Genomic DNA, 144,179 nt, shown 5'->3' on the forward strand with positions numbered 1-144,179 from the left:
GCTTAAGATACTTTATCGGGTCAAGCACTTAAAGCTATCTTTAAGTTAAACAAATATTTATATAAGTTTACATATATATCACCATGTCATAAGCTAGAACTATTCGATAAACTTGTTTTCCCTATCTTAAACTATTGCTGTGAAGTATTGTGTTTTTCAAATAACTTGTCTGTAGAAAGGGTTCACATGCAATTCTGTAAAAAAAATATACTAGGAGTCAAGAAAACTACAAAAAATAATTTCATTTATGGCGAATTAGGTCGATATTCATTCAAAACCATGCATATGTTTCGTGTTATTAAATATTGGTTGAGAATTTTAAGATTAAGTGGAAATAAATACGTATATTTAGCATACAATATGTTAAAAATGATTTTGAACATAATCCAAATAACAGTAACTGGTGCAGTTATTTAAAAGATCTGCTATGTTCTCTTGGTTTTGCAGAGGCTTGGATTTATCAAGGTGTAGGAGATGACAAAGTATATCTTTTATTGGTAAACAACGATTAAATGATTTGTTCAAAAATGGCACGAAAGAATACAAAATTCTAGCTGGGCATTATTTTATAAGACTATTTCGAGTTTTCGTTTTCAACCATACTTAGATTGTTTTAATATTAATAAGTTTTGTCAATCTTTAACTCGTTTAAGAGTATCGTCCCATAGATTATCGTCCCATAGATTGCAAATCTAAGCTGGTAGATGGAATAGACCTCAACGTACACCAATATCTGACAGAAAATGCATACTCTGTGGCAACTTAGAAGATGAAATATTACTTTATTATTGAATGCACGTTATACCAAGAGATAAGACAGCGATATATACCTCGTAGATTTTGGATAAGACCGAACATGTTTACATTTACTGAACTTATGACGTCAGAAAACAAAGCTTTAATAAAAAAATATTGGTATATGTACACATACAGCCTTTAAGACAAGAAACACACTTTTGTATAGTTAATTCTTCAAGGACCCATCATAAATATGTATAACCTATATTTTCTATTGGCAAAGTAAAGTATCTTGATTGTTTTCTTTTAATTTTACGTTTACTGACCAATGATACGATACTATATTACAAAACTTGTACATTCTCTTTTAAAATTTTATTTAGGGTATAAATAATGTGACCTTATTTTCGTTGATTTCGTATAAGGTCTTCCAAAGCTAAATGTTGTTTAATGTAAATCATATGTCGGATAGCTAGTCTTGTATTTTTATTTTCGACAAGTCTTGGCATCCATATTGTAGTACATAATATTATGTACTATGTATTCTCTATGTATTATATGTACATTTGTATTTATATAGCTAATGTGGCATTGTGTTGTTGTTATATTTTTGTAGTTGTTTCTGTTCAAATAAATGGTTTCAAATGTGTTACAAAACAACGAGTTAAACTGAATGTGAAACTACTTTTTGTAATAGGCTTACCAGCCTCGTTGTTATCCTGCTTTCTGGTAAATATTAAACGAGAAGGTAAAATGTCGCTGTAATGTTAATATATTTGAATGTATTCTTCTAAGACATTATTTTGGTAACTTCTTTCTATTTTCTACCGGTCTTCTCCGGGTGAATATATGTACTTACCTCATCTAATAGGGTTTCATTTAAACGCAATGTCAGTGTTGCTAGTTGTGTATGTTATATGTGTCATTGTATATATATATTTTTTGTACACTGTCCGCTGTTGTATTTGTCACTATGTGTGTCATCATGGGCTTTTTAGCCTATTTGATTTGAAATAAAATGTCTGTCTGTCTGTCTGTCCGTATCAATTGTTCCAAGTATCATTATGTGAATGAAGAATGGTGTAAAAACACGAACAAATTAACAGTAGTTTTTCATTTACCATGATTCATTTCTTCAAAGTAGACAGTATAATAACGATTTAATTAAATATAAAAAATCATCTAAGTGTGAAAGATCATGAAACTAACATTATCGCATACCAGGGGTCTACCATGGTTCCTCGGGATTTTGACGAACCTCTGATGGATGGGAATGGAAAGTTAGGGGAAAAAAAGCGAGAATGACGCTTATTTTTATGTTTATTATGTTCCAGCTAATCCACACCCTTTATGAAATCATTTCCCAAACTAACAATATGAGACCGATGATGACCCTATCTGCAAAATCACCTCCCAACTTATCTGCTTCTTATCAGCGATTATGTAATTGTAATTAACGGAAGTGCAATAAGCACAGCATGGATTCCCGCTAGACTATGAAAAGTGTGTGCAATGGAATAGAAAGAAATTAGTTTTCCTTCAGTGAATGTAGAAGGAATAAATGTTGATAAATACATAATAATATAGAATAATGATTAATTAAAATAATACAATTAATACGAATAAACTGAAGGTAAGGTGAAAACTCGATAATTCGGTTTGATTGACATGCAATATCTGAAATTATCCTAATAATAAAAAACGGCATTACCAGTTAAAGTTATCATTTATATACATTTTCTTGCAAAAAAAATGGGTAAATGATAAATGTTCTAAACATGCAGTCTTTGTTACAATAATTTAACATAATGAGAAAGAATCAACAATTTCTATATATGGATTTTTTGTTTCATAAAGTAATGCTCCATTTTATAATACTAAAATGCACACGGCTTGTTCTGTCTAAAATGTAGATATTACAATATTCAGAAAGCAGAAACAAAACAATATGGTTTGTAAATGTCACGTTTCTTTTCAAAATTCAATTTCAGTTTTCGCACATCTCAAGCAAATGATCAACCATGAGATTATGATATCGATTCAATCCCAATAAAATTGACAAGACTGAATTGAATTTATTTTCAATAATTATAACACAGACACTAGAAAATTTTCGAGACATTCTAAACATGCTTTTCTTACTAAATGAATGGCAACATTTGTAATTATCTTTTAAAAAGTAAATTAAAAGGTCTGGTATCGAAACACAATTCATCCTTTTTACTTGATAATACCATGATATTCATGATTAAATCAATGAAATGAAATGTAATAAACGTTTGCAACAAATACAGCACATATTTTATATAATTTACAATACCGTACCTCCATATTTTATCGAGATCCGTCAAGAAATAATGACCAGTCGCCGAACGCCCGATCGCTCCGCCTCTTTGATCACGTGGTCTGGAAATGCGAAGTCAGACCCCTACCATGGTCATTGGACCAAAACTGCTGCAAACCTGTCATTGGACCAAAACTAAAAAGGCGGGTACTGTCTCCCATCATCTAATGATGGTCGTGAAATTTTCACAGTAGACGGAATTAACAGTAATTGCATTTTATTACTTTGCGCATGATTTATCAGATATGGCAGGTTTTGATATTCCTAGTTTTCAATAATTTTTATATATATTTATACAAGCCTCTCGCAAGTGACCTCGGGACGGATATTTCGACCCGAGTCTTAAACATATTATTATCATCATCATTAAAAAAAGTATTTGATGCTATTTCGTAAAGCGCTGAACATCATCATCATTATTATTATTATTATTATTATTATCATTATTTTTTTTTATTGTTGTTGTTGTTGACGTTTATGTTAACTTAACTTCCGTGATTCCGTTTCAGTATCACCAGTATATAAGATCATTTTTAGCCAAAATCTGGAAGTCAGTATCTTTAATATGACGTTGATTTTGTTCAAGTGGAATCGTTTTTTAAAATAATGTAAAATTAAACCTTTGTTTAGAGAGTTCGTTGTTGTTGTTTACATAAATATAACTCATGTGCAGCGCAACTTGTAAATAGTTGATTTATGTAACACTTATGACACTCTGTGACGCAGTCGGTACGCACAACGGTTCATGTTTTTTTTTTGCTTGGTGTCAGTGGTATGTGAGATCGACTTCCGACAAATCCCGTAAACCCTTGTTCTGTCAATAACGGCAGAACGTACTATTTTGATGATGAACATTTTAAATGGTTGATTTTCAAACCATATTTAGAATTTTTAGCCAGAGTTCAAATATTTTAAACCATTTGTCCGCGTTATTTCTATATTAAATTAGAATCTGGTCAATTTATACACTACTGTATGTCCGTGATAAGTTATAAACATGTGTTTTTGTACTTCTTTTATTTAACGTAGATGTTCACGTATGAAAATCGTAAGTCAACAATTCCGAACCCAAATACAGAGAATTTTTAAGAACTGTCAACTTCTGATCCAATTAATTACGTAATCATCCCTTCAACTGTCTAGCTGTGTGGCAGCAAATTGCCCCTGATGGAGATTTCGTGTAAGCACAAACATACTCGGTACTTAACGTAATTTTCGATAAGTGCTTATCTTTGAACATTTGAATCAATGTTATGTAATGTTTTATATCTTACTTGAACGTGTTACTGTTACATTGAAATGCTACAACATAAAATGAAACATACCTATCTATTCTGAAGGTAATATACAGTTTCTACATTGAATAAGACAACGAAATGTACGATGAATAGAACAAACATACATTGAAATATGCGTTTGGCTCAGAGATATTTTCACATCAGTTTTAAAATACTCCCTTTCAACCCTACGTATAAATAAACTCAACCCGTTTAGGGTTAAAGTAGCAATACTTTCATTCGCCATATCCATTTTCCATTGAAAAATTTGGTATCTACAATTATCTACATTGATTACTTGTATGCCAAAATGACGACTAGGTGACACGATCGAACCAAAATGTACTGAAGGAGGGCTTGTAATACACCCCACAAAACCAAAAAATATGTAATTTAACATTCTCAGTATGGTATTGGGTACCAACACACACAAACTACATACTGTTGTAATCTAAAACCCTAAAAAAAGTATACATGTGAATCATATATAGTATCTCGGCGCCTTTCCGGCATTGGCACTACACTTTACTTTAATTGTATAGAATCACGGAGGTGACGTCAACGTAAACAAAAGGCTTACAATGGACGTACACCCGCCAAAATTTGGGAATATACTTTCTACTTCAAAAGAATCGCGCTACTTATAGAAAGCTATAGGTTTCCACGAGAAAACTTATTTTGAGAAAATTCAAAAGTTAAATAAAGGGAGATAATAAATCAGTGATGTATATCAATTATTTATTTGATATAAATTAATTTATTTGGAAACATCTTGAACATTGTTAAATATAATAATTTTAATAGAAAAGCAAGAGTTACAGGAAAAAATAGGATAAAAGAAACTGTATGTTTGTATCGGTAAACCGGTATATAGAGAATAACAGGTTACAGTCTTTTGAGAAAGGGTTTCTCAGACGAGGCTAGAGATGGTCCTGGAAGGAGCGAGGCTTGCCGAGCTCCTTCCGGACATATTTAGCCGAGTCTGAGAAATCCCTTTCTCAAAAGACAGTAACCTGTTATTCTATTTATCATGCCATAATTTATTAACAACTTTTATCCTACAATTATGTGAATTAAAGTGCAAAAATAGGGGTGGACCAAATTTTGCTGTTTTGCCGGACTTCTGTTTTTTACTTTTTTTTTTCTTCAAAATGACGCCATCTTGTTTTTTAGAATAACTGCTAAAAGACATTTACGCAAATATTTTTATAAACGCGCTCTTAATAGGTATGTGAGACCATGTCAGTAATGTATAGCGTATGCCTACCATATTTGCAATTAGCACAAAAATGTTTTTATAACGGAAACGCTCGTAGAAACGGTAAATGAATCATGCAAAGAGTTTGTTCAGGATTTTAGCTCTCTGCACTTACATCATGGAATATTGCGTCTGGAATGGACTTTCATGGAAAAAAATCAACGGTAGATGAAACGGTACTGCCTATTTGTTCTGCCAAGCGGCGTTATGGCGTGTGTATTTAATTTACTTCAAACGTTTGCTTGGTGAGAATGGGTATCCGTCTAGCAACTGAATTTCGGATAAAATTTCACTTGGGAACAAATTGAAATTATTCTTTCGTGTTCAGCAAAACAGACATGTGGTTACAAAACACAAGGTTAGCATTTGTTTGTTTTTTTTTTTTCGCTTTTTTATATTTAGCGATTTTAAAGACCTACTTCAGTGTCGTATGAGGGCGTAATAATTTTTAAATGCATAATGGACACAATCTGATGTCCTTGGATTTAATCATAGGTTTAAACAGTGTAAAGTGTTCTCAAGGTCACTGACCTGAGAAAGCCTGCTTTTCTCAGACAGGCTTTATCAGGAAGTTGTTATAGTAATGTCATGATAAAAGTACTACTTGTAACATGTTTGATGGACCATTATTAAACTACTACTTGAAAAATAATACTAAAGCGGACAAGTCTTGCCATATTACGGAGTGGGTGGCAACTTTAATTCTTCTGCATGCGAGAGCTTAAAATTGTTCAACGCTTAACGAAATAACATCAAATACTTTTACGCAAATAAGGATTGCTTGTTGTAAAAAAGACATCGAAAAAATTCACCCTAAGAACGTGACACACGACATTCAACGAGATACACGGCAATGTACAACGACACTCGACTTCATATCGCACAAATATCGTTGAATTTTGACTGTCGACTTGAATTGCTTAACCACGACACACGACAACGAGAAAAGACTCACGACAGTCTATCGCGCAAATATCGTGGAATTGTCGCATGTCGAGGTAAATTTGGTCAAATGCTAGCGTTGTTAATATTTTTTTTTCAAAAATCAGTATCTTAAGATATCGTAATAAAAGCTACACCGTACGTCGCACGCTATTTTGCACAATTTGACGTCCATTTACTAATTGAGAAAATAAATGGTAAAAATGCGTTGAGATAACTCTGCATATTTTTTTAATGGTATTTTAATTTACAATTATTACTTTGAACACATTGTTATTGTTATTATCAATGTTGTTTTCATCATTAATTATTACCGCCCGTTTCTTCAAATTAGATATATACGCATTTTAAACTGCAATTATTATGTTGTACGCTGTTGATAGCAAACATTTATATCAACCTCCGGACGTTAACAAACCTAGCATCAACAGTGATCAGGATGATTATAACCTACAAAGAGGCAGGGCTGTTGCAAGAGAATATTTGAAAAAAAACATATTTTCATTAAACCGTAAAGCAGTTAATTTTAGAAAATTACATTATGCATTTAAGAATATAACAGGTCCTGTGGATTTAAAACTTTTTTCTGGGGTTTGTTTCTGTGTGTGTGTGTGTGTGTGTGTGTGTGTGTGTTTTTCTTTTTGCGGTGTGGTGCGGAGAGGGGGGGAGGTATCCGGTATCTGAAAGTCCAAAGAAGATTGTAATGTATTTTTTATGACAAACAATTACTTGTTAACAGAACTCTGGCGGAATCACACATGTTAAATACTAAGTATAATTATGTATTTGTTTGAGTACAGTGTCCCGTTCGCATTCTCTCTTACAAGATATTTTGCGATAGTGGCGATACGGGAAGTTACGATGGAGACGCGATGTTTTTCAATCGTAACTTCACATGTCATCGTTGTAGGTTTTGAATAAGACCGAACATGTTTACATTTACTGAACTTATGACGTCAGAAAACAAAGCTTTAATAAAAAATCTTGGTATTTATACACATACAGCCTTTAAGACAAGAAACACACTTTTGTACAGTTAATTCTTCAAGGACTCATCATAAATATGTATATTTGTAACTGCACATACCGCATCCATAAATCTGTGCATTGCCATATCGTCATACCGCCTTGATTAATTTGCTGACCGCCGTAGTAACTTTGCGATATCGCCTAATATCTTTTAGAGAGAATGTGATGGCTAAAACACCGTAGTCTTAGGCATGAATTCGAGTACGTGTTAATTATTTTTTCCCTATGCTTATCTTTATTTATTTTACTGCTGAAGTATAGTACGTCTGGCATTATTAAAATAATTAAGTTTGAAGCATTGTTTTTAATAAGATGGAGATAGAATGAAAGACTGAATGATTGAACTCGCACTTCGTTTGTGTAAATATCAATAAGATAGAGTAATCTTTGACAAAATTCATAACATTTGTATGACAAAATTCATAACATTTGTATATCAACTACGTATAGATACTGACCGACATAATCTCTAGTAAGACAGGCAGATAAACAGACATACTGAAGGAACAAATCTTTCAGGCTGACTAAATGAATAATCGAGTAAATAATTACCGACTGGTCATGAATTCTTGCATACTCATTGGCCATTCGACTGCACATAGACACGCGGATGAATTGAATGATCGATTGAATGTTGCTTTTCATTATTTGTTATGTATATTCATTTATACATGCACCTATTATTATTACCGCAGTAAATAATATACAATTTGCACATTTATTCGGGAAAAATAGAACGAAAATAAAAAGAAACACTAAAAATTGGACGGCTATAATAAGATTCGGACACTAATCTGTGTACGAATTTTTTCGAACTTTATATTAGCAAACGAAATATACTACAATGGAATGATATATAAAGATAAGTATGTCAAAACATACATTAATCTAGATTATATACCAATGAAAGAAATTTAATATACAATTCAGCTGCTTCAGGTCCTTTTTGATACAGTTTCTAGTTTTTCACTCCGCCATAGACCTATTTCCGACAAGACATTCATGCATTTGGTTTAAGAAAACGCAAAAGAAAAAAAGGTGCTGATAAGTATGCAGTGAATACAAGTCAACTGAAGATAAGTGCCCTCATATTGCCGCATTTCAGAAAACGATCAGCAGAATAAATACCGTACTTTCGTTTTGGGGTAATACAAAATCTAAAAAAAAAACATTAATGAAAGGTATCTAATTTTATGTAAAATACATTTCGTAAGTTAAAAATTGCCTTTTTGGGTTCCCAGGATTACGCACAAATGCGCTCCATTATTATGGATCTTTTCGACTACACTACACTGCGGAAGCACATTTTTGACCGAATTATTGCTATATAACATCAAAAACCAGCAAAAAGACCTACGTGAGGGAGCGAGGGAGTAGTTATTGTGTGACCACGTGAGCGAGGGACTGGGGACGAAGCAGACTTCTTTTCATTTGAAATTTATCAATTAAGACACCATGACTGCTCCAAATGATTTTTATTCTTTTTGTGTGCTCATAAGAACATAAAAATATATTTACCCCTCTTTGATTTATATATTAGAAAATTATACAAGAGTGACTGTTCTACTTTTAAAAACTGTATATGATACATAATATTATATGTATATGCGTGTATGGTATGATAAAATCATGTAAAATCAATTCCGAGCTAAAATGCAAAATGAAATTGTCCTAACTTAAGTGTGGATAAAAGTATTACTTTTATTTATTTATTTAAACTTCGTAGGCTGACTGATCGCCTTCATCTTATTACGGTGTTACATTGCCTCGAGTGTAATACATTCATATAGACCTGTAAATTACCACTTAAAACACTGGTTTCACGAAAAACTAAACGGAAAACAGAACATTTGATTAGTACATAGATGGTAGGTTTGTAGGAATATGTAATATAAATTCGTTGAGAAAGTAATTTAAAAATACTTCCATTTTCGTGGCACATCAAATAAAATGACGCTTGCCATGCAATTTTCTCTTTCTTTGTAGGTCCAGTACAACTTTAAATTTTCTTACAGAACATTATTTTTTGGACTGGACCTTAGATTTAAATGTAAAAGTGATATTCCATTTATTATAGATGAAATGTTCATACACTAAGTTTACTTCTAGGCACAATGTTCAGAATAAATTATTTCAAAGATACTGAAAATATAGAAGAAAGATAATAAAGATATATAATATGCGTCACAAATTTGTAAAATGAACCAAATACTTTAAAGCTATTTAATAGAAATCGAGCTAATAAAATCAACAAAAACGTTGCGTTTTTATGTACAGCAAAGTGATATTATACGACGTAACGTTATGCAATCTAATATTTGCAGCTTTACAGTAGACGATGTAATTTTTTTCACAGAATGATGGTTCATGAAAGTTTTATACTAACAAGATAAGTCAGATTTTGAAATGGACTTTTTGACGTAACATTTTCAGTATGTATTTTTTTTAAAATATACCGTAGTCATTTAATACTTGTTAATGATTATTGCTTTAAACATGTTCATATTTGTTAATGTATGCATTTTATGACAGTATAAGTTTTGGTATTTTTTTCTGATAAATTATTACAATATTATTGAATAAATACGTACCAGGATGACGAGCGTAACGCTTGTAGGAAAAGCCGTCAAGGTTTCGTTAAAGCGAGTAAATACGGAAATGACATAAAACAAACGCGGCAAAATTCAATGTCGTCTATTGGTTATTTTGTCCAGATGTCTTTAAAATTGACAGATTTATCGTCAAAACACCGACTGCCGTACTAACATCTTGTTACGCGTAACGTTACATTTTTTGTTATTTTTGTTGATGATAATTCGATTTATTATGTATTTTACGATTATGAATTCTCTAAAAATTAAACGGGGATAAATAATAAATGTAATTTAAATCTTTTAATCATTGTAGTAAAAACATACATGGACGTCAGTTACTCATAATTTAAATAGCTGCATACACATCAACATGTATCTCGAAATCGCCTCTGTGCAAAATAGCGTGCGACGTACGACATGCATTTGTTGAACTATTAAAGAAATATTTAAATTATATTTAATATTATTATAATTATATTATAATATTATAGTTATATTTTATATTTAATATTTATTCTTACACATTGTTTTTTTGAAATATTTCATAAAGGTATAGCTCAAGGCTCACATCCGACCCTTAGGGTCGCCCGGGCTTGAACATGGGTGCCTTGATGTCAAAAAGCAAAAAAAAAAAAAAAATGCACGAAAATACACCTTGTTTTTCAAAACATATTTTGCATCAACATAGGCTCTAAAGTAACACGCTTTGGTGAATACCAATTATTTGTATTGAAAAAAAGTTTTATGTACGCTTTGTCCGTCTGTACGATCTGTAGACTCGCTATAGGGACCGTATAACGCTAATCGTGGTCGCATTTTTTCGAAAAATTCATCAATTTTTATTTTACTATGAAAAGTTAAAGGTATCAAACTGAAATTAATTTCTTTTAATAAGTAGTTTGAAATATTGCCTAATCGAATATGAATTACAATTTTCTTCACCGACGCACACGCCGTCGGGAATATTTGCTGAACTTTGCCATTTTTGGCTTAAAATATTTTCTGTAAAATAAGGGAAAAGTGTTTGTAAAATATTTACTTTGGGTAAATAACTGCAAATAAAAGCTTGTTTTGATAGAAAACGACAAAATCTGAAAATTTGTGACAAAACGACACCATCTATTCGTCCGCCTGTATGTAATCTAGGATATTAACTGTATTTCCTTACTTTTCCGGACGGAAGAAGTCCGTGTTTTTTATTAACTTCAAATAATTGTAGAATGTTCAAAACACAAGATATGTTAATGAAATAAGTTTTATAAATTAAATCTAAACATTATCTAAACGGATATATAATTTGTGTATTTTTACCACCGACGGTTTCTTCGGAGGACCGTCTCAAAATAGGTCATTTTTCGTGAAAAAATGCGTACTTCATATATCAAATAGAGGAGGAGTCGGAGAAGTAATATTTTCATAACCTGATGTCCGATTTTAATAAATGATACCATGTTGTAAATGGCAAGCCAGTATCTAGAGAAAACAGGCCACGTCAGGTTCGAACCCGGTCGGCTAGGGGTCAAGATCATAGGTCAAAATCCGGTATTACTCTCAATATGTGAACTGTACATAGCAGTCAAGACAGTCCTGAAAACCTAAGCATCAACTTACTGAGTCCAATGATACCATTGGAGAAATTCTCACGGCTAACAGGGTCGGATCAGCTTATTCTTGGCCAGCACCCTACTGCATATAACAAGTTAGGCCATTTTCTGATGCCTCTGATGGCACTATATGGACTTGTAAGTAGCTTAAATGTAAAGCTAAGACATCTACAAACATATTCATATATGGTATAGGTAGGTACAGTCCCTGGCTCGCGGATTTTTCAAAGTCCGCGCTTCCCCGCGATTCGACCCGAGCGCGGATAATTTCCTGAGCCGCGGGGATGCGCGTTTTTTATGCATCTCCGCAATACATTTAACAGCGTCCGCCGCGACCAAATGCAATAAAATCAATTGCGGTGTCCCGCGATGATGGTCGCGGCGCATCGGGATGAAGTGCCGGTGGTTCGCGGTGAATTGCGATGAATCGCCGCGATTTACAGGTAAATGCAGTGCTTGTTGTTACATGTATGCATACAGTTAATTTAACATTTCAACACTATGATGGGATATGAAATGAAGAAATTAAACAATGTTTTATATTTTTGAATCATTTATTTCTTCTTACTTTTCTATTTCAGGTGTATTTCCATTAACTCATATAATTTAATAAATGCAAGGAGTATATTTTTAAAATATCAGGGTTATGAAGTTTAATATCATTATGTCTTTAAACTTGTATAATACATGTATATATACATATACTACTGTATACTTTGTTAATTCATTTAGACAAGATGAAAATAAATAGTATTTTGTATTTTGCAAGCATTTATATCTTCTCACTATTCTATTTCAAGTATATTTTCCATGAAATTCTATAATTTCATAAATGCACAAAAGACTGTAATTGCTTTTAAAATTCCGGCGTTATGTAATCCATTGAACTCGTATACTATAATTAGCTAATTCATTTTAACCAGATGATTTTGGTTTTGAAAAATATTGCAACAATATTTAATAAAACACTATTTATGTTGAAGTAATTGATGTTGATAGCTGAGTTGCGAAAATACATCACACATCGAAAATTCGATTTCATTCATCAACGTATTGTGGTCGATAATTGCCCCAAGTTCAATGATGCCCATTTGTTTTAATTCCGAGATATGAATTTAATTATAGTTGATTACTTCTTTGAGTGTTTCATGCCATGTTCTAAATTTTCCACTGAAAAGTTCGTTAACCAATACAAATGTTACTAGTCAAGCATTAAGTACACGTGAAAATTAAAGACTTGAAAATAGTCATTGTTCAACATAGTTGTGATATTGTGTTTAACTTAAAAGAATTACGCTGGAATTAAAAAGTAACCTAAAATGGCACTTCGTCAACGGACGAATTAAATTTCGCATTTTCTTGTAAAATACTTGTGTGACGACAAGAAACAGATCAGGAATTAAAGGACTTATTAGAACTAACGATGAGGTAATTGAAGATTTCACTTCGTTATCTTATATCTTATTATTTTCCGGGAGTTTTGCATAATATGAGCCGCGCCTTGAGAAAACCAACAAAGTAGCTTTGCGACCAGCGTGGATCCTGACCAGCTTGCGTATCCGCGCGGTACGATCAGGATCTGTGTTGGTCGCTAACTCTTTGTTTTACTGCAGTAGGTTATGAAAGCGAACAGCTTGGATCCTGTCTAGACTGCGCGGTCACAAAGCCACTATGTTGATTTTCTCATGGCGCGGCTCAATTATATAGTGATTTTTTTTTTCAGATATTATCAGATTACGGGTTTAAAAATCATATATTTACAGCTTTCTGTAATATTTTAGTGATCAAGTCTGCTACATGTAAATAAGGCGTTGAAGGTGTTACATGGTGAAATTAAAAAAAATGTCGAAAATGATTTTATAATGAATATAAAGGATCCGCATTTCCACCAGATAATGTTCATGAAACATCTGCAATAATAATGATTGATTTAATAAAAACTAGAAATATATATCATGATAACAGATAAATTTTCCATGGATGCAAAATGAATATCATAAATATATTTTTAAGTCAATGCTTTAAACTCCAACAGAAATACGTATGTTTTCATTATATAAACTAACTTTTATGAAATTAGAAAAAAAGATCCATCTATCCATTTTATTGGCCCCGAATTGCAACTAAATAAGGAGCGTTAAAACAACACAGAAATATACAACACTGATAAGCTATAGATGCGCTTTGAATATAATTATAATAATTTTACATTTTCGCATCATGGTTTCGTTTTATTTATTTTGGAATCAGTTTGGTGAAATTTGTTACGTTACGCAAGAAAAAGACTGCCACTGCTCATAAACTAACGTGTATGCACTACTACTTTATTTACTAACTTTAAAACATTTAAAATATATTAAAACTTTAAAAAACACATTTAAATAACAACAATGTATTTACGTCCGAAACCTTCCATTCAGAGGTTTATTTTTAGATTACAGGCCACGTCTATATGTCATATCGATAAATATGTTACTCCATGTACTTTATTTCATTCACGTTATGGTTAACAATTACGCTTTACAGTATGTTTTTAAATTGACGGCATTTTTTTATTATCAAAGATTTTTTAATTCTGTTTTTTGCCTTTTCTAGTCGAAAGTCCAAATTTATTATCCGCATTGATTTCAATTTATTTACTTTTCAGTCATAATAGCTATTTACGACCGCGCGGTATGAAGTTTTTCCGGTAATTTTACTGAAAATCGGCCGTTTTTATGTATTTTGTTTTGTTTAATGTTTATATCTTAATGAAAATGCCCTGACAATCTAGCTGTATCTATCTTTTAACGATGTAGCAAGTTTGAAGCAAATCAATTGGATAATAAAAGCTCTACACGCATTTCTTGTGTACGGGACACCTCAATTTCGCGGTATAATTCGTAGCTAAAATGTACCTGCGTACCTGTTGCCTGCTTTCGGTTGCCTGTCGTCGTCTGCTTGTTTACTGTACTTCCTCACTACTGGATTTTCCTATGGTGACTTCTATCTTACACCTATTACCCTGCTCTGTATGTTGTTTATGCCACCATAGGTCCCTAACATCTATCTACAAATGCTGGCCTAACTTTACTTTAAATAATATTTACTTCCTGTGATTCCTACTGAATTTATTAAAGTTATTTCTTATTATACAATTATTGACTTTTTCATAGGTTGATATCTGGATTTATCAATCCGAAAAGAGTTATATTCACCGAGCCGAAAGCGAGGTGAATATAACTTTTGAGGGTTGATAAATCTTGATATCAACCTATGAAAAAGTCAATAATTGTTTTATTACATGAATAAATATAAAGTCAGTCTTGTTATTACAATTGTAACTTTAATAAAGAAATAAGGAATAAATTTAGACCAAATCAGGTTGATATTGGTTTTCCAAGCACCTACTTCGACCTATTTTTATTTTCGTTATTTATATCCCAAGAGAAGTTGATATGATATGTACTCATTACTTTTCGAACCGTTTTCAATCAGAGAAACAATATAATACAGTCATGTAATAATAAAGTTTTATTACCTTTGTTTCTATTCTACGTAAACTATGTAAAAAATAATTGTGTAAAATTTAGTTAAAACTGTTAAAACTAGCTAAAATTGGATAAAAGAAGAGTCGACCTTTGCCGGAAAAGATAACACAAAGACTCTTATTTCTGATTTTAATTGTGCCTAAAGAATTAATAAAATGTTATTATAAAATTATATTTAAAACTAATTTGGTAAAAACAGGTGACCATCCTTGCCGAAATGTAAAGTGGTTTACTTAGAAAGTACTTAAACAACGATTTCTTTATATATTTTATATAATACTCTATAAAAAAATTGCCTGATATAAAGTCTGTTGATAATACATATCACATTGTGCAACTGCTTCTTTACAAAAATAGAAAAGTTTCAAGTGTCAATTACGTGTATCATACAGTATTTGACTATGCTTAAAATATTGATGACAATAAATAGTATGAAAAGTGACACTTCCTGCAAGTGTGAAGCGGGTCAATTTGTGTTTCTCGGTACTCCACAATGACATGAAACAGTTTTTGTAATATGCTATATATTACTTATATTTCTGTTTTATTTTGCGAATGAATATATACATTTATCATCTACAGGAAATCATTAAATTTCAACTTAAAACTACAAAATTGCGATGCCAAGCCTTACGTGTAAATTTTGAAACTTATCCAAAAGGTAAGATAGGAATTAATTTCAATTTGTTAAATACTATAGATGAATTATTAAACTAAAGGAATGATTACATATTAACATTAATTTTATTTATTTGTTTTTAAACCCTATTATTTGTCCATTTTAACAGAAAAAATACTAATGCAATTATTCATGTAACAACAGTAGATAGTTTATATGTGTTTAACCTACAACATTTACCTGGATTTCGCGGTGATTGCCGGTGGTTCACCGCGATCCATCGCAATTCACCGCGACCCGCTAAGATTATTCCTCGTGACTCGCCGCGGGCATTTAGTGATACTTTTATTGCGGTGTGTTATATAATCATCGCGATTTTTCGCCCTTGTCAACAGCCGTTCAATGTGAAAAAATCATCGCAATTTTCCACTCAAGGCAAATATTTATGCCTGTGGTAACGCGGAAAAAGCAAATTCCGCGAGTCAGGGACTGTACCTGGGGTGTAGAGACTCGAACAATGGTCAAAATCTTACATAGTGTCATTATCAGCTGAAATTTAGTAAAGTGTAACTTCCGAACACAAAACGACCCCGGACCAGCCTAAAAGTTCGATTTTTGGAAGTTTCCGGAATTCAAAGTTTGAAAGTTTGTAGGCAAAGTGGACGAGAGTTATGTTTTCTTACACGTAGGGTGAAGGAGATTTTTATCCTTTTTAATTTTACAATTTCATATTAATTAATTAGATAATTCATTAATTATTTACAAACATTAAGGATAATAAATACATAAATAACAAGTATAAAAAGAAACAACAGAACTTTAATAATAGCATTTACGCAAACATTTTCCACTTACATTTTACCATCTTTGGAGTCCCGAGTTCGTCAACATTAAATTTTAATTAATGTTGATAATGCATAGTTTAAGCGATGTAACTAATCATTTAAAACATCTATCTTTCTTTTGTTCAAACATTAAGAAAGTTTTTAACACATAAGATATTTAATTCATCACGTTTTCATAAATTGAATACAAATGAAAAAATCGCTAACTACTTCCTTACTTTTGCATCAAATCATCATTGTGATTATATAGCGTGTCAAAATAAACGTGCAACGGTAATAAATAAACAAAAGAACATGTTGACAGCGTTTCTGGATTATCAGATGTTCTTTTTAATCCAACAAATATTTTACTGTTAGGTTTTCAGAAGTCAATTTTAGTGTTAAAATATAAAGGGTGCTTCAAAGTGCTCAAGGTGAGCTATTGTGACCGGTCATTGTCCGGCGTCCGTCGGTGTGCGTCGTGCAGCGTCCGTCGTGCGTCGTCCGTCAACATTTGCATTGTAAACACTCTAGAGACCACAATATTTGACCCAATCGTTATGAGACCTGGTCAGAATGTTTGTCTTGATGATCTCTAGGTCAAGTTCGGAACTGGGTCATGTGGGATTAAAAACTAGGTCAGTCGGTCAAATAAAAGGAAAAGCTTGTGAACACTCTAGAGACCACATTTGTGATACAATCTTTATGAAACTTAGTCACAATGTTTGTCTTCATGATCTCTAGGTCAAGTTCGAAACTGTATCATGTGGGGTCTAAAACTAGGTCAGCAGGTCAAATCAATGGAAAAGCTTGTGAACACATTTTTGACCCAGTCTTTATGAAACATGGTCAGAACATTAGTCTTGATGATCTCTAGGTCATGTTTGAAATTGGGTTATGTGGGGTCAAAAACTAAGTCATTAGGTCAGATCGAAGGAAAAGCTTGTGAACACTCTAGAGACCACATTTGTGACCTTATCTTTATCAGACTTGGTCAGAATATTTCTCTTGATGATTTTTAGGTCAATTTTGAAACTGGGTCATGTGGGGTCAAAAACTAGGTCAGTACATCAGATCAAATAAATAGCTTGTGAACACTCTAGAGACCATATTTGTGATCCAATCTTTATGAGACTTGATCAGTTTGTTAATATTGATAATCTCTAAGTCAAATTCGAATCTGGGTCATGTTGGGTCAAAACCTAGGTCAGTAGGTCAGATTAGTGGAAAAGCTTGTGAACACTCTGGAGGCCACTGCTGTGACCCAATATCTATGAAACTTAGTCAGAAAGTTTGGCTTGATGATTTCTAGGTGAATTTTTAAACTGGGTCATGTGGGTTTAAAAACTAGGTCACCTGGTCAAATCAAATTAAAAGCTTTTGAACACTTTAGAGGCCCCATTTGTGACTCAATCTTTATGAAACTAAGACAGAATGTTTGTCTTAATCATTTCTAGGTCAAGTTTGAATCTGGGTCATGTAGGGTCAAAAACTGGGTCAGTAGGCCAGATCAAAAGAAAATCTTTTCAACACTCTAGAGACCACAATTTAAGTTTGAAACTCATGGGAATTAGTCAGAATGTTTGTTTTGATAATCTATAGGTCAAGTTCGAATCTAGGTCATGTAGGGTCAAAAACTAGGTCACCGGTCAAATCAAAGGAAAAACTTGTGAACACTCTAGAGGCCACAGTTGTAACCAAATCTTTATGAAATTTTGTTAGAATCTTTGTATTGGTGATTTTTAGGTCAAGTTCATTTCTTGGTCATGTGGGGTCAAAAACTAGGTCAGTAGGCCAGATCAACTCTGGTGAGTGATGTATAGGGCCATTATGGCCCTCTTGTTTCATTTTGCAGGGTGAGCATACCATAAAAAGGAAATAAAACGTCAGGGTACAAACATGCTTGAATGCTAGAACAAAATTTAAATTTATATTATATGTATATAAGCGCCTCGTCATAATTGATCGTTGCAATCTTTTATCAATGCGAACGTATCTAATCACCCAGTAAGTATCACATGCGCAGATATCTAAAATAACACTGTTGTGCATGTGATACGAAATTATAGATCATAAGCCTATCACATGCGTTATATTCTGTTCTGCGCATGCGATTTGATCCTTAATTTTATAGCACATAAGCAATAGCGCTTTTTTAATTGTCTGCGCACGTGATATTTTTTTTCATATCTGCTATTAAAAGACTGATACTTTCGCATCCGATTCGAATAAAATACTGAAACTATCAATTTTGACGTGGTGCTTACTTACATTGTATATTAAAGTGTAAAATTACTTTTTCTTGTGTTCATGCATGTGTGAACCCTGTAAATATTTCTTCTTTTAAAATAATAATTTGCCGTTCGTGCCAAACTTTAGAAAACAACTACCAATTATTGAATCGAAACTTTAATCATCGAATAAAAAATGATCTAACTAAGAAAAAAAATGCTCAAACATATATGATTCGTTTAGAAATAAGGAATTTCAAATGTTACTGCTGTTGGATTTGGCGTTTAGCATACACAACGTTGCATTACGCGTATAAATACAGGGGTCAATGGTATGTAAAAGGTCTTGGCTAAACCTGTCATATTGCTTTAAAAAACGTCTCTGTCGATATTCATATATCGCGCGGTAAACACTTTCCATATCACCCTCTCATGAATGCAGTACAAATAAAATATAACTGTGATATGTGGTTATCATGTTAAATACACGGAGCATTTTGAACGACAAAATAGTGATGATACCTTTCGAAAGCATTCCCTTTCCGACTGAATGCATTTTATATTCATGGTCGAGATACACAAACACCTTGTTCAGACATGGTTGCGCGCTGATCAGCGCAGACAAAAGGCTTGTACTATGCATTGTGGATAATTATTTAAACGCGCGTTCTATAAAAAAATATGTTCCATCAATATGTCCCCGTTTTGATGCTTTTGGTGGAAATTAAAGATATGTACGCGTGTCTGTCCGTGTCATTCCTATTTAAGTACAAAACCTAAAGACAGCACGTTGCTAAGTGCATTTTGACGTCAGCTTGTTTTGAATATGGTATTGTTTTCATCTCATTACCTTTTTCCCATTTCATGACGTCATACTTCCGGTGAATTTAACTTAGACAGAAGTTAATGAACCAGGTCATACCAAATAAAGAAGGTAACCAATACTATCTCATAATACTTCGTGAGCCGCGGTAATCTTATGTATCTTGTCTAGTATGTACCTTCAAGTAAAAATTACATAATTGGATCTAAAGGTATTTCGTTCTGTATAATTATCGTAGTTTTAGTCTCATCCGTTCGGTAGCAGTTTGCGTTGCTGAGTATCTAATTATTTAGTATTTAAATTAGCTTTCTAATATGAATGCAGCTACACATAGACCACTTCATTTCACTTCGCTTGCAACCGGCTATGTGTTAGTCTGATTTACCGGCACTGTCCCGGTCTGTCCGGCGTACAGTGATTTTCACAGGACAAAGCTGCAAATAACATACTAGTATTTTCGCGATATAAATTCGGATAAACATTTGAAAATTTGTGTTTATTAACAATGAAGGAAGGAATATAATTCAAGAAATATTTGCTTTCTTATTTAAACAGGACACAATATGATTCAATAAAGGTTAGAAGTTTTGTTTCCTTAGCTCAAGGAGCATTCGTTGTTTTAAAGACCGGCGAGATTTTTTTCTTGTCGTTCACGCGACCAGCGAAACCCATATTGAGGGAAACAAATTGAACCAAGGAGAATTGGTGTATTCGCCGGCTATAGCTCCAGAGCTTATTTTTCATTTGTCTTTTAAATCAACAGATATCGGAGCTGAAAAACAGCAGTCATCCTCGTCTGACTTTTTATCGAAATATCATGTACTGTATGCATGCAATGATAATCAACACACGTACCGCTGTGAAATACAGTTAAAAAGATGAAAATGTGTTCCGTTCCTTAAATAGACCAGTAGATGAGAGATTAGTTCAAGATGGCGGCATTTGGTACTGAAATAAGAAAAAAAATTGTATATTCAACAGTAATAACATATAACTATACCCAATGCCTGGAAAAGTATGTCTTACTTAATGTGCTACTCCGTTTCTACTTGAAAAAAAAAACCGTGATAATTAACTTAGTATCCCCATATTTTATATTCCGCATGCCATTGTATTACAAATGCATAATAGCCACAATTTCCAGAGTTTAATCACAACTAATGAAAAATAAGACGGCAAATAGTGACTGTTTGAAGTCGTTTACATAAAATTATTTCTTGCTTCTTTGAAGTTTTCTTTTTCTTCGATATTTCGTTCTCTAACTATCATATCATTTTCATTTTAACTGACGCTTTCAAATATAATAGTTTGAGAACAATCAGGTCTTATATTCTTTTGCGGGTTGTTATATAACTGAGTAGGATAATAACTGAACACCCTATTTGTGGGCCTCCAATGAAGTACTTGATAATATTGTTTTGATTGGCTCCACAGACATAATCCCCAATAAATCCCACGTTTTGATTATAATCCTTTTTGATACCATTCAGGTCAAAACTGTTTAAACATTTGAATTTTCAAATAAATCTACAATTGGTGTCTTACTATTTTTTCAAGACAAACATCTTGGTATATATCTTGCCCTTTAGTTTAAATATGAATATAAATAATAAATTAGAAGTTTCATAAGCATGTGTACAAATACATTTGTTTTACCTGACCACTGTTTCCACATATAAGCGTTTGGCAACATAAATCTGGCATAAAATGTTATAATTGTTTAAATTGTCAGATTTATCAATTTTACGTTGTTATAATAGGAAATGTCAATACTGTTGAACACATGGCGTTAAACCCAAAACAAACAAATATAAATACAAGAGTTGTCACTACTGGTGAAAATGCCCCCCTCCCCACCACCACCCCCACCGAAGTGTGCTCAAGAATGCTACAGTTGTCTGCACAAAATATGCAAGAATAGTTTAGGTATGAATTATTTTGTGACATTGAACTTGATCCGAGAGAGCCGGGTCATAAGCGTGACACACCTCAATATGGATAACATTTGTGTCAAATTATTTTCAAATCCCTTGATTTTTGGACCAGATAAGAAAAAATAAGTTCACATTTGACTTCTAAGTGTGACATTGACCTTGGAGCAAGGGGCCTGGGTCTTGCGCATGACACATCATCTCATTATAGTGAACATTTTTGCCAAGTAATTTTAAAATCCTTTCGTCGATGGCAGAGTTATGGACCGGACAAGAAACAAACGATGTTAACTTTCAACCTCTTAGTGTGACCTTGACCTTAGAGCAAAGGATATGGGTCTTGCGCATGACATGTTGTCTCATGATGGGAAACATTTATGCCAAATAATTGCAAAATTCCATGCTGAGTTATGAACCGGAAACATGTTAACCTTTGACTTCTAAGTTTGGCCTTGACATTTAAGCTTGGTTTATGGGTCTTGCGCAGGACACGTTGCCTTATTATGGGAAACACTAATGCCAAGTAATTTCAAAATCCCTTCTTGGATGGCAGAGTTATGGTCCGGACACGAAACACACATTGTAAACCTTTGACCTCTAAGGATGACCTTGCCTTTGGAGCTAGGGGATTGGATCTTGCGCATTACACGTTGTCTCATTATGGTGAGCATTTTGCCAAGTTATTTCAAAATCCCCTTGTGGATTGCAGAGTTACAGCCCTACAAAAACGGACGAACAGTATGATTTTAATATGCCCACCTTCGGGGGCAAAAAATTAAGATTAATAAAAAAATCCTTTGGAATCATTGAACACAGACAAGTGACATACAGTGGAGCTCGCGATAAATTCCCGCGATTTCGGGAAACGAGACGGTATTTGTCCGGTAAACGTTCATTAAACGATAATCGTGTAAAAAAACGAGAAACGTGTAAATGGAAATTCGTATCAACCTATGCATGCGCACCGTTAATCGAGAACCGTGAAACGAGAGTTCATTCCGCTTGCGCAGCGAGGAATTAACGTAAAGCTAGAAAACTCGTTTCATTTAATAACGAAATAACTATAAACCGTATAATTTCACACATTTATTGATTAGCGCATAAACATTAAAGTTTCAAGTTTAATTCGCAATTTACTTTGGAGTTCCTGCTTATTTTGCTAACAATCAAGAGCAAGTAGATTTTATTTAAATGATCTGTTTTACACATACTTTAAATATATTTATTTTTTTTTTCCATTTAGCGTAAAATGTCCTATCATAAATAATCATTGGCATGTGATTCGATTTTACATTGTTTAACGGAATCAACAATAAATACTAGTATAACGTTTTTCCAGTCATACTTTCACAAACTAGTCAATAACTCTGCATCGGAAGAACCTGTAGCTCTCGTGTTTATTCATACAGTAGTTTGCTATCTGCGGGGGGCGGGGGGGTGGAATGGGGGGGAGGTGCGGCGGAAAAAGGTTTATATTCATAAAATTGTTTCAAAAAGCTTCCCATCGTGAGATTGAATATAATTTTGAATTAAGTCAGATCTGGTTGTATAATGTATGTATTATTATGTAACTATGATAATAAGATATTTTTGGTAATCTCTTCACATGATTAAAAAAACATTTCCATAGAATTTGTGTCACCGTGCTTTGAATTACACATAATATTTTCCTGAACTGCAAAAACGTATTTTGCTACAGAAAAAAACAACAAACTTTTCATGCTATATGAAGTCGTAAAACAATTTAACGACAAAAGCCGTCCCTGTCGCACACACCTCTCCTACCCCGTTACCCCCGATAAATACACCCTCACCTATCCGCAAGCCATTTATTTTCTAATAATTTTACGTTCATTTTGCTTAAAATTGCCCACCACCTCTCCATTAATCTTATTATTTTACAACTTTTTCTATATTTTCTGAATATATAATTTTTATAACTAAATGCGGGTTGTAGCAGCATGATTTTGTCTACCTTGGTGAAATAATATGTTAAAGTTTTAACTACCGCCTTTGTCCGAAGAGTTTCGAAATTCAAAACAATTGTATTGCATTCCATTGCAAATAAAGGGAACAGACATGCACGAAAAAAAAGGAACAAATTGAAAGAAATGACGAACGAAAAGATACATGTAGTACACTAAAAAATTCAAAAGGAAAGGTGTGTAAAACCGCAAAAAGTAATTATCCAATTAAAAGAACATTTTCTCTGGCATTTGGCAAAATTGTTAAATTTCGAATAGGCAATATATTACATTGGTTGACACGTGATCAATGTCCGACCCAAAGGAAGTTCAAATAGCAATACCGCATTTGCGGTGCTTGTGATCTACGTATAATCAGATTTGAGGGTCCTCTGTTCAGCACAGGCATGCTCTTATCTTCTATACCGGTATCGGTGTTGTTACGAAATACATGCTATATGACTTTTATATATCTAAATGCGATACCAGTTGATATCTGAAATTTTTAAATAATAAGAAATGTTGTATTTTGCCAGTGTTCGAGTTTGAAACTTGAAATATAACCGAAGTTCATTTTTTGCAAACAACTTCGATAAACATTTTACTTAAAATAAGGATTTTTGCGGGGGTGGGGGTTGGGAGAGGGTAAGTCTCAATGCTAGTTCTATTCATCTATGATGATACCCTTTCATTTTATCAATGACTAACCCCGATTAATTATCGTAAATGATGACAGGGATTAATAAATACCTTTTACATTATTTTATTAAAACATATACGAACCCCAGTTAATTACAGAAATAAATATGTACAGTAACATCTACAATTTCATCTATTTTTGGGATTGTGTCATTAAAAAGCAATTACAACATCTTATATATATAAAACGAAGTAAAAGCGCAAACGTATCTTCTCCCCATAAGGGCTTATATTTCACTAGAAATAGAACATTAATAATTATGCAAATAATCTATTAGATCTCATTTTTCCCTATCAGTATTTAAAAGCAGTTGTTTTTATGAAAGGCGCGTCACCCTCCCATATTTTATATATATTTGTATATTCTCGAAGTTTGTAGTAGTGAGTAGAGCTTTTTTATTTATGACAACATAAAGTTAGCAACATGGTTTAGGATAAAGTGGGAAAAGTTTGTCGGGATAAACAGAAGAGAACAGAACAGACATTTTATTATATCTAGCTTGAACATTTACAGTTCATCGTTACATACAAAAAAATCACGCATGCAGGCAGTAATGTAATAAACAATGACAAATAATAACAATAAATTAATGCACGTAATAAACGTTCAAGTCATACGTCACATGATTAGCATGATTAGGTATGTCAAGTAATCACCACTGGAATGCAGATGCGGACAGAAGCATGCCACATGGGTCGCTACACCTTGCGGTCGAAGTAATAGCTTTAAAACTTTTTCACTTTATTGACGATCAACAATCTTGGCATCTTGATATCGCCTTAATAATGCGTAAATCGGCAATCAATCTAATCTCTTAAACTTTTGGATCACTTATCTATATATATGGTAATAACTTGCTATATTTAAAAATATTAATTTACTAAAAACAGAATTTCACAGAAATACTCTGCATAAAAAGACTATACACAGCCTTTATTTCATCGGTAATGGTCAGGGTCGGACCCAGTTTCCACGGACATGACCCAATGGATGCGGTATATAGATAGGATGCGGTTTTGTTATCCTCTAAAAAGTACCTGTCAAGTAATAGTATTAAGTGTTACGCATCGTGTTGCTCAATATGAAGTTTCGTTAAGCAGCCGAAGTAAACAGATACTAGGATTGGGATGTTCCGACATTTTCCATCTACATCATAATAACTGAAACACGGCACACATTTTGCCGTCGTTATTTTTAAATCATGAAATACGCACATTTTACCTGCGGTCACCCTAACGGAGTATAACGAATCTACATGGAAACTGTTCATCTTGAAAGTACTTTCTAAAAATCGTTACTTACGGCGAATGAAAATAACAAAAAATGTAGATTTCGAAGCGAATTTCTGTTCTTTTTCAATGAATTAATTTAAGAAATAAAGATGTGGGTTATTTGGAAAATGACGGGTCTTATTTTGCCGACATAAACGGCTGAGAGATAAAAAAAAGAGGAATGAAATAAAACCTTGCATTGGTATCAATGGAATACAGTTGAATCTTCATTTTCAACTGTTTGTGTGAAAAAAAAAACTTTATCAAATTTAACTCTTGTTCATCACTTTTAAATAATATGGATAAATATGTTAGAAAATGCAAGTCATATATATTTATTGCACAATGATATCTAAATGCGCTTACCTTATAGAAAAATTATGTAGTTCGTGTCACACAGTGCAAACGGAACATACAGAATCCTTCGTGTTTCTTTATTGAAAAACATGTATGGTCTAAAACACTTTACACCTATAGTATCAAACAAACTTTCTGGAGAAAGCAACTAAAGTAAATACAGGTGGTCAGCTATTTACAAGTAATAGAATTGTGCGGGGAAATTTGTCGCGTTCCAATTTCGTGTACTTGCAAATATCCAAAGGACATCGGACATTATGCTATGGATTTTGCCTAAATTTCAATGCCATTTCATGACTTCAGTAGCTGATAATTTTATATAATGGCTTCAATTATGCATAAAATAGTTATATACCTATCAAACTGTTTGTGACTGAGGGTCATATTTTTTTAAAAATGTAAAATGTGGATCTGTAGTGAAATAAGCATATGCATTTAAGGTATGTCTATTATAAAGTGTTTTAAAACAAAAAATAAATTGTTACTATGCAAATTATAAGTTTAACATTTTTTAAAATAACTGAAAAGCAAAAAATAAAAGTGTAACAAAACTTTTGGCAACACAACTGTACATCAGTTCTTTACACCCGAATGATCATGATAACTGATACATTGATCATAGCCTATTGTTTGTTTTCTATACATCTATTGCTATACTGTATATTGACACATGCAGTACACATGTACAATACTGACCGGGCATTACAGGCAGGGATATATATTGCATACATGAAGTGTTTTACATACATTGGCGTAGCTGGCCTTTTTTAGTTATAGCGGAGGGGTGTATGAGACTGCCTAGGCCACTGTGGGTTCAGGTGTGCCTGGGGTTTAGTTTTATGACACATTTGGACATATTTTAGATGGTCATTTAGTATTGCATTTTTAGTGTGTTTGGTTTTTCAGTTTCCGAAATCATCTGCAGGCACAGTCCTGTTGTGCTTAAATAATGGCAGTTATACCACAGTCATGCACATTAATTTTTAGCCTATATTTTTAACGCCTAGCAAACATTTAAATGTACTTTCTCTTACTCTAATGCAAAAAAATATAAAACAACATAATAATAAAATTTAGTAATAAAATACCGCCTGATCCAATATATCAATTTAACAGAACTTCACTAGCTAGTATCAACATTAATGTCGATATTCCTTTGGGGTCTTTACTAATATTTCTGTCGGCTTCGGAATAATTTTCAGTTCAGACGTGTGGGTGAATTGATGTTGATTCTAGGAGCGTCAGTGTTAGTTCTGGAGGCGTCAGTGTTAGTTCTTGGGGCGTCAGTGTTAGTTCTGAAGGCGTCAGTGTTAGTTCTGGGTTGTCAGTGTTAGTTCTGAAGGCGTCAGTGTTAGTTCTGGGGGCGTCAGTATTAGTACTGAGGGCACCCGGGTCAGTTCTAGAGTCGGTGTCTAGTTTAGTTCTGTTAGAGTTTAGGATGCTGGATCCAGTGGTTCTTTGGTTCGAATTAAAGCAAAAGTTGTTCTTAAAATGCATTTTAGTTGTTCTAGCTGTGCCATAATTGTATCCTACAAAGGGTAAACAGGCATTTGCACCACAGTGGCACTGTTTCCATAGAAGTTCGTCTATATGTCTTTGTCATGTTTAGGTTGTAGGCACATACATCTATTTATATATGTCTGAGAAACTTGCTTGTTATATATGTCTAAGAAACTTGCTTGGCTCATGACTTGCGACAGACGCAGTTGCCTCAATGCTCATGACACTCAATCGACGGACTTCGACTGTCAAGAGGCAGCAGACCCGATTCAAGAATTCATAAGATGTTCATACCAGGATCAGTCTGCTCTCAAGCTTGACGTTCTATGTCCCCTTTTTATTTTTATTGTGTTTTTTATGCTTGAAATATTTACAAAAACGAATAGGGCTGATGATATGTAAGATTTAGGAAACACATGCAATAAGTGTCAAAATAATTTATGTAAAATTCATTTGCTGATGACACCCTGTATGTATTTTTTTCAATTTTTAACATTTTCCCCCCATGTGACCAAGTACCATTTTCGCAACATACGTACATGATAATCGTTTACAAAGGCATGTGAAATATTTTGTTGCGTCACTAGGGGGGAAAGATGTTTAAAATATAAAAATGATTAATGTTCATATTTCAATAGAAATGAAAATGAGAAATATCTAAAAAGTCATCTTTATTGTTAACAAACTTGTAAAATTCATTCGAATATATCAAGAAATGGTCTTTAAATATCTTTATTATTCTGTATCAGAAGTCTAGCCCTAGGTCAGTTTTCACTTAATTTGATAGGCAATCTGAATAGGAAAATGTCCGAGGTCCTTAATGCCTATAATCGATAGGTGTGGTAATCCAATCAAACTCAATCACGACTAATCGGAAGCTAGTGTTTCTTACGATGCATAGGTTAGACGGTTGTGTGATTTAGCTAAAATTGCATTTGTTTTCTTTATGTGTTTTATCTGACTCATATAAGAATAATGAAATAATGCGCAATAATAAATATACATCAGGTCATTTTAATTATGTTCAGCCCTTTATGCACTGACTAATACTGCCTTTTGTCTTTCTTTCATTTCCTATGAATGAAATGTGAAGAAATTTTTAAATAATGCCCAATAATATATATATATTACAGGTCCTTTCCGATGTTCCACCCTTTTTGATGAGTGCGTTTTATACGTTGATTTATATATTGTACGTATTTCATTTTAAAACGAAAACAGAAACTTCGTTCATCATTTATTTTCTGTTTTAATAATGTAAAATATGCGGTAATAATAAAATAAATCACAAAGCACAGCATATGGCAGACCTTTTTAGACGGACTCATGTATTGTCTTTTATGCTTAAAAACTCTAAGATCGATTATTCTTTTTATATTTTTTAATTAGTTAAATGAAATATTAAGAAATATTTCAATAATATCGAATAATAAAGATGTGGCTTACCTTTCCTGATATGCAAAATTCTTTACAGTATCTCATCATACCGGATGTTAAAGGTGAATTACATTTTCATCATTTCAAAGTAGAATGAATTGCAAATTTAAGATATAGACGGCGGCACGAGTGTTTTATGTTTCTGATAATCGATCCACTTATTGGGAACACCCGCCAAGCTTTTGATTGGCTGAACGATTCTCGTTTTAACTCTTCCCGTTCGGATATCATTTGACTTATTTGGAACTCCAACATAGGTTTTGATTGGCTGAACGATTCTCGATTATCGCTTACCGTTTGGATATCATTTGATTGGACGATCAGTAAGATAACCGTTAGCTAATGGGAAACGGGAAACGTTTTAGAACCGTTTCAAACCGTTAACAAACGAGATTAAACGGAAATTCACCGCGAGCTCCACTGTAATAGAAGACTCGGTTTGATTGAGTGAAGGACAAGGAAATATATCAAAACTAAACAAAAACCATCATCTTACTTTATCTTACATTATATTGCATTATTATTTGTAGGTTTATATAATGACTTAAAGAAATGAGCGAAAAAAGAGTAAAAGCTGAAAAAACACTGTGCTTTCGCCGTATTGACATAATGGAAGATGATATAAGAAAAGGCGATAGCCGATAACATGCTAAGTGAAATTATTAAACGAAAACTGAAGTTATAGAAAGTCAAAAATAAGTTGTGACAATTAAATTAAATCCTTACCTGAAATCAAAGAACAAATATCACTTCTTCGAAAACTGTTTGTTGATAAGATGAAAGAAAAAGAAAATCAACAAAGATAGGCAAAGCTTTATAAAAAATCACTAGCAGCCTTGCTATATTAACCGACAGTAATATTGCCCTAAACCAAACCATTAAAAGAAATACCACCCGAAAGTAAAATTTAAAATCATTAATGGAATATGAACAAGAAACAAATACAGACGAAGAATCAGAATTTTCAGTTTTCAGAGGATAAATATCAGATGAAGGACTAGGTGCAAAGCTAAAACAATTTAAAGTAAATTTAAATAAAAATATTGACTTAGATGCTTTGGGCGAAAATTACAACTCATCTGGCGAAATTTACAACTCACCACGCGAGAAGTGCTTGACTTTTTTCACAGAAGATAACAAAAAAAAAATCAGACAAAAAAAAAATGACTAAAAAAGAGGTGGAAAATATCATAGAAAATGTAACAAAGATGAAATGTAAGGGTACATTTCCCGGAAGCACAGAGCACCCCAAACACAGCCGTAGAGCCATGCATCGCAAAGTAGCCCAACAACAAAAGGATGCTGCAATGGAAAAATATTGTAGACGAGTTGCTTGGGGGGAGCCTGAATGGGTAAGGGGTAGGTAAAAGGGATGGGTGTAGGGGGAAAGTGGAACAAGGATGAATATTCAAAAGGAAAAAGCCACAGTCTTTAATCGCAGTAACCCTACAACGTAAACCACAGCAACGCAGACATGCACGTACAATAGGCAAACACACACAGACACACACACACAACTACCATACATACAAGTAAGAAAAAAAAAACAACACTGTGGGACAACACCGAAGACAAACACGGGCCTTGGAACGGTCAGTAACCTATATAAATGAAACTTGGTTTAAACGAGTTCAGGGCATGCCAACCTCGTACTTACCCTATTTTCAATAAGATAGACAAGACAATTAAAATAAAATCACTTCCCGCTGAGAAAGGCTGTAACATTAGTGACAAAATGCCAGATCATATCAAGTAAAACATAAAATTAGGGTCAATATAAGGTATAATTACACCAATGTACTCAACAACTTGTCTGAAGCCAGAGCACCAAGAGCCTAACTTTATAGGACACTACTAAGCAAGCTGCAAGACAAAAATCCACTCCCTCCGTCCGTTTTTGATCAAGGAGTCTTACACTTTATTAGTCATCGCACCATCAAATAGGAAAGCTTAGCGATTTACTGTAAAGTGATCAACCACCAAACATACACTGTGCATAACGATTTCTACATCGTATCCTCTTTTGATAATGTTTTTAACACATTTTACAAATATTTGATTAAAACAAGCATTATGTTTAATTTTCCGAATTTTATAAACTACACCTCGATGTTATACTGGGTGTGTAAGACGAACTTTTAAAAGTGTTTAAAGGTTAGTATTATATTTCTTTAAAAGTCCAAACGATCTGTATTAAAATTTAGTGAAAGCCTTCAATAGTTTATGATATCTATAACACTGCTGTCATAATTATTTGGTGTTATGAAAATTTCTAGCATTAAAATCCCCAACCTTTGAGCAAGATCTTGCAAAACGAATAAGTTGCGAAATATAGACACCGTATGATGTCACTCGAAGGACATCTCCATCAAGGTGGGGAAGTGGACAATTTTAAGGTAAAAATCATCTTATTTATCATATCTTTTCGTTTCTAAATTACTGTTCACAACTGGTAAATTTATGTCCAAACAAAAAAAAAAAAAAAAAAACGCTTCTAAATCTGAGGTAAAGGCCTTGTTAAGCTATAATTGTTTTGGATACATTTGTTTCACCATTTCTGAAAGATAGAGGTTGTCCATATCTAAAATATCATAAAGGTACCTCGAGGTTCCATTAAAAGCTTCAATAATTTCAAATTGTGTCTCAGCGGATGAACTGAGCATGAAATCTCGTTCATTACAATATAAGAATAAATCAGCAATGAGTGGGCACAGTTAGTCCCCATCTGAATACCAAGTACTTGTCTATTTGTCTATAAGTCTTATTGCCAAATTTGATAAATATGTTATGTAATAGAACTTCAGAGCTTTACTAACTTGATCACAACACCACAGGATGTATATAAATATATACAGTTCCTAAATGCAAAAGCAGTTGCTAATAGAAAAGTTAAAATATCCTACAAAGTCTGCAATAAAAGAAGCAGCAGATTTAAGGTATAAAGTATATAATTTGAAAAATATAGGGACGTTATCAAAGTTATTTATAAATAAGGGAAATTTGTGGGAAAAGTAATTAGAACTTCAGGTTCTTTGAGGGAAAAAAATGAAATTTCCTAATCGATACACATTTTCTACGGTCTATATGGTAATTTATTGATTGTCTATATGGTAATTTATTGATTGATCTTTATAAACATTATTGGAAAACTAAACTAATCGCTTAGAATGAAATCATTAGAGAAGAAGTAATAAATGAAAAGGTAGATCATAACTTGATTGGTGCAACAAGAATGAAAAACATTCAATACTTTCTAGACACATAACAGAAATGTCAGGCTTACATATTTATGAAAGATCTATGAAATTTAAATTAAAATGATCTTGAAAAAAATAGGTATAAACTACAAAAATTACTTAAGAAATATTAAGTTCCCAAGTGTGGTTTATCGTAGAATAACCCGTGTTTTGAGTTCTTATGCGTAAGAATATATCATGAAGACCGTAGGCCTGAGTGATATATTGTTTCGCATAAGAACGAAAAACTACGGTTATTCTACGATAAATCACACTTGGGAACGTGTAATTTCGATTCTAACACGACATACTAGTATCAACAGTGTTAGAAAAAAAAAGGTAACTATTTTTACGACCGTGCTACGCACCTGTATCGGATGACGTCATTGCACGCGGGTGGTTTATTGCAGAATAGTCCGAGATAGATTTTTGTCTTCCTTTGGTTTTAGAGAGAAAATAAAGATCCAAATTTTTTTTTCTTTCTTTTCTTTTTCTTTTTCACATGGTTCTTACAGCTTTACATATGTCAATGATTATATCAGGGAAACATTAATAACATATGGTTATTTTGATTGTGATTCGCTATTCTGGTTATAAGTTTTGAATTCGATATAAGTAGTTATATAATGTCTGTTCCTGATGGTATTTTGTTGGGCTTAAGAATGTCAAATATTCATACAATTACTGGCTTCTAGAAAGCAAATTTACTCAAATCGAATGGAGGTCTAAGCCATAATATAGTACTAAGTTTGTACACACGATATACGTTCATTGCAATCAAATTGATAATTCCCTTGCTAACGAACATTTTGGAAATGTTTTGTAAGCTCTAAGGTCTGCAGAGATCAAAACAGATTTGGATATTCTGAAATTAATACAATTATCATCAATTCATTTGAAATTTATACTACGGACATGGTAGGTAGAATGAAAACTTTTATGGGTTTGAAACAAATTTTACATTAATTTCAAAATAATTATAATACGAATCAGGACCTATTGTTCTCTGAGAAATTGTTGCTTCCGAATCATTGGTTTAATGACCAAAAAGTTTACGATGAAACAGGACAGAAAAGAAGAGAACATACGTTATTTTTCACTTGTACATAGGTGTAATGTGTGTTAGGCCATTCAAAATTTCTTAATGGGTAATCATATGCTTGCATCGGATTATTGTCATTAAAAATTGCAACACAACAGGCATGTTAAAAGTATAAATATTTACCTACGTCGAAAAAAACTGACATCCGTATCTGCAGAAGTTTTGTTCTCGAAAATACGCCGGTTTTTAAAAGTTCGCCAAACTCAAAAATAAGCCGGTCTCGACAATAAGCCACCAAATCCTTACGAAATTTTAAAATAAGGCGCAGCTTACTTTCGGGATTTCAGGGTATTGTATTATTGCCCTGATGAATTAAGACGCTTTTTGACAGATATAATTATATTTATCCAATTAAGTAGTATAAAAAGAGAATGTAACTCAACCGGTTTTAACTGTTTACGGGATTTTCAGGAGTAAAACTGTACTGTTGACGTTAGTAACGTCGTTTGGTAACGACGTCGTTTAATTGTGGTTAGGGACGTCACTCTTTGGATTTTTTAAAGGGACGCCACTATGTATTTATGTCATTATCTATGACTTATGTTTCTTTTTATCTATCTTTCACTTGAAGATATATTCTGTCATCGGTTTAATCTACGTAATGCTGACGAAGTGGGGATGACTGTTTATAATGTTAGCATAACTTTAAATCCAATCCGTGTGCTGTTCTTTTCATTTCAATACATGATTATTTAAATTGTATGTTATGTATATAATGTAAAAATGAAAATTATATGCAATAAAATACGATAAACTACTGTAAAATGTATTTATGAATGTGTTATTCGCATTCAGTTCTGAAGCAAAAGTAATAATTTATAAAGTTTCGTCTCTCCTTCTTTTGAATCTGTCCGTTTCTTGTAACGTGTAAATTGATATTATTCTGAATATAATCTTTCGAACACCCGGAACATTTCATTGCACATATGATATTTTGTATTTCACAAGTACCGGAACATTTGATATTAAATTGTCGACCATTTCTGAAGTGGTACTTATTCACTTCCATCAGTCGACATTTTTTTCCACACTTCTTTATTTCTGGTTTCTTTGTTGATTCTGCAAATGATGCTCTTGTCACAAGGTTCTTCAAGTTGGCTGGTTGTCTTTTGCTTTTGATGATTTTATTTTGCGAAATGAGTTCTTTCATTGTAGCGTCCTCATTTAATATTGGTAGATTTTCTCTTTTTTATGTTAAAAAATTCAAACTTTTTTTCGGGTTGTGTGTTGATACATCAGGTATTAAATGTTCACCTTGTTGTTCGTTGGTCTTTCTTAATTATTTTTGAACAGTTAATAATGCTCTTTGTATTCTAATTTCAATTAGTTTTAGTGGATATCATTGAGGATTCCATTTGTTTTCAATTCCATAAAAGGTAAATGTAAAATTTCTTTCTTTGAAATATTGGAAAAAGCATCTTGATAGAGAAAATGGAATAGTCTGCTTTGTAAGTTTAGGATGACACGAATTGAACAATAAATACTATTTCCTGCCTGTTGATTTATAATAAATGTCTGTTTCAATTTATGTTTCTTTCATTTTGACCACAATGTCTAGAAAAGACATTTTATCTGTAGTGATTTACATGGTGAACTTTAGAGATGCATGCAGTTTATATAGTGTTATACTAAAATGTTTACTTCCACCCTCTATTTTGGTCATAAAATATAACACAACACAATAAAATAAGTATACTATTATACGGAAAACAAAATATTTTCTAGCATAAATGTGTACATGTTTAGATCGAAAAAGTATATGGAAAGATACGAACAGACACCTAATCAATTCGAAACTGCTTTAATATATGTGTATGGAAATAATGTTTAGCAACACAAAAGTAGGCATCACTCCACAATTAATGATAGAAGTTCATACTTCAATTGGTTTAATGGCTATTTTGAAGTAAGTTTTAAAGTAAATTATCTTGACGATGATAATAATTATGATGATGTTTATCAAATTGCTTTAACCAATAATGCAGGTTCAGTAATTTGTCAACTTGTTTCTAAACAAACTAAGACAAAATGTTTATGATTATGATAATTTGTATACAGTAGTAAATATATGAAAAAATCTTAACTTCTAAAGGCAATTCAAAATCAACTAGAATTTCTTTTTTAATTTAGACAGTACCGCTACTGCTAAATGCAGAGTCGACCAAGACGAGTATAGTAAAGGCTGCGTTATAGGAAGTCATTTATCCAAGGTAGAGTATGGTAAATGTTAAAATTCTATGTAAACCAGTATTCCGTTTTATTAGGTCTTTGAAAGTAATTTACCACCTCAAAGTCAAATTCAAAATACACTTCAGTTAATGAATGATTATGAAATATTTTTAGACGGTCATATTATTATTGCAAAATTGATATTGTTGGTTTCAATGATAATGTAAAATGCTCATTGTGATAGTTTTATTTCTGAAACATATATGAAGGTGGAAATACCTGTATATTTGCAACGACCTTGTGAAAGTAACGCACATGGACATAATTCTCATTCATTGAATACATCTAAAGTTAATGCTCATAAGAATACTTGTTAGTTTTTGTGTTCTCGAAGTTTGCAACGGTATTTGTAATCCTGAGTCAGAACATGCAAGCATATTAAGAATATATGTTTGTGTTATTAATTATAATCCTAAAAATAAGAAGACTAGAAGATGTTTTTTTTTAGAAAAGCGCATGTCTCCCCTAAAGCAGAGTAGTAACTCGAAAGAAGTCAAATACGGGAATTTTGCGAAAATCAAAGAGACACTGATGGTAGGCTTAGTAACTGAAATACAACAGGAATCATCTACTCGACATGTCAAATCATCCCAAGATATTCTGGGTTTAGTGGTTCTCAAGTTATTGATTGGAATTGGGTTTCCATGTTAAGGCCCCTGTGACCTTGACATTTGGTTATGTGACCCCAAAATCAATAGGAGTCATCTGCTGTGCAAGTACAATTAGCCAATGAAGTTTAAACATTCTGGGTCAAGTGGTTCTTTAGATATTGATAGGACACGGTTTTCAATGTTCAGGCCCGTGTGACCTAGACCTTTGAATGAACACTACTTACTTTGTAAAACATATCACTTTGTGAAGTTTAAAGGTTCTGGGCCAATCGTTGTCAAGATATAGATCTGAAATTGTTTGCAATGTCTGGCTCCTGTAGCTTTGGCCTCTGTTGGAGTAATCCCAAAATTATAGGCTTCATCTGCTGTGCATTTATAATCATCCTATGAAGTATCAATATTCTAGGTCAAGTAGTTCTCAAGATATTGACTGGACTTGGCGCTCAGCTTAAGAGGATATTGCTAGAATTGGTCAGCCCGGTGTCAGTATAACGTGACTGGGTGGTGTATCATGCCACGTGTCTACGGCGTGATATTCCAGTGAGGCAACACTACAAAATTGGGCTTTGTGCTCACTGCTACAAAAAGACACCGTCGTTTTTATGACTGAAAAATTGTTGAAAAAGACGTAAACACGAACACACACACACACACACACACACACACACACACACACACACACATATTTCCTGAATAATTTTAACGAAAATTGTTTATCAGAATATAACCTCTATCTTCTTGAATCATTTTAAAAGGAAAAATTACATTTAATCCTTTAAATACTTTTGAAATAGTAAATTAAGTAAACTACAGTCAGGGTTGTTAATAATAACTTGCAAAAGTAATGCATTAAATTAGCATTACTTAATAAAAATCGGCATTAAATTAGCATTACTCATTTTTTTGTCAACATAATGCATTAAATTAGCATTACATAGGGTGCATTAGCATAAGCATTACTTTTTTTGAATCATTGCATGTTATAATCACATACACTATTTGTTTGTTTTTCCTTTAATCATTTTAGTTGTTTATTTCAAAACAGCAACACATGACTTTATTACATTTATCATTTGTAATGAATCAGATCTACCAACAAGGGGTTGTATATAATTTGTATAAAATACTTGGAATGAGCCAACAGCACCATAAGAAACACAGCATTTAAATTCTACAGTATTTTGTATCTGTCTATGTCTCCAGTGCTTGATATTGTTAATGTATTATGGTTAATCACTGTTGCATTTTATGAACACGAACTGCTCAAAGATTTGAGCGTTTAATCTGCTTTACGATATTTACCTAGGTAATCTATAGTTGAATACATGTATGACTTTCATGTATTATATCTGATTTTTTTTTTTACCATTTATAAGAAACACTTATGTTGAAAGTCAAGTACATGTTTAATGACTCCCTAACAGCCTATTTGACATGACATGTAAAACTGCTAGCTGCCTTAAGGTCTTTAACATCACTATCTTAATACTGTTAATTGATAAAAAGGTGTCAACAGATAACAATGATTCTGTTTGATATTTTGGTTGACAAAACTAATTATGTCACACTTTAATGGTTTAATGTCCTTCTGTTTAAGGTTCGTGGTATATATCTGGATCTGATCTGGTTCAAACCAAGTTAACGTGAACCTGGAATTTCCAGTGATACAGAAAATAATGCCTAAGTAATGCTAACCATTAGCATTACTATCTTTGGCATTAAATTAGCATTATTTTTAACGCTAAAATTTAGGCATTAATTATTACTTGACATTATTTGAAAAATATAATGCATTACTAATGCATTAGCATTAGCATTAGCATTATTACAATTCTGACTACTGTTATGTCAATCGCTTACTTAACATAAAAACAAAACTGAAGGCAAAGAAATAAATGTATTACATTAATGTATGTTTCTTCAAGTTTTTACTGTTTCATGTAAAGTTTTCTACATATATATCTATTAAGGATGTACGATCGAATTTTTTCTAACGTTAAGAATTTTTTCATACTCTGTGAGCTTGAAGAACATTAGTTTTCAAGACAAACAAGAGAAGAAAAAACATAGGTCACAGAACTCGTTTTAATTTAATAGGGCATTTTCTACACCCACTGTTTAAGCATTTCTGAAATTTTGTAAAATTGAAAAAATGGTGGTACTTTATAAAACATATAATATCCCACCTCATGTTATAGGGATAAGCGTAAGGGTTAAGGGTAAGCTATTTCGCATATAGGAAGCCTGGGCACTAGGACTAACGTTTCCAAACGCTAGAGATTTTAGAGCAAGGAACTTTTAGTACTGGCCTCTTAACGACTTCCCTTGCGCTATGATCCAAATCTAGGACATTCTCACGAATCAGCCATTTTAAAAAGCGATACAAAGATAGAGCTTTGACTAGCTAATAAGTTAAACCATTGCAAACATTACATATGTGTTATTTCTGAAGTTAACAGAAATAGTCATATTTCAAGTGTATGATAGATAAAATATAATTTTATTTTAATATTATAAGTGGATACATAACGTGTCACGACCACTTGCTTTCAATATCTGGATTAAGTATTTTGTCATCAAGCCAATAAATATGAAGTTAATTAGTAACAGCATTTAATTTAGTATTATCGCGTTTACACATTTGGGTACAGTATATTCTGTGGAAATATTTCTTAAACAAGGATAATTCATTATACCTTTTCTAATAAAGTGTCGAAAAATCTTCAAATTAAATGGATTGATACGTTTCTTTGTAAGTGCTACGGTCTGTCAACTCAAAGTTGTGATGGATCTGCCTGCGTTTTAACTAAAATGGTATTTTTTCTCATTTTTTTACTTTTTGAAGTGCATAGAACAGATATTTCTGAAGTAACAATTTTACTTTCTGCTGTCTCCAGTTCTGCAGTGGACTGCTCCAATTATATTATGTAAACCTTAAACTATAATCACTCGAAAATGCTACTAGGGGACACGTGAAACGTAAACACATCCACTCATTTCCATAGAAGTAGAAATTTAATACATATTTAGGTGGGAGACCAATAAGGCCTACCATACATACCCCTCGTCCCCCACCCCTCTAAGCTTTTTTTCATAGGTACCAAATTCTTCGGCAGGACAAACTCTTTCAAAATAAAAAATGTTCCCATGAAAAAACTCTTTTGAACTATATATGATTTTACTGTTTCCATGGCAACCATTCATTCTTGGAAAGGACAACCGTATAGATGATAAACAGACATATCTTTGTCAGTTTTGGTGATACATGTAAAACAACAAAAATGGTATCAAATTGGAGCTAAGACTTTGGCCTTAAAATAGCAGTATTTTTCTGTTAATTAACTAATTTACATATTCGTGAAAATTAATGAGAATGTTACAAAATGACAAAATTTTATTAGAAAATAATATTTTCTAAGTTTTAAATCATTTTTAATGTACCAAACAGTTTTGATCTGTTCTGAAAGTCTCTCAGTGTTTTCTTAGATAGTATTTTGTAACACTGATGGTAATTTTTTTTATTGTAAAATAGGTATGTTGAGCTAATTTGCATAAACTTAACCACTACCACAACCAACTTCTCAAGAAACAAGATACCACTAAAATTTAATAAAATGATATAATTAATTGTTATCAATAAAATAAAAATTATGTGTGCTATATTGTTTGGAAATTTGGTAAAAACAGCTTTTGAAGAAGGAATCAGTATGTTACATACTTTACACATGTTACGTTACCATTTCAATAACCTTGCTTTATTACATCAAGTATCTAGAAAATAAAGATCAGACAGTTTTGACCTTGTCTTAATGTCTTTCAGTGTTTTCTAAAATAGTATTTTGTTACACTGGACGGAAATATTTTTTCTACATTAGGTATTTTAGCTAATTTGCATAAATAAATCTATGCTAAAACAGACATCTCTGGAAATAAGATATGACTAAAACTGAAGAACATGATGAAATAAACTGTAATCAATAAACTTGTGTTATTTGAGCTATATCATATGACAATATAGTGTAAATACTTATTCGAAGGAGGAATATGTTTGTTATATACTTTACACATGTTACGTTACCATTCCAGTAACCTTGTTTTATTGTATATTTATTTTCTCAAAAAATAGTAGAGGAATATTAAGTTATCAAGTTATTAAATACTATTACATAACAGTATAGGTCCATACTTCCAGCAATGAGAGTTTTTCCATAACTGCGCTTAAAAATACGTTACCACTGTATTTTGCTGTATTTACAAATATGTAGGAAGACATTTAAATCATTGTTATCAATAGTATGGTATCATTGATTTGTTAAAACTTTAAAGTATTAATTATAACATTATTTCTTAACTTTTGTCAATCAAGAAATCATCTGAAACATTCATTACACATTCAATGTTCCTTTTTCATTTTGAATTAATGCATCTATAAGTTTAATTATACTAATATCAGTTTCTTAATAATGATGTTTTTTATTTGATTGTTTCAATATTGTTGAAAAGCAGCACCGAGCAAAAAATAAAAATACTAAATGAAATATTCAGGTACTTTTAATAATCTTTAGATTAAAACTTATGAAATTGAAAAAGCTGTCAAGAATGTGAACAATATTAAGTGTTTGAAAACCAAAACTGTTAAGAAAACAATTACATAAATGCTATTCAAAACTTCTAGGAAGGTATTGAGTGCCTTTGAGATGCAGTGAAGTGTGAAATACACCTTACCCCCCACCCCCTAGGAATTCTGTTTTAGTAAACATGGTCCATAAGGAACAGAAAATCCAACAACACTGAAACCGAGTATGAGGATATTTTCATAAACATCACATGGCACTTAAAGACTTTTTTGTGATAGCAAATATTTTTTAAGATGATCCTTTGGAAGCATAACAACACAACCAAGCAAAATAACAGCTGATTTGATTTGATTGTGTCTGTTCGTTAGATGTAGTGAAATGTGAAATTTCCCTCATACCCCTAGCACTAATTTAAACAGTGTCCTGTAACAGTAAAATTGTACGGATTAGTTAAAATCTGAATTTTATATTAGATGAAATGTCTGAAAAATATGGACAGCACACAATTTGAGGTAGCAGTGTTACAAGAAAATCACATTCTGCACGTCTTGATTAAAATGTGACTTACGATATTTTCACTTGAATGTTATCTAATATAGCATATTTGCTCTCTTGTTAGTTAGCTGTTATGAATAATATGTTGCTATATAACATACTATTTAAAAAATAGAAAGTTACTGACAAAAGATCATAGGCTCTCAAAAATCATTTTATTTTTATGAATGACATTTGATTACACTTTAATTCAGAAGCAATTTTTATCATGCTCTCGAGTTTCTTGCTACAGTTTGAACTTTTGACAAAGACAGGACATGTCTTTGTCATAACCTTTGGTACGTAACTCAATTGATAATCAACCCGGGGCTAGAGGGCGTGGACGGTAGCATGCATTTCCACTACCGTCCATGAACAGGCTCAATCAAACCGAGCGTGCAACATTTTCGTTTTTGTCGTGTTGAGCGACCTGTGAAGTTTCCACTTTTTCTACTTCATTTGTAATCATTGATGCATAGCTTCTCTTAGTAGTGTTTCACTCAATGGTCCGGTATATCCAGGAATATTCCATCACTTAAAGCCCAAGATTGGTAGCCCTGGGGAATTTTCTTTTGAGTAACATCGACCATTAACTCCTGTTAGGCTCGGGCCATAAAACTCTCGATCTTGCAGCATTTCAGTCATTATAATTTGTTCTGTAGTGCTGGGCAGAGTAATAGTACCTGTATAAATTCTCGCTGTCATTCACAGATTTTTCTCTTTGGAAATCAGTCTTCTTTCTAGGAACCTAACTGGGTAACCATGCATTTACTGTATAGAATTGAATACATATATGATTAAAATATTAATAATCCTAGTGCACTGAGTGCTTGCTACATTGGATACAATATTACATAATGTTACATGTAGTTAATGCATATTGTCTATATGTTTGCATCTTCAAAGGATATTTTTGACTCAGTGTTTTGTCTCAAACCAAGAGTAGCTCCTAGACCAAAATATATTTCCTTCTAATACTTGACTAGTCTATATTTTTAAGTACAATATAACCATTGCACTATTTCTTTGAGATAAAAACCAAAATAGACTGACATTTTGTCTATAGTGGAAATAAGTCTTTTTTTTTTGAAAGAATATTTATTATCCATTTAGTAGCAAGTATACTTTTTAACCTTCTGTCACAGATGAGAGTTCACAGTATGTATTCAGACAGCTACCAGTTTGATATAATTATTGAAGTCCATGTAAACTGTGCATAAGTCAATTATAAAAGAAGAAGAACAAATTGTCATGGATCGTTCACCTAAGGGGTGGTGGAAAGGGGGCAATATATGTCATTTCAGGAGCCATAATTCTGGCGGCCACGGTCCGATATAACTGCTTCAAGAACCAAAACCGATCTTGGTCAAAATCAGATAACAGTTAGATGCGCTATGGCGGACACAAGATTATTGTGGACAGACAACAACAGGCGATGGAGAAAAGACTGACTAAAAGCTTCACATTTGGTCTGGTGAGCTATAAACATCTTGCAACATAGTGGTTCCAAACTGTACTATTAATCTCTTGGATTGACCTTCATAATATATGCATCACCTAAATATCCATTGTAATATCAACACTGCAAATAATTCTGTGAAATGTAAATGCATCTACCAATTAATTAATGGATCGTGATAATTTTATTTTAACGGTACTTGGTAAAATCAAAAAACAGGTAAAGCGGGTGTATAATCCGATAAAATGTGTTAATTTGTATTATTATAGTATTCTTAACTCTAAATATGATGCGTTATTCTACAATTCCCTATTTCTTTGTTATGGGTTGATCTGGTATTGTTAAATAAAGGTCACAGAAATCGCGTTTTGTTAATACGTGACTGTATAAAGCATTCTGAAATTTGTTTATTTCGTACTTTTGGTCCATTTTTATTCTCTGTTTCTGGAAACACAGATTCAAGAAAAATCTTTGAGGTAATAAAACTTAATTTCCTTTAGAAACTGTGTTACAGCATGAAGTCATGCTGTGGTCGGTTGAGGTCAGCAGGTAATTTCTTTACAATCAATGTCAATCACAGAAAAGTTCTCCAGGGTTACCGATCTCGGCCTTTAATATAAGTTACTCCTTGTCTGTACAATTTGAAAAAAAAATATGTTGTGCATTCTGTCATTCTTGTGAATGTGTTTACTTAAATACCTGCATATTTTATTTTGTTTGTTAGTTTTGGTTTAGCACCGCTTTGCAACAGGTATTGAGTCATGTAATGTTGAGCATTTAACCTAACATGTGTCTGTACATATTGATTCTGTATCGGAACTACTTAGTTCTCTACAGGTAAGTGCTAAGTTCTCCGTATTATACAGGTGTAAGTCTATTCTCTTCAGATACAATATCTTTATTGCCTCATCCAGATATCTGACTCAAGACCCTGTGATTCGTCCTATTGAGCAAGGGTTGGTTTTGTATATGTTCTTATAATGCTATTATTTCTAAAATTAAAAAAAAATTCTTTTTATAAAACTGGCTTATTTACTCACAGGACGACTGCACATATCAGCTGTATGATCATAATATTACGAATGCATAGATGGATGTTATTGTATGTTTTATTGAAATTCCATCTAAAACTATAGTTTCAAGGATCTTGCAATATATATTTTAGGAAATTTCTGAAATAAAAGAAGGGAACTTTCTTAAAACTTACCACTAACAGTTTAAAGGAATAAGTATTTGACAATTTTGGTTTCAATTTCTTCTTAAATATCTTTTTAAATAGCAATGGTAGTGGTAACGTATTTTAAAGTGTGTTACGGAAAATAATCACACTGTCTGACAAATAAAGAAGCATATTGTATTATTATAGTACATAATAAGTAATATTAATTATGTTTCTGGAATATTTTCTAAATAATCGATGCAATAAAACAAGGTTGTTGATATGGTAACGTAACATGTGTAATGTATGTTACATTTTTATTCTTCCTTCAATAAAATATTGTGCGATGTCTTCGAACATTATAGACCACATACATTTGTTATTTCATAGATAACAACTAGTTATATCATTTTATTCAGATTTAGTGGTCTCAGAATGTTATTCATTGTTTGTGACATTGGTTCATTTTATGCAAATTAGCTGAGCACATCCAGAAAGAGTTGGTTCTGCCGAATAATTTGGTACCTATGAAAAAAGTCTAGGGGGGTAGTCCTTATTGGCCGCCGTAGTAATTGTTTACATGGCACTCATTTCACAGATACAGTGAATTCAATATTAATATGAATGTAACCTTAACGATTTCAGTAGCCAGTCGAGGAGTGTTGCTGTTCTTTTAAAAGATAATATTGATCTTATTTCATACAAGAGGCCCAAATGGGCCTAAGTCGCTCACCTGAAGAGGACCTTATCAATCTGACCCTAAAAGGGGCCAAACATTCCAACTGAACAAACTTATGAGAGTACATTATATTGATGTCACAGACCAGGTTTGATGAATATCCACTGAGTGGTTCACGATAAGCAGTCATTGAAATGTATTTTTACTTTTACACCTAGCAACCCCTAAAAGGGTCTAACTGCCCCCATATGAACAAATTAGAGAAAAGACCTTATTATGATCCTACAAACAAAGTCTGACGAAAACCCATCTTGCAATTCATTAGAAGAAGTTGTTTAAATGTATTTCTAGTTTTAGCTCTAACAGCCCTAAATGGGTCCAAGTCCAAGTGGCCCTTATTGAAAATTTCGTTAAAGGGCCTTAAAATAATGCTACAAATCAAGTTTGATAAAGATCCATCAAGCAGTTCATGAGAAAAAAGCCTTTTGAAGGCATTTACATCTTTGTTCTAGTGGCTCTTAAATAGGGTGACCAACTGCCCCATTTGTACAAATTTGGGAGAGGAACTTATAATGATGCGATAGACCAAGCTTGATGAAGATCCATCGACCGGTTCATGAATAGAAGCATTTGGAAGTCACTTCCGTTTTTAGTCATTTACAGGCATTTATATCTTTAGTTCTAATGGCCCCTTAAAGGGACCAAGAGCCCCCATTTGAACACATTTGGGAGGAGAGGAACTTATTATAATAATACTATAGATCAAATTTGATGAAGATCCAGAAGTGCTCCATGACAAGATGCCTTTTAAAGGCATTTCTACTTTTAGTTCTAATGGCCCCTAAAAGGGTCCAACTTCTTCCATTTGATCAAAAATGGGAGAGGGCCTTATAATCATGCTACAGATCAACCTTGATGAAGATCCTTCTAGCGGTCCATGAGAAGAAGTCGTTTAAATGTATTTCTAAGATTTGGCCTTAAAAAGAAGTCAAGTGTCCTCATTCTGACAAAAAAAAATCTTGGGAGTGGACATTATATTGATGCTACAGTTTAAGTTTGATGACAATCCTTCGAGCGGCGGTTCATGAGAAGAAGTCGTTTAAAAGTAATTCTAGGTTTGGCCCTAGCGGGCCCTAAAAGGGGCCAAGTGTCCCCATAAAAATGTGACAATACCTTATAATGAGACTACAAACCAAATTCGATGAAGATCCATCAAGTGTTTCATAAGAAGAAACCTTTTTCAAATGTTTAGATTTGGGGTCCCTTAAAGGCGCCAAGGTAAACCATTTGAACAAATTTGACAGAGGGTCATGCCAGAATGCTACTGACTAATTTCGTGTAATTCTGGCCAGTAGTTTCAGAGTAGAAAATGTGGACGCCGGTCGACGGACGCCATACCATCCACGTATACTAAAAATTCACCCTGAACTGTCGGTTCAGGTTAGCTAAACAGGACCGGCTTATGTACAGAATATAACTCTGACAATAGTGTGCCAATATGGGCCAAATATGGACAATTCTAAATTAATAAAGTTCTTGCATTCTGGTTGGCTATTTAAATTTTGTATATAAACAAGAAATGTATCACTTGGTCGACTGTTTGCGAGAAGAACGCATTTCCTATAACAGATATACCTAGCTAAGATAATCCCATATTGAAAGGGCAACGCTTAATTTCTTCTTGATTTCGAGTTCCTTGTTACAGACAGAGAATACTTTTCCCTTGCTGTATGGAAGATCATTCCATGATAACACTGACAATAGAAAAAGATATATAAAAAAAACTGGAACATAATACTGGAGCTAAATAATTGATTATAAAAAGTCCAAGTGTATGTAGAGAAAATTGAAAGGTAATAAAACAAGTAAAACTACAGTATGTAGCAGAAAATGTGTGTTTTGTTTGATCTCACGAAAATATTCAACAGTTATTAAACATTTTATTTTAAACAGTTATGAAAGAGATTAGAGACAAACCTAATACATACGCTGCTCAGAAACAGAAACAGGTAGAAAACAGACAAGAAGAAATTTTGAAAGAAATAGAAATTATTGGAATGCAATTTAATGTAGATCTTGCTTTTCTGGAATCTAAAACCAAAGTGCTAAGAGAAATAAGGTATAGAAAACTAGAAGTGTAATTCATGAAATCAAGAGGTAAACGAATATTTTAGGGAGAACAATCTTCCGATTTTTATTGTAGTTTTGAAAATTAAAATTTACTTGGATGATGAGTAAATTATATTCCAGTACAGGCGAGGTACTAATTCACTATACTATTACATATAAAGCGATTAAGCAATTTTTAACACCCCCTTCAGCCAATAATAAAGTAAATAACATGTCAGAAAATTAGAAATTAAATATTTAGGGTAATCTAAGAATGGAAAAATATGCTTTAAAAGTTACAAGTTACAAATATTGTGCAACGTCTACTCGCCAGATAGCACTGGTTTTACTGCAACCTTTTAACATGTTGTTATTGATAGATGTCGGAAAAGTTCTTGTAAAGTCCATTGTCTACCTGTATGTGATATAAAAAGAAGGGATCATAAATTGCATACCAAAGGGAGAAAAGAAAACGTGTTTCTAAGAAACGGGCATTAAATATCAAAATAGCATGTCACTTGTAAAGTAGACTCTGCTGCAATTGGATCTCGTCTTAAATCAGTGTTATCTTGGTTTGTAAGTAAAGACCAATGTAATTTCTATAAGTTCGAGTTATAAGCAAAATATCGGGATCATATATAATAATAAAATGTTTTATACAAAAAAAAAATCATGAGCTTCTAGTTTTATTTCTGCTTATATATTATGCCACTGCCTTTGACTCTCTGTCATGGTTATTTATGCATAAAATGTTTTTATAATTCAATTTTGCCAAAATGTCATTAAATGGATGACACTCTTTTGAAATACAAAAAAAAAATTCATGTTAATGGTAATTTAGTTTCACAACTTGTGAATAATACAACTTTTTTTTAAAGATTGTTCAGAAAAATCTGAAAGAAACCAAATGAAAATTTTTAATTCTAATGCAAAATTTTCAGGACAGAAATTTAAAATAGATATAACCAAATGAAATTGGATTGGTTATAGAAATGTAATTAGATGATTTTATGTCAAGTTTTAGCAATAAAGTAGAAATTCAACAATATCAGTTGATGAGTTACCTTCAAAACTAATTTGAATGAAACTGTACAAAGTGCTTTTAAAATTGAAGAAATTTAAAAGTTAGATTTTTGGTGATACAATCCTTTGAATTTTATACAATTAATTAACCATTTTCTCTATTTTGGGACTGTGATGTAACACAAATATCTTTGCAAAGTGTCAAGAGTTGTATGAATTGTATATAATATTTTTTTAAAGAGTGGCTTGAAACAAATATCGTTTTGAGAATCAAAATGTTCCATCTGCAATAAACAAAATATTAATGATTACAATATATGATATTTACAAAACAAAATAAATTAGTTTGTCCCAAAAGTTGTTGTCAGAAGTAAACCCTTTAACTGGATCTGCAGATTAGACTCAGCTGCTCGTGTCCATGATTTCCAGATAAGCACAAGTAAAAGTTGTCAACTTCCATTTTTGTTTCTCTAGTCCAAATAGCAATACACTGTTGGGAATAAAAATGTTTAAGTTTAGATCTGTTTATTATTACAGATACTAGAAAAGTCACAATGCACCTTTTTTCATGCGTGCCTTAATCCTGATCAGCAAGTAATATTAAAAAGAAGAAAGAGTTTTTAAGACCATTAAAATTAAATGCCTGACGCTTAATCTATTTTCATGCCTTTCAAAGATATGTCTCAAACTTAGTTGTTATAAGATTTCAGGAGTCCTTCGAAGTTATTTGAACGTTTACCTTTCAAGTAGATCATGCAGCTAAATTATAGTATTTTAGTTAAACTTTAGTGATTTAATTTGCTTCATTGATTTGTCATGTAACTGAAACGTCGGTTTAACCATGCAGAATCATCCTGACCTAATTCAATATAAAAACAAGGTATAAAGATGATCAATAATATTAAAAGCATTGTCCAGAAGGGATATTTTATGCAAAGCAATACACTTAAACTAATACTAATACAAAACTTGAAAAGTATTTCTTTACTGTACATTAGTATTTGCAAAGTATCATGAAAGTATGTTTAAATGCAGACATTTAAAGATGATGAAGATAAGAATTACTTCATTTGGCTTTTATGTCTTCCAGGGGCTTATCTAATTTAATTGGTATATGTAAAACAAAATACAAGAATACGCTAGTTTCACGTTTCGACAACGTCATGCGTCTAAAAAAATACGAATATTTCTTTTATCATGGATTGATTATGAACACATAACATATTATTTCATGTAGCTAAAAGGTTATATGACCATCGTAAAATGACAAGTTTTATTTATCTATTATAATTACAGAAAATAAAAGTGTCACATTGCACCATTTGGTATGCCTGTTTCATCCGGATATCAGTAAATATACGAAGATGCACAAGTACGATACTTAAAATATTAAAATATTTCATCTTTTACTTTTTGCTTTTATGTTTAGACATTCGATTAGAGCTGTTCTATATCGATCTTTTCAGATCGTTCAGCATAACAAAGCATACAAACAAACTAACCTGAATATGATTAATACATTGCCGGTTGATTTTCACACCTTACAAATAACATGGATATTTTTTGACAAGCTGTGATATCGACGAAACCAGGTGTACAAACAGTATAGGTAAATTAACGGGACTGACAAATCTCATCGAGCTAAACAAAATATCGAGCTAGTCATATCGAGGTAATGATAAATCATTACATTAAGATAAATAGGGAAAAATCGGAACCGACTCAAACACATCGTGCTAACAAGAGTATCGAGCTAACCGATATCGAGGTAACGATATTCAATTGTACTTGGTGGTTTGCTATAGAAAATCTAATGTATACAGTCTAGAATCTTCTGTACAGCTGCATGTGTTTGGAACTAGATCAATATTTTCATTCTTTTGAAGTCATTAAATTATGTGAGATAGCCAAAGTATCAGAATTATTTGAATTAGTTTGTTTATTGTGTATACAACTTAAAGTCCATTGCATTCATTTTCTAAAATAATAATTAACATTTGGGTAATAATTACACTTGGCATTCAATAACTGGAAGGGAAAGGCAATGAAAAGAATTTATGATAATACACAAAGCACTGAGAAAACTGAAAGCAGTAACTTATCAATAATAGCAGAATGCTTTAGCCTATCATTGCAAAATTCATTGTATGTTAATAGATTATCCCTTTTGTAAGGTTTCAGTAGGTCAAAGTCACAGTGACCCTGAGACTGAAATGATTTATTTTAAACAGCTGAAGAATACATTGGCATGTGGTCAACGATAAAGGTCACCGTGACTAACATTGGTCTAGGGTGTACAAGCTTTAAACATTCTGACATATGGCCATACAGATTTTTACCATGAATGTCTATGTTCAGTTTTGGCACAAGCTGAAAGTTAGAATTCAAACCATACTGAAGAATGTAAGTTACATGCCAAGTCACAACTGCCATGCCGTCATTAGAGACATATATGTGTTGTTTCTTTTCAGTTGCCATGGTAATGATACCAGCATTTTAATTGGCCCTCTTGAAAAACGTGCAGCTTCTATCTTTTCCTCTGTAAATAGTTTTTAGCCTTTGAAACATTTACGAATGATATGAGATAATGAAATTAATTCTACATTTTAACATCTCTTGCCATGACAAAGAAATATTTTCATATATATTTCTAATGCGAAACAAAGTGAGTAAAATCAATTTTATAACTGCTGATAGTTTCATTTTTAGTGGTATCAACAAAGGATGAACAATTACTTATCCTAAGATTATCAATCAGATTTCCAAGCAACCTGTTACCATAACAACTTAATTACCATCTTCTGCTTTCTAAATAAGAACTTTTGTGTTGCCAATTACAACATCGATCAGCCCTTAAACGTAAAAAAATATATGTTAAAGCTTAATGCTAAAATATAAAAAATGCTAAATTTTAGCCATGTTGCCATGGTAATCAACGATTCAAGAACACGTTTTATATTTAGAAATAAACAAGGATGATGAGTCAATCGCTCTAAATGATTTTGAATATGTTAACAAAAAAATGGTAATTAAGGAATTTTTAGTTTCAGGATTCTAAAGATTATTTCCCCTAGTTAGGACCGTTTATATGACAACTCTGTTAATTGTTAATTACCGGTTTATGCAATTTTGAATTGCCTGATATGTTTACATTGATATTTTAATCAAGTATTAGTAACAATAACCATTTATTATTTTGTTTTCCCCGTTCATTTAAGTGTACCCCGAAGTTTCCTTGAATAATTACCCTTGCATATCTTTGTAAATAGTTTTGGTAAATACATGCATTTTGGTAAATTAGAATGGCATATACTTTGTCACCATTTTGGTGGGGGTCAAAGTTGGCCTTAATCCTTCGTACCATTTTATATAGATAACCTAAAATATGCTTAAAAATAGGAATAATTAGAACTACCTAGTATTTTGTTGATTCCTTCTACGCTCGGAAAAGCAAATTACTTAGAGCTATAGATATTTCTATTAGGCAAACGTGCATAAATATATTAATCATTGTTGTTATTGTAAGGCATTATATGACCATCAGATGTTTAGGAGCTGTTTGCCGCCGCATGAACACATTTGCATTTATTATTGTATCTTCCGTCAAAATTCATGTCTGCTCAGCCCGGCTGCGTTTCCATTTCCGTCCTAGAAAAGGGCTAATTAAAACAAGCCTACAAGATAAACATTTTTGTCAGGGCGACATATGGGTTTCCAGTAGTTCCTATTTATATTTTGTTTATTCCAACTGCTTTCTCATATAACAAGGGCAGTTTTTCTTTTTTGCATGAGCATTTTATTCACAACCCATTTTCCTATTATGATATTTGCATATGATTCGTTCTATTGTTACTTTCTGGGAATATCATTTTATTTCATATTTAGATTGAGAAAAGCTGTTTGTATTTTTAAACATTTTTTTATGAATTGCATCGGCAATAATAATTTTAGTTAATCTATCGCATTGCGCATAAAATGTGATTTCCTCCTTATTGGGTGTAGAGTTCCACCGACACAAGTCAGTTGTATGTGTACACAATGGAAGATAACTGCGAGTGTATATATTCAAACGGTATGGAACAGACGTAAATTTCAGACATCTCTAATTTGAAATTTAGTTTTTATTTATATCAAACACAAAGATATTTAATAAAAATGAGTCAGTTTAAACGGTTTTCGTGGATTGCATATTTTTCAATATCGGGTTTATTTCTTCTTTACATCTTACACTCGTCGGTCTTACAGCAGGCGAAATCACAAGAAGACTTGATAAAATTAAGAGTTAAAAATTCAAGGATATTGAATTCTGAAAGGAGACCGACTGACCAGTGTGAGGTAATTCGAATCTGATTTTTGAAATCTCTCTCTCTCTCTCTCTCTCTCTCTCTCTCTCTCTCTCTCTCTCTCTCTCTTTCTTTGTGTGGGTGTGTGTCCTTATAAATAAATATATATATTGACGGCTAATTTGCTGTTTGTTTTAAAATGTAGCAAGTTATAATGCTTATTATTATGTAAAGACCTAAATTGTCAAAAGCGAAGTGGTCGTAACTATATTGTCGTCATATGTTCGCCGATCAGCGAAATATATTAACCAATAAACAGGTTAATATATGATGCATTTTGGTGGTTATATCGGACAGAGTCATGCATATAGTCTGTGGTATCGTTCTAAATGCAGTGTGTCCCTAGTTTATGAAATGTCAGTTTACATGTAGCTTCTTTTTCTAAACACCCTGCAAATATGAAAGCGTAAACAATCTCGTCGACATTTATGATTTTGGTGGTTATATCGGACAGAGTCATGCATATAGTCTGTGGTATCGTTTTAAATGCAGTGTGTCCCTAGTTCATGATATGTCAGTTTACATGTAGCTTCTTTTTCTAAACACCCTGCAAATATAAAAGCGTAAACAATCTCGTCGACATTTATGATTTTAGTTATAGGACCAAAATCTTAGACATTATTCGAAAGCTCAAACTGCGCTTGTTTGTCTGAAAAGAATGTAGCCAACATTATTAGATTCATCTACATAACAAAGTATGTCTCGGCCTGATCATTAAAAAAAACATGTTTGGTGATAAATGTATATTAGCCAGAAAGACTTTTTAATACCCTAAACTTAATTCGAAATATTTACACCCATACATGTTCTGTATCAAATAATCCTATATTTACGAAATATGTCAAGCAAACCTACTGGATCCATGCCGCAAAAAATGCAGGGTACCATTATATTGATTTATGTCTAATAATTTTCACATGTAATATTAATGAATATTTGCAAATGTATTGTATACATATAACTCAACCACTTCCTCCACTTTTACCCGAATTAAAATATATTGCTCCTGAACATGTATAGAAACGACAAGTTACCACAGCAACATTCAGAAAATAATATTGTTTCCATGCACAAAATCGCCAAAACTTTGGTGATATTAATGAAATGTAAAATAGTTTGCATTACTCCTCACATTTGGGTCTGTTGTTATGATAACGAAACGTGAATACGCATTGTAACATGTTAAATATAAGGTTTGCAAAGAGCTTTACCTCTGCACACAGGCTTGTTTGATTCTTTCATACACTTACAAAATATATTTTCATCAGTTCGTGTTCTGGTGATTTTGGAAGATTTTTTTTTCATTGGAAAAAGACAATTTTAATAATATTTGATTTTTTGGATTATATGTATATGGTTTTGCATTTCCTGCTGGTGTTACTCTATATTATTAACAGTAAGACATTCGGATATTTGATGGAGGCTAAATTCAGCCGATGTTCTACATAGCCATTTATTGATTTTTATAATATAAAACAGAGCTAAAATAACTCAGGTCAAAAATGCCGTCAACTGATTATTTAGGACATCGCAACATGTCAATTTTGCGTATGTTCTGAAAATACCAGTTAAAAATATTCTATTCATAGTTAACTTAAAGGGAAGTAATTAAAAACGATACTTGTAAGTGGACAAAAAGGAATTTGCCAAATAAAAACAAGATCATCGCAATGCAGAGCAATATACACATGAAACAAAGTCATAATTATTAACTTTGACCCCTATATGTGACCTTGACCTAAAAGCGAACCAAAACATGCGCTCAGCATATTGACTCGGTGTTGTAAACATTTGTGCCCAGTTTCTCCGATATCTTTCAGGCAATTTAAGAGTTACAGGGCAGACACGAAACAGATATGAACTTTGACCCCCAAGTGAGATCTTGACTGAAGTAAGCCATCCCAAAATGCATTATACACGTCGTCTTGGTGTGGTGAACATTTTTGTCAAGTTTCTACAAAATCTTCCAAGTGATACAGAGAGGACACAAAATCGCTAACAGACAGACTAACTGACAGAGGACAACAGTTTGAATAACGACAAAAATAAAACACATTAAGTACCTTATGTAATATAAAACCAAAAATATAACTTCAATATGACTCTACACTGACAGATATTTGAACAAAAACACTATTAGAAATAATGGTATGTGAAGTTTTCTGTGTTTCTGAATAGAACTACTTTATAGCCTATACAAGTGAGCTTTTATGTATCTACATCCTGGATCATCATTTTAATTTGTTGTTTACATGCATGCAATGTTCCAATGCGCATATCAATAGCCTGTTGCCATATATAATGTATATACAGACTAACAGTAACACAGCTAATACTGAGCACAACCACTTTAATAACATCATCACAAGCAAAATGAGTAATGAAATGGCTATGTTCATCATAAAAATAAATATCCAGAGCCACATATGTCTCTACACTTCATCGATTACATGAATGATGCGTTTTGGTGCCAGTCACAACTCTTCTTTTATCAGAAAGTAATAATAAGCATTTTATTCATACTGTTTAAAAGTTTTAAACTTCTAGTGAAGTATTAATTCAAGTCTTGACATAAATTTTAACATAGCATCGATATATGTAGACACATTTTTCACATTGCCCTTTTGTAAATAGCGGAACGTTTATTGAAATATTTTCTACTTTTATAAACTTACTTAAGAATCCACTTTTGTTGAATGATGGATGAGGGAACACCATTATGAACAAAATACATTTTCCATTCTGTTTGATCACATTTTTTAATGACTTTTAACTATGAACTAGGAATGAAACTAGCTAATGAACCTTGGTTAAGACACCATACACCAACATGTGAACTATTATTCAAATGTCGGAAGGAAGCGTTTTTGAAGTAGGTTAACTTCAAAATGTCAATTTTCCGTATGGTTTCCTTTGTTTTGACCGATTTACACTGGCCTGTTTCTTTCTTTTAACTGACTGTTTCCTGTGAGTTGTTTGCTGCTTAGATTGTGATGTCAATTTTCTTCTAACAACCACCTGAAAAGTTACAAATAGCTGAATTAAAATATAATTTAAACTGCATGAGGACATAATGATGCTATTGTGATCACCTATGTATTACAGCTCATATAACATGACTATTGCCCAGTTAATAAAGTTCCCTTCAGCAATAAGTGCCTTCTCAACTTGGAAACTGATCTGGATATCGGTTTACATTTACAGACAGCCTCTTTATCAAATACGATGTTTTCATATTTCAAACACAACATCTAAAGAAATGCAGACAGTCTTTAAGAGGCTGTCAACCATCAAGAGTTAAACCCCTTTGATTAGTTAATTGGCAAACTAATAACATTATTCTTGGCAAAGCATAATTATTATTAGGGAAAAGTTACATCACAGTCTTTTGATTTTGTCGTCCTTTGAAAATATCCGAAGTTCTTTGTATGCTTTTGACTTTGAACTTTGGCATACGGTTCATAATATTTGGAGTATTTTGCCCAGTACAATGGGATAAATGATAAATAAATTAATTAATAAACGATTAATCTCTGGCTAGCAATTGGTTTTCCATTCCACGAAAATCATGTCTTTAAATGGCATGTAAGGTCATTATATTCTTCATATTATATTCAATACATGTCAAGGGTTTAATATAAATCCTTGTACTTTTAAAGTAATGGCTAAATCCAGAACAGATAGATGTATGAAAAACCGGGCAAATAGAATAGCATGCATTTACTCTACAATCCCTTCACCTTTTTAGTATATTTATGTGTGTCAACATTTTTATAGTACTTCTCATGGGCTTGCTTTAAGAGAGCAAAGATGGCCCTATATCGCTCACCTGAGTAGAGTTGTTTGCTTGAACAAATTTCTTAGCTAAAGCTTAAAAAACAAGAAAAATAGGAGAGTGGGCCAAAGTAAAGATTATGCAAAATTACTTTTGAAAACTGTGGGCCGAGGATCATGAAACTTCACAGGGAGGTTGATAATGACAAGGCAATGACTTCTATTGATTTTGAGGTCAGTAGGTCAAAGGTCAAGCAAATTTGGCTTTGAAATTTGCTTAGTCTTATAACAAGGACACATTGTGGGGATGTAATTAGTCAATCCTGTGACAACTCTAGTTTTTTTTTACTGTTTTTGCCTCTCCGTCCGTCCGTACGTCACACTTCATTTCCTATCAATAACTTGAGAATCATTTGACCTAGAATCTTCAAACTTCATAGGTTGGCAGGGCTTATGGAGTCGACGACCTCTATTGCCTTTTTGGTCACTCCATCAAATGTCAAGTTCACAGGGGCCTGAACATGGAAAACCATTTTCGATCAAACAATAACTTAAGAACCCCTTGACCCAGAATGTTGAAACTTTATAGGATGATTAGTCATGCAGAGTAGATGACCCATATTGATTTTGGGGTCACTGAGTTAAAGGTCCAGGTCACAGGGGCCTGAATGAGGAAAACCATTTCCAGTCTGTAATTTGAGAACCACTTGACCCAGAATGTTGAAACTTCATAGGATGATTGGTCAAGCAGAATGGATGAAACCGATTGACTTTGAGGTCACTTTATTAAAGGTCAATGCCAAAAGGGCCTGCACATGGAAAACCATTTCCGGTCAATAACCTAAGAAATACTTTACCCAGAATGTTGAAACATATTAGGATGATTGGTCATGCAGAGCAGATGACACCTATTGATTTTTGGGTCACTCTGTTAAAGGTCAAGGTTACAGGGACCTGAACATGGAAAGTTATTTCCGATCAGTAATTTGAGAACCTTCATAGGATGAACGGACATGAAGTGTTGATGACCCCTTTTGATTTTGCTTTCACTTTTTTAAAGGTCAATGTTGCAGTGGATAGAAAATGGAACTCCATATCCGATTTATAACTTCAGAATTATTTGACATAGAACCTTTAAAATCCATAGGGAGATAGGAATTACAGAGCAGGTTACCCTTTTGTTGTTTTGGGGGGTCACTCTATCAAAGGTCAAGGTATTAGGGGGCTGAACATAGAAAACAATTTCCAATCAATAACTTGAGAACCACTTGTCTCAGAATATTGAAACTTAATAGGATGATTGTACATGCAGAGTAGATAACCCCAAATGATTTTAGGGTCACTGTTAAAGGTCAAGGTCACAGGGGCCTGAATATGGGCAACCATATTAAGTTCATAACTTGAGAACCACTAAGCCCAGACTGTTGAAACTTATTAGCATGATTGCCAGGGTGAGCTTTTGTGATCGCCTTTTGTCCGTCGTTCGTCCGTTCACAAATTCCTTGTTAACACGATATGAACTTCATTTTTAATTTGATTTTAATCAAACTGGCACACAACTAGTATGGGCATAATATCGCTTTTCCTTTCGAAAACTGGCCAGATCCCATCACAGGTTCTAGAGTTATGACCCGTAAAGAGCCAACATGTGCCATTTTTGGCTTGTGAACACGACAGAGACCATATTTTACAATCAACTTTAACGAAAATTGCACTTAACTTGTATTGGCATAAGATCTCAGTCCTTTCGAAAACCGGCTATATCCCATCTTTGGTTGCAGAGTTCAGGCCCCTTAAAGATCCAAAATTTGCTTTTATTGGCTTGTGAACACGATAGAGACCACATTTTGTAATCAACCTTATTCAAACTTGCACACAACTTGTATTGGCATAATATCGCGGTTCTTTTAGGAAACTGGCCAGATCCCATAATGGGGTGCAGAATTATGGCCTCTTAAAGGGCCAAAATTTGTAAAATTTTGGCTTGTGAACATGATAGAGACAACATTTTGCAATCAACTTTAATAAAACTTGCAAACAATTTGTATTGGCATAATATCTCAGTTCCTTTTGAAAACTGGCCAGATCCCATCATAGGATGCAGAGTTATGGTCCCTTAAAGAGAATTCCTATAGTTTTTTTCCTTTCATATAATTTTTTAAATCCACATATATGATAGGCAAATTTGTGCTGAAAACAATGAACAAATAAAAACAATAGGTCACCAGGCTTGTTTTTGTGAAAAGTTGTTTTGAACACACCCACTGTTGCTGAAACTGCCAGCGATTTTTCAACATTTTCATAATTTTTTGCTTTTTTATAAATACCAACCAAAATATACATCCAAGCAGCACAATACGATTTTTTCTTTTTACAGATTTTATTATATACTTATTTGATATCATAGTCATATTTGTAATACTCTATCCTTACAATAATTGGTACAAATGAAAAAAAAAATATTGTTTCATATTTACTTTTGTGAACTTTTTTCAATGAAAAATACCCATAGTGAAGAATATTTTTTTAAATTTTGAAAAAACTCTTTTATAAATGTTTTCCTTTTTCTTCTTGTGTATAGATAATTGTATTGTGAGCATAAAAATGGCTAAAAATGTATGGGTCACCAGGCTAAATTTTATGTTAAGACCGCTAGAATACAACACCTGTTCGAACGGAAAATGGCGCGAACCTGCCCAAATTGATTGCATGTATGTCAGCTAAAAGTTAAAAAAAAAGTTTTAAAAATTCTTAATTCTTTCTATAATTGAATACTTAATAATCTGAAAGGTGATATTGTCTTATCAGTACTAAGTCAATTATCTTACATTATATGAACAACACTGTCTTTGCACTAAAATGCGATGTGAAAACACAACCACAAAAAATAGCAAGATACCTGTCAGGCATGATACTTGTCAATACAACATAAACCAGTATCAACATTTGATTACAGATATAACTTATCAAAAATGTTATTTCATTCAAAATTCATATTCATATTTAAGATTGTCTGTAACATGTTTAAACAAATGTTGACTTCAGTTCAGTTTACGATAGAAAGTGTCGGCTGCGCAGAAAGATGCGCATAAAAAACTATAGGAATTCCTTTTAAATGGCCAAAAATTGCTAGTTCGGCTTTTGCAGCCATATAGATGCTTCTTTTATGGTTAGATTTGATACAAAATTGCAAAATATCTTCGACAATAATAAATCTTGGATTCCATGATGAATCTGTCAGATCCAAACTCAAAACTTAAAACACAATAAGATCTCGGTTTGTTGTGAAAAGCGACTAGATTCCATCATGGGTTCTAGAGTTACTGCCCAATTTTTTTTGGCCCATTCAGTCATATAGAGGTTTCATTTATGCTTTGATTTGATACAAACAGTATAATTATCTTGATGATCTCTAAGCCTGGATCGAAACTGGGTCATGTCGGATCAAAAACTAGGTAATCAGGCCAAATCAAAGGAAAAGCTTTTTAACAACCTAGAGGCCGAATTTATGACCCTGTCTTCATGAAACTTGGTCAGTATGTTTGTCTGTATGATTTCTAGGCCAAATTTGAAACTGGGTCATATGGGGTAAAAAACTAGGTCACCCAGTTAAATCAAAAGAAAGGTTGTTAACACTCTTGTTCTATAGATGTTCATTAAAATTAACTTACACCTGATTGTTGTGTATATTGATTAAACATTTAGCAAAGTTATAAAGGCACAGCAAGGAGATCTTTAGTTATATCCTTAGTTCTATCCTGAAGTTTTTTTTAGCTCATCTGTCACAGAGTGACAAGGTGAGCTTTTGTGATCAACCTTCGTCCGGCGTCAGTCCGTCCGTCTGTCTGTGCGTCCTTTCGTGCGTCAACAATTTCTTGTCTTGATATTGGTTTTATTTATAATTTTATTTTAACTAAACTTCCACACAACTTGAATCACCATAAGATCTTAGTTCCTTTCTTGAACTGACCAGATCCCATTATTGGTTCCAGAGTTATGGCCCCTGAGAGGGCCAAAATTAGCTATTTTGTTCTTGCTTGCACACTAGCAGCTTTATTTATGATTTGATTTTTACCAAACTTGCGAACAACTTGTATAACCAAAAGATCTTGGTTATTGTTTTGAATTGGCCAGATCCCATAACGGGTTCCAGAGTTATGCCCCCAGAATGGGCCAAAAATGGCTTTTTTACCTTGTCTGCACAATAGCAGCTTCATTTATGATTTTATTTTAACCAAACTTGCACACAACTTGTATCACAATAAGATCTTATTTCTTTTCTTGAACTGGCCAGATTCCATTTTAGGTTCCAGAGTGATGGCCCCTGATAAAGCCAAAATTAGCTATTTTGACCTTGTTTGCACAATAGCAGCTTCATTTATGACTTGATTTTACCAAACTTGCACACAATTTGTATTTCCATAAGATATCGATTCCTTTTTATACGCCCGAATGGACGCATAATGTTTACGCCTCGGTGTCCGTATGTCAGTCTGTCTGTTGGTTAGCAATTTCCCTTCCGCTCTGTAACTCTTGAACCCCCTGAAGAATTTCAAAGAAACCTGACACAAATTTTTATCGAAACGATGTGCACAGCGCATGTTACGAATGGCTCACTTCAAGGTCAAAGTCACACTTAGGGGTTAAAAATTATATGACTTTGTTTTGTGTGTATATTGCTCTGCATTTGCGTTGCATTGCAGTGCTCTTGTTTTTATTTGGCGGATACTTCTTTTGTTAACTAACAATAATTTGTTTTTAATTACTTTCCTTTTATGTAACTATAAATAGCTTATATAGTAACTTTTTTATTATTGGCCGTAGGGAAAACCGAGACAACATTTTTGTGGTACGACATGGATGGTACCTCCAATTTCCAGGTGTATTTTGCCATATCCGTACCTTTAAAGATTTTTTTTTCTTTTTGGTTAAATGTCTTCCCTTTGTTGTTTGACATTCTTTTCCTTAAGTGCAATGATAACAGGGGAGCGATATAGGGCCATTATGGCCCTCCTGTCATATTTTTATTAGTAAGTTTGATCAGTGATAAAAGTGTACCAAAGTATGAACATTTGTGTTTCTCAAATGTATTAATCAGAAATGAATGACACAATTGCTGTTTTATGCCCCTCCCCCCTCTTTGTTTTGCAAATGTCGGTCTGTCGGTCGGTCTGTATGTAGACTAATTCGTTTCCGGATTATTACTCAAAAACGCTTGGGCCTAGGATCATGAAAGTTAATAGGAAGGTTTGTCATCACCAGCAGATGGAACCTATTGATTTTAATATCTGTAAGACAAAGGTCAAGGTCAAAGTGACACTGAAACCCGCCCGCTTAGCTCAGTAGGTAAAGCGTCGGTCTACGGATCGCGGGGTCGTGAGTTCGATCCTCGGGCGGGGCGTATGTTTTTCGTGACTATTTGATAAACGACATTGTGTCTGAAATCATTAGTCCTCCACCTCTGATTCAAGTGGGGAAGTTGGCAGATACTTGCGGAGAACAGGTTTTTACTGGTACAGAATCCAGGAATACTGGCTAGGTTAACTGCCCGCCGTTACATGACTGAAATACTGTTGAAAACGGCGTTAAACCCAAAGCAAATAGCAAGCAAACCAAGTGACACTGAACCGTTTAACGGTTTCCGGATGATGACTCAAGAACGCTTAGGCCTAGGATCAAGAAAGTTGATAGGGAGGTTGGCCATGACTAGCAGATGACCTCTAGTGATTTTGAGGTGTGTATGTCAAAGATCAAGGTCACTTATGACACAGAACAGTTAAACGGTTTCCGGATGATAACTCAAGATTGCTTGGGCCTAGAACCCTGAAAGTTGAGAGGGAGGTTTGTCATCACCAGCATTTTGACATCCGTATGTCAAAAGTCAAGGTCACAGTGACCCTGAAAAGTTAAACGGTTTCCGGATGATAATATTAATTGCTAGGGCTAAGGATCATGAAGTAAATAGGGAGGCTGGTCATGACCAGCAGATGATCCCTATTGATTTTGTCAAAGATCAAGGTCACAGTGACCCGGACTTGTTAAACAGTTTCGGGATGATTACTCAAGATTGCTTATACCTAGGATCCTGAAAGTTGATAGGGTGGTTGGTCATCACCAGCAGACGATCCCTATTGAATTTGAGATCAGTAGATCAAAGGTCAAGGTAACAGTGACCAGGAACAGTAAAACGGTTTCAGAGCAATAACTCAAGAGCTCTTGGGCCTAGGATCAGGAAAATTGATAGGAGATAGGTCATGACCAGCAGTTGACCTCCGTTGATGTTTAAGTCATTAGGTCTAAGCTAAAGGTCACATTTGCCGGAAACAGTTAAACGGTTTCTGGACGATGACTTGAGAACGCTTAAGCCAATGGTCATGAAAGATTATAGAGAGGTTCTTCATGATCAGCAGATGACACCTATTCATTTTGAGCTCAGAAGGTCAAAGGTCAAGGTTACAGTGACCCGGGACATTTATACATTTTCCAGACAATTACTTGAGACCGCTTGGGCCTAGTATCATGAAACTTGATAGGGAGGTTGGTCATGACCTGTAGATGACCCTTACAGATTTTGAGCTTAGTAGGCCAAAGGTCAATGTCACATTGACCCAGAACAGTTAAACCCTTTCCGTACAATACCTTGAGAACACATGGGCCTAGGATCAAAAAAAGCAGATGACCCCTGTTGTCTTTGAGGTCAACAGTTCAAAGGTCAATGTCACATTGAACCAGAACAGCAGAACTTTTGTTTACAGTCTAAGGTCAAGATCACACTTGGAGGTCAAAGGATACAAGAATGAAAACTTTGTCCGGAGCATTTCTTCAACATGCATGGATGGATTTTGATATAACTTGGCAAAAATGTTCACCACCGCAAGGCTGAATGTCATGCGCAGTAACTAGGTCCCTAGATCTAAGGTCAAGTTACACTTAGAGGCCAAATGTCAGATACAAGAAATACTTTGTCCGGAGCATTTCTACTTCATGCATGGAGGGATTTTGATGTCACTTAACACAATTGTACACCATCATGTGAGGGAGTGTCATGCGCAGGTCCCTTCTTTAGAATTACTTCCCTTTGTTATAACTATAAATAGCTTATATTGTAACTTTTTCAGCACTAGTCTGAGGGAAACATCGAGACCACTTTTCTGTAGTACAATATGCATGTTATATCCAATTTTGAGGTGTATTTTGACCTATCTCTCCCTGTTAAGGATTTTGTGTGGACTAACAATTCTTTTTTTTTTATCTAAAGAATAACTTCCCTTATATGTTACTATAAATAACTTATATTGAAACTTTTTTATATTTGACCGTAGGGAGAAACCAAGACCACTTTTCAGTGGTACAACATAGATGTTACTTTAAAATTTTAGGTGTATTTTATGGTATCTCTACATGGTAAGGAGATTTTTTGTGGACTTAAGAAAACAAAAGAAGTACAATAATTAGTAAACAACCACACAATTAAAATTCCATTTGCAAATAAAGGTGCTAATTTGCTGTGATGGGCGTATATTGTGACAATCTGGCACTCTTGTTTCAAAACATCTAGTCTGTTTAGCCGGCCTAACACAAAGTTGTATGGAGGTATTTGATGATGAACAGTCTCTTTTGTAATTTTGTTAGGCTGGCCGAACAGTGTTGAAACTCAGGTTTTCAAACCATTTAGAAAATTAGTTAGGCCGATTTAATGCAAAGCTGTATGGATATATGTGATATCAAATATCTTTCTAATATTTTTGTTAGGCTGGCAGAACAATTTCGAAACATATTTTTCAAATCATTACAAAAGCCTGTTCGGCCGTCCTAACACAAAGTTGTATGGAGATACGTAAAAATTTAACAGTCTCTCGTGTTTTTTTTTGTTAGGTTTGCCGAACATTTTCGAAACATATTTTTCAAATTATTATAAAAACCTGTTCGGTCAGCCTAACACAAAGTTGTATGGAGATATGTGAAATTGAACAGTCTCTCTTGTATTTTTGATAGGCTGGCCGAACAATTTCGAAACATGTTTTTCAAATAATTACAAAAACCTGTTCGGCCAGCCTAACACAAAGTTGTATGGAGATATGTGAAATTGACAGTCTCTCTTGTATTTTGATAGTCTAGCCGAAAGATTTCGAAACATATTTTTCAAATTATTATAAAAACCTGTTCGGTCAGCCTAACACAAAGTTGTATGGAGATATGTGAAATTGAACAGTCTCTCTTGTATTTTTGATAGGCTGGCCGAACAATTTCGAAACATGTTTTTCAAATTATTACAAAAGCCTGTTCGGCCTTCCTAACACAAATTGTTGAACAGTCTCTCTTGTATATTTGTTAGGCTGGCCGAACTATTTCGAAACATATTTTTCAAATAATCACAAAGCCTCTTCGGCCGGCCTAACACAAAGTTGTATGGAGATATGTGAAACTGAACAGTCTCTCTTGTATTTTTTATAGGCTAGCCGAACAATTTGGAAACATAATTTTCAAATTATTATAAAAGCCTGTTCGGCCGGCCTAACACAAAGTTGTATGGAGATCTGAAATTGAACAGTCTCTCTTGTATTTTTGATAGGCTCGCAAAACAATTTCGAAGCATATTTTTTAAATCGTTACAAAAGCCTGTTCGCCCGGCCTAACACAAAGTTAAATGGAGATATGTTAAAATGAACAGTCTCTCTTGCATTTTTGTTTGGCTGGCCGAACAATTTCGAAACATATTTTTTTCAAGTCATTACAAAAGCCTGTTCGGCCGGCCTAACACAAAGATTTAATGCAATTTGTGTCTGTATATAAATTGTTAGGCCGATCGAACGGTTTTAAATTGTTTTACAAATTGTTCAAGATGTCTGTTTGGTCAGCCTAACACAGTGTTTCTTCTCTGAATGTCTATATTTATGTTTTGCTACATGTTCAGCTTTCATATTCATTTATTTCTTTGATAGGCATAACTTTATGCATTGTATGTTAATTTAAAATAAAAACCATGAAACACATCTTGTTTCTGTCAAGTTTTGTTTCACATTTATGAAAATATAGGTACATATTTACATAGTAATATTGAGGTATATTGTCATTATTTGGGAAGATGTGTACTTTTCCTTTTATTGATGTACTATGTTTATATATATTCCATTCCTGTTTATTTGTTTGATGAACTCAAACGTACTTAGGCATGTGCATAAAATACAGTACATTGGATCTTCTGAATAACGGACATTTCAAAAACCGGAAAAGTTTGAAAATCAGACAATTTTCTCAGTCCCGATTTTTGTCCTGATATATTTTATATATACTTCTAAATACCGGAACATTCAAATTCTAAACACCGGACGATATTTTCGAAGAAAAATGTGTTATTTAAACACAGTTTTACTTCCAGAAACCGCACGACACGAACAAGTAAATATTTGATCGAAAGCAAATATGTGCCTCCAAGAAAATTTCATCTGTGATTCTATTGTTCAACACTTAGAGGTGACCAATTATTTTGACACACATTAGATTCCCAACCTGTCACTCAAAGGATCAAATACTGTCGAAAATCTAATGATCTTCCATTAATGAATATGATTATTGGTTTTAATTTTGATATTTATATCAAACATCTTTTATTTCTAATTTCGGAATCATTAATAGCGAGTATTTAGTGAAGAAATAAATTAGCCAGCGTGGAAATTTAACTTCGGAGAGTGATTTGATTTCGTAATTTGTTAAACAGTTTCTCAAGCAGTCGTAGCTTCAAAGATGGATGAAGGTACATTTTTAAAATCACGGCATTTAACGACATCTTAATCATTTTTATAATAAATAAATGATTTAGACAACGTAGAAACGCCGTAAAACTGAACTGTCTTAAAATAATTTGCGAGGCTGAACATGCTCTAAATAACAAAGAACGATTGAATATATACAGTTGTGTTTATCCAAAACACTACATACTTCCAAATACCGGACACTTAATAATAAAAAATGTTGTTTTTTTTCTCTTGTTCGAGAGTGTGCAGTTTTTGGAAGTAAATATGTTCCATATGGTAGCCCGATAACTCTTGTCTTTGCCTGTGTCCTATTGTGTTTTTTATGGTGCAGGTTTTTTTAGTATATCTTATTTAACTGATCGACAATATAAAGAGGCGATTTGTTACTTGTGCCAGAAAATGAAATTTGCTTTTATTACATGTATCTTCTACCTGAATTTGAATCATTTTAGGCGATGAAAGGAAGTATACCTTTACCTGATAGTACAAGTTTTCTTGATGAGAATTTACTCAATGAATATTTCAAGTAAGTATATTACAGCAGTAACAACGAGACATTTCTAATATACTCTATATGTTTAATTGTTTAAAAACATTTTGATTTTGACATTTGCTCTACAACTTTACTGATGGAAATGCATGAATATAATGCAAATGTTGATTTCCGTCGAAATTTGAACTAAAAATTGCATTTGACTATTTTGATATTTGATGTATAATAAAAGTTATATTAAGCATTTACCAAGTTGCATTAACATTTGAACCGAGATAATTTCAAACATTTACTCAACGCTTGTTTCCTTAAATATGTTTGTACTTGCCATCCATTATACGTTTCACAACGACTTCTGTAAAAATGAGAAGTATGTGTTCGATGGCGGTGAACTAATGTTTTCCCCTCTTCATAAGATTCGTCCTAGATAATTTTCATATTTTAATTTGTCTGTGTATTCCTTTGAATATTTTAATTATAACCAATTCGCACTTGGGGTTATGGTAAGAGATGTCTGCTTTCTATGACACGTGTTTCAGATTGTTAAATCTATGCTTATATCTGAAATAATTAGTGCGTCACTGAAGATTGCGTTTTATTCAAAGCGGAAATACTAGGGGATCTCTTATGTTATTTAGAACATCTATTACTTTTTGTAACCCTTGTGTTTTTAAGACAAGTTACCACACAACAATTTCTTTAGGTCGTCTCAGTGTAGGTCGTGTTTGTAAGATTGTTATCGTTTCTTCTCCAGCTATGTAAATAAACAGGAGGGTTTATGTCATAAACAAAAATTATGTGGTTCAGAAGGTGAATCTGGATATGTTGTATGTGAAGATCATAAATATAAGCCTGGATTCCCGTGCACTGTTTATTCGTTTGGGTAAGTTTCTAATTATAAGATACAAAAATGAACAATATAAAATATATCACTATAATCCGTGTAAGCATTAAAAAAAGGAAACGAGAGTCATACATGGTTACTTAAATAACCTACAAACAAACATATATAGTAAAAATGAGTCTGATAGCTTCATATCTTCAAATTACAGAAAAAAAAAACGTTATGTGTATAACACAAACAAATAAAACAGCAGGCACAACATACATAAATGGCGACTTAAGAAAAAACAACTTCGATATAAAGACACATCCTTGGAACAATCATAAACCCTATACAAATTTTACAAATAGAAAATAATATAAACGGTCATAATTGTTCACCATTGTTAACCCTTATTTATCATGTTATGCTGCGTGGTCATACGTTATGATCGACATATCATTGAGGCAATATGTTTCTCACAGTCTTCGAAGTACTTTTGATTCATTTTCAGATCAAGATTTCAATTTGACTTCGAAGTCGATGTAATAAAGAACTACGACTGTGAAATTCACACATTTGATCCAAGGTAAGTTGTTTAAATGTGTATGTCATTTAGAAGAGTGTAGAATAATATACAGACGGAATATGTGTAATGTCTGTCTGTACATTCCCAATCATTGCGGCGCGGGAATATTGCCAAGTTATTCTCCCTAAAGCCGAGCAAATCTAGTAACTATTGGGAAACTAAGTGATCGTAAAAAAGCGTATACCCCTGGTAAATTAAACATTGAGATGACATTAAAGGTCCATTACTAAGGGAAAGTGAGTTGGCAATTTTGTTCATAGCCAGTGCATAGACTTCTGCAAGACACTAAAAAATGAAGATTGGCAGGTCAAAATTTACAGAAGGTCTTTGGAACTCAAAGAAATGTATGTGTATTATGTTGAAATTTCAATGAATCGACAGAATGACCCCCCCTCCCCCCCAGGTCATTTTAACTTTCTTCATACTTCATAGAAAAGTTATTGTACATATACTGCGATTTATGTCGAATTTCTACATACCAACTTTCATTTTCCAATAAAATGAAATAGTTTCTGTGCTTTTTAAAAGAAATTAAAATGTCCACTTTCCTTAGTATTGGACCTTTAAGGCATGGGGTAAGTAGAATTTGGACTGATTTTGGCCCCAACCAAAATGATGATAAAGTGCATGCCATATTTGTACCAAAATGTATGTAATTACCAGAATTAATTCATAAAAAATCAGCAAGAACTATTGTTTATGTTGCATGTATGCTATTGTGAAAGAAAGCATCAGGGTAATTTGCGGTATACTTAATAAATAGCAAAAAAAAATAAATAAATTATATGTTACAAGTGTTCTTTGTAAGTCCAATCTGATAAATTACTTGACTTCTAACGAGATCTGAGAAGACATTCACATTTATCTTATATTTGATTTCCATATTGCTATTTTTATGTTATCAATCAGAGACTTGTCGATTGTCAAGGATAAAAAATATCGGTTATTCAGACTGAACCTGGACTCGTTACAAGCAAGTGCTACGATGAGCTAAGCTATCTGTACATAGAAAAGAATTGTAATATCAAAAGTCATGCTACATGTATTGAGATGTTGTAAGCTAGGCTTGAAGGCTACGAAAGACGTAGAACAGCAATGAATAGTCGTTTTCAATCCTTGCTACGTAATAGGAGATGTACTTTAGTCAGATTGATTGTAAGTATACCGGCAACACAATTGACATAAAAACGGTCCTGACTATGCAAAAGTAATTATTGGAATCCTGGAACTGAATAAAACAACAATATTCTATTGTTTTATTTTTGTTAATGTAAAATTTCAAATAATTTACGAAGGTAGAATTATCGATGTAGTTATTTCTGAATATAAAATGTATATTTTTAACTGTACTTTGACATGCAAACTAGAATGTAGCATTTATAAAGAATTTTTTGGCAAGTTTTGTCTTAACATTTCATTTTACGACGTTTGGGGGCTGATCAATGTCATATTTGACAACAGATATATTTCTGTAAAGAAAAGAAATTTGATCATCTGTTTAATAATGTTGCCTTAGGATAAGTAAGTATTCACCATTTGTTGCCGCCGTTTAAAAGCAATAAAACTAGAAGCAGTGAAAAAAATTATTTCACTCATTTTGTTTTGCATGCAAACAAAATGTATGTTTTATTGCAAATGAAAACAGTAGTAAAAATGTATATATATATATATATATATATATATATATATATATATTATTTCATCTTTTTTTTTCCTCTATTGAATATACGTATAGCAAATCAATACATTTTCTCCTTATATTTTTGGTAGAATAATTTTAGAAGGCTGGGCACACCTCCCAGGGGTATATCATCTCGACCGGGATTAATAATAGGCACCAAATGGTGTAACGGGAGGTAATATAAGAACGATAGTAAAACATTAATGTTTTGACAACTTTTTATTTAGAAGGTCATAATGATCATACCATCATGACAACTTTGTTAGATACATGTATAAAAGTATTTTTACGAACGAAAAACAGATAAAATTGTACACAGATTTGTTTGTATTGATGGCATATAGGTAAACTAATAAAAAATAAATAATGTTAGCATGTTTCTAGAGATACTGAATTTTCTGTGTTCTTTCTGATGTTCTTGTATTTCCCCGATCCGGGTAAAATAATCCGACCGAGGTTATATACCCCGAGGAAGACAATACAATAAGTTGTGCTAAATAAACTGCGCGCACACCATCGATACGTTATAAAATGTCCTAAATTAGCCGCAATGGGATCGGGGTATTTTAACTTGATCGTGATATATCAGTAATATCAGTAAGACATAAGACATGGACTGTATTTTTGAAGAGCTTATTATCAGGCTCATTATGATGACACGTTTTATGGAAATTTGAATTGAAAAGCCCTTTCACCTGTCAAAACACCAAGTTAGAAATGCTACATCATAAATTCTTGTTAGCCACCTTTGAAATAGACCCTATTTTTTCCCATCTTCTCTTCTAGGAAGACAGTTTCTAAATATCTCAACACTTCTGTCGGAATTAATCAGCTTTGATCACGGTACACAATGCAAGTGTCGTAGCACTAGTTGGAAAACTAGAAATAAGCAGAACATAAATATTCGGCATTTATACACAGCTTTGTATTTGCATAATTGATAATATATAGCTTATAAGAACATGCCTCATACGAATGTACTTGCTTTGTTTAATTTCATCTTTCACAATAGTTAGCTATGGATAAAAGTACGTCTTGGACATACTGCAAGATGTAAGTATAGAATTCAGGAAACTGACGGTTTTGCACAAATGAAAGACTGTCAGGTAAACGACATAAGACCGACAACAGTTTGTACAGTGCAGAATATAAAATATATATTTCTTCGATATACTAGACTAAATTCCCATATTTATCATATTTAAATGTTCACTGTACCTTTGCAAAACAATTATGTACCTGTCCATTTCTTTCAGTCTTGTCTTTCCTTCTGTTCATTTCCATCAACTCTACATGTAATGTTAGTATATAAATAAAATTATTGCTATATAATGATATTTAAATGCATGAAAATGTCAGCCTTTAATATGATATGGATTAACAATATTCAACATTTTTTTTAGAAAACGAGAAATGACCAGTCTCCAACCCATTACCATAACTTAGAAACTGCCTTTTAAATATGTTTAAACTGTCAATCTTATTTCAGACACGTCCGGAAACGGTATATGATATACCACGAACATTTAACTGGGTTATTTTCTAAAATACATACTTTTTTTATTTATGTTCCATGTTAATTGTACGGAAAATTGCCACAATTTTCATTAGCGGATTAATAATTAACTTGGAGGACAATTTTGGTGTTTGTAGTTTTAGCAATGCTATCATTGGCATTATTTTTTTGTTGTTGAAGCATTATCAACTTAAACTTTCCTGAGTATGCCTGTTTTATCTTTCAGACAAATCTCATGCCCTGTTTAAAATTGAATGTTGAATTTTACAGCAAAGTCATGTTTAGATCAATTTTCAAGATTTGTAAAGCTGGTCAAAATATTTCTTTAAAACGGACTGTTTGGAAAGCAAGCAATAATATTATTTACAAAATCAATCGCGCGCACACCGTAAATGAAATGCGCGGACTTCTCATTCTTCTGCTGCATGGTTACGGTCGCTTATGCACAACAGGTACGTTTAAATTTAATCTCTGACAACTGCGTAAGTGTCTCGACTCTTGGGCTCCGCGAGCATTGGACTAGCACCCAAGCGACCCGTGCCGAATCCCGTCACAGGCACTTGGGATTTTTGTCAAAAAGATTTCCGTGTAAACAAAAGAAGTAGTACAGGTCTGATAATTGTTATAAACCACTTAAGGTGTTTATTGGCATTGTCGAAAAAAAGAAGCCGATAGGTAAATACATATGGTTATTTATTTATTTTCAACTAAGTAAAAGATGAAATATTATTAACATATTTTTTCAAAAAATATAAATGAACACTTTATTAAATTCACAAAGTAGATTTCAATTCTAATCTTAAATGAAATGAAAATAATGAATATCTTAGAAAATAATCATTGAAGATGTTCTTGGGTCTCATAGTTGATCTGAATTAACAGTGTGCTTGTTATTCTGGCATAAATATGTCCTCCATTTCCCTTTTCTCTTACAATGTTCTAAAGACAGACAACATTTTAAAAAAGTTATTGTAGTGCACAAACCTTGAATATACAGAATATTGAATAGTTATTTACAGAGTACTTGCCTACAGTAGAAACAATATAGATAGTGAATAAGAACTGTTGAGATTTACTTAGAAGGCCTATTTATGTTTTATCATATAGAAAACTATGTAAGAAATTGTTTACAATTATCAACTTGAAGGTATCTGAGTGATCATCTCCATTCATACTATTACCTGAAATGTAATATAGATCAAACGCAAATTAAAAATGAATAAAATTATTGCATAGTTATAATACCTAATACTAGTCTTTACATTTGCAATCATATTCTGTGGACAGGGAATCATTCTTATATACGAAGGCAATTCACAAAATTACGAAGACTTTTGCTGTCAAAAGCAGACTCTTGTATATGCTGCAATGCGAAATTTAAGATTGTAATTCGCAATCTGTTTGTAATTTTGTCTTTTTTTTTTAACATTTTGCTGACAGGCGAAGCCAGTAGAACATTTTTATAACCACAACTACGCTTAAGCGGTGCAGTCGATTTGTCATCTGTTATGATTTGAATTCGACGGCTAATGTTCGCAATGATAGCCCACTTGTTTACCTTGGAAAATATGTCAAATTGCAACAAAATGCCAAGGCGACATGCACCGACAACATAGTGTCTTTCGGACATGAGAGTCCGATGTAAACAGTGTGTTAGAACATGGACTTTTGCTGTTTGCATGAAATGTCGTCACCAGCCTGCACAGCTAATCAGACAGTTGTTAATATGTGTGGAGATATTGGCAAACACCAGCAGTAGTTTATAACAAATGAATCAGACGTCACAACAATGTTCGATAGTCTGTGTCTTGATCTTCGAGTGGTACAAACGATTTACAAAATGAACCAGAATTTCTATAAGACAACGAAGGTCTAGAGAGAAATCAAAGAATCTAACGTCAATATTTACTCTGCACATAGACCAATTACTGCTCACCATATTTGAGATGCTTTGCATAAGTGTTCGTAAACGTCGTTGAAGTAGGATTATCTTGCGCGGGCTGGTATGTGTGACTGTTTTCGAGGAGGCGTAACTCCTTACTGTTTGATTATTATCACGTCAAATTTTCCGTTAAGTAAGCAGAAAGATTGCGAATTATGATGGTCTATTGCTTGTTTTGCTATACAAGTTAGAATAAGAATCTTCGTTATTTTTGAACGGCCCTCGTACCTGAAGAATTTGTCTCATTTATGAAGGACATAAGAAAAATATTCCCTACTTTTATAATTAATTAGCAATATCTCCTTGCTTATATCTGTGAAATTACTGCTAAATTAAATGTTTTCTTACTTAAGAATATCAATAAATATGCAACATTCATAAACATGTGTTTAGTTTTGTTTAATGAGAGGACAACTCTGTCATCAGTTTGACTATTTTAATGCTTACAAATCAGAAAATACAAACTGTAAACTGCTTTTCACAAGTAGTTCTAAGCGATTTCTTCCTGTAAGATCAATATTCTTTAAGTTTTACGGTTTCTTTGTTAATAAATGAATAAAACCCACATCCCAGTTCATTTGATGTATGGGAATACGTTGTACTCTGTTGAAAATATTAGTTGCTGTTTTGGGACAACAACTGGATTGGAATGTCGTTGTTGGTGTCAATTTTATAAATTTCGTCCGGCTACTAGGAATGTCCGAAACTCTATTGATGTGAAATTTACAGATCAGTACTGAAAACAATCATTCAAAAATTCAGAACTGTTCAATATATTTTCTAAATAAATTGTGCGTGACACTGTTCGTTGTTGTTATTAATAACTCTGCTCGATTTCCTTGAAAGAGTGGATAAAATGAAGGCACTTCTAGTTTGTTTAGCAAAACACGATTTCATTTAATCTACGTATCTTATAAATTCAACGAAAGTGGGGCCACCTATAATTTAGCACTACAACGAATGTGTAGCGGCAAGGAGGCCACTCGTTTACTTTTTGATAAAAATGAAAAGAAATAAAAGCTTTAGTAGCAATTATAAATTATTTATCAAAGCAAGAGTTGCAAATAATAAGCTAATTTTGAGTCTAAAATGGCCGCAATTTTGGCACGTAAAGCCTGTACCTTAATTACTTCAAACGCATTTTGCATTACTACTGAAAATGTGTATTTATTAAAAATGACATAGTTTGCTAGTTTATGGGTTAGTTTAATGAAAACTGTCGTTTTCACCGATTTTTTTTTTCAAAACTATGGGTCATATATATTCTATGTACGTCTTTACATCTATACAACAGCTTTTAGAAGACTGTTCTGACGAATTTGTTCTGTTTACATCTTCCTGTAATCGAGTATTCAATTTCTTTGACTGATTTCGAAAGACGTTCAATTCCATTATTTCTATTTACATCGGGCTCTTACAGTGTACGGAAATGAGTAAATTTAGAACAACTAACATAATAAATTTGCAAACGAAATTTCAAAATTTAATTAATAGCATACGGCTGTTATTCAGTCCCATCTGTATGTTCTCTAGTGTCTACAGTACCGATAACTGTAAGTGACACTGCTCGGGGGTTTGATGCATTCTATGACAGAAAACCAAACAAAAAAAGAAACTTATTATGATAAAATTTATTCTTAAACTCTGAAAGTATATTTGTGGAATTTATTTTCAGTCAACCTTTAAGAAAAGATATAAAAATTCCATCGGGAGTTAATTTCCATCTAATTGGGATAGCCGATACAGATTTTACTAATGATGATGGTTGGGAAATGCAGACGCTTTCATCCATAATGAGAAAACTTGGACACTCACGTGTATGTTTATTATAATTTCAGTCTTAAGAAGTCTGTTTTGTAGCATTATTATGCTTATATTGCATAGTTAAGTAACTGCATATATTACAATCACTTCTTCATATTTTCAATCGCACTAAAAATTACTTTACTGAAGGCTAAAAAAGAAATTGTTGCATGTGTAAAAGTTGCATTTGATATAGTTATTTAATGATATTTTATAGAAAACAATCGATATTCTGAAGATAGATATAGAAGGATGGGAATGGAAAGTTCTCCCGGACATGCTGCTGTCTCGAGAGTTAAAGTGTGTGAAACAACTAGCCATAGAAGTTCATTTTGGACTACAGATTAACAAGACAACAGGATTTGAAACATTCTCTCGAAATAACTGGGGTTTCGTTTCATCAAATGAACAATTAGATGTGCTTCAAAAATTGCTGGCATTTGGCTTTAACATATTCATAAGTAAAGCAAACCCTGTTTCAAATGTATTTTTAAAACGATTTTGTAGAGAGATTACAACTTGTAACGTTTTGTCATTAATAAATATCGATTTTGAACCAAGTAAATGTCAAATTTAAATAAAGTGGTGATAAAAAGAAGCTATAATTTGTGTATGTTAGACGATTCATAGAATTAGAAATAAGACATATGAATGTCACTGCTCACAAAAACAGCACATGGTTCGAACGGCCTACGCAAATAATATAGCACATTTTTCCTTGATTTTTCTTTACCTGACTAAAGATTACAATATTTGCACTGTCTCGTTATGTTTTCTTTGAGTCCAATCAACAATTATGTAAAACATTTCTGCTTTAGCCGGAGGTAGGGGGCTTGAATGGTGTTGCACTTTCCATTAACTCTTACGAATAGACTCAATTAAACAATTTAAGACAAGTCCGCAATTATCGATGTAGCGATGTATATAAATTAGGACCAGATGATTTTCACATAAGTGGGTCTCTGCGATGATAAAAGTTCGCATTAGGAGTTATTATTTGTAGAGATAGTTTATCCGAACCAGTTACTACCACTATATACTAGAACAATTAAAGCAAAATGCCTACGGATACGGAAGAGCGAGCATTTTCCACAACCAATCCAGTTACTCAAAATAAGATTAGTTTCATTGCAGTTTTCTTTTTATCCAACCCCGAATTGTACAGCCACTGGTTCCAAACTTGAATATATACTCAAATATCTGTAATGATATTAAATATTAGGAATTGCATTTATTTATTTTAAAATGATTTGGACGAGAAAACTATATACTCTAACTTTGCATGTTATCTGGATCAGGAGTATAAAATTATTAATAAGTTTAAGAGATCTGCAATATGTGTAAAATTCAAATAATCTGATTTTGCCACACGTAAGATTCAGGAGTATATATCAATAATTAAAGGTAGAGAGAATTTATCAACCTCCCCGCAGGAATATTGTCAAACAATCATCCCTGCCTTCAAGCAAATCACGTGATGATGGTACAACCATGTGATCCTAAAATGGCGACGCGCTTGGCAACGCCGGGTAAGTCAAATGCTTGCCTAAATCGACAGTAAAATTGACATTTATGTCACATCCTTTAAGATCATAATGGAAGTATTTAATGTATCTATATTTTACAACATGCCATTCGGCAAATTCTCTTACTGTACTCAAAATACCGTCAAGTAATTTCATTGTTAACATTTTTAGCAGGTGCACGTCACAACACCAGAAAAAGTAGTAATTTTAGTATTTCTGCATATTTTTTTTTAGTTTGTTGCTCGTTTAACAAACATAATGTATAATATTTAGCTACTGAGATAAAAACTTTGTACAACAAAATTAAAATAATGAAAAATGTAACTCGGCTGAAATGCAGCCCAATTTATACATGGTGGCAGTGTCTACTGTACCGATAAGGGGAAGTAACACTGTGTTGGAGTTTAAGAATTTATACGAACCAGTAAACACCACAAAAGCACAAGATCAATTATAGTAAAGAGTCTTCATTATATACGAACGTGCATATTGCACAACAAATCCATTAAACAAATACAGGCACATATGCATTTCTGGAATAGACTATTCATTGTTCATCATTTCAATACACAATCTAATCTCTATAATCTTGTCACAGAAATCAGCGATGACATTTCAGTATTATTATTATTGTGAACAGTAAGGCTATTTTAACACTCTTTGAATGCCACGATGATCATGAGGATTCAACAAGTGTATAGAGATAGTTTGTAATAAGAGTTATATTTTAATTCCGAACATTACTGGCACCAATTTTTACATGAGTTATTCCCCCTTTTTACTCAGAATTTCAAGTTTAAGTTTTGATGCGCTTTCACTCTATCTCTGTTATTTCTGAATGGATTTGATTCAAACTTAAAAACGTTGTTCTTCAGTATCGCCTACACCATATTCTATATGCAACCAAGCGGAACCGTTTGAATAACTTTAGTAGAAGACCATCCAAGGAATATTCATGCCAAGGTTTATCAAAATACATTCAGTGATTTGAGTGGAGATATCTTCCAACACAATTGTTGATGATGGACGGACATAGAACAGAGCCTGATCACAATACCTCACCGTGAGCTAAAACGGCTTAATTCATTCATCTTTAGCTCCACTATTCGGAGAATAGGGGGGCCTATTCTACTCGCCCCGGCGTGGGCGTGAGTTTTCTTGGTAAAAGTTTTTCGGCAACCTTTGCTCTTCTGTCATTTTCTTTGTTACTATTGCTTATATCTTACTGTTACTTCACATAAACATTGTCCAGCATCTAAACAAAGTATATGCAGGGGATTGGGTCATAATACTCAAGGTCAAGGTCACCAAGGTGTTATACTTAGAATTATAATTATTTTTAAGGTTAAAGTTTTTCGGCAACCTTTGCTTTTCTGTCATTTTCTTTGTTACTATTGCTTATATCTTACTGTAACTTCATATAAACATTGTTCTGCACAAAAACAAAGTATATGCAGGGGGTGGGCCCATAATATCAAAGGTCAAGGTCACCAAGGTGTTTTACTTGGAATTATTTTTAAGGTTAAAGTTTTTCGGCAACCTTTGTTTTTCTGTCATATCTTTGTTACTATTGCTTATATCGTGCTGCAAGTTCACGTAAACATTGTCCAACATACAAACAAAGTATGTGCAGGGGCAAGGCCCATTGCACCCAAGGTCAAGGTCACCAAGGTGTTATACTTTGTTTATTTTAAGGGTAAACTTTTTCGGCAACCTTGTTTTTTCTGTAATATCTTTGTTACTATTGCCTATATCTAAATGTAAGTTCACATAAGCATTGCTCAGCATACAAACAAAGTATGTGCAGGGTAAGGCCAATTATACCCCAGGTCATGGTCACCAAGGTGTTATACTTTGGTTATTTTTAAGGTTAAAAGTTTTACAGCAACCTTTAATTTTCTGTCATATCTTTGTTACTATTGCTTATACCTTACTGTAAGTTCACATATTAAACATGGTCCAGCAAACAAACAAAGTATGCCCAGGGGCTGGGCCCATTTAACCCAAGGTCAAGTTCACCAATATTGTTATACTTGATATTATTTTCATGTTAAATTTTTTCAAAAGCTTTGTTTATTAATATATCGTCGGTACTTTAAAAGATAATGACTTGAAATTAAAAATATTTTTTTATAATGTGTGGTTACAATCCCTATAACTCTGATTGTATTTTTGACAGAATTATGCCTCTTTCATACTTAAACGTTATTTGTGAATCTACGCTTTATGGACGTAAACTGCGTACAATATAATTTAAATACACGAAATGTATCTTTATCATTATCATCTGCATGTGTGGTAATAATCCGAATAGCCCTGATATGTATTTTTGACCAACTAATGTCCTTTCATACTTAAATTTTTTGACAAACCATGTTTCTGGACATAACTTTGATACTTAAAAGATAATGACTTGAAACTCAAAATATATTTTTACCATCATCGTCTGCATGTGTGGTAACAATCCCAATAACAATGGTTTGTATACTTGACATAATTATGCCCCTTAGGGAACGGACAACCGTAAGCTAATTAGCTTTCTGTCCAATTTCCGTGTTTTGTTATTTGTTGTATATTATTCAGGTCATGCCGTATAAATAAAATATGTTTAAACCAGTTATGCCCCTTGGTATATCTTCCTTTTAAAGTAGAGGCCTCTTATTGAGACATATATTCATTTTACTGTCAACTGGGACATGCAGTAGATCGGTCTCCTCCAACGCCGGCGGAGGTTTTAAATGACGGTGCTAAGAAAGCCAGAAAGGATCCAGATACCCGTTTATGATTAAAATGACTCGCCAAACAGCCTTCATTTTATTTCTTAGACACATGTATGTGCCTTTATTGACTATGAGTAACGAATTTAACGAACATGTACTACGTAAACGGATCTTCATCGTGACCTATACGATAGGTACGATATTTTTAAAGCTATAGTATAAATAAATTATCTATAGTTATATAAATGAACGGTATATATAAAAATGCGTATAAAATATAAGTACATTTGTATGACAGAATATATAAACATGTATTGCACTAATGTATGATTTTGCTTTGCACTTGTTAACAGTACTGATTTTCACGATTACATCTTGCTTTGTCATTCTTGTCAATTATGTGGATCTGTGTTTTGAAAGAGTACTGTTGTTTTCATTAACTGAATGGTCAGATATTTAACTTGACAACTGCTTGAAGTTTAAATCACGTGTTTTATATACTGTTATCGGTCAATGTGTTTATATAAGCAGCACAATAGAAAATTATGCTATATACTTTGCACGGAAATTTTAGGACTTCCTGCGGACATAAGACATGTACATGAAATTTATATGTAATATGTATTGTTTTGGCACATATATTTTTGTTGTTGTTATAACACACGCAAGTTACTTTCTTAAAATTTAGTATGTATTTTACAAATTTAGACGGTGATATAGTTGTTTTAACTATTTTGTTAAAACAAGCATTAAAAATTTTGTGTCACAATTTTTGAATTATGATAACAAGCACTAAGAATCAAAGTACCTATTATATGATTACTATGTATGCAAAGAAGTTGATATGTGTTTGTATAATTTCTTGCACATGTGTTTTTCTTTATATTATAATACGCGCATGTTACTTCTTAAAAATTACAGATGTATCTTTTTTTTTTAATTTAGATGGGTATGTAGTTATTTTAACTATTTTGTTAAAACTGCCAAGGTCTTAGGGATAAAAATAAACGCTGTCGTCTTATACAATAGTTAAATCATCAAAAGTGCAAAGTCGTTTTTTGTGGTTTTTTTATTGTTGTTTTTTTTTGCAGGAAACACACTTCACAGTAGATTTAACTTATAGCTTAAAGAATGAATTTGAAGACTGGGAATTTTATAATTCCTATAAAGGAAGTCATGCTTGAGGTTGTTCAATTCTGTTTCATAGACAGCATAATTATAATATACTAGACAGTTGTACAGATATAAATGGACTATACGTTTCGGTTAATGTGGTCACGCATTGTAATATATTTTGTGTTTTAAACATATACGCTCTCAATGACACAAATGTCACGTACTCGTTTCTATACTAACTTAGCTGATGAGTTATTTGTAAAAGCGCAAGGCATTAAACTATTTGGTGCAGATTGTAATGATAAATTGAAGGCAAATGATATAATAACAAATACTACGAATTCAAACAAGTTTACAATTAATTCAGGTTTACTTAAACTGCTAAAAAGTCATAATCTTATAGATATTTGGAGAAAATTACATGAAGATATAAATCAATATACGTGGCGAAGAAAAAAATGGTACAGAAAAAAGTCGTATAGAGTTTTGGTTAATTGAAAATAACCATTTTCCCACTTATATTCTCTTCTCTTGTGATATTAGACCAGCAGTTATACAAAGTACTGATCATTTAGCACTATTTATTAAGTTAAAGTCACCATTTAAACCAGGTCCAGGTTATTGGAAAATGAATAATGCATATTTGAATGATAAAGAATATTGTAAAATTATTTTAGAAATTATCGAAAAATGTAAATGTTAAGAGGTCGACAGTATTTTTAAAATGGGAAATATGTAAATATGAAATTAAACAAGCGTCTATAAAATATTTGATACAAACGTCACGTAAAAGACATAATAGATTACATCACTTTCAAAAACAACTCACCCGACTCTATTCTGAAAATAATGAAACTTTAACTTGTAAAATAGCTGAAAAAGAACAGTCATGAAATATCCAAAATATATAAATTCCAAACCAATGGATCCCAAGTTAGATCAAGGGTACAGTTTTTAGAAGACGGGGAAAAACCAGATATTTTCTAAATTTTGAGAGATCCCGTCAAAATAGGAAATTAATTTCATCTCTAAAGGTTAATGGAAAAAACGTTACAGACATAAATTCGATATTACATGAACAGGTTATTTTTTATGAAAAGTTATACGAACACAAATTCTAAGACATACGACAAATCAAAATATTTAAATAATATTCACTAGAAAGCAAATTTACACCGGGCGAAGCAAATTTATGTGTAGAAGCTATAACCATTCAAGAATGTACAAACGCTATAAGTAATAAGAAACTTAATAAAAGTCCAGTGCTGGGTGGACTCATAGTCGAATTTTACCAAGCGTTTTAGAATAGAATTGATATACTGTTATTAAACTCCTTTACACAGAGTATGAATGCAAATAGGTTATCAAGAAGTCAAAAACAATGTATTTTTTCACTTGTATATAAGAAAGGTAACCCAGAAAATATAGAAAACTGGCGTCCTATTTCTTATTAAATATCGCTTATAAGATACCTGCAAGAGTTTTGGCAATGCGTCTTATTGATTATAATATTCGCCAAATTCAAGATGTTATTGATTATGTGGAGTTTTTGAATGAAGAGGGCATTATTTGGTAAAAATTTTCTGATTTTATGTATGAAAATTGACTCTATAAAATCCCTTCCAAAAACTAGATTACCATTGTTTTCATTTTATTATGAACTGTTAGTGTATTACATAGAATTTGAAAATACTATTCATTCTAAAAAACCAAAGACATATTATAATATTAGAAAATAAATCATATGGGAAAATAAGTACATTAAATATGCAGGAAAACCACTATATTTTGAAAGTTGGATTAATTCCAATATTGTATATATTAATGACATAGTAAAATATGGGAAAATTGACGAAAATGTTATTTTAAATAAGTTGCAAAATAAAGTGAACCGGGCAGCTAAAACTTTCAAAATAAAGAAAGCAATGCCTAGAACATGAAAACAATTATAAATACTGATGAATCAATAAAGCCAAAGATCAGAACAGATTTATCGCACATAAACTCTAAAATAGATGTAATGACTGATAAAACTATACGTGCAATTTTCCTGGAGAATAAAATAGAGAAACCCTTCCAACATTATTACTAGGAGCAGTATTTTAAAACTAAAGTATACTGGCAAAGTATTTACTATATAATAAACAATGTAATCGCCGACAATACGGTGAAACAACTACGAATGAAAATAATTCATAGAATAGTACCAACAAGTAAAATTCTTTATATCTGGAAAATTCTCGATAGTCCTTACTGTAACTGTTGTAACAACATAGAAACTGCAGAGCATTTTTTTTCTTGACTGTCAGCATGTAAAACCTCTATTGGAGAATATTAAAAAAAGAAAAAAAAATTCCAAAATCTACACATCAATCACTCATTTAAATGTATGAAATATCTTGTTATTGGATATTAACCGACATATCGTAAATACGCAGCTATTAATATCATACTCAGTCAATTAACTTATAATATCTACAAGTCGTACTTTTTAAGTAACAGGCGTTCAAGTTTTATTAATGTGACTAAAATATTTTATGATGACATCCTTATATTACAACAATATTACAAAAACAAAATGTCACGTAATTATCTGTTGTCCAAATATTTGCATCTCTTTAAAGACATTGTCTGAGTATCCACAAAATGTAAATACATCAAACAAACCTATTATTTTTTTCGCTTTCAACAATAGGTATGTTATATGATGTGTTTTTATATATTTTTTTAATTTAACGAATATTCATCGCATAAAGACAACTTTAAAATTATTTTGAGGCTGTCCAGATATTGCGCGCAATTTAAAGATACAAACTACATATCGGTTTTGACAATGTTGTGTTTATTTTTTTAAATAGTTTGACAAGTATGTGAACATCTTAGAAAAATTAAATGTATTATGAAACAATAACGATTGTTAAAGCTATATAAAGCATACTTCAGATTTTTTTTATTTGTACTTATTATTATCGTACATTATTGATGTTTTAAAAAAAATAAACGGACTGTTTCGGTAGTTAAAAAAAAACGAAGACCCACAACAAAAAGAAGCTATAATGGAAAAATACTATAGACTGGTTGCTTCAAACATTTTACAAGTACATATAAATTTATGCCTAATAAAGATGGAGGGGGAAGAAATGGCAATGGGTAAAATGGGTGGTCGAGGAGGAGGTTTAAGGGAAAAGTAGAACAAGGATGAATAAACAAAGAGAAAGCCACATTCCTTAGTCAGTCACACTACAACCTAAACCACAATAGCGCAGACATTCATGTATCAAAGATAAACACACAACCACACCGAACTAAATTACATAGAAAAGCAGACAAGTAATATTAATGAACATTGTATGGTACCGCTCGTCTTATCACAATGTATTAATTACCAACATGAAAATACATCTGACAGAATAAAGTTATTTGGTGTTTCTTTAAAGTAACCTGTTGTAATGTTTTCAAGCTCTGACAACTATTTGGTCCGGTGTTTTGAAAAAAAAACAAAAACAAAAAAAGCAAAAACACTATCAAATGCTTTTGTAAAAAAAGCGCATGTCTCGATATTCTGGGTCAAGTGGTTTTCAAGTGAGTGAACAGAAATGACTTTCCATGTTCAAGTCCCTGTGACTAATTCTTTGAACAGATTGACCCTAAAATCAATAGGGATCATCTACCCTGCATGTCCAATAATCCTATTAAGTTTCAACATTCTGGGTCAAGTTTTTCTCATTTTATTGATTGGAAAGACTTTTCTATGTTTAGTCCCCTTTGACATTGACCTGTGATGGAGTAACCACAAAAACACCAAGGGTCATCTACTCTGCAAGTCCTATCACTCTATGAAGATTGAAGGTTCTAGGTCAAATAGTTCTCAAATTATTGACTGTCCGCTGTGACCTTGATCTTTAATAGAGTGACTCCAAAATCAACAGGGATCATCTACTCTGCATGTCCAATCATCCTATGAAGTTTCAACTTGCTCGGTCAAGTGGTTTTCATGTTATTGATCGAGAATGTTTTCCAATGTTGTGGCCCCTGTGACCTTGACCTTTATAAAAGAGACCCGAAAAACAATATGGGTCATCTACTATGCACGACCAATCATCCTATGAAGTTTCAAAATTTTGGGTTTATTGGTTCTCAAGTTTTGATCGGAAATAATTTTTCATGTTCAGCCCCCTGTGACCTTGACCTTTATTGAGTGACACCAAAGACAATAGCAGCCGTCTACTCCATAAGGAAACATTCCATGGCATAAAAAATGAAAGATGTTTTTTTTAGCTCAGTTTTTCTACGTTACTGTGGGCAGTTAACCTAACCAGTGTTCTTGGATTCTGTATTCTCAACAAATAACTTCTATCTTCACCATATAAATCAGAAGTGGAGGACGAATGATTTCGGACACGTGCCTTCTATCAAATCGGCATGCCCTACCCGGGATCGAACTCGCGATCCATAGATCTGCGCTCCTACTGTGCTAAGCGGATGGGGTAAAAGAAAGTAAGAAAGCAGCGGTTGTGACTGACACTCGCTGTAACTCAACGAAACCTTTCTTATATCATGAATACTGAACTTGTAGAAGTTATGATTAATTTCAAATAGCATCTGTGGTATAACATTTCAAATAATGAAAAAATAACTCTGACCCGTAAAACCAAATTCCGCCATCAAATTATGCGAACTAGGGTGGTGGAGTAAGAAACGAAATAGTAAAAAATGTAAGACATTGGGATGTGCGTGCGTGCGTACTTAGGGAGTGTTAGGGGTAATATTAAGAAAAACAAGAAACAAACAACCTTTACTCCCTTGGAGTGGCAGTTGAGTCAAGGGTCATACGTCTGAAATCACAACCTATAGAATATTTGAATCTGTTGTATAATATTGATCAATGATATTGTACAATAATGATGCTTTCTGTTTGTGTTTCAAGTGTGAAAAGCCCGAACAATATACACAATTGCATATACAAATATTCTTCAGGTTAGCAGTGTTTTACAACGGAAAACATGTTTATTGGTACTTTAATCAGTAAAAATTGAAAAAATAAGCTTTATCATACAGAAAGTATATTTAAAGCGACTTTCAAAAATAACATGATCAGTATTTTAAGCAAAGTTGTCGTATTGGCGTATGTTATACATTCTGCATTCAAACCATTTTTCAATGAAGTCGCCAGTTTTACAGTTATAAGAACATCTTTTGAAAGAAAAGCTCTCTTTCTCACGTTCCGTGATTCGTTTCACGCCTGTAGTGAACAACTGAAGAATGAGAATGTAAAATACTAAGATTTGAAAAGAGATATATCAGGAAAACAGCCAAACTAAGCTATGTTGTTATTTGGGGGTAGGGGTAGCGTAACGTAATTTTACGCGAAAATAAATTCGGTGACCCCAGAATTTTTTTCCTTCAATCGACAGAAAATAAAGTTTTCATGACCATGTTAGTTTTTTTGTCAAAGTCTATCGTTTGGGTTTTACATGAGGCAAGATTAACGCAAAATTTTTATTCAAAACTAAACGTCATATTTGTCGTTCTGGCGTCACTTTAACGTAAATATCGGCTTCAACGTTAAAATAATCTCCACAAATTATACACCATTTCAAAGACATTTTTAAATGAAAATATGATGAGAAACAAGCAAATCGATACTTGTTGACTGAACAGAACGATTTAAGAAAACAGTCTGACGGACGTGAAATAACGGTTCATCAAAACATGGACGTCAGTAGTCGTGTTTGAAGGTTTGTAGAGGAAATAGTTACAGAAATATCAGAAAAGTAATATACGCATTCTATGAGGAATATGCTGAATTTTACGTTAAACAAAATTTCGAAACGGAACCCAAGAACTTCAAATTAGGCGCATTCCACCTTAATAAATTCTTAGGAGTATACTGTATTTTAAGTCTACTTTCAACACTATGAAAGAGCTTATGTTGAACTTTATAAATAAATATTCTTGTAATTTGCTTACTTTTTGCAACATCTTGGAAATAAAGCTTCATAAAATATCTATTCTGTTACATATGAGTAGCACTATATTGATTTTGAAGACTGTAATGACTGTACAAAAATATGGAACTGCCAATTTGGACTTTTTATGAACTTTAATTTTTAACTATTTTGTCATTTCACTTGCCATTCATTTCAAAAAAACCCACTTGCATGATTACTGAGGAAATGCTGAAGCGTTATTCTGTTCGACAATTTCGATTTCTTTTCCTAACTTCCTATCTCTTATATGTCAAAATAACATCTCATGCCAATACTGAGAGCGATGGAGAGTTGTTTTCATTCAGTGTTGCGTTTAAATTATTATTAGCTTCTGACAGCTCAAATTATAATTTGTAGTTTTCGTTCTCATTTTCAAGTTCTCTATAAATTCCATATTCGTAGTCCTGTTACTTCTCTTGTTCCAGCTGTACTTTGAATGGGTTGTTCTTGTAGATTTCGAGCAATAATGAATTGCTTTAAATGACTTGAAATCTTTAAACAGACAATAAAATTCAATGTGATTTGACATTTCCATCAATACTGCACTGTGTGCAGAGGAATGTAACAAGGATTGAATAATATACACATGCTGTCTTAGAAATGCAATGTCAGAAAGGAAAATGTGCAGGTAAACAAGATTTTTTTAATTAATTTCCTTTGATACAAATATTGAAAGGTGATTTCCATGCAAAAAGGGATATCTAATCTGCATCCAAACATCCTTTGAAATCTAAACATTCTAGGCCAAGTGGTTGTCAAATTATTGGTCAAAAATGAATTTCCATGTGCATGCATCAGTACAACTATTGTTGTCAACTACACTGTAAGCCCTAACACCCTATTAAGCTGAAATATTCTAGTTAAAATGGTTATCCAGTTATTGATCAAAGATTAACTATGATGAACATAGCCTGTGACCTTTTATGCAGTGACCACAGAAAAACTACTCTGTAAGTACTAACTCCCTTTTAAAGTTTGAAAAATCTAGATCAAATGCTTCTAAAATTAAATTTCACTGTCCCTTATCTGCTTAACGTCATCACAATTGTATTGATTGATTTACTGACCCTTCTCCTCTTAATTCCAAGAGAAAGATTCCATAAAACATGGTCAGCACAGCTTCTTTATTACACTAAATACATGTCAAAGCGAAATTGCCCAAGTAATATATATGGAATCAATACCTAAATCGGTATCAGTCAATATGCATTTTACATACATAAACAGGTGGAATCCAGCGACTCTTTCAAAGAAGAAATGCGTGCAAATGTCAATTGATACTTCTTGGGTGGAACTCAACTGGTCCAGACAATAACGACTGTACTGGATCAACATCCTGGAAATGAAAACAACAATTGTTTAAGGCAATTCTATAAGGTTATTTCGCTGGTTGTTGGCGCAGAAGGGAATTTCCAGCCTTGAGGGTAACTATTTAGGCGGTAACGAGGCTCCTGCCAAGTTACCGCCTAAACAGTTACCCGAGAGCCGGATATTCTCATCTGCGCCTAGAAACAGTTACACAATCTTTTTCTTGCATACCGATTTCAAAATAATGATAATAATAATAATAGAATCAATGGAACGGCTTTCTGTTTACAACTATTCCTTATAGAAGCGTATTAAAACAAAGCGCGGAAAACCAACGTCCGTAAACAGAAAAGACGTCAGGACGTTTCAAAGATAAATAACAATGTTTAGTTCCGGTTTTGTTTTATCAGTTGCAGCATAAAGTTATGAATTTTTGATAAAATAGCGTGTTTTGAATCGAGAAATATACTATGAAAAATAAAAAAGAACTGTCAAGGTATTCGACTTCTATTCGGTTTTTTTTTTAAATAAAATATACAATGTAAATTACTTCATTAATCTTATACATATATGTAATTCATAATAGGTCATTTACAGTACGAGTCAGCTTAAATCCCGGGGTGTAAGATGGATTTTTTCAGCACCGATAAAAGTACCGGAAATCCCCGTCTGAAATGCAAGAAATTTACTTTTTACTTTTTATTTAGGCTGTTTGGTGAAACACTGAAAAATTATCAGTGAAATAAAATTGATATTTTTCCTTTTTTAAACAGTGAAGATATTATTTTTATTTTTACTGGTATGAAACTACACTTGAATGGAAAACAATATACATTACAAATAATAGAGATTTCCTTGCAAAATATACTTCAGTAAAGACACATATGTATAAAAATAATGAAAGGATTATAAAATATACATGTATATTCTTGCATAGAGTCTACTTTTTTCTCTGGATACACCCATGCATTAGCACGAGAAAAATCGTGTGCAAACAAACAAAAAACAACAACAAAAAACAAACAACAACACAAAAAAACACACTTGGTGTTAATACCAGATTTTTATTTTTTGAAATGCTTTCCAGGGATGTGTTTCTGCGCAGACTGTCTTCTGGTATCTGCGTCTTGCTTCTTTCAAAAAACCTTTCCTTGTAGCATAAAAGATGCAATATAAACCATAGAATATTTTGCTGTATCAGTTACCAACGCAAAATGCACTGCCCCCAACAATGATTGTACTCGCTTTTCCCCATGCTTACACCCCTTTTAGAACTCGGTACTGTTTCAGTTTTTGAAGGTAACCGTGAATGTTTATGAGCATTGTGCAACTTGAGCGATTTATTTTGTTTTTAGGAATCATATTTATTATTTTGGCGAGGCCTCTTTTTGTCGCATAGTCATAATTAGAACAATCTGTTTAGATATCCACTAAACAATGTTACATAACAAATATCAAAGGTCTAGGCCTTGAACTTGCAGATAAGGAGACCTTTATCTTTTTTCTTTACAAAACTAGGTTAAACTTGTTACCCCAAGGGTGGGACCTCTTTTCATTCCAGTGACATAACTTAAACAATTTTGGTAGAGAAACACTAGGAAAGGCAACATACCAAAATCAAAGGCTTATGCATTGCTCCTTCAGGCAAAAACAATTTTAAAGTTTCTTTCCTATATAAGCCTATGTAAAACTTGAGACCCCGTTGCAGGGCTTCCTTACCCAAGGGGCATAATTTAAACAACTTTGGTAAAGTTCTACAAGCCAGTGTTAGATACGAAATGTCAAAGGCTTGTGGTTTTAGACAAGAAGATATTTAGATTGTTTTCCTATACAAACTGGTGTAAATACTTGTAAATAAACCATCGCTTGGGATACCAACAAATTTGCAGATTTACAATAAATCTTTTAAATACTACAAATATAATCCATTCAGACTACTGAAACTCTTCCCTGAAACAATAATTCATTAAAGGACAAGGAAAGCCAGACAAGGCGTTAATTTTATATGAAAGCCATCCTCAATGCTTTCATAATGCTGAAAGAATTTTAAAAATCGTACAAATATTGAAAAAAGATGTGACAATTTGAAATTTAGGAAAATTACCGATCATGAAGGCAGCCATTTGTATGTTTATGACGACATTTTCACACTGCTGAATTCTTTGTTTAGCAAAAAACCTTTTAAATAGATTAATTTCATATGTTTCTTGAGTGTAACATGTAAAGCATGGTATTTACTATTATTATAGCTGGAAATAGTAGAGATTTTTTTTTACAGAAATAAGTAAATAGAATACAAGTATGTGTTTAGAAATTAAATAAATCTGCCATGTTTTTGTTGCCATGGAAAGAACTGGCTGCCATTTTGTTATAATATTTAAATGCTCATAACTTCCACAATTTTTAGGTCGATTTTGAAAATTCTTTCACTTCTTTAAATGATTACAAAAATCCTAGCTGAAACAACATTCCTTTTCCTTTTAAATGTATATCATCATTTAGCTGCTTCAAAATGTTTAAACATGCTCTTACATATTATATTATCTCATATACACATTGTACTTCAAAATTACCGGACCATAGAAATTGAAGTCTACTGCGGACTAATAGATCCAGAAGCAAGATTTGTAGGAAGTGCACACAAGACAAAGTGCAACACTTTGAAAACAACTTTTCAGGTATTAAAATGTTATCATAGAGAACAGTTAAACTCTTGCATAACTAAGAGCAGGAATCTGGTATGGAATAAAAATCAGCTATTTTAGTGTTACCTCCTCCAAAAACGTACATATAGTGTTCAAAGTAATTTTGAAAGAATACTATTAAAATCAAGAAAATTTGAAGGCTATAGAGCAGAATCGCATTGTCTGTGATTACAGTTTCATGTCAGATCTGAGGTCAAAAACATTGCTTTGCAAACATTTCTTTTAACAGTATTTCAGTTATAAAACATCTAGATATTCAGCTACATAGTGTTACTGGAGTCTGTACTAGTAATAACTATATTTTGTTTATATTTTAGTATTTCTAAAGGAATCGTTTGTCTGGTATTGATTTTTTGTTGCACTGTATCCTAAAATTGCACAGAACCACGTGTGACGCATTACCAGTCTAGTCAGTTATGTTTCATTGCCTTCAGCTTAGTTCGTGTTTCAGGGAAGATAAATTTAGTTAGTCTTTTGGTGTTTACTACTGGTTTATTATTTTTCCCTGAAATGGACAGTTACCGTACATTAGTTTCCCAATTTGAAAGCCCAAGGCCTCTTCCCAACTTCCTGATGGAAAGCCCTGCTAAACTCAGAAATGTAGCACCATGTATACATATAGAAATAGCACTTTCAAATTTGATCATATGTTTTACTGAAGTTAAACGCATGTTTTAAACGAAATATCTCATTGAACAACTGCCTTGATTAATTTGCACATATATTATGTTGGTTGTTCGCTTTGCAGAATAATTTACCATCTTTTGCGCCCAAACTGAACAAGTCGTATTACCATTTCCGGTCCTGGCGTGCATAATCACATTAGCATTACGACCTAACAGTTGGCACCATGCATGCGCGAAGAAACATTTCTGCCATATTTGATCTTTTTATACAATAAAATTCATATTAGAATAGAAATAATTTATATCAAAACATTGTTTTAGAACTATTTATACTTATACACTTTGGTGGTTATACGTCGTTCAAAATAATTAACTCAGACTGCACCCTCGTGAAATTATTAAGCCCTGCTTATAACTGCCCATTTTGTATGAATAGTGTTAAAGCACCGTTATGCTATAAATTATTTTTTAATTAATATGGTGAAAAGTAGTAACATCCCCTTCCTGAGGGTATGGGTACCTGTCCCCTAAAGTTGTCTAGTGCCCTGCTGAAACGCTCACCTGGGTATAAAGGATTTAAGTGGGTTTGTACAACGTAATGGTAAAGGAAGTTTATCTAAAAAGAAATGTTATCTGGCCTTCTTTATGCCCTTTTGCGATATAGTTTTAAAGGAAAAAAGATAAGACAAGGTGGGTTCGACTATCCGGTTTAATGTTCATAATTAATTGATTTCAGTGCGTGTATATTTAGAAAGTAACACTTGTGGTAAAGTTCTATCAAAATCAGTCTGATCATGTACATAATCTCACACAGTTTCTCACTTATGAACCAACTGAATGTACTGTAATCTCCTGGATCTCACTGATCCCCCTGGTCTCTCAGATCTCAAGCGCTGAAAATAACTACAAATACACTCAATACTTTTGCAAAGAGATCATTAACATACAAGTATACACTTAAACTATACAATAGTCATAATTATACATTCATCATGATAATTATACAATCATCATTATACATTACAACTTCAATATAAATAATAATAATCAAGCAATGTAGCACAAATATGTGCTGGTATTTTCTGTCTAGTGGCCGGCTCAATGGTTATATAATTGACATAAAATAAGTAGAACCCATAAAAAAATATAACAATATCACATAGTTTACATCTAAAAATACATACCAGTTGTGGATTGGGCTCTTTGCTGAACTCACAGACACACACACACCGAAAATGTACTTTCTCAGTGAGCTGGTTATTTACACTGTTACTATAAGGCTGCAAAACAAGGTGTACAGTAGAATGGAAACAGTGATGTCTTAGAATTACTGCAACAAGCTAATAATATGCCGCCATCTTAGAATTCAACAATGCATGTACATGAATTAATTATTAAAACACAATGCAATTTAACACAGCTCATTTGCAACTTGTCTAAGAAATAAATTGCAAGGCAACACAAAACATTTCCTATCCTCAAAAGAATCCTAAACTCCTCCATGAACACAAAATAGATAATGATTTAACAGTTCCACCTGTCCACTTGAAAACATGTCGGAGAACTGAAGAAAAAGCGGGGTCATGTGACTAAAATTCATAAAACAGCGGGAACTTATTGCAATGCTGCTTGACTGGTTGCTACTAAGAATTGGTCAAAGGGAAGCAACTTCTGAATAACTTAAGACCCAGAATGATTCACCTTGTTACATACTTCCCGGCTTTGGGGAAATGACGTCCCGTCATTGTCACGTCAAACAATATAATACAAGTTTAAAATTGATAAAACAACTTTACATCTACATTTACTAGAGATGTCTTACTATACAGCAATACAATACTTATCTCTAAGTCTTCCTCATATATTAAGTCTAATTAAGTCTACTTAAAACATAAAACTTTTCTATTGTTGCTCTAGCGATTACTTATTACAGTATTCTAGCAGTAAGTACTTATTAAAAACCATACTGAAGAATCCAGTATAAATCATACTAAAGTGTTAGGTATGAACAATACAAAGTGCCAAGTAAACATAACACCAAATTGTCAAGTATAACTTATACTAAATTGTCAAGTATAAACAATGCAAAAGTATAAATCATACTAAGTTGCCAAGTACAACTCATTAAGTTGTCGAGTATTAATCATACTAAGCTGACAAGAATAAATATACAATAAAACTGTTTTAATTTAGTATGATATTGGAAAAAAATTGTTGTGTGCATATTTGGTGAACATGATATGCGGAACTTCTTTTTCTTCCCTCCTCTGAAAAGAAATGCGTCCTCGCATTAAAATATGGTTAAAATATATCAGGGCATGATAATACAATACAAGATTCGTAAAAAAATACATGTTAAAATCTGCACCTGAAATTCATTTCATGATTGCATTAACAACCTTTATTGCTGTGTCCATATCTATATTGCTTAATACACCAGATGCAATAACTGTTTCCAATGCTTGCAATCTGTGATCATATGGCCTGTTGTTTATGACACTATTTGGTATTTTTTGAGTTTTTCAGGTAATCTCCTTAATCTATCAGACCTTCTAAGTGGTTGTTGTGGTAACTGTCTTGGATTTATTTTCTTCATTTTCACCTCTTCAGTCCTTTGATCTTTTACTTCATCTTCCTTTTTCTTTACAGCAGTATCATCTACTGATAAACTCTCATCTTCTGTAATGGTGGTTTCTGTTTCTGTATATGCTGCACTCCTATCTGGTCCTCTGCGCTCATCCTCTATCAATATCTCAACTTCTTCCTGTGTTCCAGTATCTTCCTCTGTCTCTATTTCTTTGTAATCAACTCTTGATTATGTGGCCTTAGAATCAGTTAAATCACTATCATCTGCAATTACTATTGTTTCTTTAACAGTTTCTTCCTCTGCTTCTCCCTCAGCATGATCCAAGTTTGACTGATGGGCGTCCCCATCTAAATTTGTCTGAGGTACAAATACGTAGTCATCATCTGAATCATCTAGGTATGTATCTGCGACGTCACTTGTTTCTTTCTGTCCGAATGCATCTCCTTTATCACTCTGCTTTGCAGACTTCTTTTCTTCATCTTTAACCTCATCTATTTCTTCAGTTGTTTCTTCCTGGTAGTTAACCGGGAATAAATTGTTTCTGTGTAGCGTCTTTTCACGTCCTAATTTTGGTCTGACCCTGTATTAACGGGAAATGTCTGTTCTGTGTGCGTTCTTCACTGTTCAGCCTCTTCAATGTTCACCATTTATGTTTCCTTCACCATGTGATAAGATCTTGACCAATACTGTATATCCCACTTCTGTGTTGGCTCCACGTACTTTCATGTCATAGTACTTTTTCTGTTTTTCTTTGGCTCTGTCCATATGTTTTTCAACTATCTGTCTGGTTTTGTTCATTCTTTCTTTTAAGTCTTCTATATATTCTTGAGCTGTTTTGTTGATATTGGTGTCATCTTTGGCCTTTTCGAACATGGAGTCTATTGGTAACCTTGGCTTCCTACCAAACATGAGCTCATACGGTGATACTCTTGTCGTCTCATGAGGCGTAAAGTTATAAGCATAGACTAGTGAATTGATGTGTTTCTTCCAATTGCTTTTCTGTGAATTTTCCAGTGTCCCTAACATTTCCAGAAGTGTTCTATTAAACCTTCCAGGGCCTAAATTTCCTTGAGAGTGATAAACTAGTGTGTGATTTTTTCATGTTAGTCAAATCACAAAGTTCTTTGATGAGTTCAGATTCAAAATTTGCTCCTTTGTCAGAATGTAGTCTTGTAGGGATTCCATAGTTGATGATAAAATTGTTGTAAAATGCTTCAGCTGTAGTTTTGGCTGTTTGGTTTCTGGTTGGTATGGCTACAGCGAATTTGGTAAAGTGATCTGTAATGACTAAGATATTGCCAAAGCCTCCTTTTGACTGTTCCGATGTCAAATAGTCCAAACAAACTAACTCTAATGGATAGGTAGTGTGTACATTGACCAGTGGAGCTCTAGAATTGGTTTTGCTTTTTCGCCTTAAGCATCGGTCGCAACTGGAAATGAACATGTCTATGTCTGTAAACCGGGAAGTATTTCTTCTTTGTAGAATTCAGGAATACACAACTGTTCCTTCTTGGTGTTATGTTCTTTAATTTCTCTGAACAATAAGCCTCGTTTGATTTTCAGCCGGGCAAAATTCTACTTCATGATCTGGTCTTTCTTGTTGTAATACTTTGCTTCCGTCTTATTACTCGCATCTCAAAATTAACCCTCGGTTGACCAGGGTCTTCAGTAACATCTATTATGTTAATGTTCATGCTCTGTAGAGTTTCAATGTAGGGAACTGTTATTGCACCACATATTGCCTCCACAATACTATTGTCTATTGTCATCATCTCTTCATTGTCATGTAAGACCTTCTCGTGAGGATATCTACTCATTGCATCTGCATCTGTGTTGTTTATTCCTGGACGGTAAAGTATCTCAAAGTCATACTCTCCGAGAGCTGATGCCCATCTTTAGCCTGTTGCGTCTGTTTCGCAGATGTTAGGATGTATGTTAGCCTGTTGCGTATGTTTCGCAGATGTTAGTATGTATGTAAGCGGGATGTTGTCAGTGAAGATGGTAAAATGGTTGCTTGTCAGATAATCGCTAAATTTCTCCGTTACTGCCCACTTCAAGGCCAAAAAATCCAGTTTGTACGCTGAATAGTTCATTTCTGATTCTGAAAGGGATCTTGAGGCGTTAGCGATGACTTTTTTTGTGGTCTCCTTGCTGCTGGTAGAGAACTGCTCCAAGTCCTGATGTTGACGCCTCTATATGCAACTCGAAATGTTTTGTAATGTCGGGGTACGCCGGTATCGGTGGAGATGACAATGTTATCTTCAATTCTTCAAAAATCTTCTGTTCTCTATTTGTCCAGTTCCATGGTTTCACTGTCTTTTTCTTTGCTCCTTTCTTAGATGTTAGGTGAGGTAATAGTTCTGCCAGAGGTCTTGTTATCTTGCTGAATCCTTCAATAAACCGTCTATAATAACTCACAAACGATAGAAACGAATGAAGCTCATCAGGATTCTTCAGTGTTGGCCAGTTTTGTACTTTGTCGATTTTGTCAGGATCTGTTTCAATTTCTTCGCTTGTGACGACATGTCCCAGAAACGTTACTCATTGTTTAAAGAACTGGCACTTCTCAGAGGTAATTTAAGGTTGCAGGCTTTTAATCGTGTGAGAATCAGATCCAAATTTTCCAAGTGTTGATCGAAAGTGTCGCTGTAAATGATAAGGTCATTCATATAAATCACGCAGATTTTCATGTTGAGATCTCCAATACATTCCTCCATGAGTCTTTGGTATGTTGCAGGGGAGTTCGTTAAACCGAAGGGCATCTTGTTAAATTCCCACAAACCTACTGGTCCCACAGTAAAACTAGTCTTTTCTTTGTGTTCCTCTTCAACCTCAATCTGATGGTAGCCAGACTTCATGTCTATGGTTGAAAAATATTTTGCCCCATGTAGACAGTCGAATACTTCCTCTATTCTAGGTAGTGCTTATGAATCACGAACCGTCTTTTCATTCAACGTCCTATTATGCACAGGCGAAGTTTTCCTGATTTCTTCCTTACCAGCACTATGTTTGATGCAAATGGTGACTTTGATGGCCTGATGATGCCACAAGCCAAACGTTGTTCCAGGTGTTGCCGAACTTCTCCGATCATTGCGGATGGAAACCTTCTATGTCGTTGTTTGAAGGGTGTAGAATCTATCAAATCTATTCTATGCTTTATTCTGTTACACTGTCCTTTGTCCATATCTGATGTAGAAAATGTATCCCTGTGTTTCATCAAAAGTTGTCTAAGTCTGGTCTTTTGTTCATCATTCGACGAGTTACTTTCATCCAAGTTCAGTTCTGTTACGATCCTTGTCCTTTCCCTATCCAGTTCTTCTTCCTCTAACTTGTGTAAAACTTTATCTGTCACACATACAGGTTGCAGTTCACATATGAATTTCTTTGGTGATATTGTTGCTGTATTGGTGGTAATGTTAGACAGAGTTACTTTCATGACCCTGTTGTTTCCATATTCGTATCTGACAAATTCTGGTTTCACATCAATATATCCAGGTAGAGTAGCATATTCTGTCTCCTGAAGAATAGCATTTGTTACAGGATGGTCTATTTCCTTATCTGTGTATACATCAATGGTGATGCTTTCATTCGGTTTGACCAAAACTTTATGTACTATAGCAATCCTATTATTGTTTTGTTGTAGTTTCTTCTTTCTGAGTACTATAGTCCTGAAACAAAAATACCATGGTACATGCAGATTACTTCTCTGTAGAAACTGTTCTCCAAAGTTGTTCCTGCATTCCTCAACCAATATTTCTAAAATGTTTGTTCCTAAAATGACTAGAGTTATTGAAGAGTAGTTGGTGCCTGGTACAACTAGAAATAAACATGTGTGATCCTGAGATTTTGGAAGTATATTGGGTTTGTTGATATCAGCCTGTATATATCCTAAATATGGTAATTTTGATCCATCAGCGCATTCAATGTGAAGTATTTCTTTAAGATGTTGTAATTCTATGTCTGTAAGATGGTTCTTGTAAAACGACTCCGCAATTAAGCTACAACTACTTCCAGTATCTAAAAGTGAAGAATAAATGATATAAATGATATGTAACAGAATTAACCACTAGTGTATTCAGGCTTAATAATTAGTTTTGCGTCAGGGTATAATATTCTGGAATTATGTACTTGAAATGTCGGGACGACATTTCCAGCCGGGGGAATGTGTCTTAGGATGGATTTGTACATTTTGGTCCCTGTTAGCATCTGTATGTTTAATAGGTCTTTTTGTGAAATGTATATTTCAATATGTTAACTGTAAGTCTCCGTATTCTAAAAAAACCGTTTTTTGCAGGAATAGTGTATTCTAAATAGTTTAATTAGTAAAATATGTAGTCGTATTTAGAGCTTTATATAGTCACTCCGTCACATATCCCATTTTGTTCGATTAAATTTTGCACTGGTCAATAACCAATCACACCACTCTCCGCTTTCTCTGCTATCATTCAAAACGTAAACAATGCCATTTTGTGCCGAATCAAATGAAACCCATTATTTGTGATTGTATATTTATATAACTACAGGTAAACATGTGTTTTATTTACCTTTAAATGTGTTTCTTTGAATTGTATTGGTCGACTGATGTAATTGTATGTATTTTGTTCATTATTGATTAGATTTGTGTGTACGAATGCTTATATATAATTACAGGATCATATCATACAGGATCGTATCTGTTACATCCTTATTACCAACCACAGGGTCCAAAATACAACCCAAAGCTCTACCGAACCCATACAAAAGCTACTACGGCGACAAGAGCAAATATAACACAAAATGCCCCCATTGATGCAGTCAGTTATTGCACAAGGAAATAAATTATTTGGTCATTATATACAAAACGCTTAATGTTCTGGGTATATGTTACCTTGACCTTTGACAAATTTGCCTTAAAACTATGATCAACCTCCCAATAAAGTTTCATGATCCTAGGCCTAAGCGTTCTTTTATTATCATCATGAAACCATTTAACTGTTCTGGTTTACTGTAAGCTTGACCTTTGACCTACTGACCTCAACATCAACAGGGGTCATCTGCTGATCATGATCAACCGGTTTATCAAGTTTATCATCCTGGGCCGAAGTGGTCTTAAGTTATTGTCCAGAAACCGTTCAAGGGTTCCTGGTGACTGTGATCTAGACAATTGACCTAATGGCCTATGCATCAATATGGGTCATCTACTGATCATGATCAACCTTCCTATCAATTTTCATGATCCTAGGCCAAAGCATTCTCGGGTTATCATTCAGAAACAGTTTCAACTGTTCTGGTACACTGTGACCTTGACCTTTGTCTTACTGACCTTAAAATCAACAGAAGTCATCTGCTGCTCATGACCGACCTCCCTGTCAACTTTTATATGCCAGAACATTCTTGAGTTATTATCCGGAAACCGATAAACTGATCCTTTTCACTGTGACCTTGACCTTTAACCTATTGATCTCAAAATCAATAGAGGTTATCTGCTCGTAATTCACCAACCTTCCTGTCAACTTTCATGATACTAGGCTTAAGCGTTCTTGAGTTATCATCCATAAACTGTTTTGGGTCACTGTGACCTTGACATTGACCTACTGATCTCAAAATCAAAGGGGTCATCTGCTTGTTATTACATGAATCCCTATCAAGTTTCATGATCCTAGGCCTGAACGTACTTGAGTCATCAACCAGACACGGATGGGTCTACATACCGACCGACAGACAGACTGACACCTGGAAAACAATATACCCCTCCTACTTCAAAGGGGGGCATAATAGGCTGTTTAACTGTAAAAAAAGTATTATGGGTGTAACGATGTCAGTCTCATGATAAAATACATATCGTGACACACATGCAACGGTACAGTACATATCACGATAAAAATAAGTACAATAAGTGACAAAAGTAAAGAAAATCAATGATGAGTTCCTACACTTGGAAAGTCCTTGAATTGTGCTTTTCAGCTGAAGAAATTATTATAAATGATGCAAGTGTTGGTTTACTATATTTAACACTGATTGTATGAAAGTTTCCGTTCAACGTTTCTGCTTCCCACTGTATTGTTTCTGTATCATGAAACAATACTAGAATCACATACTACTGCAACAGGATACAGAAAATTTCATATATTGTTACACCCTTATTAATTAACAACAAAAACAAAGCCTTCGTGATATTTTCTTACACATAAGACCCCAAAACACGGGTTATTCTACGATAGACCACGTTTGGGAACTTATGACTTCTTAAATATACATTCATAAAATGCCAGTGAGGCAAGTTTATGCTATAAAGTAGTTCTGCACGTTTGAATCAATTTTTTTTCTACAATGTAAATTTTAAAATTACAAAATTCTACTTATAAAAAAGGCTGTTGTGCTTGATTTTTCTACTAGATTTATTTGAAAAAATTGGACCTCAAGCAATTGTCCATAATGAGAGTCTATAAAAAACAACATAACTTTCGTAACATGTTCGCGAATAGAAACTCTTCTACAATCACGTGCTACAATGTAGATTTTCATGACTAAGCATATATCCTATAATGTGGTGAAATAAAATGTAAAGGTCTGTGTGCTTATTTATTAGACATTTAACCATGAAGGAAAAGAACTGCAAATTTCACACCAATTTTATGTCATTATTTAGAAAAACTTAACGTGTCATACATTTATATTTTTTATCTTTAAACAGATAACAAAAGTGCCATTGTACTAAATTTACTCACAGGCTGCCATTTATTCAGTAAACTGTTATAATTTCCATATGCCGACCAGGCTTTATTCTACGTTTTCCGTATAAATGACGTTACCACATCACTTCCGGTTTAGCAAACGTGCAGAACTACCTTAATGTCAACATAAATTCATTATTAGAGATGTAATCATTACAAACAATGTGCATGTACCAGAAAACGTTCCCAACGGATTTCAATTGGAGATCTTGGGGAGACAGCGACAGTTTATCACATTGTCCCCAAAAGTCCTATTATTTGGACTAATACGTTTAAGTTTATACATCATGTACAGTGATTTAGGGTATAGCGGATTTTAGGGTAAAGAAGGATAGGTTAATAAATTTTGTGTTAAGACTTGAATTATTGTATAAAATTTTCAAATCATTCTTGTATTTGCATGCAGATAGACATTCTGACATTATTGTTGAATGTTTGCTTGTAATGTTATTTTTCATATGCCAAAAACTGAAAATCAAGGCTATCCTGAACTGACCTAATCAGTGTATGTAAAAAGAAACATTAGTGAATGAAAAGTATTTGATAGAAATTTAAAAAGAGAATACATGTTCATGATGGTTTATACGAGTTATAGAGAAAAACATGAATTAAAAGAATAGACGCTGATGTACTGTTAGACCACCTACAATCGTTCGCCATCGACCATTATCAAAGGAAGCTTCCTTCATATTCTAAAGGAAAATAATGCATTACAAAACAAAAAAAACTTACATCTGTGTATATTCATGAATTTCTAAGTGCATGAATTACTGACCACAGCTAGCTAGATAAATGACTAAGTCTACACTAGCTGGATGTACCCAAATTTTCTCAACACTTGTACTTATCGGCCACACCGCACTGTGCTTCCAATATTTAAATGTGATAACTAGGACAAATGATACTCGCAAGTATGCTTACAATATCAATGTGGCAGGGAACCATATATTATAATTAGCCGTCTTTTTATGTGGCGGGCGGTTTTTGTTTTCCAGGACTTGAGAATAACTCCAAAAACAATAAAGATCTCGTTCAGAAATAAAACACACTTAACTTGCAGTAATTTTCCAGGCAGATAGATCAAATAAAGTGTGACAAAACACTGGGAAGATACATGCACTAATTTCTTGGGCGGATTAGCTTCGTTCGTTGTTTCTCGAATTTTTTGGGGTACTTCATGGATTAATAAATTACAGATGGAGAAAATGACAACAATAAAAAAAAAAAAAAAGAAAATAGCATCACTTCTGCGATATAAAAAAATGTATAGGCACTATGAATTAATTTCAGAACCCAGAACGTCAACTTAATACTGCCTTGTTGATTACTTAGCCATTCCAGAACGTGTAACAGTTACTGGCTGGTTTGTTGTTTCAGAACGTCTAAGACGAAATTATGACTTTATGGTTCCGGCACTTCTACCTTTTGCTGTACCGAATAACAGACTTTAAAACGGTTTCTTGTATAATTTCAGCTTTTATTCTTCCCTGAAGCCATTTAACGCGGTTATTGGCCATGGTAAAACAGTATCAGTGTTTGGTATGTAAAAGGCGCGAAAATGCAAGAAATAGACGCCCTGTGAGCATTCCTATCAAGAAATATCTCCAGAAACAGTTTGGTATCTACCCAACGGAATCGATATAGTATGTGGTGCATGTAGGATGAAGTTCCGTGGAAATGTACAGAAAGGCAACATCCCGCCATCTGCATCAGCAAGCACGTGTAATAATGATTCAGATGGAGAGTATGTCCCACTACAGTCAACATCTCGACAAAAAATCTTTAGTCCACCCTCTGTGCGTAACAATATCAATTCAATATTTGATAAGTAATTACAAAATCCAAAGGGATTGATGATATCCATTAATTATAAACAACGCTGTTTTATACAACATTTCGGCTTTATTCGCCTTTGTCAAATATAAATGTTCTGAGATGATCACATCAGATTTCGACCATGTTGATTGCTTTCTCATTAATAATAATACGGATATAACGTTACGTTATCATAGCTTAAAACAAGCTATAACGCGCAAGTAAGCGTTGACTAGCTGAAATTCATATCTTTAACGGAACAGTGACGACTAAGTCATAAGACCCAAGTTACATGGGTCATTGAAGTTGTGCCAGTTTTTATAAAATCCATCTTAAGATGAAAATTATATAGGTATTAAAAATTTAATTACCTCCCTTTATAGTGTACGAAATATATTATAAACAATTTATAGTCAAAAAAGAATAAGGATTCTGATAGAATCTATAAAATAATATCGAAAATAATGTCTTAACTAAATTTACATTACATATAATATCATAGAATGTCTGTGAAAAAACGACTCATACAATTGCTTATTTATTTTCAGGTACTACTGCAGATTTTATCTACAGGCAGGTCCCATTCAAGATGTTTCGTGTGTAAACGACCGGGGAAGAAGTTGTAACACTCTCTAAAGATGGCCGTTTTAATGCATTCTTGCGACACAACATCATGATAACAGACGCCTGATGTTGCCATAGACACCTGATTGATGGGTGTTTACGCCAAGAATGTATTGGTCATGTGCAGACCTTAGCAGTCACATCTTTTCTGAATCGGTCTACCATTAATGACTTTCTGCAAAAGTTACGTATAGCTCTTCCGAACCAGAGAAATTCCCTTAACTTCGATACCATGAGTGATAGTACCTACCAATCAATGACTGGGCTGTGTCGTGCACAATTCGACGATGTATGTGGACACCTAGTAGATGAAGTGAAAAAAACGCCGAACCGATCCTCAGCAACCAGTGTTGGTTTGTTCCTGGTTAAGCACTTTACGAGAATGAGCAATGATGTCATGTCAGTTATTTTTGGAATTGATAAGTCAAGTGCAAGGCGGGCAATTCATACAGTACGACAGGCAGATATGCGTGGTTTCGTCTCGTTGTACCTAGGTTTAGAATGCATAACGAGAGAATCGATCATCAGCGAACATACACGTCCACTCGCAAAACAGTTGTTTGCCACAAGTGAGGGTCAGCTGATACATTATGTATTAGTTCTTGATGGGACCTACATATACATTGACAGATCAAACAACTTTCAGTTTCAACGGAAAAGCTATAGCGTGCATAAAGATAAAAAAATGTATTCATGAACAAACTTGTTGTGTAAATGCATTCATCTCAGTTAAACTCCGTTACGACGAGATATGCGTCTATACGACAGCTTTATAGGATGTTACAACATGCGCTGCGTCTCGACGACAGCCATAGCGCAGTCATCAAGACGCAACTCTTGTTGTAACATCCCATCGCACTGTCGTCAAGACGCAGCTCCTGTTATAATAGAGTTTTAACGGGATGGTAGTATGGTCTAACTGTCATTGTTTTGACCAATATATATTTACATGCATATTAGTTATAGACCTCGACAATACTCGTACATTGAATAGTGAGAGCACTTCATATGCAAGAAATCACTTGTCCATCGTTTGAATATTAGTCAGAACTATCAATATATTATAATCAACACTTAGAATATTTTTATATTTCCAGTAGCTGCAATTCTTATAATTTCAGAAACATTTCTATGAATGTGTAACTGTCATATAAGTTTTATATAACATATATCTTATGTTATATATGACTCGAGATGTACATAATTGACAAATATAGGACATGATATTACGCTATGACCCGATCGTCTTGTAGGGTACTTAATTACAATTGTGATTGTAAAACTATGTGGTGATTTAAAACATGTTTGTATATCTAATTAACAATTTATATACTTATACTTAAAGGTAAGCCTCTTGTCAAGCCCATGGTAGTGGTTACAACGACGATTGTTGGACCGTACCTTGCGGATGGAAAGAACAATGACGCAGCTATATTTAATCACATGCTACGACAGAACATGGACGATATACGGACATTTCTACAAGAAGGGGATATAATAGTTGTCGATAGAGGACTTAGGAACTCCTTGACTCTATTGGAAGATCTCGGCATCTAAGCAGAAATGCCGGCGTTTCTGAACAAGGGTCAGAAACAAATGACCACTGAAGATGCAAACTCAAGTCGCCTTGTAACAAAGGTCAGTTATAAGACACTTTATCTGTCAGCATTATATAAAAAAAACAACCTAGTTTATAACCTAGTAGCATGATCAGTACAAATAAGGTTGATGAAAAATAAATATGTACAACGGTTGATCAATTATAAAGCATGTGAACAACATGATCAACATCAATAATATTATCTTGTTAGTATTTACACTACAAAGGTACTCTGCAAACTACCTTCATAACGGTACAGAGGGAATCTATATCTCGTTATCATCTTTTGTCACTTACATGTTTGACATGTTTTAACATTGCCTATATTTGTTTGTATCATGTTTGATTTTAATCTACTTACATGTATGTACATCATATAACTATGTTTCTGTATTGTCAGATACGATGGGCGGTCGAGTCGGCAAATGCCAGGATAAAGAGGTACAAGTATCTTGAGCATACAATGTAGAACAGCCAGATCCCGTACATTGGAGACTATGTGCGAATCGTCTGCGCACTGTCGAACATGTATGTCTTCTTACATAGTTTTGATTTTAAAAGTAACAGTCTTTAGAGAAGGGTTTTTAGCATGACTATGAGTTTCGCTATCCTGGTACAGTATAAAGAATCGTACTGCATAATTACAACTGTACTATGCTGATGCGTCGTAAAACAAACAATCAAACAATACAATTTACAGCTGCATGTACAGCTTTGTGCTACCGTTTCGTAGTCATTCATATATTGTCTTATTATATGTCTAAATATTATGCCAATGTATTTGCAATTATAATGTAATAGCAGGCTAATATGCACTTAGTTCACATATTACAAATATTTTAACAGTACACTGAATACTAGGATATAAAGTTACATGTCTTTAACTATACTTTATTTCGTGTGTAGCTATTTCAAACCACTCTGTTCGCCAGCCCAAACAGAAAAGCACGAGCAAATGGCCATGCAGATGCTTGAACAGAGAGCAAAGTCCTATGTTTTGAAAAATATAGTGGAGGAAAAAAGTCTCAATAGGAAAACTAAAGTTTGGAAAACTGTGGACGAGTGTGACCTTGATATCTTCCCCCGTCTGAATGATAAGGAATTAAGCAAATTAAATTTGGATGTGTATCAGTTACGCTTGAGCTCTAGCTACATCCAAGAACATATGGACGGCAACTGTGATATCAAACTTCACATCGACGAGCCCAACCTCCTTGCTGTAAAAATGCAAAGTAGGCGTACTAACAGCAGAATGTACATGCTCTGGATCAGACTCAGTGACAAGGATATAACTGAATGCTTTTGTCAATGCCAAGCGGGGGCTAGGGTCGTGGGCATGTGCTACCATGTCGCGGCCATAGCATGGTATTTGTCATATGCTAGGTTCCAGAACAGAGATTCATATTGTGTACGTGATTGGGGCAAGCACCTCTCCGATGCAGCCAGCTTTGAGATTGAAGATGACTCTTCCAGCTGTAGTTCGAAAAGTGACAGCGATTGAGCCGGAAATGTAGAGCAAGCACATTTTGCCACTTTGCTATAAGTGAAACATTTAGTTTATATTGATTAAAAGAAGTAATGATATTTGTCTGGCGTGGCAACAAGAAACAACATCTGTAGCTTTGAATTTTACAAGTGTTTTAAATAGACGTCTAGGCATTGTTTAATATTTTTTATGATAAGTTATATATTTTAGTATATCAGCTGCTTTATAAATATCATTGAATGTAGGTTAAAAGTGTATTTTTGGTAAAATAGTAACAGTAATCATCAACACATTTATGTGTCATTTATGTGAATTGTGCTCAGTATTCACATAGATTATATGATTTGATATTTCATTGTAAGTGTTTGCTTTATTAGTTTTGTTTTGTACTTAGCATAAATGCGAATTGTAAATTTAAAAATGGCATTGTTAGCAAAACCATGTCAATGTAATGACCGAATTCATTTGAAGGCAATCCAGCAGGTCAGGTCAGTCAAGTTGTGCCATTGTATACCAGTCATAAAATGTACTGATTTCTTTTTTGTCTTTATTTGATCATGGAAATTTCTAATATTTTAAATATCTAATTTTATAAGGAATTATACAAACTGTTATATCAGGTTTTAGGAATCTACTACTGTAACACTAACTTTAATTTACTTTGAATTTGCAATGTCCTTATTTTGAGATAATCCAGTATTAGATTTCATGACAGCTAAAAGCAATACGCCATGATAACGGCTTGAAATTATGTTTTTATGGGAAATAGCAATCCACAGTACATGTAATACGCATCTATACAGTAGTATTGCAGACATGAAATGTAAATAGTTTTTAGAATGATATAAATGTTTGAAGATTTATATTATTGGTTCATTAAAGTTTAAGTGAAAAGAAGGTGTGTGTTTTATTTCCTTCTAGTTCTAACAATTCTGCAGCAAACATCTGATATCTGTGTAACCTTTGTCCAACTTAATAGTTATTCCCCATTACCCTGCTAAATTGCTGTAACGAACTTGTCCATCTTTTAGTTTGATCAGTTCCATTGACAGTTAAAAGGGGTGCTTCCATAAAGATATTGACCGAAGAGCGAACATTGCAGATCTTAATCATAGATGTGCAGGCTGATCAAGATCTATACTTGCCGCAAAGGCAGAATCAGTCGTGTCCAGCATAATAAGGGTTAATCTTCCCTAAGAGACACCTTACATGTTGTGAAGTTTAATATGTGGAAGTAAACTGCTATTTTGTGAAAACCTGTCACCCCTAAAAAAAGCTAGGCATAGACCCACAAAAACTTTAAAATTCTTTGGAACTATAATGTATTCACAAACAGAAATCAGCATCTTTTGCATAAAAGTTTCTTGGTCATGAAAAAAAGTAAAAAGCCCCTTAATAAAAATTAATAAAAAATAAAAATTACCTTTTCATTAAATTATTTGAAAGATATAGTAATAAATATTACTAAATTGAACAAAAAAATGCTTTAACAAGCATATGCTAAGAATACAGCAGAATAAAAAGCATAGCCTTAAGTCTGTCATTGGACTTTAGTGCATGCGTACTGTTCTCAGCAAAGTATCTTTTGGGCAAGGTACTAAATTTTAAGTCTGTCAAATAATGGTATGCTTTTACAGGCATAAACATAAAGCTCAATCTTAAAACAACTCTTCCGGATCACAGGGCATTGGTCTTGGTATAATGACCAAAACATTCAATTTTATTAATGATCATTAACACTTTTTCCCAAAATTATTAGTAACTTGTATTAGACTGTTTAAACTATGAAACAATTAGTTATTTATAGAGATATTGAGAGTGAATGAGCACATACACTTATATCACATTAAAACTTTTTTTTTATTTTTATTTTTTTTTATAATAAATAAGCTGCAGTATTTGAATTTTACTGCTTTTAATTTTCTGCGGTATAATTATATAAAGCTTGTGTTCAGTACGTATTCCTACAATATTTGATTCTACAAAAGTTTTGAAAGTTGTTTATAGGAAAATTTAAAGATATTTTAAACTTTCCAGAATGAATTATAATGATATTTCTAAATATATAATTATGCATTCTATTGCACACATTTCATTTTACATTACTATATAAGTCACTCTTAAAAGTGACAGAAACGCCATTGAAAACGGTCTTTACAGCTCCTGTTTAGACGGATCAATAAAGACACGCATCATGATCATATTAAGAGTCCCGTCTATGCGGAACTTTCGCACAGGTCTGATGCCGACGTAGATAACAATGTCAATATGACGGAATTGTTTGCAGATAAATCTCAAGATATGATTTGCTGTGGATGAAAAAACAATAAATAAAAGTTATGCATGTAAGTTTGCAGAAAATATAAATAAATACCAAGTACATGTAAAAATGAAAATAATGTATAATCAGAATGAAAAGGGTCAATACACAGATTGTGTGTATCTTTTCTAGTCATAATGACACAAAGTTTTATAAAGCCCCCGACAGATCTTCAAATGAACTACTAAACCACATGTTAACCTCTTAATAAATACTAATTATAGGTTCACTGTTAAAATCTGTTCTTATATTACATATTTGCACGTCCAGAATTTGTGCTCTTTCTAAAAAGATCAAAGCTTAGTATTTAACTTATGTAAGTTCTTTTTAATAGGTCTATATTTCTTACTTTAAAGTTAGATTATAGAATTAGCAATATTGAACCACTATCATAAATAATAACAACAAAAGAGTTAATGCTAACAATGCACAATGATAATAGGATTGCTTTAGATAAGATTGAGACAGGTAGGATTAATTAAAAAGAGCAAACAGATTAAACAAGCTTATCCGTCGTAACAATTTGACATGTTTCTCATGTGATGACATTATTATTCTTCAATAAAATTTAAAACTTAGGTAATATTATTGACATCTAAAGCTGTGTTGGGGCCTCCGTGCCCGAGTGGTTCAGGTCGCCGACTTCAAATCACTTGCCCCTTATCGATGTGGGTTCAAGCCTCACTCTGGGCGTTGAATTCTTCATTAGAGGAAGCCATCGAGCTGGCTTACGGAAGATCGGTGGATCTACCCAGGTGCCCGCTCGTGATGAAATAATGCACGGAGTGTCACCTGTGGTCTTCCTTCACCATTAAAGCTGGAAAGTCGCCATATGACCTATCATGTGTCGGTGCGACATTAAATCCCCCCAAAAAATCTAAAGCTGTGGCAATGTTTTTTTTTTTAATTCCTCAAAACAAAACTGCCCCACTAGAAAAGTTTGAAAACATTCAATCATTAAAGTAATCGCAATGAAAATGAAATTATGTTAATATTTCATACATATAAAAAATAATAACTGTTGTTTTACCTCCCACCGGATTCAAGTCCTTTCATTGGTTGAGTAGTATCACGTGGCTGCCCTATATATTTCTATAGAGGATCAGTGGGTGACCCTACATGAGAATTGCAAATCAAACTTCCGAGATGTTAACCATTAAATTAACATTATTATTTTAAAAATTCAAAAGGATCCTACTACCACCTTCAGAGACCTTTCGAGAAGTAATTAAATGGTCACCTCGCCCTCTATCAAGCATAATGACCATACATATATCCGTAGAGGGTCAGTAAAAAACCCAATAATTAATAATGTTGGTTAACAGTGTATTTAATATGTTTAAAAACGACATGTTTTCGCTCAAACATTAAACAATCTGTTTAAAACTGATAAATTTAATTATCTTATAATTATTCCGTAATCAAGTTTTTCTTCACACTTTTCGTTTAGCACAATTTCACCATTGATTTCAAGAATATTGTACATTACCATAAATGTGCAACTGAAGCTATTTACTGTTGGCATGAGATTTCTTTAGAAAAGATCACTTGTAAAGGAGAACCATATATAGTTATTTTTCAGGTAGCCCATTCTGGCTTATTGGTCTCTTGGCTAACCTTGTAAATAGTAACCGCAATAAGAGAATATAGGTGTGTATATATGTCTGGTCCAATAGATGAGTGTCGTTTGAAGACTAAACCAGTCTGGCACTATTGCTTATCTTGATTTAATCTTGATTCAATCAGTATTTGCATTTTGTTTGAAAAGTTTGAACAATAAAGAATAAAGGTTTTCGATATTGAATAATTAGTCTCGTATGTAAATCTGAGTTTGAATTCTGGGGAACTTTGATCAATATTGGATCTGAACCTTTGTCTTTGAACTTAGTGTAAGTAATGTATGTGTAGAAAATGAGCCTATTACATACATGGCAAAAAAGTTACAGACAAGTAATTGTTATCCGGATGGGAACCAACTGCGCCCCAGTCATTGCTGATTTATTCTTATACTGTTATGAATGAGATTTCATGCTTAGCTTATCCACTGAGACACAATTTAAAATTATTGAAGCTTTCAATGGAACCTAAAGGTATCTTGATGATATTTTAAATATGGACAACCAATATTTTTCTGAAATGGTAAAACATATTTATTCAAAAGTGTTAAAGCTTAACAAGGCTAATTCTTCAGATTTAGAAGCGTCAATTTTGGATTTAAATTTAATAATTGTGAATAATAATATATAAACAAAAATATATGATAAAAGGGACGATTTTAATTTTGAAATTGTCAACTTCCCCCACCTTGATGGAGATGTCCCTCGAGCAACATTATACGAAGTCTATATTTCACAGCTTATTCGTTTTGCAAGAGCTTGCTCAAAGATGATTTTAATGATAAAAATCTTCATATCACCAAGAAATTGTTACACCAGGGTTACCGTTATCATAAGCTACGAAAACTTTCAGTAAATTTTACTACAGATCGTCGGAACTGTTAGAAAAATACAATACGAACCTAAAACACTTTTAAAACTTGGTCTTACACACCCGGAGTATTATGGAGATGCAGTTTTTAAAATTCGGAAAATTAAACATAGTCCTTATTTGAATCAAATATTTGTAAAATGGGTTAAAAAGTTGATCAAAAAAGGATACGATGCGAAAATCGTGAAGCCCAGTGCATGTTTAGCGATTGACCCTTCTACAATTAATCGCTACGCTTTCCTATTTGATGTTGCTATGACTAATAAAGTGAGAGACTCCATGATGCCTTTCTCCTAAATCCTACACACAATGGACGGAGGGAGTTGATTTTTGTCTTGTAGTTTTCTTAGTCGTGCCCTTAAAAGTTAGGCTCTTCTTGCTCTGACTTTAGACAAGTTTTTGAGTACATTGTTGTAATTATACCTTAATTTTGTTTTACTTTATTAATTTGTTATTTTTGCGCTATTGTTAGAGCCTTTCTCAGCGGGGATTTTATATACATTGTGTTGTCTAACTTGTTGAAAATAGAGTAAATGCGAGGTTGGCATGCCCTAAACGTGTTTAAACACCCAGATTCCTTTATGTAGGTTACTGACCGTTCTAAGGCGGTGCCCCTATTTTCATTTGGTTTTCTGTCTGCCTTGTATTGTCTGTTGCACATTTCTTGTTTGTTGTATGCGTTTTTTCTCTCCTTCTTACTCCCCCTATTGCCCCCTCTCCCCCACACCCTCTTTACCCTTGCATTAGAGCTACTTTTTGCATCCCTCCTTCCTTTACTTTGATATAGTTTTCGTGGCTCCCCTTTATTCAGGCTGACGGAATCTTAAGTAGGCACACCTTTTTTTCCTGCTTATATCGGTGCATTTGTGTGATTGTGAGTCGTCTAAGACGGTTCCCTACTGTTTTCTATGCTATTTAGGTGGGTATGGTTGTGTATTTGATTGTGGTACACGAGTGTCTGCGCTTATGTTATAGTGTGACTGTTATTAAGGAACGAAGCATTCCCTTTGTATTTTCATTCTTGTTTTTCTTTCCTTCTTAAAATTCCTCCTCCCCCAACCCACCCCACCATTTCACCACTTCCTCACCTTCTATCTATATTTAACATAAAGTAATATGTACTTGTTAGAAGATCGAAGCAACCTGTCTGTAATATTTTTCCATTACAGCTTATTTTTGTTGTGGGCCTACTTTGCTAATGCGTGGCTCGGAGGCTGTGTTTTAGGTGCTCTGTGCTTCCGAGAAATCTACCCTTACCTATTATCTTTTGTAGTATGTTTTGTTGTTGATTTTGTACTTCTGTAGTTTAAATTTGTTTTTTTTTTTACTGTCAAAAGTTTTCTAAATATAAACTTTCAGTTTAGGTAATAAATTAGTTGAACCTCGTGCTTACACTTGCATCAGTGAAAGTACTTCATATTGGATAGAAAACTTTGTATGTTTAGTGTTATTTTATAATATAGCATAACAATAATTTATTTTGCCCTTCTTAGCTAATATTAATCAAGCTGTAAGCTGATGGTATCGGCTGATGATCCAGCATCCGGAATTTATACTGTTAACGCAAGTTTATGTCTTTTTGGTCCAATGTTAATGAGACTTTTTTGCCGCAATAAAATCTTGAACAGGTTTGATGCTGTGTCATCTGGGGTGAAAAAAAGAGGTCAATAGGTCAAATCATGGACAAACCCTGTTAACATATTTTACGATTTAGGGACTACATCTTTTTTTTTTTTTGCTTACGAAAACTGGTCTAGCTTGAAGTAAAAGCTATTCTACTCATCCAGGCATTGTCGGAGTCACATCTTGGTTAACTTTTTTCGTCAAGCTCTTATGTCAATAACCGTTGCATATATTGAATTGAAACTTCAACAAGACTTTCTTGTCATTGAACCTACTGAAATAACGAAGTTAGATAACTCTTGGTTGCCACTTCATACAATGATTACCGGGCGAAATGCATTCAAATTCACACTTGTCATTTGCAACATGTGGTGACCACAGTAAGCAAGTCCCATAACACACTGTTATTTTGTTATAATTATGGTTCTTGTTAACATACAAATCTTGTGAAAATTTTGCATGTGAGCATATTTCTCAGACCAATCGTTTCCAAATTCTACACACATCCTAGCATCATGAGGTAACCTCATATGTCGGTTTTCATAACTCTGGCCTACACTTTAATAAAATTATGTTCCTTTTTCACAGAACGTTTTGTATGTATAATGCAGACTTTTAAGAAGCTATTGTACAAAAATCTTTCAGTCTCTCCATAGATCCTCGGTATCATCTAAATGAAGTTCTGAGCCAGGTTCTCGACAGTCTACAAATTAATGTAGACATTTTGTAAGTCAGTATTAGGTGAGATGGCTTAAATTAGTTGTATCATAGCTCGGTGTTTTTTCATAACAAATTTGGTGCAGGTAAATCGTATATACTGAGCGCAGGGTGCGGTAACTAAAGTGTGCAGGTATTAAATACCCACACGCTAGTTACCGCACTGTTTGATAGGAAAGTATGCCAGCGTGTATGGGCGTGTCTCTAACAGCAGACAGCGACGTGCATTTTATTGATTTTCTGCGCTCGCATTGGTTTATTTTACCTGAGCTTTACACATTTGTAAATGGCAATGTGGAACGCCTACTGAACTACCATATATGGATAGCTATGATACAAAACAGAAAAAACATTAAAACTCTCGGGTAAACGATTTATACACGGGGGCTACGCCCCCTCGTACAAATCGTTTACCCTCGAGTTTCAATGCTCTTTCTATTACTTAAGCCAGCTCTTGTTGTAGTAATTTGACACAGAGGAATTTCAATGTAGATTAGTAGACGATATATAGCAATAAAACAGGATACAAAGCACAAGAACTTACAAACTTTCGTGAGTTACATTAAAATTATCCCCCTTTTCATAATATTTACAAAAGTAACAGATTGTTTTACAGATATGATAAATTAAAGCGAATACCTGTGTTATAACGCGCCTGAATACCAATATATTGATACCAGTATATGCGGAATTTATGTCTAAGTATTTACATGTACCATACGGGTATGAATATCTAGAATTCACATAGCCGGTGTGACTATAACGGCCATACCTTAACGTTTTTATAACATTTCAATTATTATTCAAGATATGTTGTTTGAAGATTCATTCTTGTGTTGCTGCACATATGCTAGATGCGTTGTTTCAATACAGGTACATTTGTCAAAATTCATGTGCCATGCCCCAACGTTTTGTATATAATTTGATATACAAGTATATATGTCAAAAATCCACATTTCTTTAAAATATTCTGTTCACACCGGTGTTGCTAGGCACATAATTACCAAATAGTGCATTCCAGTAGGCGCAGAAATCAGACTAATATAAAAGATATTTCATTTTGATATAAATAAGGTTAAGCTTTAATCCGCTCGTTTGATTATAGCGACCGCCACATGAACCGTTTTTTTTTTTTTTTTTTTTTTTTTTTACTTAACGATTGCTTGTTTTGAAAAGTCACATTCTCTTCAAAATACGGTATTTTAAGGTGCGTCCCTGTGTTGCTACGCTCTGGAACTTGTAATACATATTCTTCAAAATATGACATTTCAAGGTGCTACTCTGTTTACTATGTGCCTGAATAAACAAATATTCTGTAGGCCTACTAGGATATGCAGAAATCTATTTCCGAATATTGATATTTAATGCTAACTAATGAAATACTGTATTCTATCAGTTAAATATTTTTATATATAAAGTAAAATTATGTTATTGACAAGTTGAATGTTGAGTTTGTCAAAAAATTATTAATGTACAAATCACACCCTATACGACTGTACTCCCCCTCTTCCTCTTGCGACTGATTTAAACAATAAACTGACTTGTAAAACTTGAAAAACACCCCAGGTGGCCCTCCGTGCATTGTGTCAGTACGAGCGGCACCTCGGTAGAACCAATGACCTTCCGTAAGCTAGCTGGATGTCTTCCTCACATGACGAATTCAACACCCCGTGTGAGGTTCGAACCAACATCGGTGAGGGTCTAGTGAAATGAAGTCAGCGCCCTTTACCACTGAGCTACGAAGGCTATTTTATACCAGTAGAAGCAGAATGCAATTATGTACATCTCTATTCGCTATTCAATTAGACGTATGTCTGAAAATTACACCACCCGTGTGATTATAACGGTCATACACTTTTATTGATTGTATTCAAAATATGCTGTTTATAAGCTACTACTCTGTGCTTCTACGTGCCTAAATACCCAGCAGATGCAGAAATCATTTTATATAAAAAAGATACAAAATGTGTATCATTGACGTATATAAGTTTTAATCTTTCACCATGAGTGTAATTATATAGACCACACCTTCAAACTCATTTTTTCTGAACCTTCAGGCAACAATGGATTCATAAATTTTGTATCACTTCATCAAAAAAACACTTTGATTTTTTTTTTTGGTGCTGAAGACGCACCTAAATACTCAATCAACTTATATAGAATGATTATATCATTTTAATAAAAGTCACATTTTTATCAGTTTATATTATATTTTAGTGTGCAACACTGAACTGGTACACACCTGTGCAATCTTTTTAACAGTATATATTTATTTATTATACCAGAATTATAGGTGCAGAAGCCTTTCTGAATCTTTAGATACATTATAAAGGTATATTATATATACATAATCATATCTACCGCAAGTAGTATAAGAAATGATTGTTTTGAGACACTTTTGAATTTATTTGACCCTTACCCTCGACCTAAACTGACCACTGCTGACCAATTCAAAAACAAAAAGAGAACACAGGTTTTGACAAACTACTGTGAAAACCTTAAGTAAATTGTAAACACTTCTGCCAAACCTCTGCCAAATTTCTGCCACGAAGGCAGCAATGTGGCAGTGTCTGCCACCTTGGCAAACTTTTGGCAAACTTTTGGCAGGTTATTTTAATTGATAAAGTGCATAGGTATTGGTTTTATTTTCAATTAGCAACTACATTATTAGTTTTTAAATATTTTTAAAAAACATATAATGTATACATGAGTTTACAGAATAAAATATATTGTTTCAAAGAAAGAAAATTTACTGATAATATAAATCCTCATTATGTTACAGCAAAAAACGGGAGTAAAATGATAATGGCTACCTGTTCTTCTTGTGGCAGAAAGAAATCTATGTTTGTTAAAAGTACAACACGAGGTAATTTAGATATTCATAAAGCAATATTATCTTTATTACCTAAGAAAGGTTTAACATTACCAGGTTTTCGCTGTTGAAATCCTTTAGATAACGGACATCCTGTCAAAGAACTGGACGCAGAATGCATGACCAATGATTTTCGCAATAATGATACTAGTACAAATAAAAGCAAATGCGAAAAAAAAATGTTATCTAATTTAAAGAACTCTAAATCAAAATCTGTTGGAGAAAAGATAGCTCAACATTTAGTTGTTAAACCTGCAATTAATATGAAATATAAACTTGGACTTGGACAAAATCAAAAATCAAAAAACGGGAAAACAGGGTAAATACAAGCTCACTCAAAAAAAAAAATCCCGAAATAACATGGAGTGATGAATAAGCAGAAAAATTACATAAACCAATTAAACGAAACATTTTGAAACGAAAAGTGATAGTTAGTGATATTGATAATACTTGGTCTGTTGATTTAGTCGATATGCAAGCTTTTTAAAAAAATATAATAAAGGTGTTAAGTACTTATTAACCGTTATTGATATATTTAGCAAATATGCTTGGGTTATTCCATTAAAGAATAAAACTGGAGAATCTGTTACTGAAGCATTTGAAAAAATAGTTTCTGGAGCTTCAGACGGAGCTTTAGCTCCTCTTCACGCTCGACCTAAAAGTAGAACACCAACAAATTTATAGGTAGATGAAGGAAAAGAATTTTATAATAAAAAGTTTGAATCATTTTTGAATAAAAACAAGATTAACATTTATCATACATTTAATGAAGGAAAAGCTGTAGTAATCGAAAGATTTAATAGAAGTTTAAAAAGAAACTTGTGGAAATATTTTACAGCAAATAATACTTACACTTATTTAGATAATTTACAGGAAATAGTTGATAAATATAACAAAAGAAAACATTCTAGTATAAAAATGACACCGGCTGAAGCCGGTAAAAACTTAAATAAAGGTACTGTTTACTTTAATTTATATGGTAATTTAAAGATACCAAAGAGTAAAACAAAGTTTAAAATTGCTGATCGAGTTCGCTTAAGCAAACTTAAACGGCATTTTGAAAAAGGATATACATCAAACCTGACAGTGGAAATATTCATAATTTATGGAATTAATAACACAAATCCCAGAACACTATTAAAGATTTAAATAATGAAATAGTTCAGGGTTCATTTTATGAGCAAGAACTTTTACCTACTAAACAAGAGGTTTTTAGAGTAGAAAAAGTTATTAGACGAGACTATAAGAAAAAACAAGCTTTAGTAAAGTAGTAAGGTTATAATGAAAAATTAAACAGCTGGCTACTATTTAGTGAATTAGAAGAAATTTAATTAAATTTAAAAAATATATTATATAAATGAGTTATAAAAAATGTAATTTCTTATAAAATAGAAACAATAGATCAATTAATAGATCACTTAACTAAACTTGCTGCTGCTTACAGAAAAAGTTATAGATTTTGTGGAAGAGTAAATGCAGGATTACAAATTACAGCAGGTATTTTTGGTTGCTCGGCTGCATTAGTACTTGTTCCTGTTATTCCTATCTTTGTAGCATTCGCTGTTGCATCAATAATTACTATATTTATTAAAAGTTTAAAAGTTGAACTCAGGAAAAATATTTTAAAATTACATCATAATGGAATAAAACAACTAATCACAAAAGTAAAAAACTTGGAATGTTAGGTGATGAAGATGAGAGAAAAAAGGGTTATTCAGGATATTTTTAACTACTGTTAGAAATGCAGAAAGAAAAAAAAAACTATTCAATGCTTCTTGAAATGCATATGAAGGAATTTATACTTAACGGATATAAAAATAAAAAAAGAACAAGAGTTGTATTGGATTTAGATCGCTGAATTTATTTTTTTACGTGTGTTTTTTAAAGATTCTTTTCTATAAGTATGTTATATAAATGGCTAATAGAAATATATATAATAAAATTTCAACAAAACTAGCTTGTACTTTAGGAAGAATATGGAATGAAGAAAAAATACAAGACATAAATTCATATAAAAAAGTAAGGAAAATAGAAACAGTATTAAATCAAAGTTTAATCAATTAACCAGTGAAAATTTTAAAAATAAAGTAATTGATAGATTGGAAAATGTTATAGATCCTTACCTTTTTGAAAAGAATAAAGATTTATTTGAATGAGATTGTGGTTGTTTAAAGTCAGAAAAGCAAAATAATGAAATATTGTGTGATTGCCCCAGACCAAATAATCATCGAAACAATCCTAAAAAGATAATTGCAACTGATTATGACAATAATGAAGAAAAAACATATAGAAGTATTTACGCAGCATCTAAAGACCTTGATATTAATTCTGGGTTAATAAAAATGTGCTGTGAAGGGAAAAACAGAGTAAAAAGTGGAAATTCGAAAACAAATGGGAAAAAGTATAATTTTAAATATTTTATTTCTTCTTAAACTTTATTTTTTGATTTTTTTTGCTTAAAGATTTGTTTCCAAATATAATATATAGATGGCTGTTAGAGAAATTGAGAGGTTTTTAAATCAATTTATTAAGAAATTTGAAATTAAAATTACATATAGACAAGATCTAAAAAATCAATTATATTTAAATATGGAAGACACATTTGATATTCTTGAATCTGAACTTAAAACTTTAAAAGGTATAAAAATAAATGTTGTTTTAAAAATAACTTTTGTGAAAATTAGTAAAACAGATACAATATATAAATCAGCTTATTTTCAATCAAAGGCTTTAATTATTATTAATACAAACGAAATAAAAAACACCTTACGTCAAGCTTTTGATGAAATAATAAATAGGATTGGTAATTGGATTTCAGAAGGAAGTGGCTAGAGAATAGAGTCAGTTGATGCTCATTATATAAATAGATATAAATATATTCACTTAGCTGCTTCTAGTTATTTAGAATTAACAAAACCATTATAACATCCAATGAAAGGATTAATAAATATAAAGAATGATGATAATGAATGTTTTAGATATTGTCATTTAGCTTACAAATTTCCTGTAACAAAACATTCCAAAAGAGTTTCAAATTACTAAAAGCATATCGAAAAACTTAATTATAAAGGAATAAAATTTCCTGTAACATTAAATCAAATACCTAAAATGGACACTCAGAATGATATTTCATTTAATATATTTGGTTATGAAGATAATAATGTTTATCCATTGTACATTTCAAAAAATCAATATGAAGAACACTGTGACATGTTGTTAATTAGTAATAACAAAATAACACATTATGCTTGGATTAAAGATTTTAATAGATTAATGTTTAACAAAACAAAACATGTAAATAAAAATCATTTCTGCAAACCAAGAAAAAATATTAAATAAACATATTCAAACATGTTTAGCTATTAATGGTGTTCAAGCTGTAAAAATGCCAAAAGAGGGAAATAAAGTACATTTTAAAACTTATCGCAAAGACTTAGCAGTACCTTTTGTAATTTATGCTGATTTTGAATCAATAACTAGAAAAATATCTACCGTTTTACTATCACCTGAATCGTCATTTACTGAAGCAAATCAGACACATATAGATTATGGTTACGGTTATAAAGTTGTTTGTTGTTATGATTCTCAGTATACTAAACCAAGACAAGTTTACAGAGGTCCTAAGGCAGTTTATGAGTTTAATGAAAAAAATGCTTGAGGAAGGAAAATATTGTAAACAAATATTTAATGAAAACTTTAACAAAGATTTGAGAATGTCTAAAAAGATGAAGCTTTAGTTAAAAAACAATTTTTTTTGTCATATTTGTGGAAAAGAATATAAGAAAAATGAAAATCCAGTAAGAGATCACTGTCATATAACAGGAAAATTTAGAAGAAGTGCTCACTCAAAATGTAATATTATATTTAGACTAGAACACAAAATCCCTGTTATTTATATAATTTAAGAGGCTATGACGGTCATTTTATTATGCAAGAACTTGGTAAGTTCACAAAAAAAATTAATGTAATTCCTAACAATATTGAAAGACACATGGCATTTATGGTAAGTGATTTGATTTTTATAGATAGTTTTCAATTTATGTCTCAATCATTGGATAACTTAGTAAAAAATATTTCAGAATTTAAGTACACATCTTAAGAATTTAAAAAAGAAAAAAACTGAATTATTAAAAACAAAAGGCGTTTATCCATATGATTACATGGATTCATATGAAAAATTCAAAAAAACAAAATTACCTCCTCAAAACGAGTTTTATTCGATTTTAAACGAAACGCATATATCAGACAATGAATATGAGCATGCTAAAATGTTTGGAATAAATTTAAAATTAAAACAATGGGAGAATATCATAATCTATATTTAAAAACTGACGTATTACTTTTAGCTGATGTTTTTAAAATTTTAGGAAACTATGTTTGGTATATTATAAACTTGACCCTTGTCATTATTTAGTAGTCCTGGTTTAGCTTGGGATGCAATGTTAAAAATGACTGGAATAAATCTTGATTTAATAACTGATACTGATATGTATCTTTTTATTGGAAAGGGACTGAGAGGAAGAATTATTATATAGCTAACCGTTACAGGAAAGCAAACAATAAATGTATGAAAGATTATGATCCTGATCCTGAATTTGAAACTAAATACATTATGTACTTAGATGCTAATAACCTCTAAGGTTGGGCCATATGCCGACCTTTACCCTCTGGAAAATTTAAATGGGTCACTGAAAAACAATATAATAAATTAATTGCAAAAAGTAAAACTAACTTTATAATTGAATGTGATCTTGAATATCCAAAAGAATTACATGATCTTCACAATGATTATCCCTTAGCTCCTGAAAAGATACTCATTCAAAATCAATGTCTTTCAAATTATAGTAGAAATATTAAAAATGAATTCGAAATAGGAAAAAGTAATGTAAAAAATTAGTTCCAACTTTAATGAAAAAAACAAAACTATGTTGTTCATTATAAAAATCCTGAACTATATTAACAATTGGAATTAAAAGTAACAGAAATACATAGAATATTAACTTTTGACGAAAGTTCTTGGTTTAAAGGATATATTGATTTTAATACTCAAAAAGATCTAAAGCAATGTTTAAAAAGGATTTGTTTGGTATTCATAGAATAAAAGAAAGTTTATTATTAAATAGAACTTGTTATGTTGGAATGTGCATTTTAGATTTATCAAAATATTTAATGTATGATTTTCATTATAATTACATTAAGGAAAAGTATGAGGATTCAGCAAAGCTTTTATTCACTGACACTGATTCATTATGTTATGAAATAAATAGTGAAGATGCATATGAGCGTTTTTATAAGGACAAAGATTTATTTGATAATAGTGATTATGATAGTAATTCAGAGTTTTATTTTGATTACAACAAAAACTTGTAATTGGAAAATTCAAAGATGAGGCTGCCGGCATTCCTATTGTTGAGTTTTTTGGATTACGAAGTAAAATGTATTCATATTTATTAGAAAATGAAGTTAACATTAAAAAATGTAAAGGAATTAAAAAACAAGTGGTAAAGAAAACAATAGTTCATGAAAATTACAAAGATACCTTATTTAATTCAACCCAAAGTAACCATATCTTTAAAGCTATTCGTTCTGATAAGCAAAATATTTCTAGTTATGTTATTAATAAAACGTCTTTATCATGTTATGACGATAAAAGATATATTCTGGATAATGGTATTAATACATTAGCTTACAGTTATATAGAACCATAATTGTTAATTGAATATTCATAACGTTTAAACCATCTATTTAAATAGTTGAATTCATTTTAAATTCAGCAGCCTAATTAATAGAAATATATTCATTTTTTTCTGTTATTTTTTACGTTGTAACTTTGCAGAATTGTATTTTCTTTGTTTTTTAATTCCAATTTAGATTCTCCTTTATATAATTTAAATGCATCTATAAGAATAATTAAAATGCAATTTTGTTTGATTGTTACATTACATGTATTACCATTTTGAACTAAACCAGGACTAGCATTACCAACTTTCCATTGAAACAATCCAGCAACATCTTCTGTTGCAGATGTTAAAAACAATGGAGGTTTTCTTACTACTTGCCTTTCTATTTTATTTACTTTTTTATTTATATTATTGAATATTCCCATTTTATAAAAAAAGACAGTAATAAATTGACTAGATAGAATCTAACAAAACTTCCTGGTTCTATAGTAAATCTATCATTTTTAAACAGTACCGGATAAATAGTAAACCACATTTCTTTGCTTAAATTGATTTCAATTTTTTTCTTAAAAACCAGTGTTGTATTTTTAGCCTCAGATAATATATACTCTATTCCATTTGTATGAACACTCTGCCATCTAAAAATAAAACGATCTGGTTTTTCATCAGAGTGATCAGAGTGATCAATGATAATATTTATTTCAATTATATAGACCCCATCTTCTTGGGTTACAAATAATCTTTATCTTTTTTAATAAAACTTTTATAATCTGTAATCTTATTAACTCTTTTTCCAAATAATGCAAATAAATCTAGGGTATTCGTCACTTTTTGTTGTAACTGTTTATCTTCATTAAGATATGTTCTTGGACCAAGAATCGTTACATGTAGTTGTCTGTTGTTGTAATATTCAAAAAGAAACACTTCACGTGTTATTTTGTTTTAGTTCTTCTTCCATTGCTTTGTATTTATTTTCAAGTTCAAGAATTACTTCAGCTAAATCATCAACTCGTTTTGTTGTAGCAACTTTAGAAGCAGACAAATTGTCAACAGTAATTTTTGTTCTAGCTAATTGTGTTTCCTGTTTTAAAAAAAAAACATTTCTTACTTTTGCAGTTTCTTTGGTATTAGTAGTAATTGCTTCAGTATTAGAGGTAATTGATTCTCCTTGTTTAACTGATTTACCAACTATAAAGTCCGGATTATTTTCAATTTCTTCTCTTTCAGCATTAAGCTGCGCTATATCGTTTTGTAATAGACCTGTAAGTGTATTTAAGTCAGCATACTTTAAATTGTGACGTACGTCGATAGTACTTATCCAGCTTCGAAATTGTTTCTTCAAATTTTCTATGTTAGAATTAAGCTCTTTTTAAGGTTATCTAATGTTGTATCATGATCATCACCTCTTTGTGAAGCTGCCTTTTCCAGTTCAGATATATATTCTGCAAGTTTATTTGAGAATGTGTCAGGTAAATCTTGATTCTTTTTTTTTATATGGTCAGTATTTAGTTTATTTATTTCTGTTCCGATTTCTAACTGATACATATTTTGTAACTTGTTCTCAGCTTCAGTAATCTTGTCTTTCAATTCTTCATGTTTAATCATACTATTTTTAATACCTGATTTTGCTTGTGTAAAATTTCTAAATTAACCCGGAATACTTCTTTCAACTGACTATCTGTTAAATCAGATTTCTCTTCAAGTTCTTTAACAGAATCAACCATAGCTTTCGTTTCTTTTTCAAATTTATCTCGTAACTCAACCATTAATGTTTCATTGTTTTTTAAGTCTTTTGTTATCTCTTCAATATTCTTTACTTCTGCTTCTAGTGTCTTTTAAGTGCTTTTGTTATCTTCAATTTTATAGTCTTCTATTACACTTTGAATTTTTTAAACACAAACCGTTTTGAAACTGCATCATTGGGTTTAACTGGATTGCCTAGGTTGATTATTTCATTACCTCCCATATCTAATGATCTGTTCATTGTGTTATCAAGTTCCTTAGTTTTATGAAGATACGATTCCAATTCCTTTTTAAGTTTTTTAAAGATTTTTTTCTAGTTGCATAACCACTTAAATCAATATCAAATTTAACTTGACTTATACTGTCGGGTTCACTTATTTATTTTACATCATTAAAAACTCCCATCTATATAATTATTATGTAATTCCCGTAAAGTTTTTTTCTGAAAAACTTCATTGGTTTGTCAACATATAAGAAATCATATTTTTGTTTTATTGCATTAGCAAAAGAATCACGATCTATATTTTGTTCATTACAAATTATATCATTTTCCTTTTTACATGGACTTTCAAACAAAACATAGTGTGAACAGTTAATTCGGATATCTTTTGGTGTTTTATAGTAAGACTGACTTAAATAAATAAGAGAACAGTTTTTGTGACGTCCTTGAATAAAGTATTTTGTTAATTCATTTTGAAACTATTTTTCTCCACATATAAAATCATCAAAATATTACTACTTTTTGTTTCTCTGATTCAGGATTCTCACAAGGTTCAATTTCATTATTAAACTATTCATTTTTTTCATTTGGATCTACTTTAATTCTTTTTGCAATTTCATTTAAGTAATCTATTAAATCCTGATATTTAGATTGTTCTAGGTTTTTAGCATACAGGTATAATTTATTATAATATATAAGAGGTTTTCGTAGCATATTCATTAATGCATTTGTTTTTCCTGATTCGGAAGATCCACATATTAACATTCTAAAACATGAATCTGGCATAAAAGGATAAAATTGCTTAAAGTTATTAGATATATCGTTTTTTTTTTTGTATTATAATTAGGAATATCCATTATATAATAATATTACATTATCTTACATTATCCTACATGATCTTACATTATTATATAAATGCAATCAAAACTTAATGAAATACGAATAAGAAAAAACTTGGTCAGGCAAAAGGGAAGAGCTATTGGAGACGAAATAATGAGAGAAAAAATCAGAAAAGCTACTGGTCGAGAAATGTATAGTGAAATTTATAAACCAATTACAGAAGGAATAGAAAGTCAAAAAGAAGAATTGAGTCAGTTAAAAGCATTACCTGGAATCAAAGAGCAATTAGCGTTACTTCCAAAAAGGTTTGTTGATAAAATACAAGAAGTAGAACAACAACAAAAATTGGCAGAGATCTTTGAAGAACCACCGCCCCCGAAACTACAACAACCATTATTACCAATATTACCACAAAAACTAGACGGCAAAGAGATTGATAAAATACTGGAAGATTATGACAAAGAAAGAGGATTTGATAAAATACTGGAAGAATCTGACCCATCATACCCATACGAAACAACAGATGAATCAGAAGAAGAATTGGGGGCAAGGTCAAAATAATTTAAAGTTAATTTAAATAAAGATATTGATATAGAACTTTTAGATAGAAAAAAATATAACACACCGCAAGAAGTGTTTAACATTTTTCACAGCAAATCTAAAGATCCTAATAAAAAATGACTAGGGAAGAAGTAGAGGATATCATAGAAGATGTATCGAATGATATAGTAGATTTGGGCCATGATTCTGGCGCAATAACCAGAAAGAAAAACCCCACAGAACTTGATTTGAAGCTAAAGGAAGCAATTATAGCCAGGTCCAATAATTTAAAGTATATAGAATAACGCTCTATTATATTCTTGGGGAAGAAAAATATATGGGAAAATGAATAAAATATCACAATCGAAAACAAAGTTTTCTTAAAGGACCAAAGACAATTTATTGATTGATCTTAATAAACTTTATGGTCAAAACAAATTGATTGCAAAGGATCAAAGAACTGGAAAAAAGTAATTAACGTTATGGTAGATAATGATTTGATTGATTTGATTAATAAAAGATATAACAATGATAAAAATCATTCAATACTTTCCAAGAAAATATTAAAAGAATTAACATAAAAATCAGGATTACCTATCAATAAAAGATCTATGAAATTACAAAAAGTAATTAGAGGTCAAAGTTATGACGTTTGTCTGTGAAATCCAGAAGATCTGGTAAATAACTTACAGCTTATTTGTGGTTCAATTGATGCTGGAAATAATAATGAAGAACTAAAAAATGAAGGTATTAACATAATTGATGAACTATTAAAAAATGAATGAATTGTTTCCAAAACAACATGAAATGTTATATAAAAATATTTTTCTTGAATATATAAATGGAACAAAAAATAGTGTTCAGTTCTGAAACAGTTAAAAACGATAATAAAAATACTCAAAGTGATTTTACAATCAGATTCAGTCGTCCTTTAATTTTAGACAAAAATAAAAGTTATATTGTTGGTTTAGCCCGCCCGCTTAGCTCAGTAGGGAGGGCATTGGTCTCCGGATCGCGGGTCGCGAGTTCGATCCTCGGGCGGGGAGTATGTTCTCCGTGACGATTTGATAAAAGACATTGTGTCTGAAATCATTCGTCCACCACCTCTGATATTTCATGTGGGGAAGTTGGCAGTTACTTGCGGAGAACCGGTTTGTACTGGTACAGAATCCAGGAACACTGGTTAGGTTAACTGCCCGCCGTTACATAACTGAAATACTGTTGAAAAACGGCGTTAAACCCAAAAGAAACAAAGAAACAAATATATTGTTGATTTGGATAGTATTAACATTATGACTTACTCTTGGCATAATATTAGTGATGAATACGATAATAAAAAAAATTCGTTATAATAATGGTAAAGAATGGAAAAATATCATATTTACAAAATGGTTCTTACAGTTGTATAGACATTAATAATTATATCAAGGAAACACTAATAAGCAATGATGATTTTGAAGAATTTGATAAAACAAACATTGCTCCAATAAGTTTGGAATTTGATTTAAGTAGTTTTAAAATCCTGATTTCAATTCATGATAATTTTAAGTTGGATTTGGAAATATCAAATTTTCATACATTGCTTGGATTTGAGAAAACAAATTAAACAGAACTGAAACTACGACACCAAATATAACTAACTCGGTGGATACAATTAACATTCATTGTGATCTTATTGATAATTCACTTGTAATTTTAGTGATATTATCTATGCTTTAAGTACTGCTGATTTAACAAGAGCTTATCCATTTACAAAAGAGCCAGACAGAGTCGGATATTCTGAAATTAATATAAATATTATAAATTCAATTAGAACACATATTACAGATGTGTTTGGTAGAATAATCAATTTTAATGAAGTTGAAACAAGTTTTACACTAATTTTAAAAGAAATTAATTAATATATAATGTACAAGAAAGTTTATGATAAAAAAAAGGAATATTTATTTATGTTGATGCTCAAACTGGAGAAGAAATTATACAAGGCTCGGGTATCTTTGACACTTTAACAAAATTGTTTTCATCTTCTGTTGCATCTTCAATTAGTAGTGCTGGAAAAAAGCCCTGGTAACTGCAGGAAAAACTGCGCATGCAAGTGGAACAAAAAAATTGGAACAGAAGTTGGAAATTTAGCTGCTGATAAAATTCCAGAACAAAATAAAAGTTTTAAAAAACCTGTAACGCCTGCTGTTGGTAATTTAATTGCTAAGGAATTACAAAAAACAAATTTAAATAATGAGGAGGAGGATATTAATATAAGATGAAATAAATTATTGACGGGATCTGGAGCTTCAGCTCAGCGTAAACGTATAAATAAATTAATTGATAAAACTTAAAAAAAAATATATAATATACAAGTTTTGAACAAAACAGTATTGTGAAAGATACGAACTAACTCCTATTCAATTAGATACACCTTTAATTTCTGCCTTTGGAAGTAATGATAAACAGCAAAAAAGTGGGTATCACTTTACAAGTTCATATTTTAAAAATAAACTTGCTTATGGTAATGATTATGCTGATGGAGATCAAATTGCTTAAATTAATAATGCAGCTTCAATAATTGATCAACTAATAGTTAAACAAAATGGAAAAATTGTCTATGATTGTAATAATTTATATAAGGTAATAAATGTAAACAATTTAGTTGAACTATCTAAGGATTATGCAGAATCAACTGGAAACAATGAATTTATTTATTTAGATACTACTGCTGCTGTTGAAAGTAGGGATGGCCAAGCTGGATAAAATCCAGGTTTTGCTGCTAGGAAGTTATATATCCAGGGTGGTAATCCTGTAAATGCTAAAATTCCGTTAAATAATTATTCATTTTTTCAGGGTTTGGAACATAACATGTCACCCCATGTCAAATACAAATAACACTCCAATTAACAAATGATGGTGAATTAATTTACAGAGTTAATGCTGCCGATGCAGATAGGGTAGTTGTAACAAAAATTAGTTTTGTGGGTTCCACGTTTAATTTTCAATGATTATGGACTTAATTTAATTTCTGAAAGATATACGAATGCAAGGTGGAAATACCTCCGAGAAATGATAACACAGTCAACAGATACACAACAAAATAATATAACTTTTAGAATAACAGATGGTGTAACAAAACCTGAACATGTGTTTGTTGATTTACAACGACCTGAAAAAAAGAATCACTTGTTTTCAAAGATTGTTGCTTTGGTGCACATCCCGTGTTGCTACGCATCCGAATACCCAACTATTTTATGCCAGTAAATGAAGAAGTCGTTCCGGCATATTTTTTGTAGCATACTGGTCTATACGTCTTAATATCGCACGTATGATTATCAAGGCTTTACCCTAAACCGTGTGATTCTCACAAGCTTTGTAATATTACAAGCAACACTGTCATTGAACAAAAATACATTTTTAAGGTATACAAAATTATACATATTCGTTCAAAGATCTTCCATAGGGAAGTAGATATAATAATTCATTAAAAATCACTCTTTTATTGAATTTTCGGCCACCTGGCCTTGATCAAAACATGAAAAGTCATTGATACAGCTATGTAACATCCATATTATAATACTTGTTTTGTCTCAATGACGTGACGTCATTTCCTGTAAACACGACTTCAAACGACGTAACGTCACTTCCCGTATTATTTCACATGTGTCTGTCACTCAATTTATGTGTTATATTTAACACTGCAACCATGTGGAAATTTCGTTGCAAGCTTCTTCATCCATTTCTCCTCTATTATGTGTCTGTAAAGGCGGCCTTCATGGTATAACTTTTGCAGTACTACCACCTGCAAGTCCCTTTCAGTATGACCTATAAAATGACGATTAATAGGCTTGTCAACCTGTTTTCTGATATCACGCAAATGTTCACTTATTCTTTCTTTCAGACCCCTCTCAGTTTCCCCAACATATATTGTTTTATTGCATGGTTTGCATAGCAATCCATACACTAAATTGGTATCACTACAACTTGTATGTGTTACTGTCTGGTATGTGTGTCTCTTTGTGGTGTCAGCTACCTCCCCTTTAAATATCAGTAGGCAAATGTGGCAGGAACATATATCAGGAGAAGATCTAAAAGCTCTATTAGTTTTGCCATGTACCAATACATCACGAATGTTTCTATCTCTTCTGAAGGCTAACAATGGTGGTTCCTGGAAGACAGGTCTCATACGTTCTGAATTATAGAGTACTTTTTGATGTTTTCGCAGGATGTTTCGTATATCTGGTAACATTTTGGAATAGGTCAGCACTAATGGGACCCTCTTTTCTTCTGGTTCAGTCTTCTTTTTTGTTTTTAATAATTCCTGCCTGTCTAATTTATCGACCCGTTGCAGCTGTTGTTCAATTTCTCTACCACTATATCCTCTTTTTCTTAGCTGTTGTTTCAGTTCTCCTCTGTGTTTGATATAGTCAGGTTCTTTTTCACAAATTCTTTTAATTCTTATACCTAGGCCATAGGCCAATGCCTTCTTCGTATGTGCCGGATGACATGAAGTTTTCTGTATATAGAGTTGTTTGTCTGATGGTTTTCTGTACAATTCAGTATAGATATTACCATTCTCTAACCTAACCAGCGTATCTAAAAATTCCAATTTTTGATGACTCCATCTCAGTTCAACTATTATGTTCTGGTGAATATTATTTGCAAATTCACTAAATTGCTTCAGCTTTTCAATGCCACCTGTCCATAGTCCAAATCCATCATCAATAAATCTTTTGTAGAACCATTGCTGTACCTCAAAATTCATCAGTTGTTCATCCCACTTCCGCATGTAGCTGCATGCAAAATTCTTTCCTAGTCGCGAACCTATTGCTACTCCGTCAGTTTGTACATAGTATTTTTGGCCTTAATTAAAATTGTTGTTGTCCAGTACAGTTTCTATCATTCGTAGGACATATCTAGTTGGGATTATTGGCTTAGATCTCTTTGTCAACCCCTCTTCACATGCCTGCAGGCCCTCAACTCTTGGTACTGATGGATATAGTTTGCAAACATCAAAACAAAAGAGAATGGTGTCACTTGGAATGGGCTGTTTAATCTGTGAAATCTTGTCTACAAATTCTGTTGTGTCCGTAAGCAACTCGGTGACTGCGTGACATATTCATTCAATTCATATTCAGCTACCTCTGCTAATTTTTCAGTTGGTGTGTTTATTCCATTGACGATGGTTCTTAATGGTGCACCAGCTTTGTGTAGTTTTGGGTTGCCATTTAATTTTCCTGCCCTTGGATATCGTGGAATAAGGTATGCCTGCATTTCTTTCGATATAGCTCCTTCCCTATACATTTTGTTCACTAGCTGCTTAACTATTTTAAGAGAGTTCAGAGTGAGGTCTTCTTCGGTTTCCATGTAAGATTCATTGGATTTCATTTCTGCATAGAGTTTGTTTATGTATTCCGCCTTGTCAGTTATAACAATACCAGATCCTTTGTCAGCTGGGCGGATGATGATATCATTATTATGAAGTAATGACTGGAATGCAGATTGTTCATCATGTGAGATGTTCAGTTTTCCTGATCTCTTCAAACTATTAACTATGTCATTCTTGATCAATTCTATGTATAGGTCTAACCACATATCCCTACCTTTGTTTGGTGTAAAGTAGCTCTTTTTGCGTAGTTTGAAGCGCTCTCTTGGGTCATCCTCACTTTTTCTATTACTGTCATCTTTAACATCCTCTGTATAGAAAAATTCTCGCAATTTCATTCTTCTTTCCCATTCACCTAGATCTGCCAGTATTTTCACTTTATCTATTTTCGTTCTATCTGGTATGAATTTCAGTCCCTTCGTAAGCAGTGATTCTTCAGCTTTTGTTAATTTATAGCTGGAATTGTTTGTAATAACTGTCTCAATTTCTGGTCTTTCTGGTCTCTTTCCTGGTCCACGCATATTCTTCTTGTGTTTCTTTTCTTTTACATTTAAAATTTTGTTGAGTGATTTACAAACTTATACAGTTATGCATTTGTGAAAAATTTAATTTCGGTTTACGTTCTACCTATCGTTTTAAGACACAGTAGATATTATATCTTATTTATTCTCACTTGCTCACATTTAAACGAATACAATACCTTGTCCAGTGCAGCCATATTAAAGTATCAGCAAAAGATACTGTTATTTCTAAGAAGAAGTGACGGCATTTATTTTCAGTCAGTCTTTAAGAAAAGGAATTAAACTCCCATCTGGTGTTAATTTCTATCTAATTGGGATAGCAAATAAATGTTATACTAATGATAATGCCTGAGAATCGCAGACGCTTTAATAGATAATGAAGACTTGGATATTCGCATGTATTACTTTTATGAAATTCTCCGTAATTTAAATTCTTAAGAAACTTGTAAACCAATGCTAGGAAGCGTGAGTGGTATTTCACCCTCCATTGCCTCTAATAAAAAGATACAATTAAACAGAGCCTGTATATTTTTGTTTAGTTATATTCTTTGATTCCAAAGAATCTTCTATAGATATTGTTAACTATCACAGCAGTAATTTGGTGCCATTTGGCGGTCGTAACAAGTGTCCCCGTACTTGGATTCAGCGTTGCCATGTAATATAGTCCTTTGGGATCATTGAGTTCGTTCATTTTGTTTTTGTAACAAAACACCGATTAAGTCGGTGTTAGTGGGCGTGAGAAATGCTGCACTTCCCATTACCTTTCAAGAACAGTCCAAATTAACTTATGTCTTCTATTGTTTTCCTTGGTTGTATTTTTTAGACGTTTTACCAGTCAACACAATATACCAGAGCGTGACAATATAAACGTGCGAACATATTCAACAAAATCTCTACTAACCTAAATGAAATTAGTTTCTCTGCAGCTATTTATAAACGCCCGATTTGTACCACACGTTGGATTTTGTTTAAAACTTGCATAATCTCAAATCATCAGTGACAGTTTAGTCGTTTTCACTAATTGGGACGAGAGAAGCTATATGTTTTCTCTTCTGAAAGTTAACTGTATCACTAATATTCATTAAATTGATAGAATTAGTATGCATCAAGGGATATCATTCAATGAAGAACAGTTGTTTTTCCCATACGTGATATCTGCGGTAATACAAGTAAGCATTATGAACTATAATAAGCAAAGATAATATGAGTTCTCATTATAAACTATCAAAAGCTGATCAAATTTATTCCAGCCAATTACCGGCACAATACACCAGAGCAATTACGGGGACGCGCCTAGCCGGTGCATATAAAGGAACGCACATATTGTACAGATTGTAAGATTAGTTTCAATTCAGCTTGAATAGGGAAATAAAGTGTGGTTTATATATTATAATATGCTGAGGAACAAGCGCCTACAAGTGCAATCGAGCGTTAAATTAAATCCACTAACCCAACGAAGACATGCTGCTTTATATGCATGCTTTTATTTATTACACATTGGTTCTTGTTCAACATTGCATGCATACTCCATTCTCTGCCATCATGTCTCACAAATCAGCTGTTTCATTTGAGTCTTTTCAGTATACTGAGATCAAAGACCTATATAAAGAGATATTCTCTTTCTGAAAATCAAATCGGCTGTAGTACAAAAAAGCGTGCATGTTCGACATCAAATTCACTAACCAAAATTAAATTATTTTCGACGCTACTTTATATACACCCACGAAATTTACTTTATATTGGTACTAGTTCAATATTTGCATACGTACTCAAATCTATGTTAACATGGCAGTGACATTTAAAGGGCTTGGTTCATTTATAGGTTAAAATGGCACAACATCAAATGTTGTTGAAATATTATTATAATGAATGATCAACAACTCATAATGTGTGTTTGTGTTCGGGTTTAACGTCTTTCTCAGCAATTTTTCAGTCATATAAACGACGGTGTCTACTTGTAGCATTGAGCACAATGCCCAACTTTATAGTGCTGCCTCACTGGAATATCACGCCGTAGACACATACCATGATACCCCACCCAGTCACATTATACTAAAACCGGGCTGACCAGTCCTAGTGATATCCTCTAAATGCTGAGCGCCAAGCGAGGAAGCTACTAGTACCATTTTTACGTCTTTGGTATGACGCGGCCAGGGATCGAACCCACGACCTCCCGCACTCGAAGCGGACGCTCTACCACTAGGCTACCGAGGCGGTACACAACTCATAATGCAAAATCTCATATTTTAATTCATTTGAAATTCTGCTGTTGCCATGGCAACAGATTTTTTTCATTATGGAAACAGGAAAATCTCTTATAACAATTACATCAGAACGTATAATTAACATTCACATATGCTAAGATATAACCCTAAGCAACGCCTATAATTTGAGGCAAAAAAATATGGTTGCCATGGAAACGGAGATAAAAATAAGAATATTTATTATGTCTGTTTTTTTATGGAATAAAACCAATTTAGGTCATTCTTTTAGAAAAATAACATATGTAATTTGTTTGTGAAGATCATTATTCATAAATAATACAATGTATTTCTGTTGCTATGGTTTCAATGGAGTTACAATATATGCTTCAATGAGACAACAATGACGTTTTTGCTAAGTTATTGTAGATCACTTTCAGCATTTACCATTACATGTAAAAGAAAATGCATCACTGAAAAGAGTTCTTCAAACAATGTTTTTTTCAAGACATAATATAGAACAATAGTAAAATGTTTCCATGGTTACGCAGTTAATTCAGTAAACATAATACTACATAATCTCATTCAACACACAGTAATGGATTTAGAAAACTGCCTTATTAAATGTCTTGATAGTATTAAAAGAGTTAGATGATACTAACGGCAATAATATATAATCAGGCATACAAAAACTAAATTGTTTCCACAATAATCCAATGTATGTTTAACAAATTATACATATATTATGATTTCAGACAGGTTAAATCAATTGTTCATGAAAAGGGAAAATGAACATGATACTGCCGACTGAAATGATTACATGCAGTTTGAATACAGCAGAAAATATTCGTAGAACTATATAATCCAACTGTCGTAAAGAAAAAAATGTACATTACTACGATATATGTTACATTTATTGTTCAGCCTTACATGTATTAGTTGTGTCAAAATTTAACAAATGCATAGTACAGTTGACAACATAACATTGTTAATTCAATGTTTACAGAAACTATATGTAACATTTGATCTTTTTCAAATATATGGAATTTGGGTCTAGTACATCTTCAAAAAATCAAAAACACTTTCAAATTAATTAAAATTTCAGAGCTCTATCTCTGTATTACTTTAAATGTTAAACATTTTTTTCCATTCATTCTTCGTTTTAAATGACTTGAGTTCTCAATGTTAATGGCTTTGGCACTGATGGTTTTGAGCATACATTGCTGTTGCTGCAAAGGGGCGCAATTTCATTATACATGTACCACTGTCGACTGGCATCCAACTCAGGAATGGTAATACGGTTGGTAAATTTGCCTGTCGTGCCAGCCCCCCTGCCTAAAATATTAATCTCCGTCTCTGTGTTGAAGCTATAATCCTTCAAGAATACTATACCAGGTCATGCAGAAGACATTCTGTAATGATAAATGTATCAAATATTTAAGCCAAAGAATACATAACCTTTTTTTCAATCCTGAACCACAGCTGTCCATATGACAGCACACACATAATTACATTAAATAAAATTTTAGAATTTTATTACAGTAATGACAACCTCTTTCCATGAAAAAATTCAACCATCACACATATTCTGCATCAAGTAAGGGCCATGATTTTGATCTCATTTCAACAAAACGTTCTTTAACCTGGTTAAGAAAAAACAGGTACTTTATTAAAATAATGTTGTTTCTGTTTAACTTGCTTGCAGTGAGCTAGACACTCTTTAACAACACATAAATAAACAGAACATGTGGTATTTTAATGTAAGTGGCCTCTTTACAGACATGATCTCTGCAGCAAGTTTTATCAATACTTGATTATTAATAAAATAACATAATTGATTTAAGAGGCTCAAGCCAAATATACCTAAACATGTGCAGGACTGAATTCTGTATGCCGGGCCTCAATCAGGTTGTACTCCAAGTCATCAGATATACCCATCATAACAAGCCACATTCCATAGCTAAAATAACGGTATATTTAAACAATAGATTCTTAAACAAAAACTTCTAAGTAGCAATAGTGAGTCCTTAGAATATAGCATAGCATCATTTTATTAAAACAAATAAATGCCAGCTACACAGCTAATTTTCATACATACACACCAAAGTCTTAATACAGTATGTTGTGTAAGTATGCAATATTTAAATTGTAATTCAATGTTTATCAGTGGAGATATTATTTTTCATTTACATAAAATTATGCACATTATATATATAAACTGGGAACTAGTGACTTTCCAAACTGAAGTGTATGTACACACTGTAAAATTAAATATTTCAACATCATATTCTGTGTGCTTAATAAATATTTATTTATTTATTGGGAATTATTACCTTATTTCAACACTTTTCTTATTTTGTCCACTATAATTGTCCATATGTAATGAAACATTCTTTTCTCCATAGCCATGATGCTTGAAGTGATGGTGGACCATAGATACCACACTATTTGCTCCTCTTCCAACAGCAGTACTGTACTTTTCATACAAAAACAAGAACAGTTTATAAGAAATGTATTAAATACTCATCAAAAATGGAGTGAATCAACACTGACCAAACAGTTCATCCTTTCTTACAGATAATGCTTCACATCAACTTGTATTTATCAAAATTTAATTGAATTCCAATTGACAGTGCTTATGATATAGCATCTTTATTATAAAGCAATGCAGTATTTTCAACCCAATTACAGGAATTTACAAAAAGTTTAGTGAAAAAAAAAACACATAGAAATTAGTAAAATCAAGTCTTAACAAAACACAACTTCCTTTAGATAATTTCACTTGACAAAATTTCTGCAAAGGTGTCAATATAATTCCAATGTAAAATGTGCACTGCAGGCCTGTAGCTTTTATTCATAGAGTCATGATTTGTTTCAAGACTATGGAATTTAAATTAGTGATATATGGAATTTCATAGTTAAAATTGATATTGAAAAAGTGCATTTGAGGATACTGACACTGATATGAATGTAAACACTAACTTCAAAATCTTATACCTGCATGAGGATTCACAACAACTCCAAAGAATCTGCATTTATGTGTTGGCTTAAAATACAAGGGTCCTACTTGCTGAACATAGTATTTGGTCAATACTTGTTGAGCATAGTCAAAACTACAGTGAGCCTTTATATTTCTTACTGTTGGAGTTTATCCTGAAAAATATAAACAAAGAATTTCTCATGTATTTAGTAGCCTACCAGCATGCTGTCTACCAGCAATTGCAGTAGTGAGAATGAAAAAGGTAGTTTTTATTGTAATTTGCATGTAGAATTTTTAAGAAATTTTCAGGAGGTCTATTTTAGTTGCTATAACAACAAAAAATGACAATTTAAAACACCACTTTCCCTGTGTTATTGTACTATAATTTTCAATTTTCATAGATTCTACTGTATGTGCATAATGGCCATGTAATTATTAAACTGTTCACGTCTGTTACAGTTTAAACAGTGTACAATATCTTGTAATATTCCTGTTCATTTACCTCTTTACAATTTCTAGATAGAAAATTTCATACAGAATGTACTTAACTTAGTAGATGCCTGACTTTCTTGGCTACAAGTATATTCTGCCATCATGAAAATTAACAAATACAAAGAAAATATATTAAAAGTATTTGACAGCAGACAGTCGAATAGAAATGTCAACATTGCTTTTTTCGCTGCAAAGTTGTATCTTCGATACGTCAACAAACGAAGCGGTCTGTCCATTCTGTTTTGCCTCCAATTACGAATAAATTTATAATGAAAATTAACACTTACCATAACAATTAATAAATCCGCCATGCATTTTAATTATCCGCGTATATTCAGAGCAATAACTGCATGTATTCTCTGACCCAGTTTCAGACATGTATCCACCGATAATGGCGTGTTGATTTCAAAGGGACACAATTCGCTAATTCACTCATTAGGTTTGTGATACTTCACTAGCGCGATAACTAAATGTTGAAACCGTTTAAACTTAAAAATCTTCGTCCGATATTATTGATTTTAACACTAATGGCTATTGCTTGAAAAACAAATTAATTTTAAACAAATATCTAATTAAGTGACGTCAACTTCAACGTCATTTTATCGAAATCGAGGCTTGTGTCATTTGGGATAAAAATGTGTCTCGGAGACGGACGTTTTTTTCGTTTTTTAATATGGCGGCATTGCTCACAATTGGCGGATTTTTGCACTTTTTGTTGGTTTTTAATGTACAAAGTAGTAGTTAAAATATTAAGACTGGTAAAGGATGCCGCCAAGGCTAAAATCATAAATAAAGTCTCAAATTTCATAGAAAATTCACATTTTTTTGAAAAGTGGGTCATGTTTGGAGAATATATAAACATAACAACACATTATTTTTTAAAGTTATTTACTTATAATTGAAGCGTGGTTCTTACTTGTTGCGGGCAGCATATGTATCAATGTAGAATAAGTATTGTATAATATGGCTAAATTCGGTGCCATTTACATACATTAGTGAACCAAGCTCTTTGTTTTAAGTATTTGGGAACAGAAACGCTATGTATTCTCTCTCTGAAAGTTAACAGGAATGCAAAGATAAACATCAGTGTATAAAGTTTTGTTTTGTTTGTTTTGATCTAACGTTGTTTTTTCAACAATAGTTCCGTTATGTAACGGCGGGCAGTTAAGCTAACCAGTTTCTAGATTCTGTACCATTACAAACTTGTTCTCCGCAAGTAGCTACAGCCTTCCCCGCTTCGATCAGAGGTGAGCGACTAATGGTTTCAGACAGAATATATTTTGTCTAATCGTCAGGGAGAACATACCCCTCATCAGGGGATCGAACTCTAATGTCAACCTGATCACGAGGAAAGAATAAATCTAAACAGATAGTGTGCATATTCAGAACAGTTGATTATCCCATACTCGAAATCCGGGAGAATTTAAGTTCGCATTCTAAATTATTATAGGTAGAGAGAAAATATACGAACCAATCACCGTCACATCACACAAGATCGATTACGATAAGGCGCCCTGTAGTAGAAACGTGCGTGCATATTCCTCAACAAATCCACGTTCAAGGCATGATAAAAGAGATTTGTGTATAACCATTCATGCAGTTGTTTAACAAGTTGAAATGTGTAGTAAAATTAGGACGTGTAAAGTTAAAAAAGTTTCTTGTTTAACGTGGGTACTCGACGGAAGTCCGGACCTGGAATGGATGGAAAAACTATTTTCCAGTCGAGCCCACGACAGGCGTCTAATTTATTTCCCCAGCATTCAGTCTAGATCGATACTGCTGGAAACAGTACCAATTCACGTAAATCACCCAGCACAGAACTCTAGTCGGGATATCAGCCGCGACCGGGAATCGAACCCGGACCGCTGGCGTTGTAGTCCAACCTGCTAACCACTGCGCCACTAACTCCCTTACACACCCCTTGTATATGAAGCAGCATCAAAACTTATCTCAATGGATAATTGATTCGTTGTGGAAATTACACGTTTCTTTGTACTTCTAGACCGTTTACCGTAGCTGTTCTGTTATACTTATCGTGAGGGTGATTCGTATAAATTATCTCTACATAATTATATATAGTATAAGATCTGCAGAGCAACATCAGACGGAGACAGATTAGGGTTGTTCTGTGTTCGGAGGTTGTTAGCCTCGGATTCAGGCCTTGATACTTTTGGCTTTTTCATAACATACGCGTTATTCATATATATGAGCGCGTCAATGCTGCCACTGGTCGTTTTAGTTTCTGAGTGTCGATTTGCCGGACAGAAGCAAATGAAAAATCGACAGACTGGAACCCAGGCTAGGAGGTTGTTGACCGGAGGTACTAAGACAGTTATTCTATTCTAATACATGTGTAAGAGGTAAAACAATTACATTCACAATTATAACCTTTATTTCCATAATCTGTCGATTGAGCTGATTTTTTATCTATTTTACTGTATCAATTATTTTTCACACAAGAAATTAAAGCTTTCTCAAACATGATAAACATAATGACTGGACACAATGTATAAAGACATTCCTCAGGTTTTCATGACTAAACTCCAAACAAATAAGTCCTATATTTGCCGCAATTGCTCATTTCCGATATAAGTATCTCTATGTAGCCGCTCGTTAGAGGTGCCATTTTGGGAGGTTTATATATATATATATATATATATATATATATATGTATCCAAAATGTATTGATTGGCAATACGGATATTCAATAGCGAAAAAAAGATAAATAAAGATGCCTTTATTTTTTACATATTTGATAATTCTGATCCAGTTAATTAATATAAAATAATTTTACTCGACCGGTTTCACCCGTTTACGGGATCTTCAGGAGTAAAACTGTCGTGTTGACGTTGGTAACGTCGCTTGGTAACGACATCGCTTCATTGTAATAAGGGACGTTACTCTTTTGAGTTTTTGTCAAGGAACGTCACTATGTCTTTATTGATGCATTATTTTGCATTCAGTTCTGGACAAAAAGTTTGAATTAATAAGTTTTCTTTTCTCCTCCTTTTGGATATGTCTGATTCTTGTAATTTATAAATTGCCATTATTACGATTTTTTTAACCAATTCTTTTGAGCATTCTGCGATGTGACGACTGACTGGTAGAAGTGCGTTTTCCGGATTCCTTATATGTTGGTTGTGAAGAGTTACTCGATTTCTTAAATTAGACGTTTCTCCAATATAAAAAAAATGGTACTAGTAGCTTCCTCGCTTGGCGCTCAGCATTAAGAGGATAGTGCTAGGACTGGTCAGCCCGGTGTCAGTATAATGTGACTGGATAGGGTATCATGCCACGTGTCTGCGGCGTGATATTCCAGTGAGGCAGCACTATAAAGTTGGGCATTGTGCTCACTGCTACAAGTAGACACCGTCGTTTATATGACTGAAAAGTTGTTGAGAAAGACGTTAAACCCGAACACACACACATTCTCCAATATTATCTTTTGAACATCCAGAACATTTCATAGCATATATGACATTTTGTATTTCACAAGTGCCGGAAAATTTTATATTGAATTGACGACCATTTCGGAGGTGATACTTATTTCCTTCTATCAGTTAATTACACAGTCCACATTTTTTCTATCCACACTGCTTTATTTCTGGTTTCCTTGCAGATTCTGTAAATGATGCCCTTGTCAGTAGTGTGTTCAAGTTTGCCGGTTGTCTCTTGCTTTTATTGATTTTATTTTGTGAAATAATTTCTTTCATTGTAGCATCGTTATATAATATTGTAGATTTTCTCTCATTATGTTAAAAAATCCAAATTTTCGGATTGTGTGTTGATACATAAGGTATTACATTTTCATCTTGTTTTCCTTGGTCTTTCTCAGTTTTTTTTTGATCAATTGATAATGCTCTTTGTATTCCATTTTCAATTAGTTTTAAAGGATATCGTTGAGATGTCAGAAATTCGTTCAATTCCGTAAATCGTAGATGTAGAGTGTCTTTCTTCGAAATAATTGTACATAAGCGTCTTGCAAGAGAAAACGGAATATTCTGCTTTGTATGTTTAGGATGACACGAATTGAACAATAAATACTGTTTACTGACTGTTGGTGTGTAATATATATCTGTTTCAATTTCTATTCATTTCAGTTTGACTAAAATATCTAGGAAAGGTAGTTCATCCGTACTGGTTTGCATAGTGAATTTTAAGTCTTTATGAAGTTTATTTAGTATTATATTGAAGATGTTTAATTCCTCCCTTGATTTGGGCCATAAAATGAAAATGTCATCTAAAAATCTTTTCCTGTTATGTATAAAATATTCTTTGAATTTATTCCCATATTTCTCTTCTACTTTCTTGTATAATAGTTCTTCTAAATAACCAATAACTAATGTGGCATACACTGGCGCAAATTTCGTGCCCATGGCGGTGCCTTTAATTTGCCTATAAAATTTATCATTAAAATGGAACGTGTTGTTTTTCAAAATAAATTCAGTTGCAGAAAGTATAAATGTTTTTGTAAATCTTGATGGAATAGTTTCAGGATGTTTATTTATCCAACTTTCTATTGCGTTTAGTCCTAGGGCGTGGGAGATATTTGAGTATAATGATTCAACATCAAATGTTGTTAAAATTAATTGCAGATTAGTTTTAAGCGGTAGTGTATTAAGAAAATCTGCACTGTCTCTAATATTGCTTTGTACGTATTTTGTCATAGGACGTAGTAGAATAATATCTAACATATTACTTAATCTGTGAGTTTGGCAACTTGGTCCAGCAACTATTGGACGTATTTTCAAATCTTTAACATTGGTAATTGTCACTACGGAAAAAGTATGAAACATGATATCAAGGTGATCAAGTTTCCCAATTCATGTTAAACATATAAGCATTGCAGCCTAGGAAACGCCTTTTGAACAAAGAATATTGTAATACCTTTCTTATGTAATGAAGTAGGTCTTTTATTGTTTGCATACTTCCAACACATTGACAAGTCGATATATTTTTTAAAAAAATGCCTACTTTGTAATGAAAAATGGATAGAATGAGAATTTCCAGAAACTTGTTTTCAAAACTGCAAACAATTTGAACTAGTGAAATGAAAGAAAATAAAGAACAAAATTTAGGAATAAATTGAAATAATTTAGAAAGTTTCATTGCAATTGAAAATAAGCAACACTGTCTAACTGGATAGGAGTAAACATGTAAGTGCCTCCTTATATTCTAGGATAAGTAATTTATCAAATAAAACGTATAAGACATTTCTTTATTTACAAATTAGCAACAACTATACATATAACTTTCAAAAAGATACATAGAAGTTGCGTAACGCAAGACGGACATTTCAGCGACAATAACTTATACGAGATAAACGCGAAACACGTGTTTGTTCAGCATATATCAGTACGGTAAATACCACATTTCGCTATGTCTGACGTGTGATATAATAGAAGCATTGGGAAAAGAAGCACATGTAGTTATCATAATATACTAATATGACTAAGCAATGCTTAAATAACCACAACGATATTATGTTGGCGTCGTGTCGACGTGATATTTTGAGAAAAAGCGCTTTAAAATTTAATTAAGCATTTTACATAAAAACATGCTTAAGACGAAATGTCACATAGCAAAACTGGCTTAGTTAATTTTTACACACGCTGAATTGGTTATCCGCTGTGCAGAATAATTCGACAGCATTTGCGCCCTAGCTGAAGTATTCCGCAAGACGTATTACCATTTTCGGTGCAGGTGTGTATAAACAAAGGAGCAAGACGATCTACCATTTGGCGCCATACATGCTCGAAGAAGCAGTTCTATCATATTTGATCTAAATTTTTGCAATAAAAGATATATTAGAATCTAAATGATCTATAGCAATACCGTGTTTGAACACTTTTTACACTTTACAGTTATACGTCGTACGAAATATACCCGGGTTACGCTCGACGCATATCCGCCCATAGTGTATAAATAATGTAAAAACACGGTTTTGCTATAAATTATTTCTTAAATACAGTATCTGTGCATGCATTTTAAAGTCATGTATCAATTCCAAGTCTGTAATAAAAATTTGAAAATATATTTTAATTAAAAATGTCAGCTCTGCTGTGTGTTATTGCACACACTATGCAATATGCATTTGGTTTTGAAGAAATATATATTTACTCTAGACTTTGCGGCTCACTGTACGATAGTTTGCTACATTCACGTAAGTATTTTAAAAGTTTTCGTAGTAGTTTAAAATGGAGCGAATTGAAAAACACTATTTTAGAAAGAAGTTTGATATCCCTTTCAAACAGATAACAAGAAGCTTAGAGTCTAGCTACACTTGTGTAGACCTAGTACAATTGTGATAGAAATATGTTAAACACAGATCAAAATCGCATATCATCTCTGTCCAAAAAAGTAGAATATAGGCCTTAAGTCGGATCAATATAAGACACTACATTAAATATGAATGAAACAAAGAAACAAAAACATAATACCTGTGCAATTAGCCTTGCTATAAGTATATACAGTATTATACTTTTAACTTGACTATAAGAAGCTTGAAGTGCAGTGTGTTTCTGTGTAAATTAAAAGAAATACTACATTTGTTTTAAACAAATAAATTTTAGTATGACAATTTACACAGAACAAATTTATTACGTATTTGTAATAAAAGAAAATTTCATATAGATCTGTACAGAGCAGAATTGCATATAACACAAATGAATATAGTATATAAATTGGCAGATCGTATTTATTTAGCTTAAATGTAAATGAGAATCTCTTATAATATTTTTGAGAACATCAATTAAAATCATCATACAGAGTTTTTTTTTATTTGCATGTCTTGTTCAAATACAACAACGATGGATCTAGACTATTTGAAAGACCAAAAAACAAATTAAATAAGCACTATATTGTATATGGGACGATACAAACTACTATCTATAACCATACATATAAGAAATTAATTATTTCTAAATTTAAGTGTGTTTTTGTTTGCCAATAGGAATAACACTGCGATACTCTCTAAAGAAAAATATTTAACAAAACACTTATGCAGTATGAGGCATAAAATGTAAGATTGTTCCTGGTTACGGCCTGCAAAATTCTTTAGGTAGCTCATTTCGTAGGTATGTATATAAAAATGTTAACAGTATTTGGAACCATAAATTATGCACATTATCTTTAATCAGATAAGATTAACATTAATATTACTGGTTCGCTTACTACAAACCCCTTTGAACCAAACGGAATATGGACCCAAATACATCTTGCTATATGGCAACTGAAGTGCCTCAGCTTCGCATCAAATATTGTTATTATTGACTATCACAGAAATGTAGCATTAAATGTATTATCACTATATTAAATCAAGAATAATGTAAATCAATCGCATGTCAGTCTAGCGTTTTATAAGAGTAGGCAGTACATTCAAATAAGTTAAGTTAAATATCCAACCTGTTTTGACAAAGGGGAAAAAGCAGCCAGTTTGCAATCCAGGGGTAGTTGGCAAAATTCAAACCAGGTCAACTACTGATTGTGAAAATAAATTCTGAAATTGTTTCCTAAGCTAGTCTTTTCTTACCCTGTTTCACACAGTTGACACTTGCTGGGCAAGTTGCAGTTTAACACCTGCAATGATTTAACTAGTTCTGACACTGACGTCTCAGTAAAGAAAAACTGTTCACATGAAATAAACTCAGAAATAGTTTGAATACAAAATTTGGCGTAAGTAGTACGTTCGTGGTTAGAGTTGAGGATTAATGAATAGTCTTCAATATTAGTAATTTTTAACTATTTATCACTTTAAGCTATCTTATGGAATCCGTTGTCCAAAAGTCATGTTTCTGTTGCAAAGATAATACATGCCCTTCAAAGTAATCATGATTTAGCCAAGGTAGGGGTACGCAAAAAAAGTATGAGAAAAATTTAATGCACTTAAACTTTGATACTGTTCTGTATCAGTCCGAAATGGCATCCGGTTACTGACAAGAATTTTACTATATTCGCTTAATGATATTTGCAATTTTTTGGTGTAATATAAGTGTAGATTAAGACAGAACAGATGATTGTTTAGCGCGTTCTGCCATCATCCCTTACTAATTAGTATTTGATTTCAACTAAATAGATTGTAAATTTCTGCCGACCGTTTTCTGTTTATAATGCCATTTAAAAAAACACACAAAAAATCGATTTTTAAATGGTAATGAGGTGTCTGACATTTATTCGTAACTGATGTTTTTCCATTATAAATAATCAGTGATTAACAAAATTTCCGGGAGTAATAGTGAAATGACACTTTGACAGTTGGCGTTAAATCGGCATTGTTTGTAGCCGTATATTCCAAGATTTTAAAATAGTTGCCTCCAGGCACAGTTACAACCTGTCAATTAATTATT

The 144,179-nt window shown here is 32.8% G+C and overlaps 1 protein-coding gene and 2 long non-coding RNA genes across 7 annotated transcripts; 2 read left to right on the forward strand and 1 right to left on the reverse strand.

Moving 5' to 3' along the window:
- The first annotated feature begins 5,765 nt into the window (after positions 1–5,765).
- Positions 5,766–75,166, forward strand: LOC123566246 (probable methyltransferase-like protein 24). Of its 5 annotated transcripts, none has more exons than XM_045360187.2 (6): positions 5,766–5,975; positions 66,016–66,089; positions 66,811–66,939; positions 67,394–67,468; positions 74,283–74,424; positions 74,628–75,166. In XM_045360187.2, the coding sequence occupies exons 2-6, from the start codon at positions 66,019–66,021 to the stop codon at positions 74,985–74,987; spliced, it is 777 nt and encodes a 258-aa protein (XP_045216122.1). In that variant the 5' UTR covers positions 5,766–5,975; positions 66,016–66,018; the 3' UTR covers positions 74,988–75,166. The 5 variants fall into 5 exon arrangements, with proteins under 5 accessions (XP_045216122.1, XP_045216124.1, XP_045216123.1 ...); XM_045360189.2 differs by lacking the exon at positions 5,766–5,975 and adding an exon at positions 12,990–13,214; XM_045360188.2 differs by lacking the exon at positions 5,766–5,975 and adding an exon at positions 15,911–15,977.
- Positions 75,167–98,258: 23,092 nt separating this feature from the next.
- LOC123565700 (uncharacterized) lies at positions 98,259–106,033 on the forward strand. The gene is made up of 3 exons (XR_006689204.2): positions 98,259–103,778; positions 104,141–104,268; positions 104,647–106,033. It is a non-coding gene; the product is annotated as an uncharacterized LOC123565700 (long non-coding RNA).
- A 26,427-nt stretch (positions 106,034–132,460) lies between these two features.
- LOC128559061 (uncharacterized) lies at positions 132,461–140,150 on the reverse strand. The gene is made up of 5 exons (XR_008372091.1): positions 136,122–140,150; positions 135,360–135,515; positions 134,696–134,838; positions 134,226–134,322; positions 132,461–133,774 (listed from the first exon to the last, which is right to left on the reverse strand). It is a non-coding gene; the product is annotated as an uncharacterized LOC128559061 (long non-coding RNA).
- Between the last annotated feature and the right edge of the window lie 4,029 nt (positions 140,151–144,179).

The sequence above is a fragment of the Mercenaria mercenaria genome, chromosome 8 (genome assembly GCF_021730395.1).
Source record: "Mercenaria mercenaria strain notata chromosome 8, MADL_Memer_1, whole genome shotgun sequence".
NCBI lineage: Eukaryota > Metazoa > Mollusca > Bivalvia > Venerida > Veneridae > Mercenaria > Mercenaria mercenaria.

Coding starts and splice junctions, on each gene's coding strand:
- LOC123566246 (XM_045360184.2), top strand. CDS start 51,847: ATGAGTCAGTTTAAACGGTTTTCGTGGATTGCATATTTTTCAATATCG. Junction 66,090..66,810: donor TTACTCAATGAATATTTCAA/GTAAGTATATTA, acceptor TTTCTTCTCCAG/CTATGTAAATAAACAGGAGG. Junction 67,469..74,282: donor ATTCACACATTTGATCCAAG/GTAAGTTGTTTA, acceptor ATTTATTTTCAG/TCAACCTTTAAGAAAAGATA.